This window comes from Poecile atricapillus, assembly GCF_030490865.1.
Source record: "Poecile atricapillus isolate bPoeAtr1 chromosome 32 unlocalized genomic scaffold, bPoeAtr1.hap1 SUPER_32_unloc_1, whole genome shotgun sequence".
Lineage (NCBI taxonomy): Eukaryota > Metazoa > Chordata > Aves > Passeriformes > Paridae > Poecile > Poecile atricapillus.
The window spans coordinates 1-137,048 of record NW_026708981.1 but is presented as its reverse complement, the minus strand read 5'-3'; the positions used below and the strand labels follow the sequence as shown (position 1 = coordinate 137,048).

The following is a 137,048-nucleotide window of genomic DNA, read 5'->3' as shown; positions in this document are numbered from 1 at the left end:
ATCGAGCAGGGTCACCAGGTCATGGACATTGATCAAGGTCACCACCACCGTGGGGACATTCCTGAGAGCCACCACCAGCTTGGGGACATCGGTGGAGGCCACCACCACCATGGGGACATCGATGGAGGCCACCAGGTCATGGACATTGATCGAGGTCACCACCATGGGGACATCGGTGGAGGTCACCGGCTTGGGGACATCGGTGGAGGTCACCATGGGGACATGGATGGAGGCCACCACCACCATGGGGACATTGATGGAGGCCACCACCACCATGGGGACATGGATGGAGGTCACCATGGGGACATTCCTGAGAGCCACCACCAGCTTGGGGACATCGATGGAGGCCACCACCGTGGGGACATTCCTGAGAGCCACCACCTTGGGGACATGGATGGAGGTCATCGGCTTGGGGACATCGATGGAGGTCACCATGGGGACATTGATGGAGGTCACCACCATGGGGACATGGATGGAGGTCACCATGGGGACATTCCTGAGAGCCACCACCATGGGGACATCGATGGAGGCCACCAGGTTATGGACATTGATGGAGGCCACCACCCTGGGGACATCGGTGGAGGTCACCAGCTTGGGGACATCGGTGGAGGTCATCGGCTTGGGGACATCGAGCAGGGCCACCACCACCATGGGGACATCGGTGGAGGCCACCACCACCATGGGGACATGGTTGGAGGCCACCACGTCATGGACATTGATGGAGGTCACCACCATGGGGACATTCCTGAGAGCCACCACCATGGGGACATCGATGGACCTCATCGGCTTGGGGACATTGGGCAGGGACATCAGCTTGGGGACATCAATCGAGGTCACCAGATCATGGACATTGATCGAGGCCACCACCACCATGGGGACATCGATGGAGACCACCAGGTCATGGACATTGATCAAGGTCACCACCCTGGGGACATCAGTCAAGGCCACCAGATCAGGGACATTGATGGAGGTCACCACCAGGAGGACATGGATGGAGGTCACCAGATCATGGACATTGGGCAGGGCCACCACCACCATGGGGACATCGGTCAAGGTCATCGGCTTGGGGACATCAGGCAGGGACATCGGCTTGGGGACATGGATGGAGGCCACCAGATCATGGACATGGATCGAGGTCACCACCCTGGGGACATCAGGCAGGGCCACCACCACCCTGGGGACATCAGGCAAGGTCACCAGGTCATGGACATTGATGGAGGCCACCACCATGGGGACATCAACCGAGGCCACCAGGTTATGGACATCAGACAGGGACAGAGACTTGGGGACATCGATGGAGGTCACCAGATCAGGGACATCAGGCAGGGCCACCACCACCCTGGGGACATCAGTCAAAGCCACCATCTTGGGGACATCGACCGATGCCACCACCCTGGGGACATCAGGCAGGGTCACGGGCTCGGTGACGTCATCCAGAGCCACCACCTTGGGGACATTCCTGAGAGCCACCGGCTTGGGGACATCGCTCAGGGCCACCAGATGATGGACACTGATGGAGGCCACCACCACCTCGGGGACATCCATGGAGGTCACCGCCTCGGGGACATCGGTCAAGGCCACCACCACCACCTCGGGGACATCACTCAGGGCCACCAGCTTGGAGATGTCCAAGGCCACCACCTTGGGGACATCGGGCAGGGACAGAGGATTGGGGACATCGATGGAGGTCGCCACCGTGGTGACGTCATCCGGGGCCACCACGGTGACGTCATCCAGGGCCACCACCATGGTGACGTCATCAAGGGCCACCCCAATGACGTCATGAAGGGCCACCCCGGTGACGTCATCAAGGGCCACCACGGTGACGTCATCAAGAGCCACCACCCCAATGATGTCATTAAGAGCCACCACCATGGTGACGTCATCCAGGGCCACCACAGTGACGTCATCAAGAGCCACCACCATGGTGACGTCATCCAGGGCCACCACAGTGACGTCATCAAGGGCCACCCCAATGACGTCATCCAGGGCCACCACCACAGTGACGTCATCAAGGATCACCACAGTGACGTCATCAAGAGCCACCACCATGGTGACGTCATCAAGGGCCACCACCCCAATGACGTCATGAAGGGCCACCATGGTGACGTCATCAAGGGCCACCCCAGGGTCACCGGGGTCAGCGGGGGCGGGGCCAGCGCCCCCAACGGCCACGGGGACACCTCGGGGACACCTTGGGGACGTCCCAAGCGCCCGGGGGAGGGGACGGGGACGGAGAGGAAGAGACCACGGCTGGAGCTGGACGTGGGGGACAGCGGGTGAGGACACCTGGGGACACCTGGGGACACCTGGGGACACCTGGGGACATCTGGGGACACCTGGGGGGGTCTGGGGACACCTGGGACACACCTGGGGGACACCTGGGGACACCTGGGGACACCTGGGGACAGCTGGGGGGATCTGGGGACACCTGGGACACACCTGGGGACACCTGGGGACACCTGGGGACACCCTTGGGGACACCTGGGGACACCTGGGGACACCTCTGGGGACACACCTGGGGACACCTGGAGACACCTGGGGACACCTGGAGACACCTGGAGACACCTGGGGACATCTGGGGACACCCCTGGGGACACCTGGGGACACCTGGGGACACACCTGGGGACACTTCTGGGGACACCTGGGGGGATCTGGGGACATCTTGGGGACACCTGGGGACACCTCTGGGGACACCTGGAGACACCTGGGGACATCTTGGGGACACCTGGGGACATCTGGGGACACCTGGGGACACCTGGAGACACCTGGGGACATCTGGGGGGATCTGGGGACACCTGGGGACATCTTGGGGACACCTGGGGACACCTGGAGAGACACCAGGGGACATCTTGGGGACATTTGGGGACATTTTGGGGACATTTTGGGGCCATTTGGGGACATTTTGGGGACATTTGGGGACATTTTGGGAACATTTGGGGACATCTTGGGGCCATTTGGGGACATTTGAGGACATTTTGGAGACATTTTGGGGTCATTTGGGGACATCTTGGGGACATTTGGGGACATTTTGGGGACATTTTGAGGACATTTGGGGACATTTTGGGGACATTTGGGGACATTTTGGGGACTTTTGGGGCCATTTTTGGGACATTTGGGGACATTTGGGGACATTTTGAGGACATTTGGGGCCATTTGGGGACATTTGGGGACATTTGGAGACATTTTGGGGACATTTGGGGACATTTTGGTCTCACCTGTCCCCTCCCCCCCCCAGGCCGGAGCCCCCCCGGGAGCTGAAGGAGGAGCCGGAGGAGCTGATGAGCGACAGCTGCGGGTGAGCCCCAAAAACACCCAAAAATGACCCAAAAACACCCAAAATCACCTGAAAATGACCCAAAATCACCCCAAAATCACCTGAAAATGACCCAAAACCACCCAAAAACACCCAAAATCACCTGAAAATGACCCAAAAATAACCCAAAACCACCTGAAAATGACCCAAAATCACCCCAAAATGACCCAAAAATAACCCAAAGTCACCCCAAAATGACCCAAAAATAACCCAAAGTCACCCCAAAATGACCCAAGAATAACCCAAAACCACCCAAAAATCACCCAAAACCACCCAAAATCACCCCAAAACACCTGAAAATGACCCAAAAACACCCAAAAATGACCCAAAAATTACCCAAAAACACCTGAAAATGACCCAAAATCACCCCAAAATCATCCAAAATCACCCCAAAAATCATCTAAAAATCACCCCAGAGTCACCCCAAAAACACCCCGAAAATGACCCAAAATCATCCAAAAACACCCCAAAAACAACAAAAATCACCCCAAAATCACCCCAAAAACACCCAAAAATGACCCAAAACCAGCCAAAATCACCCCAAAATTACCCAAAATCATCCAAAATCACCCCAAAAATCATCTAAAAATCACCCCAGAATCACCCCAAAAACACCCCAAAAATGACCCAAAATCACACAAAATCATCCAAAAACACCCCAAAAACAACAAAAACACCCAAAAATGACCCCAAAACACTGAAATCACCCCAAAAACAGCCGGAATCACCCCAAAAACACGAAAAATCACCCAAAATCACCCCAAAATTACCCCAAAAACACCCAAAATTAACCCAAAATCACCAAAAATTTCCCAAAATCATCCAAAATCATCCCAAAAACACCCAAAAATGACCCAAAACCACCCAAAATCACCCCAAAACCACCAAGAATTCCCAAAATCTTCCCAAAATTCCCCCAAATTCCCCAAAAATTCCCCAAAAATTCCCCAAGAATTCCCAAAATTCCCAAAAAATCCCCAAAAATTTCCCAAAATTCCCCCAAAATTCCCCCAAAATCTCCTCAAAATCTCCCCAAAATTCCCAAATTTTCTCAAATCCCCCAAATTCACCCCAGATTTTCAGGAATTCTCCCAAATTTCCCCAAAATTCCCAAAAATTCCCAAAAAATTCCCCAAGAATTCCCAAAATTCCCAAAAAATCCCCCAAAAATCCCCAAAAAATCCCAAAAAATTTCCCAAAATTCCCCAAAATTCCCCCAAAATTTCCCCAAAATTCCCAAAATCTTCCCAAAAATTCCCCAAATTTCCCAAAAATTCCCCCAAAATTCCCAAAAATTCCCCAAAATTCCCAAATTTTCCCAAAATCCCCCAAATTCACCCCAAATCTTCGGGAATTTTCCCCAAATTCCGGAATTTTCCGCAGTTCCCCCCCCAGTGACGTCACCTCGGAGCCGCCCTGGGCCTCCTGCGCAGGTGAGGGGGGAGGGGAGGGATTTTGGGGGAATTTTGGGGGATTTTGGGAAATTTTGGGAATTTTGGGTGGAATTTGGGGGATTTTGGGAAATTTGGGGAATTTTGGGAAAATTTGGGGAATTTTGGGGGAATTTTGGGTGGATTTTGGGAAATTTCGGGAATTTAAGAATTTTGGGTGGAATTCGGGGGATTTTGGGAAAATTTGGGGAATTTTGGGGGAAATTTGGGGGAATTTTGGGAAATTTCGGGAATGTGGGAATTTTGGGTGGAATTTGGGGGATTTTGGGAAAATTTGGGAAATTTTGGGAATTTTGGGTGGAATTTTGGGAAATTTTGGGGAATTTGGGAAAATTTGGGGAATTTTGGGAAAATTTGGGGGATTTTGGGTGATTTTGGGGGAATTTGGGAAAATTTGGGGAATTTTGGGGGGAATTTTGGGAAAATTTGGGGAATTTTGGGTGGAATTTGGGGGATTTTGGGAAATTTTGGGAATATTTGGGGAATTTTGGGGGGAATTTTGGTGATTTTGGGTTCATTTTGGGTGGAATTTGGGAATTTTGGGTGGAATTTGGGGGATTTTGGGAAAATTTGGGGAATTTTGGGGGAAATTTTGGTGGATTTGGGGAAATTTTGGGGGAATTTGGAGAAACTTGGGAATTTTGGGTCATTTTGGGTTAATTTTGGGTACTTTTTGTTGATTTTGGTGGATTTTGGGAGGAATTTGGGTGATTTTGGGAAAATTTGGGGAATTTTGGGGGGAATTTGGGGAATTTTGGGTCATTTTGGGGTCATTTTGGGTGGATTTTTGGGTGGATTTGGGGGATTTTGGGTCATTTTGGGTGGAATTTGAGAGGAATTTGTGTGATTTTGGGACATTTTTCGTGATTTTAGTGAATTTTGGGGTGATTTTGGGAGGAATTTGGGGAATTTTGGTGGATTTTGGGTGGATTTTGGTTAATTTTAACCCAATTTTTCTCTGATTTTCCCCAATTTTTGTTGGTTTTAATTCGATTTTGGTTAATTTTTGTTAATTTTTGTTAATTTTTTATCTATTTTAATTAATTTTACCCCCATTTTTCCCAATTTCCCCTGATTTTCCCCCAATTTTCCCAGGCGGAAGCTCCGAGGATGAGGAAGAGCCCCTCCCCCCGCGAGGCCCCTCCCCCTCCCCTCCCCCCAGCCCCGCCCCCTCCCCGCCCCTCCCCCACCTGCGCTTCGAGATCAGCAGCGAGGACGGGCTGAGGGTGACGGCGCCCAGCCTGGAGGGTACTGGTTGTACTGGTTTATACTGGTTTATACCGGTTTATACTGGTTTATACTGGTTTGGACTGGTTTATACTGGTTTATACTGGTTTATACTGGGTTATACTGGTTTGGACTGGTTTGGACTGGTTTGGACTGGGTTATACTGGTTTGGATTGGTTTATACTGGGTTATACTGGTTTATACTGGTTTGGACTGGTTTGGACTGGTTTGGACTGGGTTATACTGGTTTGGATTGGTTTATACTGGGTTATACTGGTTTGGATGGGTTTGGACTGGTTTGGACTGGGTTATACTGGTTTGGATTGGTTTAGACTGGTTTATACTGGTTTAGACTGGTTATACTGGGTTATACTGGTTTATATTGGTTTGGACTGGTTTGGACTGGTTTGGACTGGTTTGGATGGGTTTGGACCGGTTTAGACTGGTTTATACTGGTTTGGACTGGTTTATACTGGTTTATACTGGTTTGGACTGGGTTTGGACTGGTTTATACTGGTTTATACTGGTTTGGACTGGGTTAGACTGGTTTATACTGGTTTGGACTGGTTTATACTGGTTTATACTGGTTTATACTGGTTTGGACTGGTTTATACTGGTTTATACTGGTTTGGACTGGGTTTGGACTGGTTTAGATTGGGTTATACTGGTTTGGACTGGTTTGGATTGGTTTATACTGCTTTAGACTGGTTTATACTGGGTTTGGACTGGTTTGGACTGGTTTATACTGGTTTATACTGGTTTGGACTGGGTTTGGACTGGTTTAGATTGGGTTATACTGGTTTGGACTGGTTTGGATTGGTTTATACTGCTTTAGACTGGTTTATACTGCTTTGGACTGGTTTGGACTGCTTTATACTGGTTTAGACTGGTTTGGACTGGTTTGGAGTGGTTTGGACTGGGTTAGACTGGTTTGGACTGGTTTATACTGGTTTATATTGGTTTGGACTGGTTTGGACTGGTTTATACTCGTTTAGACTGGGTTATACTGGTTTGGACTGGTTTGGACTGGTTTGGACTGGTTTAGACTGGTTTGGACTGGTTTATACTGGTTTATACTGGTTTATACTGGTTTATACTGGTTTGGACTGGTTTGGACTGGTTTAGACTGGTTTGGACTGGTTTATACTGGTTTATACTGGTTTATACTGGGTTAGACTGGGTTAGACTGGGTTAGACTGGTTTGGACTGGGTTAGACTGGGTTAGACTGGTTTATACTGGTTTGGACTGGTTTATACTGGTTTAGACTGGTTTATACTGGTTTAGACTGGTTTAGACTGGGTTAGACTGGTTTGGACTGGGTTATACTGGTTTATACTGGTTTATATTGGTTTGGACTGGTTTGGACTGGTTTGGACTGGTTTGGATTGGGTTATACTGGTTTAGACTGGTTTAGATTGGGTTATACTGGTTTGGATTGGGTTATACTGGTTTGGATTGGGTTATACTGGTTTGGACTGGTTTGGACTGGGTTATACTGGTTTGGACTGGTTTGGACTGGTTTAGACTGGTTTGTACTGGTTTGGACTGGTTTATACTGGTTTGGATTGGGTTATACTGGTTTGGACTGGTTTGGACTGGGTTATACTGGTTTGGACTGGTTTGGACTGGTTTAGACTGGTTTGTACTGGTTTGGACTGGTTTATACTGGTTTGGATTGGGTTATACTGGTTTGGACTGGTTTGCACTGGTTTACATTGGTTTATACTGGTTTAGACTGGGTTTGGACTGGTTTAGATTGGGTTATACTGGTTTGGACTGGTTTGGACTGGGTTATACTGGTTTATACTGGGTTGGACTGGGTTAGACTGGGTTATACTGGTTTGGATTGGGTTATACTGGTTTGGACTGGTTTATACTGGTTTATACTGGTTTGGACTGGTTTGGACTGGGTTATACTGGTTTAGACTGGTTTATACTGGGTTTGGACTGGTTTATACTGGTTTATACTGGTTTATACTGGTTTGGACTGGTTTGGACTGGTTTATATTGGTTTATACTGGTTTGGACTGGTCTGGATTGAGTTATACTGGTTTATACTGGTTTATACTGGTTTGGACCGGTTTAGATTGGGTTATACTGGTTTATACTGGTTTATACTGGGTTAGACTGGGTTATACTGGTTTGGACTGGTTTATACTGGGTTTGGACTGGTTTGGACTGGTTTATACTGGTTTATACTGTTTTGGACTGGGTTATACTGGTTTATACTGGTTTATACTGGTTTATACTGGTTTGGACTGGGAGGGGATTTAAGGGGGTTTTTAGGGGGAATTTTTTGGTGATTTTGGGAGATTTTTGGGGGAATTTTGGGGGAATTTTGGGACAATTTTTTGAGGAATTTTTTGGTGTTTTTGGGGGAATTTTGGGGGGATTTTGGGGCATTTTTGGGGGGATTTTGGGACAATTTTTGACGATTTTTTTGGTGTTTTTGGGGGAATTTTGGGGAAGATTTTGGGGGAATTTTGGGATATTTTAGATTGGATTTTGGGAAGGATTTGGGCTGAATTTTGGGACAATTTGGGGGAATTTTGGGACAATTTTCGGGGGAATTTTTTTGTGTTTTTGGGGGGAATTTTGGGGTGGATTTTGGGGGAATTTTGGGATATTTTAGGTTGGATTTGGGGTGGATTTTGGGATATTTTAGGTTGGATTTTGGGGGGATTTTGGGGCATTTTTGGGGGGAATTTTGGGGAGGATTTTGGGGCAATTTGGGGGAATTTTGGGGGGAATTTTGGGAGATTTTTGGGACAATTTGGGGGAATTTTGGGACAATTTTTGGGGGAATTTTTTGGTGTTTTTGGGGGAATTTTGGGTTGGATTTTGGGGGGATTTTTGGGGGAATTTTGAGATATTTTGGGTTGGATTTTGGGAGATTTTTGGGACAATTTGGGGGAATTTTGGGACAATTTTTTGGGGAAGTTTTTGGTGGTTTTGGGGGAATTTTGGGTTGGATTTTGGGGGGATTTTTGGGGGAATTTTGGGATATTTTAGGTTGGATTTTGGGGGGATTCTTTTGTGTTTTTGGGGGAATTTGGGGACAATTTGGGCTGGATTTTGGGGAAATTTTTTGGTGTTTTTGGGGGAATTTTGGGTTGGATTTTGAGGGGATTTTGGGTTGGATTTTGGGGGAATTTTGGGATATTTTGGGTTGGATTTTGGGGGAATTTTGGGATATTTTGGGATATTTTGGGTTGGATTTTGGGGGGATTTTGGGGGAATTTTTTGGTGTTTTTGGGGGAATTTTGGGTTGGATTTTGGGGGGAATTTGGGTTGGATTTTGGGGGAATTTTGGGGGATTTTTGGGACAATTTGGGGGAATTTTGGGACAATTTTTTGAGGAATTTTTTGGTGTTTTTGGGGGAATTTTGGGTTGGATTTTGAGGGGATTTTGGGTTGGATTTTGGGGGAATTTTGGGATATTTTGGGATATTTTGGGGTCACCCCGCAGGCGCCTGGCGGGCGGTGCTGGAGCGGGTGCAGGAGGCTCGAGCCAACGCCCACCTGAGACACCTGAGCTTCGCAGGTGAGACCCCCAAAAACACCCCAAAAACATCAAAAACACCCCAAAAAAACACCCAAAAATCAACCCAAAACCCACCAAAATCACCCCAAAAAACCACCTCAAAGTCATAAAAAACAACCCAAAAAATCATCAAAAAATCACCCAAAAATCACCTCAAAATCACCTCAAAATCACCCAAAAAATCGCCTCAAAATGACCTAAAAATCATCCAAAAATCACCCAAAAATCACCCAAAAAGGACCCAAAAAATCATCTAAAAATCACCCAAAAATGACTGAAAAAATCACTTCAAAATGACCCAAAAATCACCCTAAATCACCTCAAAATCACCCCAAAAATCGCCTCAAAATGACCCAAAAATCACCTCAAAATCACCTCAAAATCACCCAAAAATCACCTCAAAATCACCCAAAAATCATCAAAAATGACCCAAAAAATCATCTAAAAATCACCCAAAAATTGCCTCAAAATCACCCCAAAATCACCCAAAAATCACCTCAAAATGACCCAAAAATCACCTCAAAAACACCCAAAAATGACCAAAAAAACTGTCCCAAAATCACCCAAAAATCACCCAAAAATCACCTCAAAATCACCCAAAAATCACCCAAAAATCCCCTCAAAATCACCCCAAGAATCATTTTGAAGCCCCCAGACCCATTTTACCCCCCTGGACGCCATTTTGTTTTCCTGGGACGTCATTTTGTTTCCCCTGGACGCCATTTTAACCCCCTCAGGCCCCATTTTGAAGCCCCCAGACCCATTTTAACCCCATTTTAAAGGCCCCAGACCCATTTTAACCACCCCCAGACCCATTTTAAACCCCCCAGACCCCATTTTGAAGCCCCCAGACCCATTTTAACCCCCCTGGACGCCATTTTGAAGCCCCCAGACCCCATTTCAAACCCCTGGACGCCATTTTGTTTCCCCCGGACGCCATTTTGATTTCCCCGGACGCCATTTTGAAGCCCTCAGACCCCATTTTGAAGCCCCCAGACCCATTTTAACCCCATTTTGAAGCCCCCAGACCCATTTTAACCACCCCCAGACCCATTTTAACCACTCCAGACCCTGTTTTGAAGCCCCCAGACCCATTTTAACCCCCCCCGACCCCATTTCAAACCCCTGGACGCCATTTTGTTTCCTCTGGACGCCATTTTATTTCCCCCAGACGCCATTTTAACCCCCTCAGACCCCATTCTGAAGCCCCCAGCCCCAATTCTGAAGCCCCCAGACCCATTTTAACCACCCCCAGACCCATTTTAACCCCTCCCCGGGCAGGAATGAGCGGGCTGAGGCTGCTGGGGATCCACCACGACGCCGTGGTTTTCCTGCTGGGAACCCCCAGACCCATTTTAACCACCCCCAGACCCATTTTAACCCCATTTTAAAGGCCCCAGACCCAATTCTGAAGCCCCCAGACCCATTTTAAACCCCCCAGACCCATTTTAACCACCCCCAGACCCATTTTAACCCTTCCAAACCCCATTTTGAAGCCCGCAGACCCATTTTAACTCCCCTGGACGCCATTTTGTTTCCTCTGGACGCCATTTTGAAGCCCTCAGACCTCATTTTGAAGCCCCCAGACCCATTTTAACCACCCCCAGACCCATTTTAACCCCATTTCAAAGCCCCCAGACCCATTTTAACCACCCCCAGACCCATTTTAACCACTCCAGACCCTGTTTTGAAGCCCCCAGACCCATTTTAACCCCCCCAGACCCCATTTCAAACCCCTGGACGCCATTTTGTTTCTCCCGGACGCCATTTTGAAGCCCTCAGACCCCACTTCAAAGCCCCCAGACCCATTTTAACCGCATTTTAAAGCCCCCAGACCCATTTTAACCACCCCCAGACCCATTTTAACCACCCTCAGGCCCATTTTAACCACTCCAGACCCTGTTTTGAGGCCCCCCAGACCCATTTTAACCCCCCCAGACCCCATTTCAAACCCCTGGACGCCATTTTGTTTCCTCTGGACGCCATTTTGAAGCCCTCAGACCCCATTTTGAAGCCCCCAGACCCATTTTAAACACTCCAGACTCAATTTTAAAGCCCCCAGACCCATTTTAACCCCATTTTGAAGCCCCCAGACCCATTTTTACCCCTCTGGACGCCATTTTGTTTTCCTGGGACGCCATTTTGATTCCCCTGGACGCCATTTTAACCCCCTCAGACCCCATTTTAAACCCCCCAGACCCATTTTAAACCCCCCAGACCCCATTTTGAAACCCCCAGACCCATTTTTACCCCCCTGGACGCCATTTTGAAGCCCCCAGACCCCATTTCAAACCCCTGGACGCCATTTTGTTTCCTCTGGACGCCATTTTGATTTCCCCGGACGCCATTTTAACCCCCTCAGGCCCCATTTTGAAGCCCCCAGACCCATTTTAACCCCACTTTAAAGCCCCCAGACCCATTTTAACCCCTCCCCGGGCAGGAATGAGCGGGCTGAGGCTGCTGGGGATCCACCACGACGCCGTGGTTTTCCTGCTGGGAACCCCCAGACCCATTTTAACCCCATTTTAAAGGCTCCAGACCCAATTCTGAAGCCCCCAGACCCATTTTAACCCCATTTTGAAGCCCCCAGACCCATTTTAATCCCCCCCGACTCCATTTCAAACCCCTGGACGCCATTTTGTTTCCCCCAGACGCCATTTTGAAATCCCTGGGACGCCATTTTGAAGCCCCCAGACCCATTTTAAGCCCCCCCAAACCCCACTTTGAAGCCCCCAGACCCATTTTAACGGCCCCCAGACCCATTTTAACCCCTCCCCGGGCAGGAATGAGCGGGCTGAGGCTGCTGGGGATTCACCACGACGCCGTGGTTTTCCTGCTGGAGCAGCTGCCGGGGGCCGGGAATTGCTCCCGGTACCGGTTCCGGTACCACCCCCCCCGCCGGGAGCCCCCCCTGGCGCCCCCGCCCCGAAACCCCTCGGGATGCGCCCGCGCCGAGCTCTACCTGAGGTGACTGGGATGGACTGGGAGGGACTGGGATGGACTGGGAGGGGATTGGGATGGACTGGGAGGAACTGGGATAAACTGTGAGGGGACTGGGATGGACTGGGAGGGGATTGGAAGGGACTGGGGTACACTGGGAGGGGATTGGGATGGACTGGGAGGGAACTGGGAGGGAATTGGGATGGACTAGGAGGGACTGGGATAAACTGGGAGGGACTGGGATGGACTGGGAGGGAACTGGGATCGACTGGGATGGACTGGGATGAACTGGGATGGACTGGGATGGACTGGGAGGGGATTGGGATGGACTGGGATAAACTGGGAGGGGACTGGGATGGACTGGGAGGTAATTAGGGGGCACTGGGAGGAACTGGGATAAACTGTGAGGGGACTGGGATGGACTGGGAGGGGATTGGATGGGACTGGGAGGGGATTGGAAAGGACTGGGGTACACTGGGAGGGACTGGGATGGACTGGGAGGGCATTGGGAGGGACTGGGAGAGGATTGGGAGGGACTGGGATAAATTGGGAGGGACTGGGAGGGAACTGGGGGGCACTGGGAGGGAACTGGGGGGCACTGGGAGGGACTGGGAGGGGATTGGGAGGGACTGGGATAAACTGGTTTGGACTAGGAGTGGATTGGGAGGGACTGGGTCAAACTCGGAGGCACTGGGGGAGACTGGGAGGGGTTTGGGAAGGACTGGGATGAACTGGGAGGGGACTGGGATGGACTGGGAGGGACTGGGATAAACTGTGAGGGGACTGGGATAAATTGGGAGGGGATTGGATTGGACTGGGAGGGAATTGGAAGGGACTGGGATGGACTGGGAGGAGATTGGGATGGACTGGGAGGGGATTGGGAGGGACTGGGATGAACTGGGAGGGACTGGGAGAGGATTGGGAGGGACTGGGATAAGTTGGGAGGGACTGGGAGGGAACTGGGAGGGAATTGGGAGGGACTGGGATAAACTGGGAGGGACTGGGAGGGGACTGGGGGGCACTGGGATAAACTGGGATGGACTGGGAGGGGATTGGGATGGACTGGGAGGGGATTGGGAGGAACTGGGAGGGGACTGGGATAAACTGTGAGGGGACTGGGATAAATTGGGAGGGGATTGGATTGGACTGGGAGGGGATTGGAAGGGACTGGGATGGACTGGGAGGGGATTGGGATGAACTGGGAGGGAATTGGGATGGAGTGGGAGGGACTGAGATAAACTGGGAGGGACTGGGATAAACTGGAAGGGACTGGGAGGGACTGGGAGGGGATTGGGAGGGACTGGGAGGGGACTGGGATGGACTGGGATGAACTGGGAGGAAATTAGGGGGCACTGGGAGGGACTGGGATAAACTGTGAGGGGACTGGGATAAATTGGGAGGGGATTGGATTGGACTGGGAGGGGATTGGAAGGGACTGGGAGGGACTGGGATGGACTGGGAGGGGATTGGGAGGGACTGGGATGGACTGGGAGGGGACTGGGATGGACTGGGAGGGACTAGGAGGGGATTGGGGGGACTGGGATGAACTGGGAGGAGATTGGGATAAACTGGGAGGGACTGGGATAAATTGGGAGGGACTGGGAAAAACTGGGAGAGACTGGGAGTGGATTGGGAGGGACTGGGAGGGGATTGGGATGAACTGGGAGGGACTGGGAGGGGATTGGGAGGGACTGGGATAAACTGGGAGGGATTGGGAGGGGATTTGGGGCACTGGGAGGGACTGGGACAAACTGGGCGGGAACTGGGAGGGACTGGGAGTGGATTGGGAGGGACTGGGTTAAACTGGGAGGGACTGGGACAAACTGGGAGGGAACTGGGACAAACTGGGCGGGACTGGGAGTGGATTGGGAGGGAACTGGGACAAACTGGGAGGGAACTGGGATAAACTGGGCGGGACTGGGAGTGGATTGGGATGGACTGGGACAAACTGGGAGGGACTGGGATGAACTGGGAGGGATCTGGGAGGGACTGGGAGTGGATTGGGAGGGACTGGGGGGCACTGGGAGGGAACTGGGACAAACTGGGATGAACTGGGAGGGAACTGGGAGAGTTCCAAACCCTCTGAACCCATTTTGGTGTCACTTTTAGAGGCGGGGACAACTCAGGGTGGGGAGGGGGTCCCTTTATTTTGGGGGGGAGGGGTCACCCATGGGTGTGGGGGGAGGGGAGGGGTCACCCATGGGTGTGGGGGAGGGGAGGGGTCACCCATGGGTGTGGGGGAGGGGTCTGACATCCTCCCCTCCCCCACAGGAAGTGCACCTTCGACATGTTCAGCTTCCTGGCGTCGCAGCACCGCGCCCTCCCCCAGGGACCCCCTCCCCGCGAGGATGAGGAGGACGAGGTGCAGCTGAAACCCACCCGGTGAGGACCCTCCCCCACCCCAAAATCCCCTCAGGGACCCCCCAAAACCCCCTCAGGGACCCCCCAAAATTCCCTCAGGGACCCCCCAAAACCCCCTCAGGGACCCCCCAAAAATCCCCTCAGGGACCCCCAAAAACCCCCTCAGGGACCCCCCAAAATCCCCTCAGGGACCCCCCAAAATCCCCTCAGGGACCCCCCCCCCCAAAATCCCCATCAGGGACCCCCCAAAACCCCCTCAGGGACCCCCCAAAATCCCCATCAGGGACCCCCCAAAATCCCCATCAGGGACCCCCCAAAATCCCCTTCTGGGACCCCCAAAACCCCCTCAGGGACCCCCCAAAATCCCCTCAGGGACCCCCAAAACCCCCTCAGGGACCCCCCAAAATCCCCTTCTGGGACCCCCCAAAATCCCCATCAGGGACCCCCCAAAATCCCCATCAGGGACCCCCCAAAACCCCCTCAGGGACCCCCCCCCAAAATCCCCTCAGGGACCCCCCAAAACCCCCTCAGGGACCCCCCAAAATCCCCTTCTGGGACCCCCCAAAATCCCCTCAGGGACCCCCCAAAAACCCCCTCAGGGACCCCCCCCCAAAATCCCCTCAGGGACCCCCCAAAACCCCCTCAGGGACCCCCCAAAATCCCCTCAGGGACCCCCCCCAAAATCCCCTCAGGGACCCCCCAAAATCCCCATCAGGGACCCCCAAAATCCCCCTCAGGGACCCCCCAAAATCCCCTCAGGGACCCCCCAAAATCTCCATCAGGGACCCCCCAAAATCCCCTTCTGGGACCCCCCAAAATCCCCATCAGGGACCCCCCAAAACCCCCTCAGGGACCCCCCAAAATCCCCCTCAGGGACCCCCCAATATCCCCTCAGGGACCCCCCAAAATCCCCATCAGGGACCCCCCCCCAAAATCCCCATCAGGGACCCCCCAAAATCCCCTCAGGGACCCCCCAAAATCCCCTTCTGGGACCCCCCAAAATCCCCTCAGGGACCCCCCAAAATCCCCATCAGGGACCCCCCAAAATCCCCCTCAGGGACCCCCCCAAAATCCCCTCAGAGACCCCCCAAAATCCCCTCAGGGACCCCCCAAAATCCCATCAGGGACCCCCCAAAATCCCCTCAGGGACCCCCCAAAATCCCCTCAGGAACCCCCCAAAATCCCCTCAGGGACCCCCCCCCCCAAAACCCCCTCAGGGACCCCCCAAAATCCCCATCAGGGACCCCCCAAAATCCCCTCAGGGACCCCCCAAAATCCCCTTCTGGGACCCCCCAAAATCCCCTCAGGGACCCCCCAAAAACCCCCTCAGGGATCCCCCAAAACCCCCTCAGGGACCCCCCAAAATCCCATCAGGGACCCCCCAAAATCCCTTCAGGGACCCCCCAAAATCCCATCAGGAACCCCCCAAAATCCCCTTCAGGGACCCCCCAAAATCCCCTCAGGGACCCCCCAAAAACCCCCTCAGGGATCCCCCAAAATCCCATCAGGGACCCCCCAAAATCCCTTCAGGGACCCCCCAAAATCCCTTCAGGGACCCTTTTTTGGGATTTTTTTGGGGGAGATTTGGGATTTTTGGGATTTCTTGGAGGGGATTTTGGGGATTTTTGGGGGGGGGATTTTGGGGTTTTGGGAGGGGGGATTTTTGGGGGGGATTTGGGGATTTTTTGGGGGGGATTTGGGGATTTTTTGGGGGCTCAATTTGGGACTTTTTTGGGATTTTTTGGGGAATTTTTGGGATATTTTGGGGGGATTTTTTTGGGGTGGGTTTGGGGATTTTTGGGATTTTTTGGCGTTGGATTTTGGGATTTTTGGGGGGAATTTTGGGAATTTTTGGGGGGGATTTTTGTGATATTTTGGGGGGGATTTTTTTTGGGGTGGTTTTGGGGATTTTGGGGATTTTTTGGCGTTGGATTTTGGGATTTTGGGGGGAATTTTGGGAATTTTTGGGGGGATTTTGGGGATATTTGGGGGGGGATTTTTTTGGGGTGGATTTGGGGATTTTTGGGGTTATTTTGGGGGGAGGTTTTGGGGGGTCCCCCCCGGTTTTGGGGACCCCCTGACGCCCCCCCAGTCGCGCCACCAGCCTGGAGCTGCCCATGGCCATGCGCTTCCGACACCTGAAGAGAACGGCCAAGGAGGCGGTGGGGGTCTATCGGTGAGTGGGGACACCTGGGGACATCTGGGGACATTTGGGGACACCTGGGGGACATTTGGGGACACCTGGGGACATCTGGGGACATCTGGGGGACATTTGAGGACACCTGGGGACACCTGGGACACACCTGGGGGGCATTTGGGGGGACCTGGACACACCTGGGGACATCTGGGGACACCTTGGAGACGTTTGGGGACACCTGGGGCACATCTGGGGACATCTGGGGACACCTGGGGACACTTTGGGGACACCTGGGGGGCATTTGGGGACACCTGGGGACATCTGGGACACACCTGGGGACACCTGGAGACACCTGGGGACACCTGGGGACACCTGAGGGGCATTTGGGGACACCTGGATACAACTGGGGACACCTGGGGGACATTTGGGGACACCTGGGGACACCTGAGGGGCATTTGGGGACACCTGGGGACATCTGGGGACACCTTGGAGACGTTTGAGGACACCTGGGGACATCTGGGGGCACCTGGGGGACATTTGGGGACACCTGGGGACATCTGGGACACACCTGGGGACACCTGGGGGACATTTGGGGGGACCTGAACACACCTGGGGACACCTGGGGACACCTGGGGGGCATTTGGGGACACCTTGGAGACGTTTGGGGACACCTGGGGACACCTGGGGGGTATTTGGGGACACCTGAGGGGCATTTAGAGACACCTGGGGACACCTGGGGACACCTGGGGGACATTTGGGGGGACCTGGACACACCTGGACACACCTGGGGACATCTGGGGACACCTGGGGGGTATTTGAGGACATCTGGATACACCTGGGGACACATGGAGTGCATTTGGGGACACCTGGGGACACCTGGGGGACATTTGGGGGGACCTGGGGACACCTGGAGAGCATTTGAGGATACCTCGAGGGCATTTGGGGACACATGGGACACTTTGGGGACACCTGGGGACACCTGGACACACCTGGGGACACCTGGGGACACCTGGGGACACCTGGAGTGCATTTGGGGACACCTGGGGACATCTGGGGACACCTTGGGGGCACCTGGGGACACCTGGGGTGGATTTTTAGCCGAATTTGGGATTTTCCAGCAGGAATTTTACGAGAATTTTGGAGGAATTTTTAGGATTTCCCAGGCGAATTTTTTGGGGAAAAAATTTGGGATTTGAGGAAATTTTTTTTCTAAATTTTAAAATTTTGGAAATTTGGAAAAATTTGGGGTTTTTTGGGTGTTTTTTTTTTCCAGTTCAGCCATTCACGGGCGGGGTCTGTTCTGCAAGCGGAACATCGAGGCCGGAGAGATGGTGATAGAATATTCCGGAATCGTCGTGCGCTCCGTGCTGACCGACAAGCGGGAAAAGTTCTACGACAGCAAGGTGAGCAAAATTTGGGGTGAAAAACCCCAAAAAACGTCAAGAACAGTCAAAAAAAATGAGGAGAAAAAATGGAGGAAAGGGAATTTTCCTTAAAAAAGGGGGGAAAGGGAAATTGGGGGAAAATGGGAGGGGCGTCCTTAAAAAAATGGGGGGGAAACGTCAAAAATGAGGAAAATTGGGAGGGAAAATGCAAAATTTGGGGGGAAAAGTGGAAAAAATGGAGGAAAATTGAGGGGAAATTGTGAGGAAAATTGAGGGGAAATTGTGGGGAAATGTGAGGGGAAAAGGGTGGAAATCATATGGGGAAAAGGGCGGGAAACGTGAGGGGAAAATGGCGGAAATCGTGAGGGGAAAATGGCGGAAATCGTGAGGGGAAAATGGAGGAAAATGTGAGGGGAAAATGGTGGAAATCGTGAGGGGAAAATGGTGGGAAACGTGAGGGGAAAAGGGCGGGAAATGTGAGGGGAAAAGGGCGGGAAAACGTGAGGGGAAAATGGCGGGAATTGTGAGGAGAAAATGGCGGAAATCGTGAGGGGAAAAGGGCGGGAAATGTGAGGGGAAAATGGAGGAAAATCTGAGGGGGAAAGGGCGGGAAACGTGAGGGGAAAAGGGCGGGAAAACGTGAGGGGAAAATGGCGGAAATCGTGAGGGGAAAAGGGCGGGAAATGTGAGGGGAAAAGGGCGGGAAATGTGAGGAGAAAATGGCGGAAATCGTGAGGGGAAAAGGGCGGGAAAACGTGAGGGGAAAAGGGCGGAAATCGTGAGGGGAAAATGGCGGAAATCGTGAGGGGAAAATGGCGGAAATCGTGAGGAGAAAAGGGCGGGAAAACGTGAGGGGAAAATGGTGGAAATCGTGAGGGGAAAATGGCGGAAATCGTGAGGGGAAAAGGGCGGGAAATGTGAGGGGAAAATGGAGGAAAATGTGAGGGGAAAATGGCAGAAATCGTGAGGAGAAAATGGAGGAAAATGTGAGGGGGAAATGGAGGAAAATGTGAGGGGGAAATGGTGGAAAATGTGAAGAGAAAATGGCGGAAATCGTGAGGGGAAAATGGCGGAAATCCTGAGGGGAAAAGGGCGGGAAATGTGAGGGGAAAATGGCGGGAAAATTATGGGATGACCAAACTTTTCCGATATCCAACATCCTTGACCACACCCAACTCTTGACCACACCCCAACCCTTGATCTCCTCCAACCCTTGACCTCCAACTCTTGATCTCCTCCAATCCTTGACCTCCAACTCTTGACCAAACCCCAACCCTTGATCTCCAACCCTTGACCCCCAAACCTTGACCACACCCCAACCTTGATCTCCAACCCTTGATCTCCAAACCTTGACCACACCCCAACCCTTGATCTCCAACCCTTGATCTCCAACCCTTGACCTTCAACCCTTGATCTCCAACCCTTGACCTCCAAACCTTGACCACACCCCAAACCTTGATCTCCAACCCTTGACCTCCAACCCTTGATCTCCAACCCTTGACCACACCCCAACCCTTGATCTCCAACCCTTGATCTCCAACTTTTGACCACACCCAACCTTTGACCACCTCCAAACCTTGATCTCCTCCAACTCTTGATCTCCAACCCTTGACCACCTCCAACTCTTGACCACCTTCAACTCTTGACCATCTCCAACCCTCGATTTCCAACTCTTGACCACCTCCAAACCTTGACCACACCCCCAACCTTGATCTCCAACCCTTGATCTCCAATCCTTGATCTCCAACTTTTGACCACACCCAACCCTTGACCACACCCCAACCTTTGACCACCTCCAAACCTTGATCTCCAACCCTTGACCTCCAAACCTTGACCACACCCCAACCCTTGATCTCCAACCTTTGACCTCCAACCCTTGACCTCCAACCCTTGACCTTCAACCCTTGATCTCCAACCCTTGACCACACCTCAACCTTTGATCTCCAATCCTTGACCACACCCAACTCTTGACCACACCCAACCTTTGACCACCTCCAAACCTTGATCTCCTCCAACCCTCAACCTCCAACCCTTGACCACACCCCAACCTTCTCCTCCCCACCGCAGGGCATCGGCTGTTACATGTTCCGCATCGACGAGGCCGAGGTGGTGGACGCCACCATGCACGGCAGCGCCGCGCGCTTCATCAACCACTCGTGCGAGCCCAACTGCTACTCGCGCGTCATCCACGTGGAAGGTCACAAACGCATCGTCATCTTCGCCCTGCGCCGCATCCTGCGCGGCGAGGAGCTCACCTACGACTACAAGTTCCCCATCGAGGAACCGGCGGCCAAGCTGCCCTGCAACTGCGGCGCCCGGCGGTGCCGGCGGTTCCTCAACTGAGCTCTGGGGTGGTTTTTTGGGGTTTGGGGGAGGTTCTGGAGATGTTTTTTGGGGTGTGGTGGGGTTGGAGGTGGAGTTTTGGAGGAGGTTGTGGTGGTGGGTGTGGTGATGGAAGAGGTTTGGTGGTCGTGTAGAAGCCATAGGGGTCAACCAAGAGTTGTGGTGGTCAACCAGGAGTTCTGGAGATCAACCAAGAATGATGGTGGTCAATCAAGAATTATGGTGGTCAACCAGGAATCATGGTGGTCAACCAAGAGTTGTGGTCAACCAAGAGTTGTGGTGGTCAACCAGGAGTTCTGGAGATCAACCAAGATTGATGGTGGTCAACCAAGAATGATGGAGATCAACCAAGAATCATGGTGGTCAACCAAGAGTTGTGGTCAACCAAGAGTTGTGGTGGTCAACCAGGAGTTCTGGAGATCAACCAAGATTGATGGTGGTCAACCAGGAATCATGGAGATCAACCAAGAATGATGGTGGTCAACCAAGAATGATGGTGGTCAACCAAGAGTTCTGGAGATCAACCAAGAATCATGGTGGTCAACCAAGAATGATGGTGGTCAACCAGGAGTTCTGGAGATCAACCAAGATTGATGGTGGTCAATCAAGAATCATGGAGATCAACCAAGAATGATGGTGGTCAACCAAGAGTTTTGGAGATCAACCAAGAATGATGGTGGTCAACCAAGAGTTCTGGAGATCAACCAAGAATCATGGTGGTCAACCAGGAGTTGTGGTGGTCAACCAAGAGTCCTGGAGATCAACCAAGAGTCATTGGGGTCAACCAAGAATCATGGTGGTCAACCAGGAGTTGTAGTCAACCAGGAATCATGGTGCTTAACCAAGAATCATGGTGGTCAACCAAGAGTTCTGGTGGTCAGCCGAGAGTTGTGGAGGTCAACCAGGAGCTGTGGTCAACCAGGAATCATGGTGGTCAACCAAGAATCATGGTGGTCAACCAGGAATTGTGGTCAACCAGGTGTTGTGGTGGTCAACCAAGAGTTCTGGTGGTCAACCAAGAGTCCTGAAGGTCAACCAAGAGTTTTGGAAATCAACCGGGAATCATGGTGGTCAACCAGGAATCATGGTGGTCAACCAAGAATCATGGTGGTCAGCCAGGAGTTGTGGTCAACCAGGAATCATGGTGGTCAAACAGGAGTCCTGAAGGTCAACCAAGAGTCCTGAAGATCAACCAAGAGTCATTGGGGTCAACCAAGAATCATGGTGATCAACCAAGAGTTCTGGTGGTCAACCAAGAGTTGTGGAGGTCAACCAGGAGTTGTGGAGATCAACCAAGAATCATGGTGGTCAACCAGGAATTGTGGTCAACCAGGTGTTGTGGTGGTCAACCAAGAGTTCTGGTGGTCAACCAAGAGTCCTGAAGGTCAACCAAGAGTTTTGGAAATCAACCAAGAATCATGGTGGTCAGCCAAGAATCATGGTGGTCAACCAAGAATCATGGTGGTCAACCAGGAATCATGGTGGTCAGCCAAGGGTTGTGGTGGTTGACCCAGAGTCCCGGGAAGAAGATGATGGGATGCTCCAAGAAGTCCTTGAGATGCCTCCAGCCAACTGAAAAATCCCCAAAAATCACGGGAACGAGATTTTGGGGCGCTCCTGGAAGTTCTGGAGATGCCTCCAAGCCTGGGGACCCCCCCCAAAAAGAGACTTTGGGGTTCTCCCAGCGCCACCTCCAGCCCTGGAGACCCCTCCCCCAAATTCCCCCCCCCCCCCAAGGGGCCCCCCCAAACCTTTCCCATGGGCCCCTCCCCCAATTTCCCCTCTCGAGATGGGTCCAGCCCCTCCCCCCGCAGCATTTTTGGGGCTTTTCCGGGTGTTTTTGGGAGTTTCGGGTTTTGTATTTTAATTTAAAGGCGGGGCAAGCTCCGCCCACAATAAAGACAACGATTGGAGAGGGAGGTCCTGGGTTTTGGGGGGAAAATGGCGGGAATGGTGAAGGGAAAATGGCAAAAAATGTGAGGAGAAAATGGCGGAAATCATGAAGGGAAAATGGCGGGAATCATGAGGGGAAAATGGCGGGAATTGTGAGGAGAAAATGGCGGGAATCGTGAGGAGAAAATGGGGGGAAAACGTGAAGAGAAAATGGCGGAAATAGTGAGGAGAAAAGGGCGGGAATCGTGAGGGGAAAATGGCGGAAGTCGTGAGGACAAAATGGCGGAAATCCTGAGGAGAAAAGGGCGGGAATCGTGAGGAGAAAATGGCGGGAATCGTGAGGAGAAAAGGGCGGGAATCGTGAGGGGAAAATGGTGGGAATCGTGAGGAGAAAAGGGCGGGAATCGTGAGGAGAAAATGGCAGGAATCGTGAGGAGAAAAGGGCGGAAATCATGAGGGGAAAATGGCGGGAATCGAGGGGAAAATGGCGGGAAAACGTGAGGAGAAAATGGCGGAAATTGTGAAGAGAAAATGGCGGCAGTCGTGAGAAGAAAATGGCGGAAATCGTGAGGAGAAAAGGGCGGGAATCGTGAGGGGAAAATGGCGGGAATTGTGAGGGGAAAATGGCGGAAATCGTGAGGGGAAAATGGCGGGAAAACGTGAGGGGAAAATGGCGGGCATTGTGTGGACATAATGGCGGGAATCGTGAGGAGAAAAGGGCGGGAATCGTGAGGAGAAAAGGGCGGGAATCCTGAGGAGAAAATGGTGAGGATCATGGGAGGGGGGGAAGGCGGGAAATGCCCCCATAAATTCCTCCAAGTTCTCCCAAAATCCCCCCAAAATTCTCCTCAGTCACTCAGGACCCCCCAAATCCCCCCAAAATCCTCCAAATTCCCCCAAAATCCTCCAAATTCCACCAAATCCCCCCCAATTCCTCTCTCAGCCACTCAGGACCCCCAAAATCCCCCCAAATCCTCCCAAAATTCCCTCAGTCACTCAGGACCACCCAAATTTCACCAAAAGCCTCCCAAAATCCCCAAATCCCCCCTCAAATTCCCCCCAAATCCTTCCAAAATCCCCTTTCGGACACTCAGGACCCCCAAAATCCTCCCAAAATCCCTTCTCAACCACTCAAGACCCCCAAAATCTCCCCAAATTCCCCAAAATCCTCCCAAAATCCCCCCCAATTCCCCCAAATCCTCCTAAAATCCCCAAAATCTCCCTAATTCCCCCAAAATCCCCTCAAAATCCCCCCAATTCCCCCAAAATCCCCCTCAAATCCTCCCAAAATCCCCCCAAAATCCTCAAAGTCCCCCCAGTCCCCCAAAATCCCCAAAATTCCCCCAAAATCCCCCCAAAATCCCCTCAAATCCCCTCAAAACCTCCCCAAGCCCCCCCGGAATCCCCCCCAATTCCCCCAATTCCCCCAAATCCACCCAAATCCTCCCAAAACCCCCCCAAACTTCCCCAAAACCCCCCCAATTCCCCCAAATTTCCCCAAATCACCCCGAAATTCCCCCCAAAATCCCCCCTTCCCCAAAATCCCCCCAAACTTCCCCAAATCCCCCCAAAATTCCCCCAAAATCCCCCGAAATCCTCCCAAAATCTCCCAAATCTCCTCAAATCCTCCCAAAATCCCCCCAAAATCCTCCCAAATTCCCCCCAAATCCCCCCAAATCCCCCAAATCCTCCCAAAATCCCCCAAAATCCTCCCCCACCCCCCCAAAAAAAACCCCTCCCCCACCCCCAATTCCCTCAAATCCCCAAAATTCCCCCCAAAATCCCCCAAAATTCCACAAAATCCTCCCAAAATCCCCCCAAAATTCCCCCCAAATCCCCCAAAATCCTCCCCCACCCCCCCAAAAAACCCCTCCCCCACCCCTCCCACCCCTCCTCCACCCCCAATTCCCTCAAATTCCCAAAATTCCCCCCAAAATCCCCCAAAATCCTCCCCCACCCCCCCAAAAAACCCCTCCCCCACCCCTCCCCCACCCCCAATTCCCTCAAATTCCCAAAATTCCCCCCAAAATCCCCCAAAATTCCCCAAAATCCCCCCAAGTCCCCCCAAATTCCCCCCAAATCCCCCAAATCTTCCCCAAAATCCCCCAAATCTCCTCAAACTTCCCTAAAATCCCCCCAAAATCCTCCCAAAATCCTCCCCCACCCCCCAAAAAAAACCCCTCCCACCCCTCCCCCTCCCCTCCCCCACCCCCGGCCCCGCCCGCTTTAATCCGCGTCCCCCACGCCCCAATTAAACCCGATTTTAATTGGGGATGTTGGGGGGGGTGGGGGAGGGGCTGGATGATGATGATGATGAAGGAGGAGGAGGGGGGGGGTGGGGGGGGAGGGGCGTGTCCCCCTGCTCGGGGACAGCGCGGGGACAACGCGGGGACATCGCGGGGACATCGAGGCCACCCCCGAGGGGACATCGAGGGGACAACGGAGAGCGGAGAAGGAGCCGGGGTGGCCCCTCCCCCACCCGGCCCCCCCGAGGGGCGGCGCAGAGGTTTGGGGGGGGGGGTGGGGGAGGGGCTGGGGAGGGGGGGGGGGGAGGGGGGGGGGGAGGGGGGGGGGGAGGGTGGCCCCAGTATGGCCCCAGTTTGGCCCAGTTTGGTTCCGGTTCGTGGGTTCTTTGTTTGGCCCCAGTTTGCTCCCAGTTTGGCCCCAGTTTGGCCCCAGTTTGACCCAGTCCCAGTTTGCCCCAGTTTAGCCCCAGTTTGGCCCCAGTTTGATCCTGTCCCAGTTTGGCCCCAGTTCCTGGGTTCTTCCTGTCCCAGTTTAGCCCCAGTTTGTCCCAGTTTGGCCCCAGTTTGTCCCAGTTTGTCCCTGTCCCAGTTTGGCCCCAGTTCCCAGTTTGTCCCAGTTTGTCCCAGTTTGACTCAGTCCCAGTTTGGCCCCAGTTTGTCCCAGTTTGGCCCCAGTTTGTCCCAGTTTGTCCCAGTTTGCCCCTGTCCCAGTTTGGCCCCAGTTCCCAGTTTGATCCTGTCCCAGTTTGATCCTGTCCCAGTTTGGCCCCAGTTTGTCCCAGTTTGATCCTGTCCCAGTTTGACCCTGTCCCAGTTTGTCCCAGTTTGCCCCAGTTTGGCCCCAGTTTGTCCCAGTTTGACCCTGTCCCAGTTTGATCCTGTCCCAGTTTGATCCCGTCCCAGTTTGCCCCAGTTTGTCCCAGTTTGGCCCCAGTTTAGTCCTAGTTTAGCCCAGTCCCAGTTTAGCCCCAGTTTGTCCCAGTTTGGCCCCAGTTTGATCCTGTCCCAGTTTGTCCCAGTTCCCAGTTTGATCCTGTCCCAGTTTCTCCCAGTTTGTCCCAGTTTGCCCCTGTCCCAGTTTGATCCTGTCCCAGTTTGCCCCAGTTTGTCCCAGTTTGCCCCTGTCCCAGTTTGATCCTGTCCCAGTTTGCCCCAGTTTGTCCCAGTATGAACCTGTCCCAGTTTGGCCCCAGTTCCTGGGCTCTTCCCCTCCCAGTTTGCCCCAGTTTGATCCTATCCCAGTTTGGCCCCAGTTTGTCCCAGTTTGGCCCCAGTTTGCCCCAGTTTCCCCCAGTTTGTCCCAGTTTGCCCCTGTCCCAGTTTGCTCCTGCCCCAGTTTAACCAGTTTGGCCCCAGTTCCCAGTTTGTTCCCGTCCCAGTTTGGCCCAGTTCCCAGTTTGACCCTGTCCCAGTTTCCCCCAGTTTGTCCCAGTTTGACCCAGTCCCAGTTTGGCCCCAGTTCCTGGGTTCTTCGAGTCCCAGTTTGGCCCCAGTTCCCAGTTTGATCCTGTCCCAGTTTCTCCCAGTTTCTCCCAGTTTGCCCCTGTCCCAGTTTGCTCCTGCCCCAGTTTAACCCAGTCCCAGTTTGGCCCCAGTTCCCAGTTTGACCCTGTCCCAGTTTGGCCCCAGCTCCTGGGTTCTTCCTGTCCCAGTTTAGCCCCAGTTTGTCCCAGTTTGGCCCCAGTTTGTCCCAGTTTGGCCCCAGTTTCCCCCAGTTTGTCCCAGTTTGACTCAGTCCCAGTTTGGCCCCAGTTTGTCCCAGTTTGTCCCAGTTTGCCCCTGTCCCAGTTTGGCCCCAGTTCCCAGTTTGCCCCTGTCCCCGTTTGATCCTGTCCCAGTTTGATCCCGTCCCAGTTTGATCCCGTCCCAGTTTGATCCTGTCCCAGTTTGATCCCGTCCCAGTTTGATCCTGTCCCAGTTTGATCCCGTCCCAGTTTGGCCCAGTTTGCCCCAGTTTAGCCCAGTTTGATCCTGTCCCAGTTTGGCCCCAGTTCCCAGTATAAATCTGTCCCAGTTTGCCCCAGTTTGTCCCAGTTTAACCCTGTCCCAGTTTGGCCCCAGTTCCCAGTTTGGCCCCAGTTTGTCCCAGTTTGATCCCGTCCCAGTTTGATCCTGTCCCAGTTTGATCCCGTCCCAGTTTGCCCCAGTTTGGCCCCAGTTTGCCCCAGTTTGACCCTGTCCCAGTTTGTCCCAGTTCCCAGTTTGATCCTGTCCCAGTTTGGCCCCAGTTCCTGGGCTCTTCCCCTCCCAGTTTGTCCCAGTTTGATCCTATCCCAGTTCGGCCCCAGTTTGTCCCAGTTTGTCCCAGTTTGCCCCTGTCCCAGTTTGCTCCTGCCCCAGTTTGACCCAGTCCCAGTTTGGCCCCAGTTTGCCCCAGTTTAACCCAGTCCCAGTTTGCCCCAAATTCCCAGTTTGACCCTGTCCCAGTTTGTCCCAGTTTGTCCCAGTTTGTTCCCGTCCCAGTTTGGCCCAGTTCCCAGTTTGATCCTGTCCCAGTTTGTCCCAGTTTGTTCCAGTTTGTCCCAGTCCCAGTTTGTCCCAGTTCCCGGTGTCACCCTCTCCCAGTTTGCCCCAGTTTGCCCCAGTTTAACCGAGTCCCAGTTTGCCCCAGTTCCCAGTTTGACCCTGTCCCAGTATGGCCCAGTTTGATCCTGCCCCAGTTTGACCCTGTCCCAGTTTGGCCCCAGTTCCTGGGTTCTTCGAGTCCCAGTTTGGCCCCAGTTCCCAGTTTGATCCTGTCCCAGTTTCTCCCAGTTTATCCCAGTTTGTCCCAGTCCCAGTTTGACCCTGTCCCAGTTTGATTCTGTCCCAGTTTGGCCCCAGTTTGTCCCAGTTTGACCCAGTCCCAGTTTGGCCCCAGTTTGTTCCCGTCCCAGTTTGGCCCCAGTTCCTGGGTTCTTTGTGTCCCAGTTTGGCCCCAGTTCCCAGTATGAACTTGTCCCAGTTTCTCCCAGTTTGTCCCAGTTTAACCCAGTCCCAGTTTGACCCTGTCCCAGTTTGCCCCAGTTTGCCCCAGTTTGTCCCAGTTTGATCCTGTCCCAGTTTGGCCCAGTTCCCAGTTTAACCCTGTCCCAGTTTGCCCCAGTTTGTCCCAGTTTGACCCAGTCCCAGTTTGGCCCCAGTTCCCAGTATGAACTTGTCCCAGTTTCTCCCAGTTTGGCCCAGTTTAACCCAGTCCCAGTTTGGCCCAGTTCCCAGTTTGATCCAGTCCCAGTTTGGCCCCAGTTCCCAGTTTGACCTCAATCTCTCTTCTCCCAGTTTGGCCCAGTTTGGCCCAGTCCCACAGTCCCAGTTGGTCCCAGTTTGTCCCAGTTTGGTCCCAGTTTGGCCCAGTCCCACAGTCCCAGTTGGTCCCAGTTTGGCCCAGTTTGGCCCAGTCCCGCAGTCCCAGTTTGTCCCAGTTTGTCCCATTCCCACGGTCCCAGTTTGGTCCCAGTTTGTCCCAGTTCCCGGTGTCGCCCTCTCCCAGTTTGGTCCCAGTTTGGCCCAGTCCCACGGTCCCAGTTGGTCCCAGTTTGGTCCCAGTTTGGCCCAGTCCCACAGTCCCAGTTGGTCCCAGTTGGTCCCAGTTTGGCCCATTCCCACGGTCCCAGTTGGTCCCAGTTTGGCCCATTCCCACGGTCCCAGTTGGTCCCAGTTTGGCCCAGTCCCACAGTCCCAGTTTGGCCCAGTTTGGCCCATTCCCACGGTCCCAGTTGGTCCCAGTTTGTCCCAGTTCCCGGTGTCGCCCTCTCCCAGTTTGGTCCCAGTTTGTCCCAGTTCCCAGGGTTGCCCTCTCCCAGTTCATCCCAGTTCATCCCAGTTCATCCCAGTTGGTCCCAGTCCCTCCCCAGTTCCGGTTCCCACGGGAAAGGGGCGGGGCCAACTTTGGGTGGGCGGGGCCTGGGCCCAAACTGGGAACCCCCCCCAAACTGGGAGCCCAAACTGGGAACCCAAACCCCAAACTGGGAACCCAAACTGGGAAATCTCCCCCAAACTGGGAACCCCCCCCCAAACTGGGAACCCAAACTGGGAACCCCCCCCCAAACTGGGAACCCAAACTGGGAACCCAAACCCCAAACTGGGACCCCAAACTGGGAACCAAACCCCAAACTGGGAACCCAAACTGGGAACTCAAACTGGGAACCAAACCCCAAACTGGGAACCCAAACTGGGAACTCAAACTGGGAACTTTGGCCCCAAACTGGGAGCCCAAACTGGGACCCCAATCCCAAACTGGGACCCCAAACTGGGAACCGAACCCCAAACTGGGAACCCAAACTGGGAACCCAAACTGGGAACCCCAAACTGGGAACCCAAACTGGGAACCGAACCCCAAACTGGGACCCCAAACTGGGACCCCAAACTGGGATCCCAAACTGGGAACCCCAACCCCAAACTGGGACCCCAAACTGGGAACCCAAATCCCAAACTGGGACCCCAAACTGGGACCCCAAACTGGGAACCGAACCCCAAACTGGGAGCCCAAACCCCAAACTGGGAGCCCAAACTGGGAACCGAACCCCAAACTGGGAGCCCAAACTGGGAACCCAAATCCCAAACTGGGAGCCCAAACTGGGAACCCAAACCCCAAACTGGGAGCCCAAACTGGGAACCCAAACCCCAAACTGGGAGCCCAAACTGGGAACCCAAACCCCAAACTGGGAGCCCAAACTGGGAACCCAAACCCCAAACTGGGAGCCCAAACTGGGAACCCAAACCCCAAACTGGGAGCCCAAACTGGGAACCCAAATCCCAAACTGGGAGCCCAAACTGGGAGCCCAAACTGGGACCCCAACCCCAAACTGGGAACCCAAACTGGGAACTCAAACTGGGAACTTTGGCCCCAAACTGGGAGCCCAAACTGGGAGCCCAAACTGGAACCCCAATCCCAAACTGGGACCCCAAACTGGGAACCGAACCCCAAACTGGGAACCCAAACTGGGAACTCAAACTGGGACCCCAATCCCAAACTGGGAGCCCAAACTGGGAACCCAAATCCCAAACTGGGACCCCAAACTGGGACCCCAAACTGGGAACTTTGACCCCAAACTGGGAGCCCAAATTGGGACCCCAGTCCCAAACTGGGAGCCCAAACTGGGCCCCGCCCCCTTTACCCTCCCCCCCCGCGGGGTCCCCGGAGGTCACCGGGGTGGGGGAGGGGCGGGGCGGGCCCCGCTAATTGGGGCCGCTAATTAAGGCCAATTAACGCCCTCGTTAATGAGCTCGAACTGCCGGGGCGGGTTGGGCACGATGACGTCATCGGGGGAAGGGTGGGGGAGGGGATGGGGGGGGAGGGGAAGGGAAAATGAGCAAAAATGACCCAAAAATGATCAAAAATGATCAAAAATGACCAAAAATGATCAAAAATGACCAAAAATGACCCAAAAATGACCAAAAATGATCAAAAATGACCAAAAATGATCAAAAATTATCAAAAATGACCCAAAAATGATCAAAAATGACCAAAAATTGACCCAAAAATGATCAAAAATGACCCAAAAATGATCAAAAATGATCAAAAATTGACCCAAAAATCCCCCAAAAAATCCCAAAAATTCCCAAAAAATCCCCAAAAATTCCCAAAAATCCCCCAAAAATTCCCAAAAAATTCCCCAAAAATTCCCTCCAAAAAATCCCAAAAAATTCCCCAAAAATTCCCAAAAATTCCCCAAAAATTCCCAAAAAACCCCCAAAAAATCCCCAAAAATTCCCAAAAATTCCTAAAAAATCCCCCAAAATTCCCAAAAATTCCCCCAAAAAATCCGAAAAAATTCACCAAAAAATCCAAAAAAAAAAACAAAAAAAATCCCCAAAAATTCCCAAAAAATCCCCCCAAAAAATCCCAAAATTTCCCCAAAAATTCCCAAAAAAATCCCAAAAATCCACCCCAAAAAATTCCCAAAAAATCCCCAAAAAAATCCAAAAAAATTCCCAAAAAATCCCCCAAAAATTCCCAAAAAATCCCAAAAATTCCCCCCAAAAATCCCAAAAATTCCCCAAAAAAATCCCCAAAAATTCCTTAAAAATCCCCAAAAAATAAAAAAAAAACCCCAAAAATTCCCCAAAAATTCCCCAAAAATCCCCAAAAATTCCCAAAAATTCCCAAAAAATTCCCCCAAAAAATTCCCCCAAAAATTCCCAAAAATTCCCAAAAATTCCCCAAAAAATCCCAAAAAATCCCCAAAAAATCCCCAAAAATTCCTTAAAAATCCCCAAAAATTCCCAAAAATTCCCCCAAAAATTCCGAAAAAGTTCACCAAAAAATAAAAAAAAAATTTAAAAAAAATCCCCCAAAATTCCCAAAAATCCCCCAAAAAATTCCCAAAAAATCCCCAAAAAATCCCAAAAAAATCTCAAAAAAATCCCCAAAAAATCCCCAAAAAATTCCCAAAAAATTCCAAAATCCCAAAAAAATCCCAAAAAATTCCCAAAAATCCCCTCAAAAATTCCCAAAAAATCCCCCAAAAAATCCCAAAAACTTCCAAAAAATTCCAAAAAAATCCCCAAAAATTCCAAAAAATCCCCCAAAAAATCCCAAAAAAATCCCCAAAAATTCCCCCAAAAATCCCAAAAAATCCCCAAAATCCCCCAAAAATCCCCAAAAAATCCCCCCAAAAATTCCCAAAAAATTCCCAAAAAACCCCAAAAAAATCCAAAAAAATCCCCCCAAAATTCCCAAAAATCCCCAAAAAATCCCAAAAAATCCCCAAAAAATCCCAAAAAAATTCCCAAAAAATTCCAAAATCCCCCCAAAAAATCCCAAAACATTCCCAAAAATTCCCAAAAAATCCCCCCAAAAATTCCCATAAAATCCCCCAAAAAAATCCCCAAAAATTCCCCAAAATTCCCAAAAAATTCCCAAAAATTCCCCAAAAAAATCCCAAAAAATTCCCAAAAAATCCCCAAAAATCCCAAAATTCCCAAATTTTCCCCAAATCCCCGGAATTGACCCCAAATTTTGTTTCCCCCCCCAGAGGAGATGCGGCGACGCCCCCTGGAGCTGCTGCTGGGGACCCTGGTCCTGCTGCTGCTGACAACAGGTGGGGACACAGCACCTCCAGAACGTTCCAGAAGGTCCCAGACTTGGTTCCAGAAGGTTCCAGAAGGTCCCAAACTTGGTTCCAGAAGGTTCTGAAAGGTTCAGGAAGGTTCCAGAAGGTTCAGGAAGGTTCCAGAAGGTCCAGAAAGGTTCAGGAAGGTCCAGAAGGTCCAGAAAGGTTCAGGAAGGTTCCAGAAGGTCCCAATCTTGGTTCCAGAAGGTTCAGAAGGTTCAGGAAGGTTCCAGAAAGGTTCCAAACTTGGTTCCAGAAAGGTTCAGAAGGTTCCAGAAGGTTCAGAAAGGGTCAGGAAGGTTCCAGAAGGTCCCAGACTTGGTTCCAGAAGGTTCCAGAAGGTTCCAGAAGGTTCAGAAAGGGTCAGGAAGGTCCAGAAGGTCCAGAAAGGTTCAGGAAGGTTCCAGAAGGTTCAGAAAGGTCCCAGAAGGTCCCAAACTTGGTTCCAGAAGGTTCTGGAAGGTTCAGGAAGGTTCAGAAGGTTCAGAAAGGGTCAGGAAGGTCCCAAACTTGGTTCTAGAAGGTTCCAGAAGGTTCTGAAAGGTTCAGGAAGGTTCCAGAAGGTCCCAAACTTGGTTCCAGAAGGTTCCAGAAGGTTCAGGAAGGTTCAGAAGGTTCCAGAAGGTTCAGAAAGGTTCAGGAAGGTCCCAAACTTGGTTCCAGAAGGTTCCAGAAGGTTCAGAAAGGGTCAGAAAGGTCCAGAAGGTTCAGAAAGGTTCAGAAAGGTTCAAGAAGGTTCAGAAGGTTCCAGAAGGTTCAGAAAGGTTCAGAAAGGCTCCAGAAGGTTCCAGAAAGGTTCCAAACTTGGTTCTAGAAGGTTCCAGAAGGTTCAGAAAGGTTCCAGAAAGGTTCAGAAGGTTCCAGAAGGTTCCAGGAAGGTTCAGAAGGTTCAGGAAGGTTCCAGAAGGTTCAGAAGGTTCCAGAAGGTCCCAAACTTGGTTCCAGAAGGTTCCAGAAGGTTCCAGAAGGTCCCAAACTTGGTTCTAGAAGGTTCCAGAAGGTTCCAGAAGGTTCAGAAAGGGTCAGGAAGGTCCAGAAGGTCCAGAAAGGTTCAGGAAGGTTCCAGAAGGTTCAGAAGGTCCAGAAGGTTCCAGAAGGTTCTGAAAGGTTCTGAAAGGTTCAGGAAGGTTCCAGAAGGTTCAGAAAGGGTCAGGAAGGTCCCAAACTTGGTTCCAGAAGGTTCCAGAAGGTTCTGAAAGGTTCAGGAAGGTCCCAAACTTGGTTCCAGAAGGTTCCAGAAGGTTCCAGAAGGTTCCAGAAGGTTCAGAAAGGTTCCAGAAGGTCCCAAACTTGGTTCCAGAAGGTTCCAGAAGGTTCAGGAAGGTTCAGGAAGGTCCCAAACTTGGTTCCAGAAGGTTCCAGAAGGTTCCAGAAGGTTCAGAAAGGGTCAGGAAGGTCCAGAAGGTCCAGAAAGGTTCAGGAAGGTTCCAGAAGGTTCCAGAAGGTTCCAGAAGGTTCCAGAAGGTCCCAAACTTGGTTCCAGAAGGTTCAGAAAGGTTCATGAAGGTTCAGAAGGTTCCAGAAGGTTCAGAAGGTTCCAGAAAGTTCCAGAAAGGTTCAGAAGGTTCCAGAAAGGTTCAGGAGGTTCCAGAAGGTTCCAGGAAGGTTCAGGAAGGTTTCAGAAGGTTCAGAAGGTTCCGGAAAGGTTCAGAAGGTTCCAGAAGGTTTAGAAAGGTTCCAGAAGGTTCCAGAAGGTTCAGAAAGGTCCAGAAAGGTTCAGAAGGTTCCAGAAAGGTTCCAGGAAGGTTCAGAAAGGTTCCAGAAAGGTTCAGGAAGGTTCAGGAAGGTTCAGAAAGGTTCAGGAAGGTTCCAGGAAGGTTCAGGAAGGTTCAGAAGGTTCAGAAGGTCCCAAACTTGGTTCCAGAAGGTTCCAGAAGGTTCTGAAAGGTTCAGAAGGTTCCAGAAGGTTTAGAAAGGTTCCAGAAGTTTCCAGGCTCGGTTCCAGGCTCGGTTCCGGACTCGGTTCCGGACTCGGTTCTAGAAGGTTCTGGACTCGGTTCTAGATCGGGTTCTAGAACGTTCTAGAGGTTCTAGAGCGGTTCTAGAAGGTTCTGGACTCGGTTCTAGAAGGTTCTAGAGCGGTTCTAGACTCGGTTCTAGAAGGTTCCGGACTCGGTTCTGGAGCAGGTTCTGGGTTGGGTTCCTGCTCCGGTTCCTGAGCTGGTTCTGAGGCCCAGGAGAGCTTCCAGGTGAGGTTCCTGGTCCCAGGTGAGGTCCAGGTGAGGTTCAGGAGATGTTCCTGGAGATGTCCCAGGTCCCAGGTGAGGTCTGGGTGAGGTTCTGGAGATGTTCCAGGAGATGTTTCATATTCAGGTGAGGTTCCTGGTCCCAGGTGAGGTCCAGGTGAGGTTCAGGAGATGTCCCAAGTCCCAGGTGAGGTTCAGGAGATGTTCCTGGAGATGTCCCAGGTCCCAGGTGAGGTTCAGGTGAGGTTCAGGAGATGTTCCAGGTCCCAGCTGAGGTTCAGGAGATGTTCCTGGAGATGTTCCAGGTCCCTGCTGAGGTCCAGGAGATGTTCCTGGAGATGTTCCTGGAGATGGTCCAGGTTCCAGGAGATGTTCCAGGTCCCAGCTGAGGTCCAGGAGATGTTCCTGGAGATGTCCCTAGAGATGTTCCTGGAGATGTTCCTGGAGATGTTCCTGGAGATGTTTGAGGTCCCAGCTGAGGTTCCTGGAGATGTTCCAGGTTCAGGAGATGTTCCTGGAGATGTTCCTGGTCCCAGCTGAGGTTCAGGAGATGTTTGAGGTCCCAGCTGAGGTTCAGGAGATGTTCCTGGAGATGTTCCTGGAGATGTTCCAGGTTCCTGGAGATGTCCCTGGAGATGTTCCTGGTCCCAGCTGAGGTTCAGGAGATGTTTGAGGTCCCAGCTGAGGTTCAGGAGATGTTTCTGGAGATGTTCCAGGTCCCAGCTGAGGTTCAGATGTTCCTGGAGATGTCCCAGGTCCCAGCTGAGGTTCAGATGTTCCTGGAGATGTCCCTGGAGATGTTCCAGGAGATGTTCCAGGTTCAGGAGATGTTCCTGGAGATGTTCCTGGAGATGTTCCTGGAGATGTTTGAGGTCCCAGCTGAGGTTTCTGGAGATGTTCCAGGTTCAGGAGATGTTCCAGGAGATGTTCCAGGTCCCATCTGAGGTTCTCTCTGTCTCCACAGGTGGTCAGGTGGCAGGTGACACTCGCGTGGTTGGTGGCCACGCCTGCGTGCCGCACTCTCAGCCCTGGCAGGTGGCCGTGCTGGACATGTACAAACTCTACTGCGGGGGGGTCCTGGTGGCTCCACGATGGGTGGTGACGGCGGCCCACTGCACCACACCTGGGTAAGGACACCTGGAGATACCCCTGGGGACACCTGGGGACACCTGGGGACACACAGGTCCCACCCCTGTCCCACCCCTCCCTCTGTTCCCTCAGGTGTCCCCCCCATGTCCCTCAGATGTTCCTCAGATGTTCCTCAGGTGTTCCTCAGGTGTTCCTCAGATGTTCCTCAGGTGTTCCTCAGGTGTTCCTCAGGTGTTCCTCAGATGTTCCTCAGGTGTTCCTCAGGTGTTCCTCAGGGGTTCCTCAGGTGTTCCTCAGGTGTTCCTCAGGTGTTCCTCAGGTGTTCCTCAGATGTTCCTCAGGTGTTCCTCAGGTGTTCCTCAGGTGTTCCTCAGATGTTCCTCAGATGTTCCTCAGGTGTTCCTCAGGTGTTCCTCAAGTGTTCTCCATGTTCCTTAGATGTTCCTCAGGTCCTTCAGGTGTCCCCCAGGTGTCCCCCAGGTCCCTCAGGTGTCCCTCAGATGTCCCTCAGGTCACCCAGGTGTTCCTCAGGTCCTTCAGGTCCCTCAGATGTCCCTTAGATGTCCCCCAGGTCCCTCAGGTGTTCCTCAGATGTTCCTCAGATGTTCCTCAGATGTTCCTCAGGTGTTCCTCAGGTGTTCCTCAGGTGTTCCTCAGATGTTCCTCAGATGTTCCTCAGGTGTCCCCCAGGTGTTCCTCAGGTCCTTCAGGTCCTTCAGATGTCCCTTAGATGTCCCTCAGGTCCTTCAGATGTTCCTCAGATGTTCCTCAGGTCCCTCAGATGTTCCTCAGGTGTTCCTCAGATGTTCCTCAGGTCCTTCAGGTCCTTCAGATGTCCCTTAGATGTTCCTCAGGTCCCTCAGATGTTCCTCAGATGTTCCTCAGGTGTTCCTCAGATGTTCCTCAGGTGTCCCCCAGGTGTCCCTCACCTGTCCCCTCCCCTCAGCGTCACCACGGTGGCCCTGGGCAAGCACCTCCTGTACGGGCGGGAGGCCGGCGACGAGCGGCGCATGGTGGCCCGCATGGTGGCCCACCCGGGCTACGACCCCACCACCAAGGACAACGACATCATGCTCCTCAAGCTTCTGACCCCGGCCACCATCTCGGACCGCGTCCGGCCCATCCCGGTGGCCTCCTGCCTGCCCCGGGCCGGCACCTCCTGCCTGACGTCGGGATGGGGGGCCACCACCTCGCCTGAAGGTAGCGGAGGGGGTGGTGGGGAGGTCGGGTCTTCTGGTGGTCACCTGGTGGTCATTTCATGGTCACTTGGGTCTTCTGGTGGTCACCTGGTGGTCATTTCATGGTCAGTTGGGTCTTCTGGTGGTCACTTGGGTCTTCTGGTGGTCGTTTCATGGTCAGTTGGGTCTTCTGGTGGTCATCTGGTGGTCATTTCATGGTCAGTTGGGTCTTCTGGTGGTCATCTGGTGGTCATTTCATGGTCAGTTGGGTCTTCTCGTGGTCGTTTCATGGTCAGTTGGGTCTTCTGGTGGTCACCTGGTGGTCATTTCATGGTCAGTTGGGTCTTCTGGTGGTCATTTCATGGTCAGTTGGGTCTTCTGGTGGTCATTTCATGGTCAGTTGGGTCTTCTGGTGGTCGTCTGGTGGTCGTTTCATGGTCACTTGGGTCTTCTGGTGGTCAGTTGGATCTTCTGGTGGTCACCTGGTGGTCATTTCATGGTCAGTTGGGTCTCCTGGGGGTCATTTCATGGTCAGTTGGGTCTTCTGGTGGTCATTTCATGGTCAGTTGGGTCTTCTGGTGGTCACCTGGTGGTCGTTTCATGGTCACTTGGGTCTTCTGGTGGTCACCTGGTGGTCATTTCATGGTCAGTTGGGTCTTCTGGTGGTCACCTGGGTCTTCTGGTGGTCACCTGGTGGTCATTTCATGGTCACTTGGGTCTTCTGGTGGTCGTTTCATGGTCAGTTGGGTCTTCTGGTGGTCACCTGGTGGTCATTTCATGGTCAGCTGGGTCTTCTGGTGGTTGTCTGGTGGTCATTTTGTGGTCAGTTGGGTCTTCTGGTGGTCACCTGGTGGTCATTTCATGGGCACTTGGGTCTAATGGTGGTCAGTTGGATCTTCTGGTGGTCAGTTGGGTCATCTTGTGGTCAGTTGGGTCTTCTGGTGGTCGTTTCATGGTCAGTTGGGTCTTCTGGTGGTCAGTTGGGTCTTCTGGTGGTCATTTCATGGTCAGTTGGGTCTTCTGGTGGTCAGTTGGGTCTTCTGGTGGTCACCTGGGTCTTCTGGTGGTCATCTGGTGGTCATTTCATGGTCAGTTGGGTCTCCTGGGGGTCATTTCATGGTCAGTTGGGTCTTCTGGTGGTCAGTTGGATCTTCTGGTGGTCACCTGGTGGTCATTTTGTGGTCAGTTGGGTCTTCTGGTGGTCAGTTGGATCTTCTGGTGGTCAGTTGGGTCATCTCGTGGTCACTTGGGTCTTCTGGTGGTCACCTGGTGGTCATTTCATGGTCACTTGGGTCTTCTGGTGGTCATTTCATGATCAGTTGGGTCTTCTGGTGGTCACCTGGTGGTCATTTTGTGGTCAGTTGGGTCTTCTGGTGGTCGTTTCATGGTCAGTTGGGTCTTCTGGTGGTCACCTGGTGGTCATTTCATGGTCACTTGGGTCATCTGGTGGTCACCTGGGCCACCTCTCATGGTCACTTCGGACCTCTGGTGGTTACCTGGGTGTCCTGCTGGTCACTCTGGTGGTCACTGTGGTCACTGTGGTCACTCTGGTGGTCCCAATGTTCTCAATGGTCACTGTGGTCACTGTGGTGGTCCCAGTGGTCACTGTGGTCACTGTGGTCACTCTGGTGGTCACTGTGGTCACTGTGGTCACTGTGGTGGTCACTGTGGTCACTGTGGTGGTCCCAGTGGTCACTCAGTGGTCACTCAGTGGTCACTCAGTGGTCACTCTGTCCCCACAGTGACGTACCCCGAGGTTCTCCAGTGTGTCAATGTCACTGTGGTCACTGTGGTCACTGTGGTGGTCCCAATGTTCTCAATGGTCACTGTGGTGGTCCCAGTGGTCCCAGTGGTCACTGTGGTCACTCTGGTGGTCACTCAGTGGTCACTCAGTGGTCACTCAGTGGTCACTCTGTGTCCCCACAGTGACGTACCCCGAGGTCCTGCAGTGTGTCAATGTCACTGTGGTCACTGTGGTCACTGTGGTCACTGTGGTGGTCACTGTGGTGGTCCCAATGTTCTCAGTGGTCATGGTGGTCCCAGTGGTCACTGTGGTCACTCTGGTGGTCACTGTGGTCACTCAGTGGTCACTCTGGTGGTCACTCAGTGGTCACTCTGTGTCCCCACAGTGACGTACCCCGAGGTCCTGCAGTGTGTCAACGTCACTGTGGTCACTGTGGTGGTCACTGTGGTCACTGTGGTGGTCACTGTGATCCCAGTGGTCACTCTGGTGGTCATGGTGGTCATGGTGGTCCCAGTGGTCACTCTGGTGGTCACTGTGGTCACTCAGTGGTCACTCTGTCCCCACAGTGACGTACCCCGAGGTTCTCCAGTGTGTCAACGTCACTGTGGTCACTGTGGTCACTGTGGTGGTCCCAATGTTCTCAGTGGTCATGGTGGTCACTCTGGTGGTCACTGTGGTCACTGTGGTGGTCCCAGTGGTCCCAGTGGTCACTCTGGTGGTCCCAGTGGTCCCAGTGGTCACTGTGGTCACTGTGGTCACTGTGGTGGTCCCAATGTTCTCAGTGGTCACTCTGGTGGTCCCAGTGGTCACTGTGGTCACTCTGGTGGTCACTCAGTGGTCACTCTGTGTCCCCACAGTGACGTACCCCGAGGTCCTGCAGTGTGTCAACGTCACGCTCTTCTCGCCGGCCGAGTGTCGCCGTTTCTACCCCGGCTCCATCACGGACAACATGATCTGCGCCGGGAACGTGCGAGGAGGGATGGACTCGTGTCAGGTACCTGGAGACACCTGGGGACACCTGGGGACATCTGGGGACACCTGGGGACATCTGGGGACACCTGGGGACACCTGGAGACACCTGGGGACACCTGGAGATACCTGGGGACACCTGGGGAACATCTGGGGAACATCTGGGGACACCTGGGGACACCTGGGGACAGCTGGGGACACCTGGAGATACCTGGGGACACCTGGGGACACCTGGGGACACCTGGGGACACCTGGGGAACATCTGGGGAACATCTGGGGACACCTGGGGACACCTGGGGACAGCTGGGGACACCTGGAGATACACCTGGGGACACCTGGAGATACCTGGGGACACCTGGGAACATCTGGGGAACATCTGGGGACACCTGGGGACACCTGGGGACAGCTGGGGACACCTGGAGATACACCTGGGGACACCTGGGGACAGCTGGGGAACATCTAGGGAACATCTGGGGACACCTGGGGAACATCTGGGGAACATCTGGGGACACCTGGGGACACTCATCCCACCAAGAGTTTGGTTGACCCAACCCCTGGAGATCCACCATGAGTTTCACCATCCCATGGAGGTCCACCATGAGTTTGGCCAACCCCTGGAGATCCACTAAGGGTTTCACCATCCCACCATGAGTTTGACCAACCCAACGAGGTCTTGGTTGACCCAAACCCCTGGAGATCCACCAAGGGTTTGGTTGACACCAACCCGTGGAGATCCACCATGAGTTTGGCCAACCCATGGAGATCCACCAAGGCTTTCACCAACCTATGGAGACCCACCATGAGCTTGACCAATCCAATGAGGTCTTGGTTGACCCAACCCCCTGGAGATCCACCAAGGGTTTGGTTGACACCAACCCATGGAGATCCACCAAGGGTTTCATCAACCCATGGAGGTCCACCATGAGTTTGGCCAACCCATGGAGATCCACCAAGGGTTTCATCAACCCATGGAGGTCCACCAAGGGTTTGAACAACCTCATGGAGATCCACCAAGGGTTTCACCAAGCTCTGGAGATCCACCATGAGTTTGGCCAACCCATGGAGATCCACCAAGGGTTTCACCAACCCCTGGAGATCCACCATGAGTTTGGCCAACCCATGGAGATCCACCATGAGTTTCACCATCCCATGGAGATCCACCAAGGGTTTGGTTGACACCAACCCATGGAGATCCACCAAGGGTTTCACCAAGCCCTGGAGATCCACCATGAGTTTCACCAACCCATGGAGATCCACCAAGGGTTTCACCATTCCACCAAGGGTTTCACCAACCCAACGAGGTCTTGGTTGACCCAACCCCCTGGAGATCCACCAACCCTCACCCCCCCACCCCACATCTCCTCCACCTCCACCCCCCAGGGCGATTCCGGCGGCCCCCTGGTGTGCGACGGGAACCTCCAGGGCATCGTCTCCTGGGGGATGGAGCGTTGTGGACAACCCCGGCGTCCCGGCGTCTACACCAAGGTGTGTCGCTACGCCCGCTGGATCCAGGAGACCATGGAGGACACCTGAGGAGGTCCCAGCACCTCCAGGAGAACGTGGAGAACGTCTGAGGAGGTTCCACCATCTCCAGGAGAAGGTGGAGAACGTCTGAGGAGGTTCCACCATCTCCAGGAGAACGTCTGAGGAGGTTCCACCATCTCCAGGAGAAGATCTGAGGAGGTTCCACCATCTCCAGGAGAAGATCTGAGGTCCCACCAGCTCCAGGAGAAGACCTGAGGAGGTCCCGGCTTGGTGGCGGGGACATTAAAGGATTTTTTGCTGGAATTTTGTGGTTTTTTGGGGTTTTTTTTTTGGGGGGTGGAAAGGGTTAAAAATGGGGGGTTTGGGGTTTTTTTATATCAATTTTATATCGGGTTTTATCAAATGATATAAAAAATAATTAAAGGTTTTGGAGAGGCCCCAAAATTCCCTGGAATTTCCCTGAAATCCTCCCAAGATTCCCCAAAATTCCCCAAAATTCCCCCAAATCCCCCCAAAGTTCCTTGAAATTTCCCAGAATTCCCCGAAATGCCCCAAAATTCCCCAAAATCCTCCCAAATTCCCCAAAATTCCTCGAAATTCCCCAAAATTCCCCCCAAAATCTCCCAAAATTCCCCCAAAATCCCCCCAAAATTTCCCAAAATTCCCCAAAATTCCCAAAATCCCCCAAAATTCCCCCAAATTCCCCCAAAATTCCCCTAAATGCCCCCAAATTTCCATTTTCCCTCCCAAATTCCCATTTTTTCCCCACCAAAACCCCAAAATTTGGATTTTTCCACCCAAAACAAACAAAGGAGCCGAGAGCCCAAAATTCCAGAGTTTTTTTCCTTTATTGGGGGAGGGGCCCCCGATTTTCCCAATTTTTGGGTTTTTTTAGGGAAAAAAAAAAGAAAAAATCCCAAAATTTTCCCATTTTTTGGAGAAAAAAACCCCAAAATTTTTCCCGGGAATTTTGGGATTTTTGGGGAATTTTTTTGAGGGTTTTTTTTGGGAATTTTTTCAGAATTTTTGGGGGGATTTTGGGGTTTTTTGGGAATTTTTTTGGGAAATTTTGGGGAATTTTTTTGATTTTTTTTTTTTTTAATTTTTTTGGAATATTTTGGAATTTTTTTGGAATTTTTTTTTTAAATTTTTGGGGATTTTTTTTTGAATTTTTTTGGAATTTTTTTTTTAATTTTTTGGGAATTTTTTTTTTGGTTTTTTTTTTTTTAATTTTTGGGGAATTTTTTGGGAATTTTTTGGAATATTTTGGAAATTTTTTTTGAATTTTTTTTTTTAATTTTTTGGGAATTTTTTGGGTTTTTTTTAATTTTTTGGGAATTTTTTGGGAAATTTTTGGGAATTTTTTTGATTTTTTTTTTTTTTAATTTTTTTGGAATATTTTGGAATTTTTTTTGGAATTTTTTTTTTTAATTTTTTGGGAATTTTTGGTGATTTTTTTTTTAATATTTTGGATTTTTTTTTTTAATTTTTTTTTAATTTTTTGGGAATTTTTTTTGGAATTTTTTTGGGAAATTTTTGGGAATTTTTTGGGATTTTTTGGGAATTTTTGGGGGCGTTTCCCCCCCTTTGTGGGGGAGGGGCTGCCGGCAGCTGAGGAAGAGGAGGAGGAGGAGGAATCCCAACCCCGTGAGGCCGAAGGCTCCCAGGAGCAGCAGGAGGAGGAGGACGATGAAGGCTCCAGAGAAGGAGGAAGAGGAGGAAGAGGAGGAGGAGGAGGAAGAGGAGGAGGCTCCTCCATCCACCGCGAGGCCGAAGGCTCTGAGGAAGAGGAGGAGGAATCCGAACCCCCGAGGCCGAAGGCTCCAGAGGAGGAGGAGGAGGAGGAGGCTCCTCCATCCACGGCGAGGCCGAAGGCTCCCAGGAGGAGGAGGAGGACGACGATGAAGGCTCCAGCGGAGGAGGAGGATGATGATGAAGGCCCAGGAGGAAGAGGAGGAGGATGAAGGCTCAAAGGAGGAGGAGGATGATGAAGGCTCCAGAGAAGGATGATGATGATGATGAGGATGATGATGATGATGATGAAGGTGATGAAGGTGATGGTGATGAAGGTCAGGATGATGATGATGATGAAGATGATGATGATGATGATGATGATGATGATGATGATGATGATGATGATGAGGGTCTCAGCCGATGGTGAGGCCGAAGCCGCAGTGGAATTTCTCCTTCCTGTGGTTGATGAGGATGATGAAGGTGATGAAGGTGAGGGTGAGGATGATGATGAAGGTCAGGATGATGAAGATGAAGGTGATGATGATGATGATGATGATGATGAAGATGATGATGATGATGATGATGAGGGTCTCAGCCGATGGTGAGGCCGAAGCCGCAGTGGAATTTCTCCTTCCTGTGGTTGATGAGGATGATGAAGGTGAGGGTGAGGATGATGATGAAGGTCAGGATGATGAAGATGATGATGATGATGATGATGATGATGATGATGATGATGATGATGATGATGAAGGTCTCAGCCGATGGTGAGGCCGAAGCCGCAGTGGAATTTCTCCTTCCTGTGGTTGATGAGGATGATGAGGATGATGAAGGTGATGAAGATGAAGGTCAGGATGATGATGATGATGAAGATGAAGGTCAGGATGATGATGATGATGATGATGATGATGATGAAGGTCTCAGCCGATGGTGAGGCCGAAGCCGCAGTGGAATTTCTCCTTCCTGTGGTTGATGAGGATGATGAGGATGATGAAGGTGATGAAGATGAAGGTGATGATGATGATGATGATGATGATGATGAAGGTCTCAGCCGATGGTGAGGCCGAAGCCGCAGTGGAATTTCTCCTTCCTGTGGTTGATGAGGATGATGAGGATGATGAAGGTGATGAAGATGAAGGTGATGATGATGATGATGATGATGATGATGAAGGTCTCAGCCGATGGTGAGGCCGAAGCCGCAGTGGAATTTCTCCTTCCTGTGGTTGATGAGGATGATGATGATGAAGGTCAGGATGATGATGATGAAGGTCAGGATGATGAAGGTGAGGGTGATTAATGATGATGATGATGATGATGATGAGGGTCTCAGCCGATGGTGAGGCCGAAGCCGCAGTGGAATTTCTCCTTCCTGTGGTTGATGAGGATGATGAAGGTGAGGGTGAGGATGATGATGAAGGTCAGGATGAAGATGCAAGGTGATGATGATGATGATGAAGGTCTCAGCCGATGGTGAGGCCGAAGCCGCAGTGGAATTTCTCCTTCCTGTGGTTGATGAAGGCTCCCAGGGCCAGCGTGAGGGGGAGGGGCGGCAGCTTCTTCTCCAGCACCGCCCCCACCTGCCAGGAGCTGTCCAGGGAGCCTGGAAAATTCCCAAAATTCCCAACGTTTTTCCGGGAAATTTTCCCAAATTTTTGGGAATTTTCCCCAAATTTTTCCCAAATTTTTGGGATTTTTTCCCGAATTTTCGGGATTTTTTTTCCCTTTTTTTTCATTTTTTTCCCTTTTTTTTTTTAGTTTTTCCTGGGGCTTTTGAGCTCCTCCCATCTTTTCCCAAGTTTTTTGGGGATTTTTCCCAAACTTGGGATTTTTCCCAAATTTTTGGGAATTTTCCCCAAATTTTTCCCCAATTTTTTTGGGGATTTTTCCCGAATTTTTGGGATTTTTTTAAAATTTTTTAAATTTTTTTCCCTTTTTTTTTTTGAGTTTTTCCTGGGGCTTTTCAGCTCCTCCCATCTTTTCCCAACTTTTTTTGGGATTTTTCCCAATTTTTGGGATTGTTCCCAAAGTTTTGGGAATTTTCCCCAAATTTTTCCCAAATTTTTTTTTATTTTTCACAAATTTTTGGGGATTTTTTTCCCATTTTTTAAATTTTTTTTCCACATTTTTTTTAAGTTTTTCCCAGTTTTTTTAGCTCCTCCCCATCCTTTCCCAACTTTTTTGGGATTTTTCCCAAGTTTTGGGATTTTTCCCAAATTTTTCCCGACATTTTTTTGGGATTTTTCCCCAAGTTTTGGGGACTTTTTGGGAATATTTTGGGGGGATTTTTGGGAATTTTTGGGAATTTTTGGGGAATTTTTGTGGGAATTTTTGGGAATTTTTTGGGAATTCTTGGGGGAGACTTTTGGAAATTTTGGGAATTTTTGGGGGGGGATTTTTGGGAATATTTTGGGGCGGATTTTTGGGAATTTTTTTCTGGGAATTTTTCCGGTTTTTTTGGGGCAATTTTGGGCTGATTTTTGTGGGAATTTCGTGGAATTTTTGTGGGATTTTTTGGGACAATTTTGTGGGAATTTTTGGGAATATTTTGTGGGAATTTTTGGGAATATTTTGGGCAGATTTTTGGGAATATTTTGGGGGGAATTTTTGGGAATTTGGATGAATTTTTGTGGGAATTTTTCCGTTTTTTTTTGGCAATTTTGGGCCGATTTTTGTGGGAATTTCTTGGAATTTTGGGGATTTTTTTGTGGGAATTTTTGGGACCATTTTTTGGGAATTTCTGGGAATATTCTGGGCCGGTTTTCCGGGAATTTTTCGGGAATTCTCACCCCGGAACAGGAGATTCCCTCGGGGCAGCTCCAGTTGGTATCCGAAGGCGACGCTCGAGTCCTGGAGCCTCGTGCTGGCCTCAAACTCCACCCCCCACCTGCAGCTGGAAACATCTGGGGGGTCTCAGCTGTCCTGGGACCCCTCCCCAAATTCCAAACATCCCAAATTCCCAAATTTTCCCAAATTTTTCCCGATTTTTCCCCCATTTTTTAGCATTTTTTCCTGATTTTTTAGCGATTTTTAGCAGTTTTTTCCCATTTTTTGGTGTTTTTTCCCCATTTTTGGGAGCCCCACCTGCAGCTGGAAACACCTGGGGGGTCTCACCTGTCCTGGGACCCCTCCCCAAATTCCAAACCCCCCAAATTCCCAAATTTTCCCAAATTTTTCCCAATTTTTAAATGATTTTTCCCATTTTTTGATGATTTTTCCCCATTTTTTTTCCCAATTTTTGGGGTTTTTCCCCCATTTTTAACAGCTGGAAACACCTGGGGGGTCTCACCTGTCCTGGGACCCCTCCCCAAATTCCAAACCCCCCAAAATTCCCAAATTTTCCCCAATTTTTCCCGATTTTTCCCAATTTTTTAATGATTTTTCCCATTTTTTAGTGATTTTTCCCACAATTTTTTCCCAATTTTTGGGGTAAAATCACTAAAAAATGGGAAAAATCATTAAAAAATTGGGAAAAATCGGGAAAAATTGATGATTTTTCCCCATTTTTTTTTCCCAATTTTTGGGGTTTTTCCCCCCATTTTTAACAGCTGGAAACACCTGGGGGGTCTCACCTGTCTGGGACCCCTCCCCCAATTCCAAACCCCCAAAATTCCCAAATTTTCCCCAATTTTTCCCGATTTTTCCCAATTTTTTAATGATTTTTCCCATTTTTTAGTGATTTTTCCCCAATTTTTTCCCAATTTTTGGGGTTTTTCCCCCATTTTTAACAGCTGGAAACACCTGGAGGGTCTCACCTGTCCTGGGACCCCTCCCCAAATTCCAAACCCCCCAAATTCCCAAATTTTCCCAAATTTTTCCCGATTTTTCCCTGATTTTTTAATGATTTTTCCCATTTTTTAGTGATTTTTTTCCCAATTTTTGGGGTTTTTTCCCCATTTTTGGGAGCCCCACCTGCAGCTGGAAACACCTGGGGGGTCTCACCTGTCCTGGGACCCCTCCCCAAATTCCAAACCCCCCAAATTCCCAAATTTTCCCCAAATTTTTCCCATTTTTCCCCCATTTTTTAATATTTTTTCCCATTTTTTGATGATTTTTTCCCAATTTTTTGGGTTTTTCCCCCATTTTTAACAGCTGGAAACATCTGGGGGGTCTCACCTGTCCTGGGACCCCTCCCCAAATTCCAAATCCCCCAAATTCCCAAATTTTCCCCGAATTTTCCCAAATTTTTCCCCATTTTTTAATGATTTTTCCCATTTTTTAGTGATTTTTTCCCAATTTTTGAGGTTTTTTCCCCATTTTTGGGAGCCCCACCTGCAGCTGGAAACACCTGGGGGGGTCTCACCTGTCCTGGGACCCCTCCCCAAATTCCAAACCCCCCAAAATTCCCAAATTTTCCCAAATTTTTCCCAATTTTTCCCTGATTTTTTAATGATTTTTCCCATTTTTTAGTGATTTTTTCCCAATTTTTTGGGTTTTTCCCCCATTTTTAACAGCTGGAAACATCTGGGGGGTCTCACCTGTCCTGGGACCCCTCCCCAAATTCCAAATCCCCCAAATTCCCAAATTTTCCCCGAATTTTCCCAAATTTTTCCCCATTTTTTAATGATTTTTCCCATTTTTTGATGATTTTTTTCCCATTTTTTCCCAATTTTTGGGGTTTTTCCCCCATTTTTAACAGCTCGAAACACCTGGGGGGTCTCACCTGTCCTGGGACCCCTCCCCAAATTCCAAACCCCCCAAATTCCCAAATTTTCCCCAAATTGTTCCCATTTTTTCCCCATTTTTAAACGATTTTTTCCCATTTTTTAACATTTTTTCCCATTTTTTGATGATTTTTTTCCCAATTTTTGGGGTTTTTCTCCCATTTTTGGGGTGTCCAGGTGTATTTCGGGTGTCCCCAGGTGTATTTTTAGGTCTCCAGGTGTATTTCAGGTGTCCCCAGGTGTCCCCAGATGTATTTTTGGTGTCCCCAGGTGTATTTTTGGGGTGTTCAGGTGTATTTTTAGGTCTCCAGGTGTATTTTGGTGTCCCCAGGTGTATTTCGGGTGTCCAGGTGTATTTCAGGTGTATTTTGGGTTGTTCAGGTGTATTTTTGGGGTGTTCGGGTGTATTTCAGGTGTATTTCAGGTGTCCAGGTGTATTTCAGGTGTATTTTGGGCTGTCCAGGTGTATTTTTAGGGTGTTCAGGTGTATTTTGGGTTGTTCAGGTGTATTTCAGGTGTATTTCAGGTGTCCAGGTGTATTTCAGGTGTATTTTTGGGGTGTTCAGATGTATTTTTAGGTCTCCAGGTGTATTTCAGGTGTATTTTTGGGGTGTCCAGGTGTCCCCAGGTGTGTCCAGGTGTATTTTGGTGTGTTCAGGTGTATTTTTGGTGTCCCCAGGTGTATTTTGGGCTGTCCAGGTGTATTTTTGGTGTCCCCAGGTGTATTTCAGGTGTATTTTTGGTGTCTCCAGGTGTATTTTGGGTGCACTCACCTGTTCACTGGCTCGATGATAATACGTCAGGTGTGAGTTTAGGTGTCCCCAGGTGTCCCCAGGTGTATTTTTGGTGTCCCCAGGTGTATTTTTAGGGTGTCCAGGTGTAGTTTAGGTGTCCCCAGGTGTCCCCAGGTGTCCAGGTGTATTTCAGGTGTCCCCAGGTGTATTTTGGGGTGTCCAGGTGTATTTTGGTGTCCCCAGGTGTATTTCAGGTGTCCAGGTGTATTCCAGGTGTACTCACCTGCTCACTGGCTCGATGATAATACGTCAGGTGTGAGTTTAGGTGTCCCCAGGTGTATTTTGGTGTCCCCAGGTGTATTTTTGGGTTGTCCAGGTGTATTTCAGGTGTATTTCAGGTGTCCAGGTGTATTTCAGGTGTATTTTGGTGTCCCCAGGTGTATTTCAGGTGTCCAGGTGTATTTCAGGTGTATTTCAGGTGTCCCCAGGTGTATTTCAGGTCCCCAGGTGTATTCCAGGTGTACTCACCTGCTCACTGGCTCGATGATAATACGTCAGGTGAGCCCCGGCCTGGCCCAGCGTCACCGTCCCGATCCACGACGGAGCTGGGCGGGAATTTGGGGTCACCTGGGGGGGTTTGGGGTCACCTGGGGGGGGTTTGGGGGGGTTTGGGGTCACCTGGGGGGGTTTGGGGTCACCTGGGGGGGGTTTGGGGTCACCTGGGGGGGTTTGGGGTCACCTGGAGGGGTTTGGGGTCACCTGGAGGGGTTTGGGGTCACCTGGGGGGGGTTTGGGGTCACCTGGAGCAGGTTTGGGGTCACCTGGAGGGGTTTGGGGTCACCTGGGGGGGGTTTGGGGTCACCTGGGGGGGTTTGGGGTCACCTGGAGGGGTTTGGGGTCACCTGGAGCAGGTTTGGGGTCACCTGGGGGGGTTTGGGGGGGGTTTGGGGTCACCTGGGGGGGGTTTGGGGTCACCTGGGGGGGTTTGGGGTCACCTGGGGGGGTTTGGGGTCACCTGGAGCAGGTTTGGGGTCACCTGGAGCAGGTTTGGGGTCACCTGGAGGGGTTTGGGGTCACCTGGAGGGGTTTGGGGTCACCTGGAGCAGGTTTGGGGTCACCTGGGGGGGTTTGGGGTCACCTGGAGGGGTTTGGGGTCACCTGGAGGGGTTTGGGGTCACCTGGAGCAGGTTTGGGGTCACCTGGGGGGGTTTGGGGTCACCTGGGGGGGTTTGGGGTCACCTGGAGCAGGTTTGGGGTCACCTGGGGGGGTTTGGGGTCACCTGGGGGGGGTTTGGGGTCACCTGGGGGGGTTTGGGGTCACCTGGAGGGGTTTGGGGTCACCTGGAGCAGGTTTGGGGTCACCTGGGGGGGTTTGGGGGGGGTTTGGGGTCACCTGGGGGGGGTTTGGGGTCACCTGGGGGGGTTTGGGGTCACCTGGGGGGGTTTGGGGTCACCTGGAGCAGGTTTGGGGTCACCTGGAGCAGGTTTGGGGTCACCTGGGGGGGTTTGGGGGGGGTTTGGGGTCACCTGGAGGGGTTTGGGGTCACCTGGAGGGGTTTGGGGTCACCTGGAGCAGGTTTGGGGTCACCTGGAGCAGGTTTGGGGTCACCTGGGGGGGTTTGGGGTCACCTGGGGGGGTTTGGGGTCACCTGGAGCAGGTTTGGGGTCACCTGGGGGGGGTTTGGGGTCACCTGGGGGGGTTTGGGGTCACCTGGAGGGGTTTGGGGTCACCTGGAACAGGTTTGGGGTCACCTGGAGCAGGTTTGGGGTCACCTGGGGGGGTTTGGGGTCACCTGGGGGGGTTTGGGGTCACCTGGGGGGGTTTGGGGGGGTTTGGGGTCACCTGGAGGGGTTTGGGGTCACCTGGAGGGGTTTGGGGTCACCTGGAGCAGGTTTGGGGTCACCTGGGGGGGGTTTGGGGTCACCTGGGGGGGGTTTGGGGTCACCTGGGGGGGTTTGGGGTCACCTGGGGGGGTTTGGGGTCACCTGGAGGGGTTTGGGGTCACCTGGGGGGGTTTGGGGTCACCTGGAGGGGTTTGGGGTCACCTGGGGGGGTTTGGGGTCACCTGGGGGGGTTTGGGGTCACCTGGGGCAGGTTTGGGGTCACCTGGGGCAGGTTTGGGGTCACCTGGAGGGGTTTGGGGTCACCTGGAGGGGTTTGGGAATATTTTGAGGATATTTTGGGATAATTTTGAGAATATTTTGGGATAATTTTGGGAATATTTTGGGAATATTTTTGGGATATTTTGGGATAATTTTGGGGATATTTTGGGGATATTTTCGGGATATTTTGGGGATATTTTGGGAATATTTTGGGGATATTTTGGGAATATTTTGGGAATATTTTGGGATAATTTTAGGATGATTCTTGGGATAATTTTGTGGATATTTTGGGGATATTTTGGGAATATTTTGGGATAATTTTGGGAATATTTTGGGGATATTTTGGGAATACTTTGGGAATATTTTAGGGATATTTTGGGGATATTTTGGGGATATTTTGGGGATATTTTGGGATAATTTTTGGGGATATTTTGGAAATATTTTGGGAATATTTTGGGAACATTTTGGGGATATTTTTGGGAATATTTTAGGATTATTTTTGGGAATATTTTCGGATATTTTGGGAATATTTCGGGAATATTTTGTGGATATTTTGGGGATATTTTGGAATAATTTTGGGGATATTTTGGGAATATTTTAGGGATATTTTGGGGATATTTTGAGGATATTTTGGGATAATTTTGGGGATATTTTGGGAATATTTTGGGGATATTTTGGGGATATTTTGGGACCATTTTTGGGATAATTTTGGGGATAATTTTGGGACCATTTTTGGGGATATTTTGGGAATATTTTGGGATAATTTTGGGGATATTTTGGGGATATTTTGGGACCATTTTTGGGATAATTTTGGGGATAATTTTGGGACCATTTTTGGGGATATTTTGGGAATATTTTGAGAATATTTTTGGATAATTCTGTGGATATTTTGGGATGATTTTGGGAATATTTTGGGGATATTTTGGGATAATTTTAGGGATATTTTGAGAATATTTTAGGAATAATTTTGGGAATATTTTGGGGATATTTTGGGAATATTTTGGGGATATTTTGGGAATATTTTGGGGATATTTTGGGAATATTTTGGGAATATTTTGGGACAATTTTGGTATCATTTTAGGGATATTTTAGGATGATTTTTGGGATAATTTTGTGGATATTTTTGGGATAATTTTGTGGATATTTTGGGATAATTTTAAGGATATTTTGGGAATATTTTAGGAATATTTTAGCAATATTTTGGGATAATTTTGTGGATATTTTGGGAATATTTTAGGGATATTTTGGGGATATTTTGGGAATATTTTGGGAATATTTTTTGGTATCATTTTAGGGATATTTTAGGATGATTTTTGGGATAATTTTGGGAATATTTTGGGGATATTTTGGGGATATTTTGGGAATATTTTGGGATAATTTTTTGGATAATTTTGGGATAATTTTGGGAATATTTTGGGAATATTTTGGGATAATTTTGGGAATATTTTGGGACCATTTTTGGGGATATTTTGGGAATAATTTAGGGATAATTTTGGGAATATTTTAGGAATATTTTGGGAATATTTTGGGGATATTTTGGAAATATTTTAGGGACATTTTGAGGATAATTTTGGGATAGTTTTAGGGATATTTTAGGGATATTTTGTGGATATTTTGTGGATATTTTGGGGATAGTTTGGGAATATTTTGGGAATATTTTGGGGATATTTTGGGAATATTTTGGGATGATTTTGTGGATATTTTGGGAATATTTTAGGGATATTTTGGGAATATTTTGGGGATATTTTGGGGATAGTTTGGGAATATTTTGGGGATATTTTGGGAATATTTTGGGGATATTTTGAGGATATTTTGGGATAATTTTGGGGATATTTTTGGGATATTTTGGGGATATTTTTGGGATATTTTGAGGATATTTTGGGGATATTTTGGGGATATTTTGGGGATATTTTGGGAATATTTTGGGATAATTTTAGGATGATTCTTGGGATAATTTTGTGGATATTTTGGGAATATTTTGAGAATATTTTGGAAATATTTTGGGATAATTTTGGGAATATTTTTGGGATATTTTGGGATAATTTTGGGAATATTTTGTGGATATTTTGGGGATATTTTGGAATAATTTTGGGGATATTTTGGGGATATTTTGGGATAATTTTGGGAATATTTTGGGGTGATTTTGGGAATATTTTGGGGTTCATCTCACCTGAGTATCTCCCGGCCAGCGACAGCACCGCCCCCTCCTCCCCCGGGCGCCGGTGATAAACGAGCTCCGCCCCCAGGGCCAGGTGAGCCGTGACGCTCTGCAGGTAATGAGCCACCAGGATCCCTGCAAAATTCCCAAAATTCCTGAAATTCTCACAATTCCCAACCATTCCCAACCATTCACAACAATTCCCAAAGATTCCCGGGGTCCTGAGGGGATGGGAGGGGGAGAAAAAGCGGAAAAAGGGGAATTTGGGGGAAATTTTGGAGAAATTTGGGGGGAAAATTCCCAAAATTCCCAAAAATTCCCGAAATTCCCAACCATTCCCAACAATTCCCAAAGATTCTGGAGGTTCTGAGGGGATGGGACGGGAAGAAAAAAGGGAAAAAGGGGAAATTTGGGGAAATTTTGGAGTAATTTGGGGAGAAAATTCCCAAAATTCCCCAAAATTCCCGAAAATTCCCGAAATTCCCAAAATTCCCAACAATTCCCAAAGATTCCCGAGGTCCTGAGGGGATGGGAGGGGGACAAAAAAGGGAAAAAGGGGGAATTTGGGGGAAATTTTGGGAATTTTGGGGGAAAATTTTGGAGAAATTTGGGGGAAATTTGGGGAGAAAATTCCCAAAATTCCCCAAAATTCCCGAAATTCCCCAAATTCCCAACAATTCCCAAAAATTCTGGGGGTCCTGAGGGGATGGGAGGGGGAGAAAAAAGGGAAAAAGGGGAAAATTGGGGGAAATTTGGGGGAAATTTGGGAATTTGGGAGGGTCTGGGATGGCTAAAAATGCTGGGAAAAGGAAAATTTGGGAGAATTTGGGAGAAATTGGGAATTTTTGGGAATTCCCAGGGGGATTTTGGGGTATTTTTGGGTGCTTTTGGGTGTTTTTGGGATATTTTTGGGGTGTTTTTGGGGTTGTTTTTGGGTATTTTGGGGGGTACTTTTGGGGTATTTTTTGGGGTTTTTGGGGGTAATTTTGGGGTAATTTTTTGGGATTTTTTTGGGTGTTTTTTGGGTGTTTTTGAGGTGTTTTTTGGGTGTTTTTTGGGTGTTTTTGAGGTGTTTTTGGGGATTTTTTTTGTGGATTTTGGGTGGTTTTGGGGTGTTTTTTGGGTGTTTTTGGGATTTTTTTGGGTGTTTTTGGGGTAATTTTTTGGGTGTTTTTTGGGTGTTTTTTGGGATTTTTTTAGGTGTTTTTGAGGTGTTTTTGGGGATTTTTTTGAGTTGTTTTTTGGGTGTTTTTAGGGTGTTTTTTGGGGATTTTTTAGGGTGTTTTTTGGCTGTTTTTGGGGTGGTTTTGGGGTGTTTTTGGGGATTTTTTTGGTGTGTTTTTAGGGTGTTTTTGAGGTGTTTTTGGCTGTTTTTGGGGTGGTTTTGGGGTGTTTTTTGGGGATTTTTTTGAGTTGTTTTTTGGGTGTTTTTGGGGTGTTTTGGTGGTGGTTTTGGGGTGTTTTTGGGGGTGTTTTTGGGGATTTTTTTGGGTGTTTTTGGGGTATTTTTGGGGTATTTTGGGGTTTTTTTTTTGGGTGTTTTTAGGGTGTTTTTGAGGTGTTTTGAGGGTGTTTTTTGGGCTGGTTTTGGGGTGTTTTTTGGGATATTTTGGGGGTGTTTTTGGGGAATTTTTTGGGCTGTTTTTTGGGTGTTTTTTGGGTGTTTTTTGGCCGTTTTTGGGCTGGTTTTGAGGTGTTTTTTGGCTGTTTTTGAGGTGTTTTTGGGGTAATTTTTTGGGATTTTTTGAGGTGTTTTTGGGGTGTTTTTGGGGTATTTTTGAGGTGTTTTTTGGGTGTTTTTGAGATGATTTTGGGGAATTTTTTTGGGGTGTTTTTGGGTCATTTTTGGGGTGTTTTTGGGGATTTTTTTGGTGTGTTTTTAGGGTGTTTTTGAGGTGTTTTTGGCTGTTTTTGGGGTGGTTTTGGGGTGTTTTTTGGGGATTTTTTTGAGTTGTTTTTTGGGTGTTTTTGGGGTGTTTTTAGGGATTTTTTTTGTGTTTTTAGGGTGTTTCTTTGGGATTTTTTTGGGTGTTTTTGGGTGTTTTTGGGGTGTTTTTGGGGATTTTTTTTGGTGTGTTTTTAGGGTGTTTTTGAGGTGTTTTTTGCTGTTTTTGGGGTGTTTTTGGGGTATTTTTGAGGTGTTTTTTGGGTGTTTTTTGGGTGTTTTTGAGGTGTTTTTGGGGATTTTTTTTGGGTATTTTTGAGGTGGTTTTTGGGTGTTTTTTAGGTTGTTTTTGAGATGTTTTTGGGATGTTTTTGAGTGTTTTTGAGGTGTTTTTGGGGTGTTTTTGGGGTATTTTTGGGGTTTCTTTTGGGGTGTTTTTTGGGATATTTTGGGGGTTTTTTTGGGGATTTTTTTTGGCTGTTTTTTGGGTGGTTTTGGGGATTTTTTGGGGTATTTTTTTGTGGTTTTAGGGTGTTTTTTTGGGATTTTTTGGGGGTATTTTTGAGGTGTTTTTGGGGTGTTTTTAGGGTGTTTTTGAGGTGTTTTTGGGGTATTTTTTGGGGTATTTTTTGGGGTGTTTTTTGGCTGTTTTTGGGCTGTTTTTTGGGTGTTTTTTGGGATTTTTTTGGGGTGTTTTTGGGGTGTTTTTAGGTTGTTTTTTAGGTTGTTTTTGAGGTGTTTTTGGCCGTTTTTGGGTCGTTTTTGGGGTGTTCTCACCCGATCCCATCAGGATGTCGGGGTTGCCCAGGGTCAGCGCCGCCGTGAAGTCTCCGCCCCGATATTCCCCGTCCAGCTGCCAGTTCACAAACTTGGACTGCTGAGTCTGGGCCAAAAAAACGGGAATTTGGGAAAAATCCCCAATTTTGGGATAAATCCCAATTTTTGGGGAAAAAAATCCCATTTTTTGGGGAAAAAATCCCATTTTTTTGGGGAAAAAATGGTGATTTTTGGGGAAAAAATGGCATTTTTTGGGAATAAATTTTGGTTTTTGCAAGGAAAAATAGGAAGTTTTTGGAAAAAAATTAAATTTTTTGGGATAAAACCGGATTTTTGGGGAGAAATGGAAGTTTTTGGGGAAAAATGGTGTTTTTTGGGGATAAATCTTGGTTTTTGTGGGGAAAAATTGGAGGTTTTGGGAAGAAAATTGGGGGTTTTGGGGTAAATCAAATACTTGGGAGGAAAATCCTGGATTTTGGGGATAAAAATCCTGACTTTTTTTTGGGAAAAAATCCTGGTTTTTGGAGAGGAAAAAAACCCTGATTTTGGGGGGTAAAAATCCCATTTTTTTGGGGGAAAAAATCCCAGATTTTGGGTAAAAAAAAATCTGATTTTGGGGGGAAAAAATTCTGATTGTTTGGGGGGAAAAATCCTGATTTTTGGAGGTAAAATCCCGGTTTTTTGGGGCATAAAAATCCTGGTTTTTGGGGGGAAAAAAATCCCAGATTTTGGGTAAAAAAAATCTGATTTTGGGGGGAAAAAATCCTGGGTTTTGGGGGGAAAAAATCCCAGATTTTGGGTAAAAAAAAATCTGATTTTTGGGGGGAAAAAATCTTGGTTTTTGGGGATAAAAATCCCATTTCTTTGGGGGAAAAAATCCTGATTTTTTGGGGAAAAAATCCTGGGTTTTGGGGGAAAAAAATTCCAGATTTTGGGTAAAAAAAAATCTGACTTTGGGGGGAAAAAATCCTGGTTTTTGGGGGAAAAAAATCCCAGATTTTGGGTAAAAAAAAATCTGATTTTTGGGGGAAAAAATCCTGGTTTTTGGGGGGAAAAAAATCCCAGATTTTGGGTAAAAAAAATCTGATTTTTTGGGGAAAAAATCTTGGTTTTTTGGGGATAAAAATCCCATTTTTTGGGGGAAAAAATCCTGATTTTTTTGGGGAAAAAATCCTGGGTTTTGGAGAGGAAAAAAACCCTGATTTTGGGGGGTAAAAATCCCATTTTTTGGGGGGAAAAAAATCCCAGGTTTTGGGTAAAAAAAATCTGATTTTTGGGGGAAAAAATCCTGGGTTTTGGGGGGAAAAAATTCCAGATTTTGGGTAAAAAATAATTTGATTTTTGGGGGAAAATATCCTGGTTTTTGGGGGAAAAAAAATCCCAGATTTTGGGTAAAAAAAAATCTGATTTTTGGGGGAAAAATTCTGGTTTTCAGGGGCGAAAAAATCCTGATTGTTTGGGGGGAAAAATCCTGATTTTTGGAGGTAAAATCCCAGTTTTTTGGGGCATAAGAATCCTTTTTTTTGGGGGGGAAAAAAATCCTGATTTTGGGTAAAAAAAATCTGATTTTTTGGGGAAAAAATCCTGGTTTTTGGGGGAAAAAATCCCAGATTTTGGGTTAAAAAAAATGTGATTTTTGGGTAAAAAAATCCTGGTTTTTGGGGGAAAAAAATCCCAGATTTTGGGTAAAAAAAAATCTGATTTTGGGGGGAAAAAATCCTGGTTTTTGGGGGAAAAAAATCCCAGATTTTGGGTAAAAAAAATCTGATTTTTGGGGGAAAAAAATCTTGGTTTTTGGGGATAAAAATCCCAGATTTTGGGGGAAAAAAAATCTGATTTTTGGGGGAAAAAATCCTGGTTTTTGGGGGAAAAAAATCCCAGATTTTGGGTAAAAAAAAATCTGATTTTTGGGGGAAAAAATCCTGGGTTTTGGGGGGAAAAAAGTCAGAGATTTTGGGTAAAAAAAATCTGATTTTTGGGGGAAAAAATCCTGGTTTTTTGGGGAAAAAAATCCCAGATTTTGGGTTAAAAAAATCTGATTTTTTGGGGGAAAAAATCCTGGTTTTTGGGGGAAAAAAATCCCAGATTTTGGGTAAAAAAAATCTGATTTTTGGGGGAAAAAATCCTGGTTTTTGGGGATAAAAATCCCATTTCTTTGGGGGAAAAAATCCTGATTTTTTTGGGGAAAAAATCCTGGTTTTTGGAGAGGAAAAAAACCCTGATTTTGGGGGGTAAAAAAATCCCAGATTTTGGGTAAAAAAAAATCTGATTTTTGGGGGAAAAATTCTGGTTTTCAGGGGGGGAAAAAATCCTGATTGTTTGGGGGAAAAATCCTGATTTTTGGAGGTAAAATCCCAGTTTTTTGGGGGGATAAAAATCCTGGTTTTTTGGGGAAAAAAATCCCAGATTTTGGGTAAAAAAAATTTGATTTTTTGGGGAAAAAATCCTGGATTTTTGGGGGAAAAAAGTCACAGATTTTGGGTAAAAAAGAATCTGATTTTTGGGTAAAAAAAATCCTGGTTTTTGGGGGAAAAAAATCCCAGATTTTGGGTAAAAAAAAATCTGATTTTTGGGGGAAAAAATCCTGGGTTTTGGGGGAAAAAAATCCCAGATTTTGGGTAAAAAAAAATCTAAAAAATCTGATTTTTGGGGGAAAAAATCCTGGTTTTGGGGGAAAAAAATCCCAGATTTTGGGTAAAAAAAAAATCTGATATTTGGGGGAAAAAATCCTTGTTTTTGGGGATAAAAATCCCATTTCTTTGGGGGAAAAAATCCTGATTTTTTTGGGGAAAAAATCCTGGTTTTTGGAGAGGAAAAAAACCCTGATTTTGGGGGGTAAAAATCCCTTTTTTTTGGGGAAAAAAATCCCAGATTTTGGGTAAAAAAAAATCTGATTTTGGGGGGAAAAAATCCTGATTGTTTGGGGGAAAAATCCTGATTTTTGGAGGTAAAATCCCAGTTTTTTGGGGGGGTAAAAATCCCTTTTTTTTGGGGAAAAAAATCCCAGATTTTGGGTAAAAAAAAATCCTGATTTTGGGGGGAAAAATTCCGGTTTTCAGGGGGGAAAAAATCCTGATTGTTTGGGGGGGAAAATCCTGATTTTTGGAGGTAAAATCCCGGTTTTTTTTGGCATAAAAATCCTGGTTTTTTGGGGAAAAAAATCCCAGATTTTGGGTAAAAAAAAATCTGATTTTTTGGGGAAAAAATCCTGGATTTTGGGGGGAAAAAATCCCAGATTTTGGGTAAAAAAAAATCTGACTTTGGGGGGAAAAAATCCTGGTTTTTGGGGGGAAAAAAATCCCAGATTTTGGGTAAAAAAAATCTGATTTTTGGGGGAAAATATCCTGGTTTTTTGGGGATAAAAATCCCAGATTTTGGGTAAAAAAAATCTGATTTTTGGGGGAAAAAATCTTGGTTTTTGGGGATAAAAATCCCAGATTTTGGGTAAAAAAAATCTGATTTTTGGGGGAAAAAATCCTTGTTTTTGGGGATAAAAATCCCATTTCTTTGGGGGAAAAAATCCTGATTTTTTTGGGGAAAAAATCCTGGGTTTGGGGGGAAAAAATCCCAGATTTTGGGTAAAAAAAATCTGATTTTTGGGGGAAAAAATCCTGGGTTTTGGGGATAAAATCCCATTTCTTTGGGGGAAAAAATCCTGATTTTTTTGGGGAAAAAATCCTGGTTTTTTGGGGGTAAAAAATCCCAGGTTCCCAAAATTCCACCTAAAAACTCCCAACCCCCCCAAAATTCCCAAAATTCCCCCCAAAAATCCCTAAAATCTCCCAAAATTTTACCCAAAAACCCCCAAAAATTCCCCAAAATTCCCGAAATCCTCCCAGAATTCCCAGAAATTCCCGGAATTCCCAGATTTCCGTACCTGGAAAGCCACCTTGGAGCGGATCCTGGAGCTCACCTGGTGAACCACCTGAGCGTTGAGGCTCCCGCTGTTGTCCATGTCCCCCACCAGCACTGGGAATGCCTGGAATTCCAGGGAAATTTGGGGAATTTTTTGGGAATTTTGGGGGGATTTTTTTGGGAATTTTTTGGGAATTTTTTGGAATTTTTTGGGAATTTTTTGGGATTTTTTGGGGGATTTTTTGAGGATTTTTTGGAATTTTTTGAGAATTATTTTGGGATTTTTTGAGGATTTTTTGGGAATATTTTGGGAACTTTTTGGGATTTTTTGGGGATTTTTTTTTTTATTTTTTAGGGAATTTTTTGGGATTTTTTTGGGATTTTTTTGGGGATTTTTTGAGGATTTTTTGGGATTTTTTGAGAATTATTTTGGGATTTTTTGGGAATATTTTAGGAATTTTGGGGGATTTTTGGGGGGATTTTTTGGGAAATTTTTGAGAATTTTTGGGGATTTTTTGAAGATTATTTTGGGATTTTTTGAGGACTTTTTGGGAATATTTTGGGATTTTTTGGGGATTTTTTGGGGATTTTTTAGGGGATTTTTTGGGATTTTTTGAGGATTTTTTGGGGGATTTTTTGAGGATTTTTTGGAATTTTTTGAGAATTATTTTGGGAATTTTTGAGGATTTTTTGGGAATATTTTGGGAATATTTTAGGAATTTTGGGGGATTTTTTGGGGGATTTTTTGGGAGATTTTTTAGGGAATTTTGGGGGATTTTTTGGGATTTTCTTGGGAAATTTTTGGGGATTTTTTGAGGATTTTTTGGAATTTTTTGAGAATTATTTTGGGATTTTTTGAGGATATTTTGGGAATATTTTGGGAATATTTTAGGAATTTTGGGGGATTTTTTGGGGATTTTTTGGGAATTTTTGGGGATTTTTTGGGGATTTTTTGGGGATTTTTTGGGGATTTTTTGGGAATTTTTTGGAATTTTTTGAGAATTATTGTGGGATTTTTTGAGGATTTTTTGGGAATATTTTGGGAATATTTTAGGAATTTTGGGGGATTTTTTGGGGGATTTTTTGGGAAATTTTTGGGAATTTTTGGGGATTTTTTTTTTATTTTCTTGGGAAATTTTTGAGAATTTTTTGAGAATTTTTGGGGATTTTTTGAAGATTATTTTGGGATTTTTTGAGGATTTTTTGGGAATATTTTGGGAATTTTTTGGGATTTTTGGGGGATTTTTTTGAGATTTTTTAGGGAATTTTTGGGATTTTTTAAAGATTTTTTAGGGATTTTTTGAAGATTTTTTGGAAATTTTTTGAGGATTCTTTGGGAGTATTTTAGGAATTTTTGAGGATTTTTTTGGGATTTTTGGGGGAATTTTTTGGGAATTTTGGGAGAATTTTTGGGGATTTTCTGTGGGGATTTTTGGGAGAAGTCCAATCCCAAATTTCCCAAAAATCCGCCCAAAATTCTCAAAATTCCAATCCCAAACTTCCCAAAAAAACCCAAAATCTGAAATTCCAACCCCCAAAATCCCAATTTTCCCCCAAACCCTCCCAAAATCCCAAATTTCCAACCCCAAACTTCCCAAAAAAAACCCAAAATCCAAAAAAAATCCCAATTTTTCCCCAAATCCCCCCAAAAATTCCCAGATTTCCGACCCCAAAATCCCAAAAAACCCCAAAAATCCCAAATTTCCGACCCCAAACTTCCCAAAAATCCCCAGAATTCCCAAATTCCTGACCCCAAACTTCCCAAAAAAACCCAAAAAATCCCAATTTTTCCCCAAACCCCCCCAAAATCCCAAATTTCCAACCCCAAACTTCCCAAAAATCCCCAAAATCCCAAATTCCAGCCCCAAATTTCCCAAAAATCCCCCCAAAGTTCCCAAAATTCCCAAATTTCCAACCCCAAAATCCCAACCCCCAAAACCCCCCGAAAATCCCCAAAAAAATCCCCAAAATCCCAAATTTTCCCCCAAATCCCCAAAATTCCAACCCCCAAAATCCCAAAAATCCCCAAAATTCCCAAATTTCCAACCCCAAACTTCCCAAAAAACCCCAAAATCCAAAAAAAATCCCAATTTTTCCCCAAATCCCCCCAAAATTCCCAAATTTCCAACCCCAAACTTCCCAAAAAACCCCAAAATCCAAAAAAAATCCCAATTTTTCCCCCAAATCCCCCCAAAATTCCCAAATTTCCGACCCCAAACTTCCCAAAAACCCCAAAAAATCCCAATTTTCCCCCAATTCCCAACCCCCCCAGCCCCTCCCCCATTCCCAAACCCCCCCAGGGAATTCCCAACATTCCCAGAATTCCCGGAATTCCCGAAATTCCCGAAATTCCCGGAATTTCACCTCGGTTGGGCTCAGGTGCTTCGTTCCCACGTAGGTGGCCCCGAAATGATAATTGGACTCGCCCAAAGTGCTCAGGGCAACCGTGTGGTTCACCTGGAAAAGAGGGAAAATCCCGGAATTCCCAAAATTCCAACCGGGAATCCTTAAAAATTCCCAAATCCCAAAAAAATCCTGGAAAAATCCGCCCAGAAATGGAAAAAAAACACCAAAAATGCCCCAAAAATGGCACAAAAATGACCTAAAAATGACCTAAAAATAACCTAAAAAATGGGAAAAGGGCGGGAAAATCCCGGAATTCCCAAAATTCCGACCGGGAATGGTTAAAAATTCCCAAATCCCAAAAAAAATCCGGGAAAAATCCGCCCAGAAATAGAAAAAAAAGCCCCAAAAACGCCCCAAAAATTGGCACAAAAATGACCTAAAAATGACCTAAAAATGACCCAAAAATGACCTAAAAATGACCTAAAAATTGGGAAAAGGGCGGGAAAATCCCGGAATTCCCAAAATTCCCACCGGGAATCCTTAAAAATTCCCAAATCCCAAAAAAAATCCCGGAAAAATCCGCCCAGAAATGGAAAAAAACACCAAAAACGCCAAAAAATGACCTAAAAATGACCAAAAAATTATCTAAAAATTGGGAAAAAGGCGGGAAAATCCCGGAATTCCCAAAATTCCGACCGGGAATCCTTAAAAATTCCCAAATCCCAAAAAAAATCCGGGAAAAATCCGCCCAGAAATGGAAAAAAAACACCAAAAAACGCCCAAAAATTGGCACAAAAATGACCTAAAAATGACCTAAAAATGCCCTAAAAAATGGGAAAAAGGCGGGAAAATCCCGGAATTCCCAAAATTCCGAACGGGAATCCTTAAAAATTCCCAATTCCCAAAAAAAATCCCGGAAAAATCCGCCCAGAAATGGAAAAAAACACCAAAAAATGCCCCAAAAATGACCTAAAAATGACCTAAAAATGACCTAAAAATGACCTAAAAATGACCTAAAAATTGGGAAAAGGGCGGGAAAATCCCGGAATTCCCAAAATTCCCACCGGGAATCCTTAAAAATTCCCAAATCCCAAAAAAAATCCTGGAAAAATCCGCCCAGAAATGGAAAAAAAAGCCCCAAAAATGCCCAAAAATGACCTAAAAATGACCTAAAAATAACCTAAAAATGACCTAAAAATGACAAAAAAATTGGGAAAAGGGCGGGAAAATCCTGGAATTCCCAAAATTCCGACTGGGAATCCTTAAAAATTCCCAAATCCCAATAAAAATCCCGGAAAAATCCGCCCAGAAATGGAAAAAAAACACCAAAAATGTCCAAAATTGGCACAAAAATGACCTAAAAATGACCTAAAAATGCCCTAAAAATTGGGAAAAAGGCGGGAAAATCCCGGAATTCCCAAAATTCCCACCGGGAATGGTTAAAAATTCCCAAATCCCAAAAAAAATCCCGGAAAAATCCGCCCAGAAATGGAAAAAAAACACCAAAAATGCCCCAAAAATTACCTAAAAATAACCTAAAAATAACCTAAAAATGCCCAAAAAAAAGGGAAAAGGGCGGGAAAATCCCGGAATTCCCAAAATTCCCACCGGGAATGGTTAAAAATTCCCAAATCCCAAAAAAAATCCCGGAAAAATCCGCCCAGAAATGGAAAAAAACCACCAAAAATGCCCAAAAATTGGCACAAAAATGACCTAAAAATGACCTAAAAATGACCTAAAAAATGGGAAAAAGGCGGGAAAATCCCGGAATTCCCAAAATTCCCACCGGGAATCCTTAAAAATTCCCAAATCCCAAAAAAAATCCCGGAAAAATCCGCCCAGAAATGGAAAAAAAAGCCCCAAAAACGCCCCAAAAATGGCACAAAAATGACCCAAAAATGACCTAAAAATGACCTAAAAATGACAAAAAAATTGGGAAAAATGTGGGAAAATCCCGGAATTCCCAAAATTCCAACCGGGAATCCTTAAAAATTCCCAAATCCCAAAAAAAATCCCGGAAAAATCCGCCCAGGAATGGAAAAAAAACACCAAAAAATGCCCCAAAAATGGTCCTGGAAAGGGTTAATGGATCCCAAATTCACCTGGAAAAGCGGGAAAATCCCGGAATTCCCAAAATTCCGACCGGGAATGGTTAAAAAATCCCAAATCCCAAAAAAAATCCCGGAAAAATCCGCCCAGAAATGGAAAAAAAACACCCAAAAACGCCCAAAAATTGGCACAAAAATGACCTAAAAATGACCTAAAAATGCCCTAAAAAATGGGAAAAAGGCGGGAAAATCCCGGAATTCCCAAAATTCCAACCGGGAATCCTTAAAAATTCCCAAATCCCAAAAAAAATCCCGGAAAAATCCGCCCAGAAATGGAAAAAAAAGCCCCAAAAATGCCCAAAAATGACCTAAAAATGACCTAAAAATGACCTAAAAAATGGGAAAAGGGCGGGAAAATCCCGGAATTCCCAAAATTCCAACCGGGAATCCTTAAAAATTCCCAAATCCCGAAAAAAATCCTGGAAAAATCCGCCCAGAAATGGAAAAAAAACACCAAAAATGCCCCAAAATTGGCACAAAAATGACCTAAAAATGACCTAAAAATGACCTAAAAAATGGGAAAAGGGCGGGAAAATCCCGGAATTCCCAAAATTCCAACCGGGAATGGTTAAAAAATCCCAAATCCCAAAAAAATCCTGGAAAAATCCGCCCAGAAATGGAAAAAAAACACCAAAAAATGCCCCAAAAATGGTCCTGGAAAGGGTTAATGGATCCCAAATTCACCTGGAAAAGAGGGAAAATCCCGGAATTCCCAAAATTCCAACCGGGAATCCTTAAAAATTCCCAAATCCCAAAAAAAATCCCGGAAAAATCCGCCCAGAAATGGAAAAAAAACACCAAAAAATGCCCCAAAAATGACCTAAAAATGACCTAAAAATGACCTAAAAATTGGGAAAAGGGCGGGAAAATCCCGGAATTCCCAAAATTCCCACCGGGAATCCTTAAAAATTCCCAAATCCCAAAAAAAATCCCGGAAAAATCTGCCCAGAAATGGAAAAAAAACACCAAAAAATGCCCCAAAAATGGCACAAAAATGACCTAAAAATGACCTAAAAATGACCTAAAAATTGGGAAAAGGGCGGGAAAATCCTGGAATTCCCAAAATTCCCACCGGGAATCCTTAAAAATTCCCAAATCCCAAAAAAAATCCCGGAAAAATCCGCCCAGAAATGGAAAAAAAAGCCTCAAAAACGCCAAAAATTGGCACAAAAATGGTCCTGGAAAGGGTTAATGGATCCCAAATTCACCTGGAAAAGCGGGAAAATCCCGGAATTCCCAAAATTCCCACCGGGAATCCTTAAAAATTCCCAAATCCCAAAAAAATCCTGGAAAAATCCACCCAGAAATGGAAAAAAAACCACCAAAAATGCCCCAAAATTGGCACAAAAATGACCTAAAAATGACCTAAAAATGACCTAAAAATGATCTAAAAATTGGGAAAAGGGCGGGAAAATCCCGGAATTCCCAAAATTCCAACCGGGAATCCTTAAAAATTCCCAAATCCCAAAAAAAATCCCGGAAAAATTTCATTAAAAGCCCCAAAAAAACCCTGGAAAAAGCGTCGGGAACTCCCCGAAATTCCAGAAAATTCCCCCAAAATTCCCAAAAATTCCCCCAAAATTCCCAGAAATTCCCAGAAATTTCTGGAATTTGCCAGAAATTCCCGGAATTTTTTGGGAATGGGCACCTGGAAGTGGTTGCTGAGTCCTTTGTTGACCGTCAGCTTCACCCCCTCCATCTGCACCGGGAACAGCTCTGGAAAAAAAACCGGAATTCCGGGAAAATTTGGGAATTCTGGGGGGAAAATCGGGAATTTTGGGGGGAAAAATTGGGAATTTTGGGGGGAAATTGGGAATTTTGGGGGAAATCGGGAATTTTGGGGGGAAAATGGGAATTTTGGGGGATTTTGGGGGGAAAAATGGGAATTTTGGGGGAAATTCGGGAATTTTGGGGGGAAATTCGGGAATTCCAGGGGAAATTCGGGAATTTGGGAGGGAAAATGGGAATTTTGGGGGGAAAAATGGGAATTTTGAGGGGAAAATTGGGAATTTTGGGCAGAAAAATGGGAATTTGGGGGAAATTCGGGAATTTTGGGGGGAAAATTGGGAATTTTGGGGGGAAAATCGGGAATTTGGGAGGGAAAATTGGGAATTTTGGGGGAAAATTGGGGAATTTGGGGGGGAAAAAATGGGAATTTTGGGGGGAAAAGTTGGGAATTTTGGGGGGAAAAAATGGGAATTTTGGGGGGAAAATTGGGAATTTTGGGGGGAAATTCGGGAATTCCAGGGGAAATTCGGGAATTTGGGAGGGAAAAAATGGGAATTTTGGGGGATTTTGGGGGGAAAAATGGGAATTTTGAGGGGAAAATTGGGAATTTTGGGCAGAAAAATGGGAATTTGGGGGAAATTCGGGAATTTTGGGGGGAAAATTGGGAATTTGGGGGAAAATTGGGAATTTTGGGGGGAAAAATGGGAATTTTGGGGGGAAAAATTGGGAATTTTGGGGGGAAATTGGGAATTTGGGGGGAAAATTGGGAATTTGGGGGGACAATTGGGAATTTTGGGGGGAAATCTGGGAATTTGGGCAAAAAAATGGGAATTTTGGGGGGAAAAATGGGAATTTGGGGGGAAAAATGGGAATTTTGGGGGGAAAATTGGGAATTTGGGGGAAAAATGGGAATTTTGGGGGGAAAATTGGGAATTTTGGGGGAAAAATGGGAATTTTGGGGGGAAAAATGGGAATTTGGGGGAAAAATGGGAATTTTGGGGGGAAAAATGGGAATTTTGGGGGAAAAATGGGAATTTTGGGGGGAAAATTGGGAATTTGGGGGAAAAAATGGGAATTTTGGGGGGAAAAATGGGAATTTTGGGGGAAAAATGGGAATTTTGGGGGGAAAATTGGGAATTTGGGGGAAAAAATGGGAATTTTGGGGGGGAAATTGGGAATTTTGGGGGAAAAAATGGGAATTTTGGGGAAATTTGGGAATTTGGGGGAAAAAAATGGGAATTTTGGGGGGGAAATTGGGAATTTTGGGGGGAAAAATGGGAATTTTGGGGGGAAAAATGGGAATTTTGGGGGGAAATCGGGAATTTTGGGGGGAAAATTTGGGAATTTTGGGGGGAAAAAATGGGAATTTTGGGGGGAAAAGTTGGGAATTTTGGGGGGAAAAAATGGGAATTTTGGGGGGGAAAATGGGAATTTTGGGGGAAATTCGGGAATTTTAGGGGGAAAAATGGGAGTTTTGGGGGGAAAAATGGGAATTTTGGGGGGAAAATGGGAATTTGGGTGAAAAAATGGGAATTTTGGGGGGGAAAATGGGAATTTTGTGGGTAAAATTGGGAATTTTGGGGGGAAAATTGGGAATTTGGGGGGAAATCGGGAATTTGGGGGAGAAAAATGGGGATTTTGGGGGGAAAATTGGGAATTTGGGCAAAAAAAAGGGAATTTTGGGGGGAAAATTGGGAATTTTGGTGGGAAAATCGGGAATTTGGGCAAAAAATGGGAATTTGGGAGGGAAAATTGGGAATTTTGGGGGAAAATTGGGGATTTTGGGGGGAAAAATGGGAAATTTGGGGGATTTTGAGGGGGGGAAAATGGGAATTTTGGTGGGAAAAATGGGAATTTTGGGGGGATTTTGGGGGGAAAAATGGGAATTTTGGGGGGAAATTGGGAATTTTTGGGGGAAAATTGGGAATTTTGGGGGGAAAATTGGGAATTCTGGGGGAAATTCAGGAATTTTCGGGGAAAATTGGGAATTTTGGGAAAATTGGGAATTTTGAGGAGGGAAATTGGGAATTTGGGAGGATTTTGAGGGGATTTGAGAGGGAAAAAAGGGGAATTTCGGGAGGGGAAAAAATGGGAATTTTGAGGGGATTTTGGGGGGAAAAATGGGAATTTTGGGGGATTTTTGGGGGGATTTTTGAGGTGATTTTTGAGGTGATTTTGGGGGATTTTGGGGCAGTTTTGGGGGATATTTTTGGGATATTTTGGGGTTATTTTTGGGATATTTTGGGTCATTTTTGGGGTTATTTTTGGGGTTATTTTGGGCTATTTTGGGTCACTTTTTGGGTTATTTTTGGGATATTTTGGGGTTATTTTTGGGGTTATTTTGGGGTTATTTTGGGGTTATTTTGGGCTACTTTGGGGTTATTTTTGGGGTTATTTTGGGCTACTTTGGGGTTATTTTTGGGGTTATTTTTGGGGTTATTTTGGGTTATTTTGGGTCACTTTTTGGGGTTATTTTTGGGATATTTTTGGGATATTTCAGGGAAATTTTGGGGTTATTTTTGGGATATTTTGAGGTTATTTTTGGGGTTATTTTTGGGGTTATTTTGGGCTATTTTGGGGTTATTTTTGGGGTTATTTTGGGTCACTTTTTAGGGTTATTTTTGGGGGTTATTTTGGGCTATTTTGGGTCACTTTTTGGGGTTATTTAGGGGATATTTTGAGGTTATTTTTGGGGTTATTTTGGGCTATTTTGGGGTTATTTTTGGGGTTATTTTTGGGGTTATTTTGGGCTATTTTGAGTCACTTTTTGGGGTTATTTTTGGGATATTTTGGGTCACTTTTTGGGGTTATTTTTGGGATATTTTGAGGTTATTTTTGGGGTTATTTTGGGATATTTTGAGGTTATTTTTGGGGTTATTTTGGGTTATTTTGGGTCACTTTTTGGGGGTATTTTTGGGCTATTTTGGGGATATTTTGAGGATATTTTGAGGTTATTTTTGTGATATATATTTTAGGGTTATTTTGGGGTTATTTTTGGGGTTATTTTGGGCTATTTTGGGTCACTTTTTGGGGTTATTTGGGGCTATTTTGGGTCACTTTTTGGGGTTATTTTTGGGATATTTTGAGGTTATTTTTGGGGTTTTTTTGGGCTATTTTGGGTCACTTTTTGGGGATATTTCAGGGATATTTTTGGGATATTTCAGGGATATTTTGGGGTTATTTTTGGGGTTATTTTGAGGTTATTTTTGGGGTGATTTTGGGCTATTTTGGGTCACTTTTTGGGGTTATTTTTGGGGTTATTTTGGGGTTATTTTTGGGGTGATTTTGGGCTATTTTGGGTCACTTTTTGGGGTTATTTTTGGGATATTTTGAGGTTATTTTTGGGGTTATTTTGGGGTTATTTCTGGGGTTATTTTGGGCTATTTTGGGGCAGTTTTTGGGGATATTTCAGGGATATTTTTGGGATATTTCAGGGATATTTTGGGGTTATTTTTAGGATATTTTGAGGTTATTTTTGGGGTTATTTGGGTTATTTTGGGTCACTTTTTAGGGGTTTTTCTCTCACCTTTACAGCGCCGGTGACATTCCTCAAAGGCTCCAGGGTTGGGCAGGGGGTCCCCGCCCGCTTCGGGGGTTCGGGGGGGGAGGGGCGCCCCTCCCCCACCCCCCAAGCCACTGACGGGGGGGGGACCCCCAAACCCTGGGGGGGGCACGGGGAGGAGTGGGGGAGGGGCGCTGGGAGGGGGAGGGGGGGATCCGGCGGCCCAAACGTTGCCCATGTTGGGGAGGGGGAGGGGAAGGGCTGGAAAAGAAAAAAAAAACACAAAAAAATTTTAAAATTTTGCCGGAAAAAAAATCCCGAATTTTCAACTCGACCTTCCCCCACCCCCCCCCCCACCCCCAACTTGGAATTCCCGCCACCGCGCGGGGTTTTCCCGCCAAATCCAGACCCCCCACCAATCACCCCACCCCCAATTCCTCACCCCCTTTTTGGGGTGACCCCAAAAAGACCCAAAAAGCCCCAAAATCGCCCCAAATTCTCCTCCCCTCCCCCCCCCGCCCCTCACGCTGAACTCACGCGGAGACAGCCGGAGAGCGCCGAGCTCTGGCCACGCCCCCACGCCGCGCTCCCATTGGCTGCCGCTTCCCGAACGCGCTCTCCGATTGGTTAATCCTTAATTAGTCCCGCCCACCCGCGCTTCCCATTGGTCGCCGCCTCACGGTGTTGTTCCCGTCCCGCCTCTCGGGGGTCAGGGGCGGTGGAAGCCCCGCCCTTTCCGTGACGTTTCGCTCTTCCATTGGTTGGTTGGCGGCTCGGCCCCGCCCACCGAGCGCTCCTATTGGTCAGAGCCACGCGGGGCGGGAGCGACCATAGAGGCGCCAAGGGCGAGCGGGGCGGAGCGGCCATCTTGAGGGCGCCGCCATCTTGGGGACGGCGGTGCTGGAGGACCGTCGCCATGGCAACGGAGAAAAGGCGGGAAAAGTCGCTCTTTGGCGTTAATTTCGGGTTGTGACGTCATTGTACGGGGATGACGTCATGGTTGCGCAGCGGTGTGACGTCAGGCGGCGCCGCTGACGTCATCGGCGCGCGGCAGAATATTAATGAGGTTTTGGGGATTTTCAGGGAATTTTTGGGGGGAATTTTTGGGAATTTTGGGAATTTTGGGAGGGAAATTTTGGGAATTTTGGCGGGAATTTTTAGGGAATTTTTGGGGGGATTTTTTGGGAAAAAATTTGGGAATTTTTTGGGAATTTTTTGGGAATTTGGGGGGAATTTTGAGGGAATTTTTGGAAGTTTTTTCGCGCCTTCTTCGGAGGATTTTTTTGGAAAATTTTTGGGAATTCTTGGGAAATTTGGGGGAATTTTGGGGGAATTTTGGGTGGAATTTTTTGGGTGGAATTTTTTTGATTTTTTTGGAATTTTCTGGAGGATTTTTTGCGTCACTTTGAGGGAATTTTGGGGGGAATTTTTTGGAGTTTTTTGGGAATTTTGGGGGAATTTTTGGGAATTTTTTTGGGATTTTTTTGGGATTTTTTGAGAATTTTTGGGGGAATTTTTGCGTCATTTTTTTGGGGAATTTTGGGAATTTTTTGGGAACTTTTTTGGAATTTTTTGAGGATTTTTTGGGAATTTTTGGGCGGATTTTTTGGGGATTTTTTGAGAATTTTTGGGGGAATTTTTGCGTCATTTTTTTGGGAATTTTGGGAATTTTTGGGGAAATTTTGGGGGATTTTTTGGGAATTTTTTGCGTCATTTTTTTGGGAATTTTGGGGATTTTTTTGTGAAATTTTGGGGATTTTTGGGTCTTTTTCCCTTTATTCCACAACGAGGCTCCATTAACCCTTTCACCACCAATTTAATCCCATTTTTAACCCTTTAATCCCCATTTTTAACCCTTTAATCCCCATTTTTAACCCTTTCAGACCCATTTTCACCCCATTTTTAACCCTTTCACACCCATTTTAACCCCTTCAGACCCATTTTAACCCCTTCAGACCCATTTTCACCCCATTTTTAACCCTTTAATCCCCATTTTAACCCCATTTTTAACCCTTTAATCCCCATTTTAACCCTTTCAGACCCATTTTAACCCCATTTTTAACCCTTTAATCCCCATTTTTAACCCTTTAATCCCCATTTTAACCCTTTCACACCCATTTTAACCCTTTCAGACCCATTTTCACCCCATTTTTAACCCTTTCACACCCATTTTTAACCCTTTAATCCCCATTTTTAACCCTTTCACCCCCATTTTTAACCCTTTCACACCCATTTTAACCCTTTAATCCCCATTTTCACCCCATTTTTAACCCTTTCACCCCCATTCTAACCCTCCCACCGCCTCCTCATCCACCTCCCCACCCCTCCCAGCGCCCTCCTCACCCTCCCCGAGGAACAATAAAACACCAGCGGGTCCAGGGCGGCGTTGAGGCCGCTCAGGAGGGTGGCGTAGACGCGCCAGCCGGGGCTGCGGCCCTGCCAGAACCCCACCACGTGCGAGACGTTGTAGGGGGCGAAGCAAACGCCGAAGATGACGGCGCTGGCCACCGCCAGCCCCACGGCGCGGCGGCGTTTGGGCGCCGGCAGCGCCGGGCGCGCCAGGAGGGCGCGGGCGAAGGCGGCCGAGCAGAAGAGGGTGAGGGAGAAGGGGGCGAGGAAGAGGACGAAGAAGAACTCGAGGCGCAAGGGGAGGACGAAGCGGAGCTGGGAGGGGGAGAAGTCGTCGTAGCATTTGTGGGGGGCGGGGCGCGGGGGGAGGGGGTGGGGGAGGGGTCAGGGGGGGCAGTGGGGTGGGGGTTGGGGTCATTGGGGTCATTGGGGTTGGGTTTGGGGTCTTTGGGGTTGGATTTGGGGGGTTTGGGGTCATTGGGGTTGGACTTGGGGTCATTGGGGTCATTGGGGTTGGGTTTGGGGTCAAGGGAATGGGGGTTGGGGGATTTGGGGTCATTGGGGTTGGATTTGGGGTCATTGGGGTTGGATTTGGGGTCATTGGGGTTGGATTTGGGGTCATTGGGGTTGGGTTTGGGGTCAATGGGGTGGGGGTTGGGGGCTTTGGGGTCATTGGGGTGGGGTTTGGGGTCATTGGGGTTGGGTTTGGGGGCTCTGGGGGCTTTGGGGTTGGAGAATTTGGGGTCTTTGGGGTCATTGGGGTCATTGGGGTTGAGTTTGGGGTCGTTGGGGTTGGAGAATTTGAGGTTGAAGGTCTTGGGGTCAACCTTGGGGTCAAGAAGGTTGAAGGTCTTGGGGTCAACAGGGTCAACCTTGAGGTCAAAGTGGTCAATGGGGTCAATGGGGTCAATCTTGGGGTCAACCTTGAGGTCAATGGGGTCAACCTTGGGGTCAATGGGGTCAACCTTGGGGTCAACCTTGAGGTCAATGGGGTCAACCTTGGGGTCAAGCTTGGGGTCAACCTTGGGGTCAAGAGGGTTGAAGATCTTGGGGTCAACCTTGGGGTCAACAGGGACAACCTTGGGGTCAATGAGGTCAAAGTGGCCAATGGGGTCAAACTTGGGGTCAACCTTGGGGTCAAGAGGGTTGAAGGTCTTGGGGTCAATGGGGTCAATGGGGACAACCTTGGGGTCAACCTTGGGGTCAACGGGGACAACCTTGGGGTCAAACTTGGGGTCAAGAAGGTTGAAGGTCTTGGGGTCAACGAGGTCAACCTTGGGGCCACCAACGCCACCAACGCCACTGACGTCGCCAACGCCACCGACGTCATCTTCTCCTCTCCCACCCAACTCGGCCACGAAGACGACGGAGCAGTGACCGCAGGCCACCAGCCAGATGACCCCGCTGACCGCCAGGACCCGGCCGGGTCTCCTGCGCTCCCTGAAGCGGACGGGGGCCACCACGCCCAGGTATCTCCTGAGGCTCAGGGCCGCCAGGAAAAGCCCACTCAGATACATGCTGGAGTAGAAACAGAAATTCACCACCGGACACCAAAGCTCCGGCAACGGCCAAACCATCCCGGCCGCCGCCTCCGCCATCTTGAGAGGGAGGAAGAGGAGGAGGAGGAGGTCGGAGAAGGTCAGGTTGAGGAGCAGGAGGTCGCAGGAGGTCAAGGACGGGTTGGAGCGGCCGCATTTGGTGGCCAGGACGGTCAAGGTGAAGATGTTGGCCGGGAAGCCGATGGTGAAGGTGAGGATGTAGACGGTGAGGATCAGGGTGGAGGACATGGTGGGGGTGGTTCGGGAGGTCCTCAGGTGGTCCAGGAGGTTCTCAGGTGGTCCAGGAGGTCCTCAGGAGGTCCTCAGGTGATTCTCAGGTGATTCTCAGGTGGTTCAGGAGGTCCTCAGGAGCTCCAGGAGGTTCTCAGGAGGTTCTCAGGAGGTTCTCAGGTGGTTCTCAGGTGGTCCAGAAGGTTCTCAGGTGGTCCTCAGGTGGTCACCAGATGGTTCTGGAGGTCCTCAGGTGGTCCAGGAGGTTCTCAGGAGGTTCTGGAGGTTCTCAGGAGGTTCTCAGGTGGTTCTCAGGTGGTCCAGAAGGTTCTCAGGAGGTTCTCAGGTGGTCCAGGAGGTCCTCAGGTGGTCCAGGAGATTCTCAGGTGGTTCTCAGGTGGTTCTCAGGTGGTCCAGGAGGTTCTCAGGAGGTCCTCAGGTGGTGACCAGGAGGTCCTCAGGTGGTCCTCAGGTGGTCCAGGAGGTTCTCAGGTGGTCCAGGAGGTCCTCAGGAGGTCCCCAGGAGGTTCTCAGGTGGTCCTCAGGTGGTCACCAGGTGGTCCAGGAGGCTCTCAGGAGGTTCTCAGGAGGTCCAGGAGGTTCTCAGGTGGTCCTCAGGTGGTCACCAGGTGGTTCTGGAGGTCCTCAGGTGGTTCTCAGGTGGTCCAGGAGGTTCTCAGGAGGTTCTGGAGGTTCTCAGGAGGTTCTCAGGTGGTCCAGAAGGAGCCTCAGGTGGTCCAGGAGGTCCCCAGGAGGTTCTCAGGTGGTCCAGAAGGTTCTCAGGTGGTCCTCAGGTGGTCCAGGAGGAGCCCCAGGTGGCCCAGGAGGTCCCCAGGTGTCCTATGAGGTGGCCCAGGAGGTCCCCAAATATCCCAGGAGGTTCTGAGGTGCCCCAGAAGGTCCCAAATTGTCCCCAAATGTCCCAAAATTGTCCCCAAATGTCCCAAAAAAGGTCCCAGAAGGTCCCAAATTATCCTCAAATTGTCCCAAATGGCCCCAAATTGTCCTCAGAAGGTCCCAAAATGTCCCCAAATGTCCCCAAATGTCCCCAAATTGTCCAAATGTCCCCAAATGTCCCCAAATGTCCCCAAAAAGTCCTGGAAGCTCCCAAAATGTCCCCAGATGTCCCCAAATGTCCCAAAATGCCCCAAAATTGTCCTAAAATGTCCCCAAAATGTCCCCAGAAGGTCCCAAAATTGTCCCCAAATGTCCCCAAATTCCCTCAAAATGTCCCCAGAAGGTCCCAAATTTGTCCCAAAATTGTCCCCAAATGTCCCCAAATTGTCCCCAAATGTCCCCAAATGTCCCCAAAATGTCCCCAAATGTCCCAAAAATGGCCCCAATTGTCCCCAAATTCCCTCAAAATGTCCCCAAATGTCCCCAAAATGGCCCCAAATGTCCCCAAAATCTCCCCAAATGTCCCCAAATGTCCCCAAATGTCCCCAAATGTCCCCAAATGTCCCCAGAAGGTCCCAAATGTCCCCAAATGCCCCAAATGTCCCCAAAATGTCCCCAAAATTGTCCCCAAATGTCCCCAAATTCCCTCAAAATGTCCCCAAAATTGTCCCCAAATGGCCCCAAATGTCCCAAAATTGTCCCCAAATGTCCCAAAATCTCCCCAAAATGCCCCAAAAATGTCCCCAAATGTCCCCAAATGACCCCAAATTGTCCCAAATTGTCCCCAAATGTCCCAAATTGTCCCCAAATGTCCCCAAATGGCCCCAAATGTCCCCAAAATCTCCCCAAATGTCCCCAAATGTCCCCAAATTGTCCCAAATGTCCCCAAATGTCCCCAAATGTCCCCAAATGTCCCCAAATTGTCCCCACCCCTCCCCCCCCGCCCCTCCCCCACCCTTACCTGCCGCTTCCCGAAATTCCCGGGAGATTTTTTTGGGGTTTTTTTTTCCCAAAAAATTAAAATAAAATGAAAAAAAAATATAAAAAAATTCCCGGGATTTTTCTGGGGGGTGGGGGAGGGGTCCCGGGGTGGGGGAGGGGCGGAGGGGACCCCCCGCTGTTCCCCCCCAATCAAAAAAAATCAGCGGAGAGTGGGGGGAGGGGCGGGGCCTGGAGGGGAGGAAGTTTTGGGGTTTCCTGAGGCCTCGCCCCTCCCCCCACCCCTCCCCCACCCCCCCCTCAACGGGAACCTCAGGCCCCGCCCCTCCCCCACCCCAAAAAATCCCCAAAAAATCCCATTGGGGGTGGGGGAGGGGCGTGGGAAACTCGGAATTGAGGTCGCCCCTCCCCCACCCCCCCTCCCCCGGGAGCCTCAGGCCCCTCCCCCCATCCCGCCCCTCCCCCACCCTTAAAAATCCCCCCAAAAAATCCCATTTTGGGGTGGGGGAGGGGCGTGGGAACCTCAAATTTGAGGTCGCCCCTCCCCCACCCCCCCCCAAGGGGAACCTCAGGCCCCTCCCCCCACCCCGCCCCTCCCCCACCCCCCAAAAAAATCCCCCAAAAAATCCCATTTTGGGGTGGGGGAGGGGCGTGGGAACCTCGGGTTTGACTTTGCCCCTCCCCCACCCCCCTCCCCCGGGAGCCTCAAGCCCCTCCCCCCACCCGCCCCTCCCCCACCCCCCAAAAAATCCCCCAAAAAATCCCATTTTGGGGTGGGGGAGGGGCGTGGGAACCTCGGGTTTGAGCTCGCCCCTCCCCCACCCCCCTCCAAAAAAATCTCCTTGGGGTGGGGGAGGGGCGATGTCGAGGTTCCCACGCCCCTCCCCCACCCCCGATGGGATTTTGGGGGGTGGAATTTTTGGGAGGGGGTGGGGGAGGGGCGTGGGAAGCTCGGGTTTGAGGCCGCCCCTCCCCCACCCCGGGATCCCCAGCGGAGCCGGGCGCGGGTGGGGGAGGGGAGGGGGAAGAGGCGCCCGGCCCCTCCCCCACCCTCCCCCCAAAAAACCGCGGGAAAATTCCATGGAAATCCCGGCAGAATTCCCGCCAAAATTCCATGGAAATCCCGCCAAAATCCTGCCAGAATTCCCGCCAAAATCCTGCCAGAATTCCCGCCAAAATTCCATGGAAATCCCGGGGAAAATTCCCGCCAAAATTCCATGGAAATCCCGGGAAAATCCCGCCAAAATTCCATGGAAATCCCGGGAAAATTCCCGCCAAAATTCCATGGAAATCCCGGCAGAATTCCCGCCAAAATTCCATGGAAATCCCGGGAAAATTCCCGCCAAAATTCCATGGAAATCCCGGGAAAATTCCCGCCAAAATTCCATGGAAATCCCGGGAAAATTCCATGGAAATCCCCTCCAAAATTCCCGCCAAAATTCCACGAAAATCCCGCCAAAATCCCCACCAGAATTCCCGCCAAAACTCCATGGAAATCCAGCCAAATTCCCGCCAAAATTCCACGAAAATCCCGCCAAAATTCCCACCGAAATTGCCGCCAAAATCCCAATAAAACTCCAATAAAATCCCAATAAAATTCCCGATAAAATCCTAATAAAATTCCCAATAAAACCCCAATAAAATTCCAATAAAATCCCAATAAAATCCCAATAAAATTCCCAATAAAACCCCAATAAAATTCCACAAAAATTCCACAAAAATTTCCTTTATTTTGGTAAAATTCCTCAAACCCCGGCGGGGCCTCGGGGCCAATTTGGGGCCAATTTTGGGTCAATTTTGGGGATTTTGGGGTCGATTTTGGGGGTCAATTTTGGGTCAATTTTGGGTCAATTTGGGGGCCAATTTTGGGTCAATTTTGGGTCGATTTTGGGTCAATTTTGGGGTCAATTTTGGGTCAATTTTGGGTCGATTTTGGGTCAATTTTGGGTCAATTTGGGGCCAATTTTGGGTCAATTTTGGGTCAATTTTGGGTCGATTTTGGGTCAATTTTGGGGTTGATTTTGGGGCTCTCGGGGTCGAATTTTGGGGTCATTTTTGGGTTAATTTTAGGGGTTTTGGGGTCAATTTTTGGGGGTCTCGGGGTCCATTTTGGGCTCGATTTTGGGGGTCTCCAGACCCAATTTTGGGGTCAATTTTAGGGGTTTTGGGGTCCATTTTTGGGGTTCATTTTGGGGTCATTTTTGGGTCATTTTGCGGCTTTTGGGGTCCATTTTTGGGGTCCATTTTGGTGCTTTTGGGGTCCATTTTGGGGTCCATTTTGGTGCTTTTGGGGTCCATTTTTTGGGTCATTTTTGAGGGTTTTGGGGTCCATTTTTGGGGTCAATTTTGGTGCTTTTGGGGTCCATTTTTGGGGTCAATTTTAGGGCTTTTGGGGTCCATTTTGGGGTCAATTTTAGCGATTTTGGGGTCAATTTTGGGTCAATTTCAGGGGTTTTGGGGTCCATTTTGGGGTCAATTTTTGGGGTCAATTTTAGGGGTTTTGGGGTCCATTTTGGGTCAATTTTGGGGGTTTTGGGTTTCATTTTGGGGTCAATTTTTGGGGTCTCGGGGTCGAATTTTGGGGTCAATTTTTGGGGTCTCCCAGACCCAATTTGGGGTCAATTTTGGGGTCAATTTTGGGGTCAATTTTGGTGCTTTTGGGGTCCATTTTTGGGGTCAGTTTTGGGGGTCTCGGGGTCCATTTTTGGGGTCAATTTCAGGGTTTTGGGGTCAATTTTTGGGGTCAATTTCAGGGGTTTTGGGTCCATTTTTGGGTCAATTTCAGGGGTTTTGGGTCCATTTTGGGGTCAATTTCAGGGGTTTTGGGTCCATTTTTGGGGTCCATTTTTGGGGTTCATTTTGGGGTCAATTTTTGGGTCAATTTCAGGGGTTTTGGGTCCATTTTTGGGTCAATTTCAGGGGTTTTGGGTCCATTTTTGGGGTCACAGCAGCCGCCCCCCCCCCGAGTGGACGCTGAAATATTCGGGGCCCCCCCCGTGGGGGAGGGGCGGCTGCAGCTGCCCCCCCCCCTTGGGTGGGGGAGGGGCGGGGGGACCCCAGACCCCTCCCCCTCCCCCCACCGGGGTCTCCTCCACCTGCGGCCGCACCTGGAGGGGGGGGAGGGGCGATTGGGGATTTTGGGGGATCCCCCTCCCCCAATTTGGATTTTTTTTCCCAATTTTTTCCCAATTTTTTCCCCATTTTTTTCCCAATTTTTCCCAACTTTTTTCCCATTTTCCCCATTTTTTCCCCAATTTTTTTCCCATTTTTTCCCCCAATTTTTCCCAATTTTTTTCCCTTTTTTTCCCCATTTTTTCCCAATTTTTCCCAATTTTTTCCCATTTTTTTCCCATTTTTTCCCAATTGTTTTCCCATTTTTATCCCATTTTTTCCCCAATTTTTTCCCAATTTTTTTCCCTTTTTTTTCCCATTTTTTTCCCATTTTTTTTCCCATTTTTTCCCCATTTTTTCCCATTTTTTCCCCATTTTTCCCCAATATTTTTCCCATTTTTCCCCCATTTTTCCCCCATTTTTAACCCTTTCTTCCCCATTTCCCCCCCATTTTTTTCCCAGTTTTTCCCCCAAATTTTTCCCCAATTCCCCCCAATTTTTCCCCAATTTTCCCTCCAATTTTTCCCCATTTTTTTCCCCATTTCCCGCCCAATTTTTTCCCCGTTTTTTCCCAATTTTTTCCCCATTTTCCCTCCATTTTTCCTCCCAAATCCCTCCCATTTTTAACCCTTTTTTCCACATTTTTTCCCCAATTTTTTCCCCAATTTTTTCCCCATTTTTAACCCTTTTCTTCCCCATTTTTTCCCCAATTTTTCCCCATTTTTTCCCCCATTTTTAACCCTTTCTTCCCCATTCTTTCCCCATTTTTCCCCCATTTTTTTCCCATTTTCCCCCCAAATTTTCTCCGTTTTTTCCCCGTTTTTCCCCAATTTTTTTCCAGAAATTCCCAATTTTTCCCCCGTTTTTCCCCCGTATTTGGGGTGGGGGTCTCACCGCGCCGCCCCCCGGGCTGGGGATGAGAAGAGCCCCAAATCCCCAATAAATTCCCCCCAATTTTTCCCCATTTTTTCTCCATTTTTAACCCTTTCTTCCCATTTTCCCTCCATTTTTTTTCCCAATTTTTCCCCCCAATTTTTTCCCCGTTTTTTCCCAATTTTTCCCCATTTTTAACCCTTTCTTCCCCATTTCCCCCCCAATTTTCCCTCCAAATTTTCCCCATTTTTAACCCTTTCTTCCCCATTTTCCCCCATTTTTTTCCCCATTTTTAACCCTTTCTTCACCATTCTTTCCCCGTTTTCCCCCCATTTTTCCCCTTTTTTTTTCCCCATTTTTCCCCCAATTTTTTCCCCATTTTTAACCCTTTCTTCCCCATTTTTCCCCCATTTTTTCCCCCCAATTTTTTTCCAGAAATTCCCCATTTTTTTCCCCATTTTCCCTCAATTTTTCCCCCATTTTTCCCCCCATTTTTAACCCTTTCTTCCCCATTTTTTCCCCGTTTTTCCCCCAATTTTTCCCCGTTTTTCCCCCAATTTTTTCCCCCGTTTTTCCCCCATTTTTAACCCTTTCTTCCCCATTTTTTCCCCATTTTTTCCCCAATTTTCCCCCATTTTTCCCCCGATTTTTTTTTTCTGGAATTCCCCAAATTTTCCCCCAATTTTTCCCCATTTTTCCCCCATTTTCCCCCCAATTTTCCCCCATTTTTTCCCCCGATTTTTTTCCAGAATTTCCCTCCCAATTCTTTCCCCATTTTCCCCCCGTTTTTCCCCCTTTTTTTTCCCCCGTTTTTTCCCCGTTTTTCCCCCGATTTTTTTCCAGGAATTCCCCAATTTTTTCCCCCGTTTCCCCCCATTTTCCCCCCATTTTTCCCCCATTTTCCCCCATTTTTTTTCCCCGTTTTCCCCCATTTTCCCCCCCATTTTTCCCCCAAATTTTTTCCCATTTTTTCCCCATTTTCCCCTCATTTTTTCCCTGTTTTTCCCCCAATTTTCTTCCAGCAATTCCCCAATTTTTCCCCCATTTTCCCCCAATTTTTTTCGGGAATTCCCCTTTTTTTTTTCCCATTTTTAACCCTTTCTTCCCCATTTCTGCCCCATTTTTCCCCCCATTTTTCTCCCCTTTTCCCCCCGTTTTTCCCCCAATTTTTTTCTAGGAATTCCAGTTTTTCCCCAATTTTCCCCCCGTATTTGGGCGGGGGTCTCACCGCGCCGCCCCCCGGGCTGGGGATGGAGAAGAGCTCGGTGAAGTTGGGGACGCTGTCGCTGATGAAGGTGACGTTCCCGTAGCCCCCCCCGGGGAATTTGGGGGGGGTCCCGGGGGGGACGGAGCCGATTTGGGAAGTTCGGACGTGGAAAGGGAAATTCTTGTTGGCAGCCGAGGGCCGGGTCAGGAGCTGGGGGGAAAAACGGGAATTTGGGGAAAAAAATGGGAATTTGGGGAAAATTTGGGATTTTTAGGGGAAAAAACGGGATTTTTAGGAGAAAATTTGGGATTTTTGGGGGAAAAAATGAGGTTTTTGGGGAAAAAATGGGAGTTTTGGGGAAAAAAATGGGATTTTTAGGAGAAAATTTGGGATTTTTGGGGAAAAAAATGGGATTTTTAGGAAAAAAATGGGATTTTTAGGAGAAAATTTAGGATTTTTAGGAGAAAATCTGGGATTTTTAGCAAAAAAAAAGGGATTTTTAGGGAAAAAAATGGGATTTTTAGGAAAAAATCTGGGATTTTTATAGGAAAAAATGGGATTTTTGGGGAAAAAATGGGATTTTTAAGAGAAAATTTGGGATTTTTAGGGGAAAAATGGGATTTTTAGGAGAAAAAATGGGATTTTTAGGAGAAAATTTGGGATTTTTAGGAGAAAAAAGGATGGGGATTTTTAGGAGAAAATTTGGGATTTTTAGGAGAAAATTTGGATTTTTAGGAGAAAATTTGGGATTTTTGGGGGAAAAAAATGGGATTTTTAGGGGAAAAATGGGATTTTTAGGAGAAAATTGGGGTTTTGGGGGAAAATTTGGGATTTTTAGGGAAAAAAATGGGATTTATAGGAGAAAATTTGGGATTTTTAGAGAAAAATTTGGATTTTTAGGGGAAAATTGGATTTTTAGGGGAAAAAATGAGGTTTTTGGGGAGAAAATGGGATTTTTGGGGAAAAAATGTGATATTTAGGGGAAAAATTGCAATTTTTGGGGGGAAAATGGGATTTTTAGGGGAAAATGGGATTTTTAGGGGAAAAGTTGGGATTTTTGGGGTTGAAATTGGGAGTTTTGGGGGAAAATTGGGAATTTGGGGGGAAAAACGGGATTTTGGGGGAAAAAATGGGATTTTTAGGGAAAAAATGGGGGTTGGGGGAAAAAACCGGGATTTTTAGGGGAAAATTTGGGAATTTGGGGAAAAAATGGGATTTTTAGGGGAAAAAAATGGGATTTTGGGAGGTAAAATGGGATTTTGGGGTGGAATACCGGGATTTTTTTCAGGAAAAATTGGGATTTTTAGGGGAAAATTCAGGATTTTTAGGGGGGAAAACGGGATTTTGGGATCAAAAACCGGAATTTTTTCAGTAAAAATCGGCATTTTTGGGTTAATTCAGAATAAAAATCAGGATTTGGGGAGAAAATCGTGATTTTTTTGTGGAAAAATCATCATTTTCATGCCGATTTTTGGGGTTTTTGGGTGGATTTGGAGCCGATTTTGGGGCGGATTTTGGGGATTTTGGGGCTGGGATGGATTTGGGGTTTTTTGGGGTTTTTTTGGGGTGGATTTTGGGGTTTGGGTGAATTTGGGGAGGGGTCTGCACGCACCAGGAAGACGCCGTGGGCGTACAGGTGAGTTCCCAGCTGGATCCCGTTGATGATTTTTTCCCGAGCCCATTTGGGGATCCCAAAATTGGCCACGAGAGCTGAAACCGGGACGGCCAAAAACCTGGGAGAGACCCCAAAAAAACCCAAAATTACAGGTGAGAACCCCTAAAAAAACCCCAAAAATAACCCCAAAAAAAACCCCAAAAATTCCCAAAAAAATTCTCAAAAAACCCCCAAAATCCCAAAAAAAACCCCCAAAATAACCCAAAAAACCCCCAAAAATCACAGGTGAGACCCCCCAAAAAAACACCCCAAAATCAGAGGTGAGACCCCCTAAAAAAACCCCAAAATCAGAGGTGAGACCCCCTAAAAAAACCCCAAAATCAGAGGTGAGACCCCCCAAAAAAAAACCCCAAAAATCCCCCCAAAAATCCCCCAAAAAACCCCAAAATCCCCAAAATAACCCCAAAAAAACCCCAAAAATAACCCAAAAAAACCCAAAAAATCACCAGGTGAGACCCCCCAAAAAAACACCCCAAAATCAGAGGTGAGACCCCCCAAAAAACCCCAAAAAAACCCCAAAAGATAACCCCCAAAAATAACCCAAAAAAACCCAAAAAATACCCCCCAAAAACCTGTGAGAGACCCCAAAAAAATCCCAAAATCAGAGGTGAGACCCCCCCAAAAATTCCCAAAAACACCCCCAAAAAAAACCCCAAAAATTCCCAAAAAAATTCCCAAAAAACCCCAAAATTACAGGTGAAACCCCCCAAAAAAACCCCAAAAATCCCCCCCAAAACCCCCCTAAAAATCCCAAAAAAACCCCCAAAAATAACCCAAAAAAAACCAAAAAATCACCAGGTGAGACCCCCTAAAAAAACCCCAAAAAGCCCCCAAAAACCCCCCAAAAAAACCCCAAAAATTCCCCAAAAATAACCCCAAAAAATTCCCCCAAAAACCCCCAAAAAACCTGCAGAGAGACCCCAAAATTCACAGGTGAGACCCCAAAAAATCCCTCAGGTGAGACCCCAAAACACTTCCAGGTGTCCCCAGGTGTATCTCAGGTGTGTCCAGGTGTGTCTTGGTGTATCTCAGGTGTGGTTTTATGCCCCCCAGGTGTGTCCAGGTGTGTCTCAGGTGTGTTTTTACCCCTCCAGGTGTGTCCAGGTGTATCCAGGTGTGGTTTTATGCCCTCCAGGTGTCCCCAGGTGTATCTCAGGTGTGTTTCTATCCCCTCCAGGTGTATCCAGGTGTGTCCAGGTGTGTCCAGGTGTGTCCAGGTGTCCCCAGATGTATCTCAGGTGTGCTTTTTCCCCTCCAGGTGTGTCCAGGTGTATCTCAGGTGTCCCCAGGTGTCCCCAGGTGTGTCCAGGTGTGTTTCTATCCCCTCCAGGTGTCCCCAGGTGTATCTCAGGTGTATTTTTATCCCCCCAGGTGTGTCCAGGTGTCCCCAGGTGTGTTCAGATGTCCCCAGGTGTGTCCAGGTGTATCTCAGGTGTGTTTTTACCTGTCCAGGTGTGTTTTTGGCACTCACCAGAACGCGTAAGCCCCGAGGAAGGGCAGGTAGAGCTGGCGTCTCTCCGGCACCGCGCTCAGGGTGGCGCCCCAGGTGTGTCTGTGACCCCCCAGGTGTGTTTCTATCCCCCCCAGGTGTATCCCAGGTGTGTTTTTACCTGTCCAGGTGTGTCCAGGTGTGATTTTATGCCCCCCAGGTGTGTCCAGGTGTATCTCAGGTGTGTTTCTATCCCCCCCAGGTGTATCTCAGGTGTGTTTTTACCTGTCCAGGTGTGTTTTTGGCACTCACCAGAACGCATAAGCCCCCAGAAAAGGCAGGTAAAATTGGCGTCTCTCCGGCACCGCGCTCAGGGTGGCGCCCCAGGTGTGTCTGTGACCCCCCAGGTGTGTCCAGGTGTATCTCAGGTGTGTTTTTACCCCTCCAGGTGTATCCAGGTGTGTTTCTATCCCCCCCAGGTGTATCTCAGGTGTGTTTTTACCTGTCCAGGTGTGTTCCAGGTGTGATTTTGGCACTCACCAGAAGGCGTAAGCCCCGAGGAAGGGCAGGTAGAACTGGCGTCTCTCCGGCACCGCGCTCAGGGTGGCGCCCCAGGTGTGTCCAGGTGTGATTTTACCCCCCCAGGTGTATCTCAGGTGTATTTCAGGTGTATCTCAGGTGTCCCCAGGTGTGTTTTTGACTCACCAGAAGGCGTAAGCCCCGAGGAAGGGCAGGTAGAACTGGCGTCTCTCCGGCACCGCGCTCAGGGTGGCGCCCCAGGTGTGTCTGTGACCCCCCAGGTGTGTCCAGGTGTATCTCAGGTGTCCCCAGGTGTGTCCCAGGTGTATCCCAGGTGTGTCCAGGTGTGTCCCCAGGTGTCCCCAGGTGTGTCCAGGTGTATCTCAGGTGTGTTTCTATCCCCTCCAGGTGTCCCCAGGTGTGTTTTTATCCCCTCCAGGTGTGTCCAGGTGTATCTCAGGTGTGTCCAGGTGTGTCCAGGTGTGCTTTTTCCCCTCCAGGTGTGTCCAGGTGTCCCCAGGTGTATCTCAGGTGTGTTTCTATCCCCTCCAGGTGTCTCCAGGTGTATCCCAGGTGTGTTTCTATCCCCCCCAGGTGTATCCCAGGTGTCCCCAGGTGTCCCCAGGTGTCCCCAGGTGTGTTTTTGACTCACCAGAAGGCATAAGCCCCCAGAAAAGGCAGGTAAAATTGTCGTCTCTCAGGCACCGCGCTCAGGGTGGCGCCCCAGGTGTGTCTGTGACCCCCCAGGTGTGTTTCTATCCCCTCCAGGTGTGTCCAAGTGTCCCCAGGTGTATCTCAGGTGTCCCCATGTGTGTCCAGGTGTATCCCAGGTGTGTCCAGGTGTGTTTTTACCCCCCCAGGTGTGTCCAGGTGTATCCAGGTGTGGTTTTATGCCCCCCAGGTGTCCCCAGGTGTATCTCAGGTGTGTTTCTATCCCCTCCAGGTGTATCCAGGTGTGTCCAGGTGTGTCCAGGTGTCCCCAGATGTATCTCAGGTGTGCTTTTTCCCCTCCAGGTGTGTCCAGGTGTATCTCAGGTGTCCCCAGGTGTCCCCAGGTGTGTTTCTATCCCCTCCAGGTGTCCCCAGGTGTATCTCAGGTGTATTTTTATCCCCCCAGGTGTATCCCAGGTGTCCCCAGGTGTATCCCAGGTGTGTCCAGGTGTGTCCAGGTGTGTTCAGGTGTCCCCAGGTGTCCCCAGGTGTATCCCAGGTGTATCTCAGGTGTCCCCAGGTGTCCCCAGGTGTGATTTTGGCACTCACCGGAAGGCGTAAGCCCCGAGGAAGGGCAGGTAGAACTGGCGTCTCTCGGGCACCGCGCTCAGGGTGGCGCCCCAGGTGTGTCTGTGACCCCCCAGGTGTGTTTCTATCCCCTCCAGGTGTATCTCAGGTGTCCCCAGGTGTGTCCAGGTGTGATTTTGGCACTCACCAGAAGGCGTAGGCCCCGAGGAAGGGCAGGTAAAATTGTCGTCTCTCCGGCACCGCGCTCAGGGTGGCGCCCCAGGTGTGTCTGTGACCCCCCAGGTGTGTTTCTATCCCCCCCAGGTGTATCTCAGGTGTGTTTTTACCTGTCCAGGTGTGTTCCAGGTGTGATTTTGGCACTCACCAGAACGCGTAGGCCCCGAGGAAGGGCAGGTAGAACTGGCGTCTCTCCGGCACCGCGCTCAGGGTGGCGCCCCAGGTGTGTCTGTGACCCCCCAGGTGTGTCCAGGTGTCCCCAGGTGTGTCCAGGTGTATCTCAGGTGTGTTTTTACCTGTCCAGGTGTGTTTTTGACTCACCAGAAGGCGTAAGCCCCGAGGAAGGGCAGGTAAAATTGTCGCCTCTCCGGCACCGCGCTCAGGGTGGCGCCCACGGCGGCGCAGAACCAAACGAAGGCTCCGAACTGCAGCGCGATCAGCCCGTACCCCGCCGGGGACTCGTAGGTGTAGAGCACCTGCCCGGGGTCGAAAAACTGCCCAAAAACGGTGAAAATCAGAGGGGAAACGGTGCCAAAACTGCCCAAAAATGGGTGAAAATCAGAGGGGAAACGGTGCCAAAATTGGACAAAATAGACCCAAAATAGTCCTGAAATATGGTGAGAAATAGCCCCAAAATAACCCAAAAATAGACCCAAAATGAACCCAAAAATGGGTGGAAATCAGAGGGGAGACGGTGCCAAAATTGGACAAAATAGACCCAAAATATTCCTGAAATATGGTGAGAAATGGCACCAAAATAGACCCAAAATTAGAGGGGAAATGGTGCCAAAATAACCCCAAAATCAGCCCAAAATAAACCAAAATAACCCAAAATAACCCCAAAATCAGAGGGGAAACGGTGCCAAAACTGCCCAAAAATGGTGAAAATCAGAGGGGAAACGGTGCCAAAATTGGACAAAATAGACCCAAAATATTCCTGAAATATTGTGAGAAATGGCCCCAAAATAACCCCAAAAATGGTCAAAATCAGAGGGGAAACGGTGCCAAAATTGGCCAAAATAGACCCAAAATATTCCTGAATTATGGTGAGAAATAGCCCCAAAATAACCCCAAAATCAGAGGGGAAACGGTGCCAAAATTGGACAAAATAGACCCAAAATCAGAGGGGAAATGGTGCCAAAATTGGACAAAATAGACCCAAAATAGTCCTGAATTATTGTGAGAAATAGCCCCAAAATAACCCCAAAATCAGCCCAAAATAAACCAAAAATTGCCCCAAAATAACCCCAAAATTAGAGGGGAAACGGTGCCAAAATTGGACAAAATAGACCCAAAATATTCCTGAAATATGGTGAGAAATGGCACCAAAATAGACCCAAAATAGACCCAAAATGAACCCAAAAATGGGTGGAAATCAGAGGGGAAACGGTGCCAAAATTGGACAAAATAGACCCAAAATATTCCTGAAATATTGTGAGAAATGGCACCAAAATAACCCAAAAATAAACCCAAAATATTCCCAAAAAAATTCCCAAAATATCCCCAAAATATTCCCAAAATATTCCCAAAATATTCCCAAAATATTCCCCACAAATTCCAAAAAAATTCCCAAAAAATTCCCAAAATATTCCCAAAATATTCCCAAAATATCCCCAAAAAATTCCCAAAATATCCCCAAAAATATTCCCAAAAATATTCCCAAAATATTCCCAAAATATCCCTAAAATATCCCCAAAATATCCCCAAAATATTCCCAAAAAATTCCCAAAATATCCCCAAAATATTCCCAAAATATTCCCAAAATATCCCTAAAATATCCCCAAAATATCCCCAAAATATTCCCAAAAAATTCCCAAAATATTCCCAAAAAATTCCCAAAAAATTCCCAAAATTCCCACAAAATATCCCCAAAATATTCCCAAAATATTCCCAAAATTCCCTCCCGGAATTCAGGTGAATTTTGGGAATTTTGGGGAATTTTTGGGAATTTTGGGAATTTGGGAGGAATTTTGGCCATTTTTTACAGGACAAAAAAGCGATTTTAGGGTGAAAAAAATCAGGATTTTTGACGGAATTTTTGGATTTTTTTGGGGGAATTTTTGGATTTTGGGGATTTTGGGATTGGGGAATTTTGGGAATTTTGGGAATTTCAGGAATTTTGGGAATTTTGGCCATTTTTTAAGGGACAAAAAAGCGATTTTAGGGTGAAAAAAATCAGGATTTTTGACGGAATTTTTGGATTTTTTGGGGGGAATTTTTGGATTTTGGGGATTTTGGGATTGGGGAATTTTGGGAATTTTGGGAATTTTGGGAATTTCGGGAATTTTGGGGAATTTTGGCCATTTTTTAAGGGACAAAAAAAGCGATTTTAGGGGGAATAAAATCAGGATTTTTGAGGGAATTTTTGGATTTTTTGGGGGGAATTTTTGGATTTTGGGGATTTTTGGGATTGGGGAATTTTGGGAATTTCGGGAATTTTGGGAATTTTGGGAGGAATTTTGGGGAATTTTGGGGCATTTTTTAAGGGAAAAAACCGATTTTAGGGTGAAAAAAATCAGGATTTTTGAGGGAATTTTTGGATTTTTTGGGGGGAATTTTTGGATTTTGGGGATTTTTGGGATTGGGGAATTTTGGGAATTTTGGGAATTTCGGGAATTTGGGGAATTTGGGGAATTTTGGCCCCACCTGAGCCTCGTAGGTGAGCAGGGCGATGTGGGCGATGCTGTAGAGGGTCATGTAGACGGACAGACGGACGGAGCCCCCCGGGCTGATGCGGCCCCTGGGGGAGCACGGAGTAACCTGTGAGTAACCTCTGAGTAACCTGTGAGTAACCCCTGAGTAACCTCTGAGTAACCTCTGAGTAACCTGTGAGTAACCCCTGAGTAACCCCTGAGTAACCTCTGAGTAACCTGTGAGTAACCTGTGAGTGACCCCTGAGTGACCCCTGAGTGACCTCTGACCTCTGAGTGACCCCTGAGTGACCTCTGACCTCTGAGTGACCTCTGAGTGACCCCTGAGTAACCCCTGAGTGACCCCTGACCCCTGAGTAACCCCTGAGTAACCCCTGAGTGACCCCCGAGTGACCCCTGAGTAACCCCTGAGTAACCCGAGTGACCCCTGAGTAACCCGAGTGACCCCTGAGTAACCCCTGAGTAACCTCTGAGTGACCCCTGAGTGACCCCTGACCCCTGAGTAACCCCTGAGTAACCTCTGAGTGACCCCTGAGTGACCCCTGAGTAACCCCTGAGTGACCCCTGAGTGACCCCTGACCCCTGAGTAACCCCAGAGTGACCCCAGAGTGACCTCTGACCCCTGAGTAACCCCAGAGTGACCCCTGACCCCTGAGTAACCCCAGAGTGACCCCAGAGTGACCTCTGACCCCTGAGTAACCCCTGAGTGACCCTTGAGTAACCCCTGAGTAACCCCAGAGTGACCCCTGAGTGACCCCTGACCCCCGAGTAACCCCTGAGTAACCCCTGAGTGACCCCAGAGTGACCCCTGAGTAACCCCAGAGTGACCTCTGAGTGACCCCTGACCTCTGAGTAACCTCTGAGTAACCCCCGAGTATCCCCCGAGCGTTACCTGGTGACCGAGAACCCCTTGCCCAGCAGGATCAGCATCAGGAGGAAGATGAGGAAGCTGATGGAGAACAGGAGCTTCCCTGGGGGGGTCGTGGAATCTCAAATCTCCCCCAAAATCCCTCCCAGACATTCCCAAAATATTCCCAAAATATTCCCAAAATATTCCAGAATCCCAAAATTCCCTAAAACTTCCCCAAAATCCCCAAAAATCCCCATCGGAGCCACCCCAAAACCCCCCAAAAATCCCCCAAAACCCCCTCAAAATCCCCCCCAAAATCACCCTCAAGACCCCCAAATTTCCCCCAGATTTTTCCAAGATTTCCTCCAGATATTCCCAAAAATTCCCAAATTTTTCCAGGATTTTCCCAAACCCCTTTAAAACTTCCCCAAAATCCCTCTCCAGCCTCAAAAAATCCCTCCTAAATTGCTCTGAAACCCCTCCCAATCTCATTTAAAACACCCCAAATTTTGCCCAAAATCCCCCAAATTTCCCCCAGATTTTTCCCAGATCTCCTCCAGATATTCCCAAAAATTCCCACATTTTTCCAGGATTTTCCCAAATCCCCGGAAAACTTCCCCAAAATCCCTCTCCAGCCTCGAAAAATCGCCCTGAAACCCCTCCCAAACTCTCTTTTTAACGCCCCAAATCCCCCCAAATTTTGCCTAAAACCCCCCAAATTTTTCCCAGATTTTTCCCAGACTTCCTCCACGTTTTCCCAAAAATTCCCAAATTTTTCCAGGATTTTCCCAAATCCCTTTAAAACTTCCCCAAAATCCCTCTCCAGCCTCGAAAAATCCCTCCCAAATCGCCCTAAAATCCCACCCAAACTCCCTTTTTAACGCCCCAAATCCCCCCAAATTTTGCCCCAAAGCCCCCAAATTTCCCCCAGATTTTTCCCAGACTTCCTCCAGATATTCCCAAAAATTCCCAAATTTTTCCAGGATTTTCCCAAATCCCCTTAAAACTTCCCCAAAATCCCTCTCCAGCCCCGCCAAATCGCCCCAAAACCCCTCCCAAACTCTATTTTAACGCCCCAAATCCCCCCCAAATTTTGCCCCAAACCCCCCAAATTTTTCCCAGATTTTCCCGATTTCCTCCAGATTTTCCCGACCATTCCCAAATTTTCCCAAATTTTCCCGAATTCCCCCAAATTCCCCCCAAAATCCCCGCCCTACCCAGGAGTTTGATGGCTCCGTGCCCCACCCCGTCCCAGCCGTACTGGCCCCAGTAGACGCAGCTCAGGAGGAGGCTCAAAACTGGGGAGGGGGCGCAAAAAGGGGGGGAAAAGGGGGTGAGACCCCTCCCCAAATTCCCCCCTGAAGACCCCAGACCCAAATAACCCCAAATCCCCCCGAAATCCCCCCCAAAAAAAACCCCAAAACCCCAAATTTCCCCCCAAAATCGCCACAAAAACCCTCAAAATTCCGCCCAAAGACCCTCCCGAAATTGGGGAGGGGGCGCAAAAAGGGGGGGAAAAGGGGGTGAGACCCCTCCCCAAATTCCCCCCTGAAGACCCCAGACCCAAATAACCCCAAATCCCCCCGAAATCCCCCCCCAAAAAAACCCCAAATTCCCCCCAAAATCGCCACAAAAAACTCCGAATTCCACCCAAAGACCCTCCCGAAATTGGGGAGGGGGCGCAAAAAGGGGAGGAAAATGGGGGTGAGACCCCTCCCCAAATTCCCCCCTGAAGCCCCCAGACCCAAATAACCCCAAAATCCTCCCAAAAAACCCAAATTCCCCCCAAAAAAACCCAAATTTCCCCCCAAAACATCCCCGAAGCCCCCAGACTCAAATCGAGCCGCTCCCCCCGAAGCCCCCAGACCCAAATCGAGCCCCCCCCGAAGCCCCCAGACCCAAATCGAGCCCCCCCCCCGAAGCCCCCAGACCCAAATCGAGCCCCCCCGAAGCCCCCAGACCCAATTCCTCACCCTCCAGCCCGGCCGCTGCCATGAACATCTTGTAGGTGGTGTGGAGGAGCTGCCGCCCCTTGAGCCGGTCTGGGGAGGGGGCGGGGGGCTCAGAGACCCCTCCCCAAATTCCCCGAGACCCCTCCCCAAATTCCCTGAGACCCCTCCCCAAATTCCCCGAGACCCCTCCCCAAATTCCCGAGACCCCTCCCCAAATTCCTGAGACCCCTCCCCAAATTCCCCGAGACCCCTCCCCAAATTCCTGAGACCCCTCCCCAAATTCCCCGAGACCCCTCCCCAAATTCCCCGAGACCCCTCCCCAAATTCCCCGAGACCCCTCCCCAAAAAACCCGGAGTTTTCAGACCCAAAAAGCCCCAAAAAAGCCCCAAAAAAACCCGAATTTTGGGAGCTGCGACCCCTCCCCAAATTCCCTGAGACTCCCGAGACCCCTCCCCAAAATCTTAGAGACCCCTCCCCAAATTCTCCGAGACCCCTCCCCCAAAAAAACGAAGTTTTCAGTCCCAAAAAGCCCCAAAAAAGCCCCAAAAATCCCGAATTTTGGGAGCTGCGACCCCTCCCCAAATTGCCTGAGACCCTCGAGACCCCTCCCCAAAATCTTAGAGACCCCTCCCCAAATTCCCCGAGACCCCTCCCCCAAAAAACCCGGAGTTTTTAGACCCAAAAAAGCCCCAAAAAAGCCCCAAAAAAGCTCAAAAAAAGCCCCAAAAAAGCCCAAAAAAAGCTCCAAAAATCCCGAATTTTGGGAGCTGCGACCCCTCCCCAAATTCCCCGAGCCCCCTCCCCAAATTCCGCCGGCGCTCACAGCCGCAGTAGCAGGAGAGGAGGAAGATGAGGGTGAAGATGAGGAGGAAGGTGATGTCGGTCTCCAGGATTCCTGCAGGGGGAGGGGGGAGGAAATTGGGTCTGGGGGCTTCGGGAATGACCCCGAGACCCCTCCCCAAAATGGGGAGAATCCAAGGAAGCGGCAAAAAAAAAAAATCCGGATTTTTTAAACCCCAAAAAAGCCAAAAAACCCCAAAATTCCCTCAAATAAAACCTAAAAAAATCAAAATAAAATCTAAAAAAAACCCAAATTCCCCCAAAAGTCCCCCCAAAAATCCCCAAAAAATCACCAAAAATCCCAAAAAATTCCAAAAATCCCAAAAAAAACCTCAAAACCCAAAAAACCCCCAAAAATCCCCAAATAAATCCCCCAAAAATCCAAATTCCCCAAATAAAACCCCCAAAAATTTCAAATAGAACCCAAAAAAACCCCAACCCCCCCCCAAAAATCCCAAAAAAACCCCAAAAAAATCCCAAAAATCCCAAAAAATCCCCAAAAAACCCAAAACCCCAAAAAACCCCAAATAAAACCCAAATAAACCCAAAAATCCCCAAATAAACCCCAAATAAACCCAAATAAAATGCAAATAAACCCCAAAAAAACCTCAAAAAATTCCCAAACTCCCCCCAAAAATCCCCAAAAAAATCCCAAAAAATCCCAAAAATCCCAAAAAACCCTAAAACCCCCCAAAAAACCCCAAAATCCCCCAAAATGCCCCCAAAATGTGCCCGTACCGAACTCATCGGCCGAGAAGTGGCGGCTCCAGAAGGAGTCGCCGTTGGTCAGAACAAGCTCATACTCCAGCTCCAGCCCCCCACCCTGAGAAAATTGGGGAAAATTTGGGGCTTTTTGGGATTTTGGGGAATTTTTGGGAACTTTTGGGATTTTTGGGATTTTTTTGGGATTTTTTTGGGGATTTTTTGGGATTTTTTGGGATTTTTTCTGGGTTTTTTTCGGGGTTTTTTGGGGTTTTTTGGGGTGTTTTGGGAGGGGTTTGGGGCGGTTTTTGTGATTTTTTTGTTGTTTTTGGGGGTTTTGGGGTTTTTTGGGGTTTTGAGGAATTTTTGGGATTTTTTGGGATTTTTTGGGATTTTTTGGGAGTTTTTTTAGGGCTTTTTTGGAGTTTTTTTAGGGCTTTTTTGGGGTATTTTAGGGCTTTTTTGGGTTATTTTGGGGTGGTTTTGGGGTATTTTGGGGTGTTTTGGGGTGTTTTGGGGTATTTTGGGGTATTTTGGGCTGTTTTTTTGGTATTTCGGGGTGGTTTTGGGCGATTTTTGGATGTTTCAGGGGGATTTTGGGGTGATTTGGGGCGGTTTTGGGGTCACTCACCCCGCACTTGCTGAGGGCCACGTACCACCAGCGCTCCCGAACCGAGCGGAAACTGCGGCCGCTGGAGCAGCTCAGGATCCTCCCCGAGACCCCCGGCAGCACCTGGGGAGACCCCAGACCCAAAAATCCCAACCCTGAGACCCCCGGGACCCTCCCCCACAAAAAAACCCGGAGTTTTTAGACCCCAAAAAGCCCCAAAAAAGCCCCAAAAAAGGCCCAAGAGACCCAAAAAAAGCCCCCAAAGAGCCCCAAAACCCCCAAATTTGGAGAGCTGAGACCCCTCCCCAAAATACCGCCAGACCCCGGAGACTCCTGAGACCCCTCCCCAAATTCCCTGAGACCCCTCCCCCAAAAAAAACCCGGAGTTTTTAAACCCCAAAAAACCCGAAAAAAGCCTCAAAAAACCCGAAAATAGCCCGAAAAAAGCCCCGAAAAAGCTTCAAAAGAGCCCAAAAAAGCCCCAAATTTTGGGGTTTGCGACCCCTCCCCAAATTCCCAGGACCCCGAGACCCCTCCCCAAATTCCTTGAGACCCCTCCCCAAAAAAACCCGGAGTTTTTAGACCCAAAAAAACCCGAAAAAAGCCTCAAAAAACCCGGAAATAGCCCGAAAAAAAAGCCCCAAATTTGGGGGTTTGCGACCCCTCCCCAAATTGCGACGAAGCCCCCAGACCCAATTCCGCACCTGGCAGCCGGACCAGGGGTACTGCGTGGTCAGGTTGATCACCTGGTTGTTCTCGGGTCTGATCACGGCCTCCTTGGCCAGGCAGTCCTGGAGACCCCTCCCCAAATTCAGCCCCGAGACCCCTCCCCAAATTCAGAGACCCCTCCCCAAATTCCCCGAGACCCCTCCCCAAATTCAGCCCCGAGACCCCTCCCCAAATTCAGCCCCGAGACCCCTCCCCTAATTCAGCCCCGAGACCCCTCCCCAAAAAAACCCGGATTTTTTATGCCCCAAAAAGCCCCGAATTTAGAGCTGAGACCCCTCCCCAAATTCAGAGACCCCTCCCCAAATTCAGAGACCCCTCCCCAAATTCAGCCCCGAGACCCCTCCCCAAATTCAGAGACCCCTCCCCAAATTCAGCCCCGAGATCCCTCCCCAAATTCAGACCAGAGACCCCTCCCCAAATTCCCCGAGACCCCTCCCCAAATTCCCTGAGACCCCTCCCCAAAAAAACCCGGATTTTTTATGCCCCCAAAAGCCCCAAAAAGCCCCGAATTCAGCCCAGAGACCCCTCCCCAAATTCAGCCCCGAGACCCCTCCCCAAATTCAGAGACCCCTCCCCAAATTCAGCCCCGAGACCCCTCCCCAAATTCAGAGACCCCTCCCCCAATTTCCCCCAAAGCCCCCAGCCCCAATTCAACCCCCCCCAAAGCCCCCAGACCCAATTGAACCCCTCTGAATCCACCAGCCCCAAAGCCCCCAGCCCCAATTGAAGCCCCCCCCCGAAGCCCCCAGCCCCAATTCGAGCCCCCCCCAAAGCCCCCAGACCCAATTGAAGCCCCCCAAAGCCCCCAGCCCCAATTCAAGTCCTCCCGAAGCCCCCAGACCCAATTGAACCCCCCTGAATCCCCCAGCCCCGAAGCCCCCAGCCCCAATTGAAGCCCCCCAAAGCCCCCAGCCCCAATTCGAGCCCAGCCCCGAAGCCCCCAGCCTCAATTCGAGCCCCCCCCCGAAGCCCCCAGCCCCAATTCGAGCCCCCCCCAAAGCCCCCAGCCCCAATTGAACCCCTCCTAATCCCGCATCCCCAGAGCCCCCAGCCCCAATTGAATCCCCCCCAAAGCCCCCAGACCCAATTGAAGCCCCCCCAAAGCCCCCAGACCCAATTCAAACCCCCCGAATCCCCCATCCCCAAAGCCCCCAGCCCCAATTGAAGCCCCCCAAAGCCCCCAGCCCCAATTCGAGCCCCCCAAAGCCCCCAGACCCAATTCAAACACACCCGAATCCCCCAGCCCCAAAGCCCCCAGCCCCAATTCGAGCCCCCCCCGAAGCCCCCAGACCCAATTGAACCCCCCCGAATCCCCCATCCCCAGAGCCCCCAGCCCCAATTGAAGTCCCCCAAAGCCCCCAGCCCCAATTCGAGCCCCCCGAATCCCCCATCCCCAAAGCCCCCAGCCCCAATTGAATCCCCCCTGAAGCCCCCAGCCCCAATTCGAGCCCCCCAAAGCCCCCAGCCCCAAAGCCCCCAGACCCAATTGAAGTCCCCCCAAGCCCCCAGCCCCAATTCAAGCCCCCCAAAGCCCCCAGCCCCAATTCAAACCCCCCCAAAGCCCCCAGCCCCAATTTCCCCCCCGAAGCCCCCAGCCCCAATTCAAGCCCCTCCCGAAGCCCCCAGACCCAATTCAAGCCCCCCGAATCCCCCATCCCCAAAGCCCCCAGCCCCAATTGAATCCCCCCTGAAGCCCCCAGCCCCAATTCAAACTCCCCAAATCCCCCATCCCCAGAGCCCCCAGCCCCAGTTGAAGCCCCCCAAGCCCCCAGACCCAATTGAACCCCCCTGAATCCCCCAGCCCCAAAGCCCCCAGCCCCAATTGAAGCCCCCCTGAAGCCCCCAGCCCCAATTCAAACTCCCCAAATCCCCCATCCCCAGAGCCCCCAGACCCAATTGAAGCCCCCAGCCCCAATTCGAGCCCCCCAAAGCCCCCAGACCCAATTCGAGCCCCCCCCCGAAGCCCCCAGACCCAATTGAAGCCCCCAGCCCCAATTCAAACCCCCCCCCGAAGCCCCCAGACCCAATTCGCACCTTGCCCCCCCTCCTGTAGACCGCGGGCCATTGGGAGGGGTCGTCGAAGTAGAGCAGAATGTTCTGGCAACACTTGGCCTGAATTGGGGGAGGGGTCGCGGGAATTTGGGGCTGGGGGCTTCCCCCGAGACCCCTCCCCCACCCCAGAGACCCCTCCCCAAATTCCCCCCCCCCCCCCCCGAGACCCCTCCTCACCTCGGGGTAGCGGAAATGGAAATCGAGGCGGCCGAAATCGGACAGGAAACAGAAACGGGTGAGGAACACCCAGTCCTGGGAGACCCCAGACCCAAATTGGAGACCCCAGACCCAAACTGGAGACCCCAGACCCAAACTGGAGACCCCAGACTCAAATTGGAGACCCCAGACCCAAATTGGAGACCCCAGAGCCAAAATTGGAGACCCCAGACCCAAATTGGAGACTTCAGAGCCAAAAATCTCCAAAAGGAACCGCCCAAATCCCGCCCCCAAAATCCCCCCGGAGACCCCAGACCCAAAATTGGAGACCCCAGACTCAAATTGGAGACCCCAGACCCAAAATCGAGACCCCCAGAGTCAAAATTGGAGACCCCAGAGCCAAATTGGAGACCCCAGACCCAAAATCGAGACCCCAGACCCAAATTGGAGACCCCAGACCCAAATTGGAGACCCCAGAGCCAAACTGGAGACCCCAGACCCAAATTGGAGACCCCAGACCCAAAATCGAGACCCAAAGAGCCAAAATTTGAGACCCCAGACCAAAACTGGAGACCCCAGACCCAAATTGGAGACCCCAGACCCAAATTGGAGACCCCAGAGCCAAAATTGGAGACCCCAGACCCAAATTGGAGACCCCAGACCCAAACTGGAGACCCCAGACCCAAAACTGGAGACCCCAGACCCAAATTGGAGACCCCCAGACCCAAAATGGAGACCCCAGACCCAAATTGGAGACCCCAGATCCAAATTGGAGACCCCAGACCCAAACTGGAGACCCCAGACCCAAACTGGAGACCCCAGACCCAAATTGGAGACCCCAGACCCAAAATCGAGACCCCCAGACTCAAATTGGAGACCCCAGACTCAAAATCGAGACCCCCAGAGTCAAAATTGGAGACCCCAGACCCAAACTGGAGACCCCAGACCCAAATTGGAGACCCCAGACCCAAAATCGAGACCCCAGACTCAAATTGGAGACCCCAGACCCAAACTGGAGACCCCAGACCCAAATTGGAGACCCCAGACCCAAAATCGAAACCCCAGACCCAAAATCGAGACCCCCAGAGCCAAAATCGAGACCCCAGACCCAAACTGGAGACCCCAGACCCAAATTGGAGACCCCAGACCCAAACTGGAGACCCCAGACCCAAACTGGAGACCCCAGACCCAAATTGGAGACCCCAGACCCAAAATCGAAACCCCAGACCCAAAATCGAGACCCCCAGAGTCAAAATTGGAGACCCCAGACCCAAATTGGAGACCCCAGACCCAAACTGGAGACCCCAGAGCCAAACTGGAGACCCCAGACTCAAACTGGAGACCCCAGAGCCAAAATCGAGACCCCCAGAGCCAAAAATCTCCACAAGGAACCGCCCAAGTCCCCCCCCAAAATCTCCCCGGAGACCCCAGACCCAAATTGGAGACCCCAGACCCAAAATTGGAGACCCCAGACTCAAAATCGAGACCCCAGACCCAAATTGGAGACCCCAGACCCAAACTGGAGACCCCAGACCCAAATTGGAGACCCCAGACCCAAACTGGAGACCCCAGACCCAAATTGGAGACCCCAGACCCAAAATCGAGACCCCCAGAGCCAAACTGGAGACCCCAGACCCAAATTGGAGACCCCAGACCCAAATTGGAGACCCCAGAGCCAAACTGGAGACCCCAGACCCAAATTGGAGACCCCAGACCCAAAATTAGAGACTTCAGAGCCAAATCCGAAGCCCCCAGCCCCACCCCGGAGCCCCCAGACCCAAATCCGAAGCCCCCAGACCCAAAATCGAAGCCCCCAGCTCCACCCTGGAGCCCCCAGCCCCAAACAACGCCCCCCAAATCCCCCCGAAACCCCCCCCAGAGACCCCCACGGCCCCACCCCGAAGCCCCCAGACCCAAAATCGAAGCCCCCAGACCCAAATCCGAAGCCCCCAGCCCCAAATCCGAAGTCCCCAGCCCCAAACAACGCCCCCCAAATCCCCCCAAAACCCCCCCAGAGACCCTCCCGGCCCCACCCCGAAGCCCCCAGACCCAAATCCGAAGCCCCCAGACCCAAAATCGAAGCCCCCAGCTCCACCCTGGAGCCCCCAGACCCAAACAACGCCCCCCAAAACCCCCCGAAACCCCCCAAAACCCCCCGAAACCCCCCCAAATACCCTCCCAGCCCCACCCCGAAGCCCCCAGCCCCAAATCCGAAGCCCCCAGACCCAAAATGGAGACCCCAGAGCCAAAATCGAGACCCCCAGCCCCGAAATGGAGACCGGCAGACCCAAACAACGCCCCCCAAAACCCCCCGAAACCCCCCCAGAGACCCTCCCGGCCCCACCCCGAAGCCCCCAGCCCCAAATCCGAAGCCCCCAGACCCAAATCCGAAGCCCCCAGACCCCAAACCGAAGCCCCCAGACCCAAAATCGAAGCCCCCAGACTCAAATCCGAAGCCCCCAGCCCCAAACAACGCCCCCCAAATCCCCCCAAAACCCCCCCAAATCTCCCCAAAACCCCCCCAAATCCCCCCAAAACCCCCCCAGAGACCCCCCCGGCCCCACCCCGAAGCCCCCAGCCCCAATTCCGAACCTCCTTGGTGCTGATGCGGCCCCTCACGTATTTGGGGGCGGCCCCCGCGGGCAGCAGCAGCAGCAGCAGCGGCAGCAGAGCCGGGGGAGCCCCCCGGGACCCCCCCAAAATCCCCCCCGGGACCCCCGGGACCCTCCCCGGGACCCCCGGGATCCCCCCCGGCCGCAGCCGCATCGCCCCTCCCCCCCCCTTTCCCTCCCCCCCCCCTTTAAAAACGAGCGGGGAGCGCGGCCAGGCCACGCCCACTGCGGCATAAGCCACGCCCACCGCCGCACAAGCCTCGCCCACCGCCGCACAAGCCACGCCCACCGCGGCCAGGCCACGCCCACTGCGGCATAAGCCACGCCCACCGTCGCACAAGCCACGCCCACAGCATCACAAGCCACTCCCACTGCGGCCAGGCCACGCCCACCGCCGCACAAGCCACGCCCACCGCCGCACAAGCCACACCCACAGCGGCATAAGCCACGCCCACAGCGGTATAAGCCACGCCCACCGCTGCCAGACCACGCCCACTACAATACAAGCCACGCCCACTGCGGCATAAGCCACGCCCACCGCAAAACAAGCCACGGCCGCAGCACCACAAGCCACGCCTATCGCGGCCAGGCCACGCCCACTGCGGCATAAGCCACGCCCACAGCGGTATAAGCCACGCCCACCGCAAAACAAGCCACGCCCACCGCAAAACAAGCCACAACCGCAGCACCACAAGCCACGCCTATCGCGGCCAGGCCACGCCCACTGCGGCATAAGCCACGCCCACCCCGCATAAAGCCGTGCTCTGTGCGATAGAAGCCACGCCCACCGCTGCACAAGCCACACCCACTGCACTTAAGCCACGCCCACCGCGCGATAAGCCACGCCCACCGCGCCATAAGCCATGCCCACTACCACACAAACCACGCCCACTGCTCAATAAGCCACGCCCACTGCCACATAAACCACGCCCACCGCGGCACAAGCCACGCCCACCGCGACACAAGCCACGCCCACTGCGCATTAAGCCACGCCCACTGCCACACAAACCACACCCATTGGTCAATAAGCCACGCCCACTGCCACATAAACCACACCCACCGCGGCACAAGCCACGCCCACCACGGCGAGACCACGCCCATTGCTCAATAAGCCACGCCCACCGCTCCATAAGCCACGCCCACTGCCACATAAACCACGCCCACTGCGGCGAGACCACGCCCATGGATCAATAAGCCACGCCCACTGCGCCTAAAGCCACGCCCACCAGTACGAGGCCACGCCCACTGCGGTGTAAGCCACGCCCAGAGGGGGCGTGGCCATGTTTTGGGGGAATTTTGGGGAATTTTGGGAAATTTGGGGGAATTTTGGGGGATTTTTGGGGTTTTGGGGGATTTTGGGGGAATTTCAGGGAATTTTGGGGAATTTGGGGGAATTTTGGGGGATTTTGTGGGATTTGGGGGGAAAGTCAGGATATTTCGGGGGAATATTGGGGGAATTTTGGGAGATTTTGGGAAATTTTGGGGATTTTGGGAGATTTCGGGGAATTTTGGGAGATTTTGGGGAATTTCGGGGAATTTTGGGGGGATTTTGGGGAATTCTGGGGGGATTTGGGGATTTTGGGGGGAGTTTGGGGATTTTGGGGGGATTTTGGGAAATTTTGGGGATTTTGAGAGATTTCGGGGAATTTGGGGAGATTTTGGGGGAATTTCAGGGAATTTTGGGGAATTCTGGGGGATTTTGGGGGATTCTGGGGGATTTTGAGGGAATTTTGGGAGAAAAAATGGAATTTTCTGGAAGATTTTTGGGAATTTGGGGGGAATTTTGGGGAGGATTTTAGGGAGGAAAAATTTGGGAAGATTTTGGGAGGATTTTTGGGGGATTCTGAGGGAATTTTGGGAGAAAAATTGAATTTTCGGGAGGATTTTGGGGGAATTTTGAGGAATTTTGGGGGATTTTGAGGGAATTTTGGGGGAATTTTGGGATTTTGGGGGATTTTGGGGAATTTTGGGAGAAAAAATTGGATTTTGGGAGGATTTTTGGAACATTCCCGGAAATTTTGGGCGAAAAAAACCGAATTTTTGGGAATTTTGGGAGGAAAAATTGAATTTCGGGAGGATTTTGGGGAAGATTTTTTCCCCAATTTTTGGGATTTTTTTCACCCAAATTTTTTGGGGATTTTTTTTTTTCCCGGGATTTTTTCCCCCTCCCCCACCCCCCAACTTTGGACCCTGCCCCTCCCCCACCCCCGGGCGGGTCCCAAGTCCAGGGTGGGGGGAGGGGCGGGGGGAGGGGCGGGGGGAGGGGCGGGGGGGGGAGGGGCGGGGGGAGGGGTCGGCCCCTCCCCCACCCGGTTTGGGGGGGATTTGGGGGTGGGGGAGGGGGATTTGGGGAGTGGGGGAGGGGATTTGGGGGTGGGGGAGGGGATTTTGGGGGGATTTTGGGGGGATTTGGGGCGATTTTGGGGTGGGGGAGGGGATTTGAGGGGTGGGGGAGGGGATTTGGGGGTGGGGGAGGGGATTTGGGGGGATTTTGGGGTGGGGGAGGGGATTTGGGGGATTTTGGGGGATTTTGGGGGTGGGGGAGGGGATTTCGGGGTGGGGGAGGGGATTTGAGGGGTGGGGGAGGGGATTTGGGGGGATTTTGGGGGATTTTGGGAGTGGGGGAGGGGATTTGGGGGTGGGGGAGGGGATTTTGGAGGTGGGGGAGGGGATTTGGGGGGATTTTGGGGGTGGGGGAGGGGATTTGGGGGAATTTTGGGGGATTTTGGGGGTGGGGGAGGGGATTTTGGGGGATTTTGGGGGGATTTTGGGGGTGGGGGAGGGGATTTGAGGGGTGGGGGAGGGGATTTGGGGGAATTTTGGGGGATTTGAGGGTGGGGGAGGGGATTTGGGGGAATTTTGGGGGATTTTGGGGGTGGGGGAGGGGATTTTGGGGGATTTTGGGGGATTTTGAGGGTGGGGGAGGGGATTTGGAAACCAAAGCGGGGGGTGGGGGAGGGGCGGGAGTGGGGGGGGGGGGAGGGGCGGGGCCCTCCTGGACTTTGCCCCGCCCCTCCCCCACCCCGGGGGGGATTTAAGGGACCCCCAAATTCCGGGGGGGGGTCGGAGCCGGAGAGACCCCAAAGGTGAGGGTGGGGGAGGGGCGGGGGGGGGATTTGGGGACAATTTTGGGGCAATTTTGAGACATTTTGGGCAAAATTTGAGAGTTTTGGGACATTTTGGGGCATTTTGGAGCAATTTTGGGGCATTTTGGGCAAAATTTGAGAGTTTTGGGGCATTTTGGGGCATTTTGGGCAAAATTTGAGAGTTTTGGGACATTTTGGGGCATTTTGGGACAATTTTGGGACAATTTTGGGACACTTTGGGAACATTTTGGGACATTTTGGGCAAAATTTGAGAGTTTTGGGACATTTTGGGGCATTTTGGGGCATTTTGGGCAAAATTTGAGAGTTTTGGGGCATTTTGGGAGAATTTTGGGACATTTTGGGACATTTTGGGGACATTTTGGGACATTTTGGGGCAATTTTGGGACATTTGGGGCAAAATTTGAGAGTTTTGGGGAATTTTGGGACAATTTTGGGACATTTTGGGGCATTTTGGGACATTTTGGGCAAAATTTGAGAGTTTTGGGACATTTTGGGGCATTTTGGGACAATTTGGGACAATTTTGGGACATTTTGGGCAAAATTTGAAGGTTTTGGGGACAATTCTTGACAATTTTGGGCAAAATTTGAGAGTTTTGGGGCATTTTGGGACATTTTGGGACATTTTGGGACAATTTTGGGACATTTTGGGCAAAATTTGAAGGTTTTGGGGACAATTCTTGACAATTTTGGGACATTTTGGGGACATTTTGAAGGTTTTGGGACATTTTGGGACATTTCAGGCAAAATTTGAGAGTTTTGGGACATTTTGGGGACATTTGGGACATTTTAGGGGGTTTGGGGACATTTTGGGACAATTTTGGGACATTTTGGGTAAAATTTGAAGGTTTTGGGGACAATTCTTGACAATTTTGGGACATTTTGGGACAATTTGGGACATTTTGAAGGGTTTGGGACCATTTTTGGTCATTTTGAGGCATTTTGGGACCATTTTGGGACCATTTTGGGACCATTTTGGGTCATTTTGGGTCATTTTGGGACCATTTTGGGTCATTTTGGGACCATTTTTGGTCATTTTGGTTCATTTTGGGTCATTTTGGGGCCATTTTGGGACCATTTTTGGTCATTTTGGGACCATTTTGGGGCCATTTTGGGTCCATTTTTGGTCATTTTGGGTCATTTTGGGGCCATTTCCCCCCCTCAGGTGCCACCATGAAGTTTTGGGTCGCGTTGGTCGCGCTGACGCTGCTGGCAGGTGAGTGACGTCATCACCCCCAAAAACCAGGATTTCGGGAATTTTTGGGGGGAATTTTTGGGGAATTTTAAAGGAATTTTTGGGGGGATTTTAAAGGAATTTTTTAGGGATTTTTGAGGATTTTTTGAGGATTTTTTGAGGATTTTTTGGGGAATTTTGGGGGAATTTTAAAGGAATTTTTTAGGGATTTTTTTGGGAATTTTGGGGGCATTTTCGGGGAATTTTTGGGGAATTTTGGGGGAATTTTAAAGGAATTTTTGGGGGGATTTTAAATGAATTTTTTAGGGATTTTTTGAGGATTTTTTGAGGATTTTTTGGGAAATTTTGGAGGAATTTTAAAGGAATTTTTTAGGGATTTTTTTGGGAATTTTTGGGGAATTTTGGGGGAATTTTAAAGGAATTTTTTGGGGGATTTTAAATGAATTTTTTAGGGATTTTTTGAGGATTTTTTGAGGATTTTTTGGGGAATTTTGGGGGAATTTTAAAGGAATTTTTTAGGGATTTTTTGAGGGATTTTTGGGAATTTTTGGGGGAATTTTAAAGGAATTTTTGGGGGGATTTTAAATGAATTTTTTAGGGATTTTTTGAGGATTTTTTGGGGAATTTTGGGGGAATTTTAAAGGAATTTTTTAGGGATTTTTTGAGGGATTTTTGGGAATTTTTGGGGGAATTTTAAAGGAATTTTTGGGGGGATTTTAAATGAATTTTTTAGGAATTTTTTGAGGATTTTTTGAGGATTTTTTAGGGAATTTTGGGGGAATTTTAAAGAATTTTTTAGGGATTTTTTGAGGATTTTTTGGGGAATTTTGGAGGAATTTTAAAGGAATTTTTTAGGGATTTTTTGAGGATTTTTTGGGGAATTTTTGGGGAATTTTGGGGGAATTTTAAAGGAATTTTTTAGGGATTTTTTTGGGAATTTTGGGGGGATTTTTGGGGAATTTTTGGGAATTTGGGGGGGATTTTAAATGAATTTTTTAGGGATTTTTTGAGGATTTTTTGAGGATTTTTTGGGGAATTTTGGGGGAATTTTAAAGGATTTTTTTAGGGATTTTTTTGGGAATTTTTGGGAAATTTTGGGGGAATTTTAAAGGAATTTTGGGGGATTTTAAATGAATTTTTTAGGGATTTTTTGAGGATTTTTTCGGGAATTTTGGGGGAATTTTAAATGAAATTTTTAGGGATTTTTTTGGGAATTTTTGGGGAATTTTGGGGGAATTTTAAAGGAATTTTTGGGGGGATTTTAAATGAATTTTTTAAGGATTTTTTGAGGATTTTTTGAGGATTTTTGGGGGAATTTTAGGGGAATTTTAAAGGAATTTTTTAGGGATTTTTTTTTTAATTTTTGGGAAATTTTGGGGGAATTTTAAAGGAATTTTTTGGGGGGATTTTAAATGAATTTTTTAAGGATTTTTTGAGGATTTTTTGAGGATTTTTTGGGGAATTTTGGGGGAATTTTAAAGGGATTTTTTGGGGAATTTTGGGGAGATTTTTGGGGAATTTTTGGGAATTTTGGGGGAATTTTAAATTAATTTTTTAAGGATTTTTTAAGGATTTTTTGAGGATTTTTTGAGGATTTTTTGGGGAATTTTGGGGGAATTTTAAAGGAATTTTTTAGGGATTTTTTGAGGATTTTTGGATCGATTTTTGGGGAATTTTTTGGGAATTTTAAATGAATTTTTTAGGGATTTTTGGGAATTTTTTGAGAGATTTTTGAGGGATTTTTGGGGAAATTTGGGAGAATTTTAAATGAATTTTTCAGGACTTTTTTTAAGATTTTTTGAGGATTTTAAAGGAATTTTAAATGAATTTTTCAGGGCTTTTTTTAAGATTTTTTGAGGGATTTGGAGAAAATTTTTTGGGATTATTTTGTCCAATTTTTACCCAAATTCGAGGCCAATTTTTTTAATTAAATCAACAATTTTTTCCCCCAATTTCCCCCAATTTTTACCCAAATTCGAGGCCAATTTTTTTAATTAAATCAACAATTTTTTCCCCCAATTTCCCCCAATTTTTACCCAAATTCGAGGCCAATTTTTTTAATAAACTCAGCGATTTTTTCCCCAAATTTCCCCCAATTTTTACCCAAATTTGAGGCCAATTTTTTGATTAACTCAGCAATTTTTTTTAACATATTTTGGCCAATTTTTACCCAAATTCGAGGCCGATTTTTTTAATAAACTCAGCGATTTTTTCCCCAAATTTCCCCCAAATTTCGACAAAATTTGAGGCAAATTTTTTTAATAAACTCAGCGATTTTTTCCCCAAATTTCTCCCAATTTTTACCCAAATTCGAGGCCAATTTTTTTAATTAAATCAACAATTTTTTCCCCAAATTTCCCCCAATTTTTACCCAAATTTGAGGCCAATTTTTTTAATTAAATCAACAATTTTTTCCCCAAATTTCCCCCAAATTTGGACAAAATTCGAGGCCAATTTTTTTAATAAACTCAGCAATTTTTTCCCCAAATTTCGACAAAATTTGAGGCCAATTTTGGGGCCAATTTTTTGATGAACTCAGCAATTTTTTTTAACATATTTTGGCCAATTTTTACCCAAATTCGAGGCCGATTTTTTTTAAATAAACTCAGCGATTTTTTCCCCCAAATTTCACCCAATTTTTACCCAAATTCGAGGCCGATTTTTTTAATTAAATCAACAATTTTTTCCCCCAATTTCCCCCAATTTTTACCCAAATTCGAGGCCAATTTTTTTAATTAAATCAACAATTTTTTCCCCAAATTTCTCCCAATTTTTACCCAAATTTGAGGCCAATTTTTTGATGAACTCAGCAATTTTTTTTAACATATTTTGGCCAATTTTTACCCAAATTCGAGGCCAATTTTTTTAATAAACTCAGCGATTTTTCCCCCAAATTTCACCCAATTTTTACCCAAATTCGAGGCCAATTTTTTTAATTAAATCAACAATTTTTTCCCCAAATTTCCCCCAATTTTTACCCAAATTCGAGGCCGATTTTTTTAACGAACTCAGCGATTTTTTCCCCGTATTTGGCTCAATTTTGGTCGGATTTCGGAGCGGTTTTTGGGGCTAAATCCGGGTTTTTTTGCTCTTTCAGGCTGCGGGGCCGAGCTGAGCCCCCCCGGCCCGACCCCCCCGAGCCCCTCCAGGCTCTGGGGGCTCCTGGGGGTCCTGGGGGAGGCGGCCGAGAACGCAACCCAGAGGCTGCGGGAGACCACCCTGAGCCAGAAACTGAGGTGAGAGAGGGACCCAAAATCGGGGGAAATCAACCCAAAATCGGGGGGGAAAATGCTAAAAATTGGGGTGAAATCACCCCAAAATTGGGGGGGGAAAATACCCAAAATTCGGGGAAAAAAGCTGAAAATTAGGGGGGAAAATGCCCAAAATTTGGGGGGAAAATGCTGAAAATTTGGGGGGAAAATGCCCAAAATTCGGGGAAAAAAAGCAGAAAATTGGGGAGGAAAATGCCCAAAATTCGGGGAAAAAAAGCTGAAAATTGGGGGGGGGAAAATGCCCAAAATTTGGGGGGAAAATGCTGAAAATTTAGGGGGAAAATGTCCAAAATCGGGGGAAATCAACCCAAAATCGGGGGGAAAAAATGCTGAAAATTGGGGGGAAAAATACCCAGAATTGGGGGGGAAAATGCTGAAAATTGGGGGGAAAAAAGCTGAAAATTGGGGGGGAAAATGCCCAAAATTTGGGGGAAAAAAGCTGAAAATTGGGGGGGAAAATGCCCAAAATTTGGGGGGAAAATGCTGAAAATTTGGGGGGAAAATGCTTAAAATTGGGGAAAAAATGCCCAAAATCGGGGGAAATCACCCCAAAATCGGGGGGGAAAATACCCAAAATTGGGGGGAAATCACCCCAAAATCGGGGGGGAAAAATGCCCAAAATTGGGGGGAAAAAAGCTGAAAATTGGGGGGGAAAATGCCCAAAATTGGGGGGGAAAATACCCAGAATTGGGGGGGAAAATGCCCAAAATCGGGGGAAAAATGCTGAAAATTCGGGGGAAAAATGCTGAAAATTGGGGGGAAATCACCCCAAAATTGGGGGGGAATAATGCCCAAAATTGGGGGAAATCACCCCAAAATCGGGGGGGGAATAATGCCCAAAATTGGGGGGAAAAAATGCCCAAAATTCCCAATTTTTCCCCAAAAAAATCCCATTTTTCCCCCAAAATTCCCATTTTTCCCCCCAAAATCCGATTTTCTCCCCAAAAAACCACCCAAAATTCCCATTTTTCCCAAAAAACGCCCAAAACTCCCATTTTTTCCCCCAAAATTCCAATTTTCCCCCCAAAATCCCATTTTCTGCCCAAAAAAACCCAAAAATTCCCATTTTTCAAAAAAATCCCATTTTTTCCCAAAAAAATCCCATTTATTCCCCAAAATCCTATTTTTCCCAAAAAAATCCCAATTTTTCCCCAAAAAATCCCATTTTCTCCCCAAAAATTCCCATTTTTTCCCCCCAAATCGCAATTTTTCCTCCAAAATTCCCATTTTTCCCCCAAAATTCCCATTTTCCCCCCAAAAATCCCCATTTTTTCCCCAAAAAAAATCCCAAAAATTCCCATTTTATCCCAAAAAACCACCAAAAAAATCCCATTTTTTCCCCAAAAAATCCCATTTTCCCCCCAAAAATCCCATTTATTCCCCAAAAAAATCCCCATTTTTCCCCAAAATCCCATTTTCTCCCCAAAAAAACCCTAAAAAGTCTCATTTTTCCCAAAAAATTCCCAATTTTTCCCCAAAAAAATCCCTTTTTTTCCCCAAAAATTCCCAATTTATCCCAAAAAACCACCAAAAAAAATCCCATTTTTTCCCAAAAAAATCCCAAAAATTCTCATTTTATCCCAAAAAAATCCCATTTATTCCCCAAAATCCCCATTTTTTCCCCAAAAAATCCCATTTTTCCCCAAAAATTCCCATTTTTTCCCCAAAAAATCCCATTTTTTCCCCAAAAATCCCCATTTTTCCCCCAAAAAAATCCCAAAAATTCCCATTTTATCCCAAAAAACCACCAAAAAAATCCCATTTTTTCCCCAAAAAATCCCATTTATTCCCCAAAAAAATCCCCATTTTTCCCCAAAATCCCATTTTCTCCCCAAAAAAACCCTAAAAAGTCTCATTTTTCCCAAAAAATTCCCATTTTTTCCCCAAAAAAATCCCTTTTTTTCCCCAAAAAAACACCAAAAATCCCCAATTTATCCCAAAAAACCACCAAAAAAAAATCCCATTTTTTCCCCAAAAATTCCCATTTTTCCCCCAAAATCCCATTTTCTCCCCAAAAAAACCCCAAAAATTCCCATTTTTTCCCCAAAAAATCCCATTTATCCCCCAAAATCCCATTTTTTCCCAAAAAATCCCATTTTTTCCCAAAAAAATCCCATTTATTCCCCAAAAATCCCATTTTTTCCCAAAAAAATCCCATTTATTCCCCAAAATCCCCATTTTTTCCCCCAAAATTCCCTTTTTTCCCCAAAAAATCCCATTTTTTCCCAAAAAAAACCCCAAAAATTCCCATTTTATCCCAAAAAAATCCCATTTTTCCCAAAAGAATCCCATTTTCCCCCAAAATCGCCGTTTTTCCCCCCAGAGCCACCCTGCAGGAGCTGCGGGAGTTGGGTTCCGAGGCTCGGTCCCGCCTGGCCGAGTACGGAGCCGAGGCTCGGGCGCTGCTGGAGCTCAGCGCCGCCGACCTCCGGAGCCGCGGCTCCAACTTCGCCCGGAAACTTCGGAAATCCCATTTTTCCCCCAAAAAATCCCATTTATTCCCCAAAATCCCCATTTTTTCCCCAAAAAATCCCATTTTTTTCCCCAAAAATCCCCATTTTTCCCCAAAAAAAATCCCAAAAATTCCCATTTTATCCCAAAAAACCACCAAAAAAATCCCATTTTTTCCCCAAAAAATCCCATTTTTTCCCCAAAAAATCCCATTTTTCCAAAAAAAATCCCATTTTTTCCCCAAAAAACCCCCCAAAATTCCCATTTTTTCCCCCAAAATCCCATTTTCTCCCCAAAAAAACACCAAAAATTCCCAATTTATCCCAAAAAACCACCAAAAAAAATCCCATTTTTTCCCAAAAAAATCCCAAAAATTCTCATTTTTTCCCAAAAAAATCCCATTTTTCCCAAAATCGCCGTTTTTCCCCCCAGAGCCACCCTGCAGGAGCTGCGGGAGTTGGGTTCCGAGGCTCGGTCCCGCCTGGCCGAGTACGGAGCCGAGGCTCGGGCGCTGCTGGAGCTCAGCGCCGCCGACCTCCGGAGCCGCGGCTCCAACTTCGCCCGGAAACTTCGGAAACGCCTGAGCCGGGACCAGGAGGAGCTGCAGAAACGCTGGGAAGGGGGAAAAGCCACGCTCAGGCAGCTCTGGGGTCCCACCGAGACACCCCGGGATTGAGGAGGGACCCCTGGGATCGAGGATGGAAAATTTGAGGGGAAAAAATGGAATTTTGGTGGATAAAAGTGGAATTTTGGTGGAAAAAAGTGTGTGTTGTGTGCTGGAAATGGCAAAAAACGGGATTAAAATGGATGAAATTGGCCCAAAAATGGATGGAATTGGCCCAAAATGGGATCAGAAGACACAAAAAGGGACTGGAAAGTCCCAAAAAGTGCCAGAATTGGCCCAAAAAGGGATCAAAACACTCAAAAATGGGTGGAACTGGCCCAAAAATGGATGGAATTGGCCCAAAATGGGATCAGAACACCCCAAAAAGGGTGAAAATGCCCCAAAAATGGATGGAATTGGCACAAAATGGGATCAGAACACTCAAAAATGGTGGAACTGGCCCAAAAATGGATGGAATTGTCCCAAAATGGGATCAGAAGACTCAAAAAGGGATCAGAAAGTCCCAAAAAGTGGTCAAAGAGTCCTAAAAATGGATGGAATTGGCCCAAAATGGGATCAAAACACCCAAAAATTGATGGAATTGCCCCAAAAAGGGATGGGAAAATCCCAAAAATGGGTGAAATTGGCCCAAAAAGGGATCAAAACACCCAAAAATGGACGGAATTGTCCCAAAAATGGACAGAATTGTCCCAAAAGAGGCAGAATTGTCCCAAAAATGGACGGAATTGTCCCAAAAATGGACGGAATTGTCCCAAAAATGGACGGAATTGACCCAAAAATGGACGGAATTGACCCAAAAATGGACGGAATTGTCCCAAAAGAGGCGGAATTGTCCCCAAAGGAGGGAGCAGGAGGAGCTGCAGAAACGCTGGGAAGGGGGAAAAGCCACGCTCAGGCAGCTCTGGGGTCCCACCGAGACACCCCGGGATTGAGGAGGGGAATTTGGGAATTTTGAGGGGAAAAAATGGAATTTTGGTGCGAAAAAATGGAATTTTGGTGGATAAAAGTGGAATTTTGGTGGATAAAAGTGTGTGTTGTGTGTTGGAAATGGCAAAAAATGGGATTAAAATGGATGAAATTGGCCCAAAATGGGATCAGAAGACTCAAAAAGGGATCAGAATGTCCCCAAAAGTGGTCAAAGAGTCCCAAAAAGTGCCAGAATTGTCCCAAAATGGGATCAGAACACTCAAAAAGGGGTGGAATTGTCCCAAAAAGTGGTCAAAGAGTCCCAAAAATGGATGGAATTGGCCCAAAAAGGGATCAGAATTCCCAAAAAGAGCCAAAATTGTCCCAAAAAGGGAACAGAAGACCCCAAAATTGGATGGAATTGCCCCAAAATGGATGAAATTGGCCCAAAATGGGATCAGAATGTCCCAAAAAGTGGTCAAAGAGTCCCAAAACTGGATGAAATTGGCCCAAAATGGGATCAAAACACCCAAAAATGGATGGAATTGGCCCAAAATGGGATCAGAACACCCAAAAAGGGATCAGAATGTCCCAAAAAGGGATCAAAGAGTCCCAAAAAGGTTGAAATTGGCCCAAAAATGGGTGAAATTGGCCCAAAATGGGATCAAAACACCCAAAAATGGAAGGAATTGCCCCAAAAAGGGATGGGAAAGTCCCAAAAATGGGTGAAATTGGCCCAAAATGGGATCAGAATTCCCAAAAAGAGGCGGAATTGTCCCAAAAATGGACGGAATTGTCCCAAAAATGGACGGAATTGACCCAAAAGAGGCGGAATTGACCCAAAAATGGACGGAATTGTCCCAAAAATGGACGGAATTGACCCAAAAATGGACGGAATTGTCCCAAAAATGGACGGAATTGACCCAAAAGAGGCGGAATTGTCCCCAAAGGAGGGAGCAGGAGGAGCTGCAGAAACGCTGGGAAGGGGGAAAAGCCACGCTCAGGCAGCTCTGGGGTCCCACCGAGACACCCCGGGATTGAGGAGGGGAATTTGAGGGGAAAAAATGGGATTTTGGTGCGAAAAAATGGGATTTTGGTGGATAAAAGTGGAATTTTGGTGGATAAAAGTGTGTGTTGTGTGTTGGAAATGGCAAAAAACGGGATTAAAATGGCCCAAAAAGGGTGAAATTGGCCCAAGAATGGACAGAATTGGCCCAAAATGGGATCAGAACACCTCAAAAAGGGATGGAATTGTCCCAAAATGGGATCAAAACACTCAAAAGGGGTCAGAAAGTCCCAAAAAGTGGTCAAAGAGTCCCAAAAATGGATGGAATTGTCCCAAAATGGGATCAGAAGACCCAAAAATGGATGGAATTGTCCCAAAATTGGATGAAATTGCCCCAAAATGGGTGAAATTGTCCCAAAAATGGGATCAGAATTCCCAAAAATGGATGGAATTGACCCAAAATGGGATCAGAACACCCAAAAATGGAAGGAATTGCCCCAAAAAGGGTTGGAATTGTCCCAAAATGGGATCAAAACACCCCAAAAAGGGTAAAATTGGCCCAAAAATGGAAGGAATTGGCCCAAAAATGGATGGAATTGGCCCAAAATGGGATCAGAAGACACCAAAAAGGGTGAAATTGGCCCAAAATGGGATCAGAATTCCCAAAAATGGACGGAATTGTCCCAAAATTGGATGAAATTATCCCAAAATCCCTCAGAACTGCCCCAATTCCACCCCCAGCACCCCCAAAATCCCTGGAAATTGCCCCAAATTCCCTCCAATCCCTCCCAAATTCCCTTTTTTCCCTCTTTTCCCCCCAAATTCCCCCAAATTCCCCCGAATTTTGGGAATTTGGGATGGAAAAGGGGGAAAAAATGGGAATTTTGGGGGGGATTTGGGGAATTTTGGGGGGGAATTGGGAGGAAAATCGGGAATTTTGGGGGATTTTGGAGGAAAAAATGGGAATTTGGGGGGATTTGGGGAATTTTGGGGGGAATTGGGAGGAAAAATGGGAATTTTGGGGGATTTTGGGGAATTTTGGGGAGGTTTGGGACAAAAAATGGGAATTTTTGGAGGATTTGGGAGGAAAAACGGGAATTTTGGGGGGAAAATGGGAATTTTGGGGGGGATTTGGGGAATTTTGGGGGGATTTGGGACAAAAAATGGGAATTTTGGGGAGGTTTGGGAGGAAAATCGGGAATTTTGGGGGGATTTGGGAGGAAAATGGGAATTTGGGGGGAATTTTGGGGAATTTTGGGGAGGTTTGGGGGGAAAAATGGGAATTTTGGGAGGAAAAATGGGAATTTTGGGGAGGTTTGGGAGGAAAATGGGAATTTTGGGGGAATTTTGGGGAATTTTGGGAGGATTTGGGAGGAAAAATGGGAATTTTGGGGATTTTGGGGATTTTGGGGAACTTTGCCCCAAATTCGAGGGGATTTTGGGGCTCCCCTCCCCCCCCCGTGTTTACCTGGACTTTGCCCCCTCCCCCCCCCGGCCCCGCCCCCCCCCGCCCCCATAAATGGAACCGTCCGGGGGGGGGAGGGGAGAGGAGCGGCCGCAACCAACGGTGGGTGCGGGGGGGGGGACCCCAAAATCCGGGGGGGAAAATCCAAATTTTGGGGGAAAAAATCCAAATTTTGGGGGAAAAAATCCTGATTTTGGGGTAAAAAAAATCCTGATTTTGGGGTAAAATCCGGATTTTGGGGTAAAATCCGGATTTTCGGGGATAAAATCCAAATTTTGGGAGAAAAAATCCAAATTTTGGGGGGGAAAAGTCCGATTTTGGGGGGAAACATCAAAATTTTTTGGGGAAAAAAATCCTGATTTTGGGGTAAAATCCGGATTTTGGGGGGAAAAATCCAAATTTTGGGAGTCCCGGGGGGGTTTGGGGGAGAAAATCCCGATTTTCGAGGATAAAATCCAAATTTTGGGGGAGAAAAATCCAAATTTTGGGCGGAAAATCCAAATTTTGGGGTCACTGGAGTTGGGTGGCGGAAATCGGGAATTTGGGGAGGGAATTTTGGGGGGAAAATCCTGGAATTTTGGGGGAAAATCTTGGAATTTTGGGGGGACAACGTTGGAATTTTGGGGGGAAAATTCTGGAATTTTGGGAGAGAAAATCCTGGGATTTTGGGGAGAAAATCTTGGAATTTTGGGGGGAAAACGTTGGAATTTTGGGGGGAAAATCTTGGAATTTTCGGGGGGAAATCTTGGAATTTTGGGGGGAAAATCCTGGAATTTTGGGGGAAAATCTTGGGATTTTGGGGGGAAAGCGTTGGAATTTTGGGGGGAAAATCCTGGAATTTTGGGGGGAAAATCTTGGAATTTTGGGGGAAAATCCTGGAATTTTGGGGGGAAAACGTTGGAATTTTGGGGGGAAAATGTTGGAATTTTGGGGGGAAAATCCTGGAATTTTGGGGGGAAAACGTTGGAATTTTGGGGGGAAAATCTTGGGATTTTGGGGGGAAAACGTTGGAATTTTGGGGGGAAAATCCTGGAATTTTGGGGGGAAAACGTTGGAATTTTGGGGGGAAAATCCTGGAATTTTGGGGGGAAAATCCTGGAATTTCGGGGGGGAAATCCTGGAATTTTGGGGGGAAAATCTTGGAATTTTGGGGGGAAAATCCTGGAATTTTGGGGGAAAATCCTGGAATTTCGGGGGGAAAATCCTGGAATTTTGGGGGGAAAATCCTGGAATTTTGGGGGGAAAATCCTGGAATTTTGGGGGGGAAATCTTGGAATTTTGGGGGGAAAATCCTGGAATTTTGGGGGGAAAACGTTGGAATTTTGGGGGGAAAATCCTGGAATTTTGGGGGGAAAACGTTGGAATTTCGGGGGAAAATCCTGGAATTTTGGGGGGAAAATCCTGGAATTTTGGGGGGAAAACGTTGGAATTTTGGGGGAAAATCCTGGAATTTTGGGAGGAAATCCTGGAATTTTGGTAGAGAAAATCCTGGAATTTTGGGGGGAAAATCTTGGGATTTTGGGGGAAAATCCTGGAATTTTGGGGGAGGGAAGGGCTGGGATTTTTGGGAGGTGAAAATGCCGGGATTTGGTGGGAAAATCTTGGAATTTTGGGGGAAAATCCTGGAATTTTGGGTTTTTTTTGGGGGTCCCCAGGACGGAGCATGGCCCGGGCCCCCCCCGGGTTGATGGGGGCGCTGCTGCTGCTGCTGCTGCTGCTGCTGGGCTCGGGTGAGACCCCCCCTCAATTTGGGGAGAATTCCCCCGATTTTGGGAAAATTTCCCCGATTTTGGGAAATTTCCCCGATTTTGGGGAGATTTTTCCCGATTTTGGGGAGATTTTTCCCGATTTTCGGTGATTTTTCCCCATTTTGGGGCATCCTGATCCCCTCCCGCCACCCCAAGACCTCCCAAAATCCCCAAATCCCCCCAAACTGCCCCAAATCCCCCCGAAACCTCCAAAAGAACCCAAATTCCCCCCAAAAATCCCCAAACCCCCAAATCCCCCCAAAAAATCCCCAAATCCCCCCAAAATCCCCAAATCTCCCCTTAAAATCCCAAATTTCTCCCCAAATCCCCCCTAAAACCCCCAAATTCCCCCAAAAACCCCCCAAAAATCCCCAAATTCTCCCCTAAAAAAGTCCCCAAATTCCCCCCAATCCTCCCAATAAAACCCCAAATTTCCCCCTAAAAATCCCCAAATCCCCCCAAAAATCCCCAAATTCCTCCCAAATCTCCCCCAAAAAGCCCCAAATTCCCCCCAAAAACCCCCAAATTCCCCCCAAAAAATCCCCAAATTCCTCCCAAATCCCCCAAATAAGTCCCAAAAATCCCCAAATCCCCCCCAAAAATCCCCAAATTCTCCCCAAAAAATCTCCAAATTCCTCCCAAATCCCCCCGAATAAGTCCCAAATTCCCCCCAAATTCTCCCAAAAATCCCCCCCAAAAATCCCCCCCAAAAATCCCCAAATTCCCCCCTAAAAATCCCCAAATTCCCCCCAATAAAACCCAAAATTCCCCCCCAAAAAAGCCCCAAATTCCCCCCCAAAAAAGCCCCAAATCCCCCCCCAATAAAACCCCAAATTCCCCCCCAAAAAAGCCCCAAATTCCTCCCCAAAAAACCCCCAATTTCCCCCTAAAAGTCCCCAAATTCCCCCCCAAAAATCCCCAAATTCTCCCCAAAAATCCCCAAATTCTCCCCAAAAAATCCCCAAATTCTCCCCAAAAAATCCCCCAAATTCCCCCCAAAAAAGCCCCAAATTCCCCCCAATAAAACCCAAAATTCCCCCCCCAAAAATCCCCAAATCCCCCCAAAAATCCCCAAATCCCCCCAAATCCCCTCCCCCAGCCAACGCGTGCCCCTCCCCCCAGGCGCGGCCGTGCCCGCCCCTCCCCCCCCGGGGGCGCTGGGGCAGCTCCGGGGGTACCTGGGCCAGGTGGGCTCGGCCGCGGGGACCCTCCTGGAGGGGCTCAACCTCCCCCAGACCCAGCAGAGGATCCGGTGAGAGACCCCCCAAAAATCCGGGACCCCAAAATCCCCCGGGACCCCTCCCCAAAATCCCCTGGGACCCCTCCCCAAAAAATCGGGACCCCAAAATCCCCCGGGACCCCCCCAAAAAAATCCGGGACCCCAAAATCCCCCGGGACCCCCCCAAAATCCCCTGGGACCCCCCCAAAATCCCCTGGGAACCCCAAAATCCCCTGGGACCCCTCCCCAAAAAATCGGGAACCCCAAAATCCCCCGGGACCCCAAAATCCCCTGGGACCCCCCCCAAAAATCGGGGAACCCCAAAATCCCCTGGGACCCCCCCCAAAATCACCTGGGACCCCCAAAATCCCCCGGGACCCCCCCCCCAAAATCCCCTGGGACCCCCCCAAAATAAACTGGGACCCCAAAAAATCCGGGAACCCCAAAATCCCCCGGGACCCCCAAAATCCCCTGGGACCCCCCCCCCAAAAATCGGGGAACCCCAAAATCCCCTGGGACCCCCCCCAAAATCCCCCGGGACCCCAAAATCCCCCGGGACCCCCCCAAAAAAAATCCGGGACCCCAAAATCCCCTGGGACCCCCAAAATCCCCCGGGATCCCCCCCCGAAAAAAAATGGGGACCCCCAAAATCCCCTGGGACCCCCAAAATCCCCCGGGACCCCCCACCCAAAAAATCCGGGACCCCAAAATCCCCTGGGACCCCCCCCCAAAAATCGGGGAACTCCAAAATCCCCCGGGACCCCCCCCAAAAAATCCGGGAACCCCAAAAATCCCCTGGGACCCCCCCCCCAAAAAATCCCCCGGGACCCCAAAATCCCTCGGGACCCCCCCCCAAAAAAATCGGGGAACCCCAAAATCCCCCGGGACCCCCCAAAAATTGAGGTTTTCTACCCAAAAATTCATTTGGGGACCCCCAATTTTGGGTTTTTAGCCCCAATTTTGGGTTTTTTACCCCAAATTTTTGTTTTTCCCCCAATATTTTGGTTTTTTCTCCCAAATTTTTGGTTTTTTCTCCCAATATTTTGGGTTTTTTTCCCAAATTTTGTGGTTTTTCCCCCCAAATTTTGGTTTTTTCTCCCCAAATTTTGGTTTTTCCCCCAATATTTTGTTTTTTTCTCCCAAATTTTGGTTTTTTCCCCAATATTTTGGGGTTTTTTACCCCAAATTTTGTTTTTTTCTCCCATTATTTCGGTTTTTTCTCCCAAATTTTGAGTTTTTCCCCCAATATTTTGGTTTTTTACCCCAAATTTTTGGTTTTTTCCCCCAATATTTTGATTTTTTTCTCCCCAAATTTTGTATTTTCTCCCCAAATTTTGAATTTTCTCCCCAAATTTTGTGGTTTTTCCCCAAATTTTTTGTGTTTTTCTCCCAAATTTTGTATTTTTTCCCCAAATTTTTTGGTTTTTTCTCCCAAATTTGGTATTTTTACCCCAAAAATTTTGGTTTTTTCCCCCAAATTTTGAGTTTTTTCCCCAATATTTTGATTTTTTACCCCAAATTTTGTGGTTTACCCCAAAAATTTTGTGTTTTTTCCCCAATATTTTGTATTTTTTCTCCCAAATTTTGTATTTTTACCCCAAATGTTGTATTTTTCCCTAATTTTGTGTTTTTTCCCCAATATTTTGGTTTTTTCCCCAATATTTTGGGTTTTTCCCAAATTTTGCGTTTTTTCCCCCAATATTTTGGTTTTTTCCCAAATTTTTGTTTTTTCCCCAATATTTTGTTTTTTTCTCCCCAAATTTTGTGTTTTTACCCCAAATTTTTTGGTTTTTCCCCAATATTTTGTTTTTTTCTCCCAAATTTGGTATTTTTACCCCAAAAATTTTGGTTTTTTCTCCCAAATTTTGAATTTTCTCCCCAATATTTTGATTTTTTTCTCCCAATATTTTGTTTTTTTCCCCCAATCTTTTGTGTTTTTACCCCAAAAATTTTGTGTTTTTTCCCAAATTTTGTATTTTTACCCCCAAAATTCTGGTTTTTTCTCCCAAATTTTATATTTTTTCCCTAATTTTGTGTTTTTTCCCCCAGCACGGCGTACGAGCAGGGAGCCACGGCCGTGGTCACCTACACCGGGATCCTGACGGATCAGCTCTACCACTGGTGGCAGGGAGAGCAGTGACCCCAAATTGGGGAGAAAAACCCCAAAATCGGGTCAAAAACACCAAAAACGAGCTGAAAAACCCCAAAATCGGGTCAGAAACACCAAAATTGGGTCAAAAACCCCAAAACTGGGGTAAAAAACCCTAAAATTGGGCTGAAAAACACCAAAATCAGGTCAAAAACCCCAAAATCGGGGTCAGAAACACCAAAATCGGGTCAAAAACACCAAAATCGGCTGAAAAACCCCAAAATCGGGTCAAAAACACCAAAATCGGGGAGAAAAACCCCAAAATCGGGTCAAAAACACCAAAACCGGGGAGAAAAACCCCAAAATCGGGTCAAAAACACCAAAATCGGATCAAAAACACCAAAATTGGGGTGAAAAACCCCAAAATCGGGGAGAAAAACCCCAAAATCGGGTCAAAAACACCAAAATTGGGGTGAAAAACCCCAAAATTGGGGTGAAAAACCCCAAAATTGGGGTGAGGGACCCCAAAAAACCCCAATAAAGGCTCTGCCAAAGGGGAATTGGAATTTGGGGTGTCCATGGGAAAATTGGGGGGAAATGGGGAAAAATGGGGAAAATGGGAAAAATGGGGGAAAAAAAGGGGGAAAAAAATGGGGGAAAATGGGGCAAAAAAAGGGAAAAAATGGGAAAAAAAAGGGGGAAACCGGGGGGGAAAAAAGGGAAAAAAAGGGGGAAAAAATGGGGGGAAAATGGGGCAAAAAAATGGGAAAAAAATGGGGGCAAAATGGGGGAAAAAATGGGAAAAAAATGGGGGAAAATGGGGCAAAAAAAGGGAAAAAATGGGGAAAAGAAAAGGGGGAAAACGGGGCAAAAAATGGCAAAAAAATGGGAAAAAATGAGGGAAAACGGGGCAAAAAAAGGGAAAAAAATGGGAAAGAAATGGGGGGAAAATGGGGGGAAAAGATGGAAAATGGGGGTGGGAAAAATGGGGAATATGGGGCAAAAAAATGGGAAAAAAAGGCAAAAAAAATGGGGGGAAAATATGGAAAATGGGGGTGGGAAAAATGGGGAAAACAGGGGGGAAAAATGGGGCAAAAAAAGGAAAAAAATGGGGGAAAAAGATGGAAAATGAGGGTGGGAAAAGGGGAAAAATTGGGTAAAAAAAATGGGGGAAAAATATGGAAAATGGGGGTGGGAAAAAGGGGGGAAACGGGGCAAAAAAAGGGAAAAAAAGGCAAATAAAGGCGAAAAAAAATGGGGGAAAAAGATGGAAAATGGGGGTGGGAAAAGGGGAAAAAACGAGGAAATGTAGCCCAAAAATGGGGGTGTGAAAAGGGGAAAAATGGGGTTGGGAAAGGGGAAAAATGGGGGAAAAGGATGGAAAATGGGGTGGAGAAAGGGGAAAAAATGAGGACAAGTTGCCCAAAAATGAGGGTGGGAAACGCATAAAAAATGCGCAAAAGTTGAGCAAAAATGAGGGTGGGAAAGGGAAAAAAAAATGGGGCTGGGAAAGTAAAAAAATTTGGGCTGAAAAACGCCCCAAAAATGCGCAAAAGTAGCCCGAAAACTGGGCTGAGAAACAGCAAAAAATGAGCAAAAATAGGCCCAAAAATTGGGTAAAAAAGGGCGGAAAATGGGATTTAAAAAGGGAAGAAAAGGCGAATTAAAAAGGGCAGAAAATGTGGGGGAAAAAGGCAGAAAATGTGAGGGAAATGCACAAAATGTGGGTAAAAGAGGGCGGAAAATGTCAATAAAAAAGAGCGGGAAGCGTGAGGGGGAGAAAAGGGCGGGAAACGTGAGGGGAGGAAAAAGGGCGGGAAGAAGACAATGGGAGGGGTGGGTGGGTCCTGCTGAGGCGCGGCCAATCAGCGCCGAGCGCGGGCTAGCGGCAGCCAATCAGCGCCGAGCGCGGGCTAGCGGCAGCCAATCAGCGCCGAGCGCGGGAGGGCGGCAGCCAATCAGCGCCGAGCGCGGGCCGGCGGTTGCGAATGGCGGCTGAGGAAGGTGGGAAAGGGCGGGAGGGAAAACCCCCAAAATCTCCCGAAATTGCCCCAAAATCTCCCGAAATTGCCCCAAAACCCCCCGGAAAGCGCCCCAAACCCTCCCCCAAAACACCGCCCCCAATCCCCGAGCCCCTCCCCGCAAAAGCGCCCCCAAAAACTCCAGAAATGCCCCAAAAAATCCCAACCCCCCCTCACGGCTCACCCCAAATCCCCTCACGAAAAACAAAACCCTCCCCCCCAAAAAAAACCCCCAAATTGTCACAAATTCGGGGGATTTTGGGAAGAAAATACTCCAAAATTTTTAAAATTTAAACAGTTTTAAGCAGTTTTTAAGATATTTTTGGGGGTTTTATCCCCTTTATATTTGAGGGAGATGCCAGGAGTTCGTGAGGGGAAAAAATGTAAATTTTGTGTCCGGCACCCCCTCATGATTATTATTACTAATATTACTAATATTTTTATTCTCGTTTTGAGGGGAAAAAAGCCCGTTTTGGGCGAAAAAAATCAAACAAAACGAAAGTTTGGGGCAAACTGGAATTTTTCCCAATTTCCCCCGGATTTTGGGGCAGCCCTGGAGGGATTTGGGTTGGAAAAATGGAAAAAATTGGTGGAAATTCCCCAAATTTCACCTGGGACACCCAAAATTCACCTGAGACCCCCCCAAATTCACCTGGGAACCCCCAAACCCACCTGAGCCCTCCCAAATTCTTCGGATTTCTCCCCAAAACCACGCGAGGCCTTTAAAAAAATAACATTTAATGGTGGGGGGGGGCGGCCAGGTAATAAATAGGGGGGGGGGGAGCTCAGGTGAGGCTCAGGTGAGGCTCAGGTGTTCTCCAGATGTGCCCAGGTGTTCCCAGGTGATGCTCAGGTGTTCCCCAGCTGTTCCCAGGTGTTCCCAGGTGAGGTTCAGGTGTTCCCAGGTGAGGTTCAGGTGTTCCCCAGGTGAGGTTCAGGTGTGCCCAGGTGAGGTTCAGGTGTGCCCAGGTGTTCTCAGGTGGGGTTCAGGTGTTCCCAGGTGTGTCCAGGTGTTCCTAGGTGTTCTCAGGTGAGGTTCAGGTGTATCCCAGCTGCTCCCAGGTGTTCCCAGGTGAGGTTCAAGTGCCCCCAGGTGAGGTTCAGGTGTGCCCAGGTGCCCCCAGCTGTTCCCAGGTGTTCTCAGGTGGGGTTCAGGTGTTCTCCAGGTGTTCCCAGGTATTCTCAGGTGAGGTTCAGGTGTTCCCAGCTGTTCCCAGGTGAGGTTCAGGTGTTCCCAGGTGTGCCCAGATGTTCCCAGGTGTGCCCAGCTGTTCCCAGGTGTGCTCAGGTGAGGTTCAGGTGTTCCCAGGTGTGTCCAGGTGTTCCTAGGTGTTCTCAGGTGAGGTTCAGGTGTATCCCAGCTGCTCCCAGGTGTTCCCAGGTGAGGTTCAAGTGCCCCCAGGTGAGGTTCAGGTGTGCCCAGGTGCCCCCAGCAGTTCCCAGGTGTTCTCAGGTGGGGTTCAGGTGTGTCCAGGTGTTCCCAGGTATTCTCAGGTGAGGTTCAGGTGCCCCCAGCAGTTCCCAGGTGTTCCCAGGTGCGCTCAGGTGCGGCAGCAGAAGCCGCAGCCGCGGTTGCGGCAGCAGTTGCAGCAGAAGGAGCAGAGCGGGAAGTGGGGGCTGTGCCGGCGGCTCCGCCTCCAGGTGAGCTGCAGGTGAGGGGGAAACGCGGCTCAGGTGAGGGGGGACACCTGGGGACCCCCAAATTCCAGGTGTGGGACACCTGGGGACCCAAATCCAGGTGTGGGGACACCTGGGGACCCCCAAATCCAGGTGTGGGACACCTGGGGAACCCCAAATCCAGGTGTGGGGACACCTGGGGACCCAAATTCAGGTGTGGGACATCTGGGGAACCCCAAATCCAGGTGTGGGACACCTGGGGAACCCCAAATCCAGGTGTGGGGACACCTGGGGAACCCCAAATCCAGGTGTGGGGACATCTGGGGACCCAAATCCAGGTGTGGGGACACCTGGGGAACCCCAAATCCAGGTGTGGGACACCTGGGGACCCAAATCCAGGTGTGGGACACCTGGGGAACCCCAAATCCAGGTGTGGGACACCTGGGGAACCCCAAATCCAGGTGTGGGACACCTGGGGACCCAAATCCAGGTGTGGGACACCTGGGGACACCTGGGGGTGTCACTCACCTGCCCATCCCCCACCTGGGCCGGGGATTTCGGCTCCAGCGGCGACTCCGGGGGTACCTGGGGCTGGGGGAGGGGAGAGGTGGGGGGTGAGCACACCTGGACACCCGAAATACACCTGGGGACACCTGAAATACACCTGGGACACCTGAAATACACCTGGGAGACCTGAAACACACCTGGGGACACCTGAAATGTACCTGGGACACCCAAAATACACCTGGGGACACCTGAAACACACCTGGGGACACCTGAAACACACCTGGGGACACCCGAAATACACCTGGGGACACCCGAAATATACCTGGGAACCCCAAAATACACCTGGGGACACCCGAAATACACCTGGGGACACCTGAAATGTACCTGGGACACCCAAAATACACCTGGGGACACCTGAACTACACCTGGGGACACCCAAAATACACCTGGGGACACCCGAAATACACCTGGGGACACCCAAAATACACCTGGGGACACCTGAAATACACCTGGGGACACCCAAAAATACACCTGGGAACACCCGAAATACACCTGGGGACACCCGAAATACACCTGGGAGTACCTGAAATACACCTGGGAACACCTGAAATACACCTGGGGACACCTGAAATACACCTGGGGACACCTGAAACACACCTGGGGACACCCAAACTACACCTGGGAACACCCAAACTACACCTGGGGGACACCCAAAATTCACCTGTCCCATCCTGCCCCTCCCCCCTCACCTGTCCCAGGTGTGCCCCTCCCGCCCCCTCCCCCCCTCACCTGTCCCAGGTGTGCCCCTCCCCCCCTCACCTGTCCCAGGTGAGCCCCGCTCAGCAGGAGGAGGATGATGATGATGAGGTGGGGGGAGGGGCAGCACCCGCAGCTCTCCCATCGCGTCCCGGGGGGGGTCGCGGCCCCTCCGCGCCTTTTATCCCCCCCCAGGCCCCTCCCCCCGCACCTGGCCCCGCCCCCCCGGCCCCTCCCCCACCCCCCCGGCCCCTCCCCCACCCCCCCGGCCCCGCCCCCTTTTCCCTTTTCCCGCTTTTGGGTGGAAAAACGCCAGGATTGGGATTCCCGGGAATGGCGGGGGGGGAGGGGAGGCGGTTTGGGGGGGCTCAGGTGTCCCCCAGGTGTCCCCAGGGGTGTCCAGGTGTCCCCAGATGTCTCTCAGGTGTCCCCAGGTGTCCCCAGGTGTGTCCGGGGGTCCCTCAGGTGTCCCCAGGGGTCTCTGAGGTGTCCCCAGGTGTCCCCAGGTGTGTCCGGGGGTCCCTCAGGTATCCCCAGGTGTCCCCAGGGGTGTCCAGGGGGTCTCTCAGGTGTCCCCCAGGTGTGTCCAGGGGGGCTCAGGTGTCCCCAGATGTCCCCCAGGTGTGTCCAGGACCCCCTAAAAGGGGCTCAGGTGTGTCTGGGGGTCCCCCAGGTGTCCCCAGATGTCCCCAGGGGTCTCTCAGGTGTCCCCCAGGTGTCCCCAGGGGTGTCCAGGTGTGTCCAGGACCCCCCAAAAGGGGCTCAGGTGTGTCTGGGGGTCCCCCAGGTGTCCCCGGGGGTCTCTCAGGTGTCCCCAGGTGTCCCCCAGGTGTGTCCAGGGGGGGCTCAGGTGTGTCCGGGGGTCCTTCAGGTGTCCCCAGGGGTCTCTCAGGTGTCCCCAGGTGTGTCCAGGGGGGACTCAGATGTGTCCGGGGGTCCCCCAGCTGTGTCCAGGTGTCCCCAGGGGTCCCTCAGGTGTCCCCAGGTGTCTCTCAGGTGTCCCCCAGGTGTGTCCAGGGGGGCTCAGGTGTCCCCAGATGTCCCCAGGTGTCCCCCAGGTGTGTCCAGGACCCCCTAAAAGGGGCTCAGGTGTGTCTGGGGGTCCCCCAGGTGTCCCCAGGGGTCTCTCAGGTGTCCCCAGGTGTCCTCAGGTGTGTCCAGGGGGGTTCAGGTGTGTTCAGGACCCCCCAAAAGGGGCTCAGGTGTGTTTGGGATCACTCAGGTGTGTCTGGGGGTGTCCCAGGTGTCCCCAGGTGTGTTCAGGGGTGTCTCAGGTGTCCCCCAGGTGTCCCCCCGCTGTCCCCTGTCCCCTCCCCCGCTGTCCCCGCGCTGGCGCCACCGGGTCTGGCCCGGCCTGACCTCGGGAGGGGTCAACAAACACGGCCTGGACACCTGGGGACACCTGGGGACACCTGGGGACACCTGAGAGACCCCCAGATATACCTGGGGACACCTGGGGACACACCTGGGGGTCCCCCTGGACACCTGGGGACACCTGGGGACACCTGAGAGACCCCCAGGGACACCTGGGGACAGCTGAGAGACACCTGGGGACACCTGGGGACACCTGGGGACACCTGGGGACACCTGGGGGACCCCCTGGACACCTGGGGACAGCTGAGAGACCCCCAAGGACACCTGAGAGACCCCCAGGGACACCTGGGGACACCTGGGGACACCTGAGGGACACCTGGGACACACCTGGGTCCCTTTAGGGAGTTCCTGGACACACCTGAGCCCCTTTAGGACTTCAGGGACAGGGATGGGGACACCGGGGACAGACGGACACAGGGACAGACGGACAGATGGACACAGGGACGGACACAGGGACACGGGGATGGGGACAGACGGACACAAGGACACAGGGACAGGCAGGGGACACGGGGACAGATGGACAGACGGACAGGGGGATGGGGACACAAGGACACAGGGACAGACGGACACGGGGACAGAGGGACAGGGGGACACGGGGACAGCGCTGGCGCCGCGGTGGCGGCCTTGAGGTGGCGCCGATGTGAGCGGGGAGTGGCACCGGCGGGGACAGGGACGGGGACACCGATGGTGACACTGATGGTGACACTGATGTGACACCAGGGGGACACCAGGGGGACAGGGATGGGGACACTGATGGTGGCACCGGGGGGACATCGCGGGGACATCGCTGGGACACCAATGGTGACACTGATGTGACACCGATGGTGACACCGGGGGGACACCTGGGGGACAGGAATGGGGACACCAATGGTGACACCGATGGTGGCACCTGGGGGGACATTGCTGGGACACCAATGTGACACCGATGGTGGCACCGATGGTGACACCTGGGGGACAGGGATGTGACACTGATGGTGGCACCAGGGGGACACCTGGGGGACATTGCTGTGACACCTGGGGGGACATCACAGGGACACCGATGGTGACACCGAAGGTGGCACCCGGGGGGACATCGCAGGGACACCGATGGTGACAGGGATGTGACACTGATGGTGGCACCGGGGGGACATCAGAGTGACAGGGATGTGACACTGACGGTGGCCCCAGCGGGGACATCAGAGTGACAGGGATGTGACAGGGATGGTGGCACTGTCCGAGGGGGTGGCACTGTCCAGGGGGGGTGGCACTGTCCCCAAATGGGGGTGACACTGTCCAGGGGGGTGGCACTGTCCAGGGGGGTGACACTGTCCAGGGGGAGTGACAATGACACCAAGGGGGGGGTGTCCCTGTCCCCATCCAGGGGGGGTGACAGTGTCCCCAAGGGGGGGTGGCACTGTCCAGGGGGGGTGTCCCTGTCCCCAAGGGGGGGTGACAATGTCCCCAAGGGGGGGGTGGCACTGTCCGGGGGGGTGTCCCTGTCCCCAAGGGGGGGTGACAATGTCCCCAAGGGGGGGGTGGCACTGTCCAGGGGGGGTGTCCCTGTCCCCAGGGTGGGGGTGGGGTGTCCCTGTCCCCGTCGCTGTCCCCGCGGGGGATGGGTGGGGGATGGGTGGGGGGGGGGGGTGACAGTGGCGCCGCGCTGTCGCCTCTGACGGTGACAATTGCGACACTCGGGGGGGGGGGGTGGCCCCTCAGGGCCAGGGGTCGCGCCCCTCCCCCCCCCTCCCCCCGAACAAAAATTCCCAGAAATTTTTTGGGGCTTTTCCCCATTTTTTGGTGTTTTTTTGGTGTTTTTGGGTGGTTTTTTGGGTGTTTTTTGGGGTTTTTTAGGATTTTTTTTTTGTGTTCTTTTGGGTGTTTTTGAGGGGGTTTTGGGTGGTTTTTTGGGTGTTTTTGAGGGGGTTTTGGGTGTTTTTTTGGGTGTTTTTGAGGGGGTTTGGGGTGTTTTTTTGGGGGTTTTTTTGGGTTTTTTTGGGTGTTTTTTTGGGGTTTTTTTTGGGGGTTTTTTTGGGTTTTTTTGGGTGGTTTTTTAGGATATTTTGGGATATTTTTTGGGGTGTTTTGGGGGTTTTTTTTGGGTTTTTTTGGTGTTTTTTCGGGTGTTTTTTTGGGGTGTTTTTTGGGTGTTTTTCGGGTGTTTTTTTGGGTTTTTTTTGGGTGGTTTGGGGGTGTTTTTTTGACGGTTTTTGGGGGTTTTTTGGGGTATTTTTTTGGGTGTTATTGGGTGTTTTTTGGGTGTTTTTTTGGGTGTTTTTGGGTGATTTTGGGGGGGATTTTTTTGTGGTTTTAGGGAGGTTTTTTTGGGTGGTTTTTGGGTGTTTTTTCGGGTGTTTTTTTGGGGTTTTTTGGGGTGGTTTTTTGGCGGTTTTTTTGGGTGTTTTTTGGGGTTTTTTGGGGTGGTTTTTTGGGGTATTTTTTTGGGTGTTATTGGGTGTTTTTCGGGTGGTTTTTTGGGGTTTTTTTGGGTGTTTTTTGGGTGTTTTTTTTGGAGGTTTTTTTGGGTGTTTTTTGGGTTTTTTTGGGTGGTTTTTTGGCGGTTTTTGGGTGTTTTTTGGGGTATTTTTTTGGGGTGTTATTGGGTGTTTTTTGGGTGGTTTTTTGGGGTTTTTTTGGGTGTTTTTTGGGGTGGTTTTTTGGTGTTTTTTGGGGTGGTTTTTTTCGGGTGGTTTTTTGGGTGGTTTTTTTGGGTGTTTTTGGGTGGCTTTTTGGGTGGTTTTTTGAGGTTTTTTGGGGTGGTTTTTTGGGGTATTTTTTTGGGTGTTATTGGGTGTTTTTCGGGTGGTTTTTTGGGGTTTTTTTGGGTGTTTTTTGGGGTGGTTTTTTTGGGTTTTTTTGGTGGTTTTGGGTGGCTTTTTGGGTGGTTTTGGTGGCTTTTTTGGGTGTTTTTTGGTGTTTTTTTGGGGGTCTTTTGGGTGTTTTTTTCGTGTTTTTTGGGTGTATTTTTTGGGTGTTTTTTGGGTGTTTTTTTTTTGTTTTTAGGGTGGTTTTTTAGGGTGTTTTTTGGTTGTTTTTTGGTTGGTTTTTTTGGGTGTTTCTGGTGGTTTTTTGGGGGGGCTTTTTTGGGTGTTTTGGGGTTCTTTGGGGAGGGGGTTTTGGCTGATTTTTGGGGTTTCTTTGGGGTGTTTTTTGGGGTTGTTTTTTGGGTGTTTTTTGGGTTTCTTTGGGTTGTTTTTTGGGGATTTTTTTGGGTTTTTTTTGGGGGCTTTTTTGAGTGGTTTTTTTGTTTTCTTAGGTTTTTTTGGGGTGGTTTTTTGGGTACTTTTTGGGTGTTTTTAGGTGTTTTTATTGGGTAGTTTTTTTGGGTTTTGTGTGGGTTTTTTGGGCATTTTTGGGGGTTTTTTTGGTGTATTTTTTGGGTGTTTTTTGGGTGTTTTTTTGGGTGTTTTTTTTGGGTTTTGGGTGGGTTTTTTGGGCGTTTTTGGGCTTTTTTTTGGTGTATTTTTTGGGTGTTTTTCGGGTGGTTTTGGGTGGCGTTTTTTGTGGTTTTTTTGTGGTTTTTTTGGGTTTTTTGGGGTGTTTTTTGGTTGGTTTTTTTTTCCCCAGCTCCCATCGCGACCCCTCCCCCATCCCCCCTCCCCCTCCCCTTCTCCACCCCTCCCCCACCCCCCAAAAACCCCCAAATTGTGGGGGAGGGGCCGCCCCTCCCCCTCCCCCCCCCCAGCGGCGCATTCCAGAAGAATCGGAGCACAAAGAGTTAATTACAATCACGGTAATTACAAACGGGGGGTGGGGGGGGTGGGGGGAGGGGCGGGGGGGGTGTGGGGGAGGGGCTGGCGGTGGGGGAGGGGCTGCGCTCACTGCGGGGTCCCCTCGGGGGTCCCGTCCAGCCCCCGCTGCTGCAGCTGCGCCCTGAGCACGGCGTTCTCGCTCTTCAGCTCCTCCACCTGCCCGGGACCCCCCAAAAACACCCAAAATCACCCCAAAATCATCCCCAAAACACCCCAAAATCACCCCAAAATCATCCCCAAAATCACCCCAAAATCATCCCCAAAAATCACCCCAAAATCACCCCAAAATCATCCCAAAATCACCCCCGGGACCCCCCAAAATCACCCCAAAATCACCCCAAAATCACCCCCGGGACCCCCCAAAAACACCCCAAAATCACCCCCCAAAACCCCCCCGGGACCCCCCAAAAACACCCCAAAATCACCCCAAAATCATCCCCAAAAATCACCCCAAAATCCCCCCCGGGACCCCCCAAAAATCACCCCAAAATCACCCCAAAAATCCCCCCCGGGACCCCCCAAAATCACCCCAAAATCATCCCCAAAATCCCCCCAAAATCACCCCAAAATCATCCCCAAAAATCCCCCAAAATCACCCCAAAATCACCCCAAAAATCACCCCCAAATCCCCCCAAAAACACCCCAAAATCACCCCAAAATCATCCCCAAAATCACCCCCAAAATCACCCCAAAATCACCCCAAAATCATCCCCAAAATCACCCCCAAAATCACCCCAAAATCACCCCGGGACCCCCCAAAATCACCCCAAAATCACCCCCAAAATACCCCCAAAAACCCCCCGGGACCCCCCAAAATCACCCCCAAAAATCCTCCCGGGGGTGAGAGCGGGGAACCCCCAAAATCCCCCCCGGGACCCCCAAAAATCCCCCCAAAATCTCCCCCCGGAACACCCCAAAAATTCCCCCCAAAGTCCCCCCCGGGACCCCCCAAATTTCCCCAAAATCCACCCAAAAATCCCCCCGGGACCCCCCAAAAATCCCCCCAAAATCTCCCCCCGGGACCCCCCAAAAATCCCCCCAAAATCTCCCCCGGGACCCCCCAAAAATTCCCCCCAAAGTCCCCCCCGGGACCCCCCAAATTCCCCCAAAATCCCCCCGGGACCCCCCAAAAATCCCCCCAAAATCTCCCCCCGGGACCCCCCAAAAATCCCCCCGGAACCCCCCAAAATCCCCCCCCCGTTTTTTTCTCAATGAACCCCGTGGGAACCCCGCCGTACGCTGTGGGCGTGGCCTCCACCCATATAAGGACAAAGCCCCGCCCACAATGGGCGTGGCCTCAGCCGAGGGGGCGTGGCCTCAGCCGAGGGGGCGTGGCCTCCCCATTCACGCCGCACTCGGGGCCGATTTTTGTCGCGATTTTTGGGGCGATTTTTGGGGCGATTTCGGGGTTTTTTGGGGGCGGGGCCTGTCGCGATAGGAGCACCTGCTGTCGCAACAGGTCGTTGTCCATCTGCAGCCGCTCGGCCTCTTTGAAGGTTTCCTGCAGGCGCTGGTTGCTCTGGCGCAGCTCCCGCACGTAATCGCAGGCCTTGGACAGGATCCCGCCCTTGCTCTGCGCGACCCCTCCCCAAAATTAACCCGGGACCCCCCAAAAATCCACCTGGGAGACCCCAAAAATACACCTGGCTGCACCTGAGACCCCAAAATTAACCCGGGACCCCCCAAAATTCCACCCGGGAGACCCCAAAAATACCCCTGGCTGCACCTGAGACCCCCAAAATTAACCCGGGACCCCCCAAAATTCCACCTGGGAGACCCCAAAAATACCCCTGGCTGCACCTGAGACCCCAAAATTAACCCGGGACCCCCCAAAATTCCACCTGGGAGACCCCAAAAACCGCCCTGAACCGCCCCCGGCTGCACCTGAGACCCCAAAATTAACCTGAGACCCCCAAAAATCCACCTGGGAGACCCCAAGAACCGCCCTGAACCACCCCCGGCGCGACCCCTCCCCAAAATTAACCCGGGACCCCCCAAAAATCCACCTGGGAACCCCCAAAACCACCCCCAGCTGCACCTGAGACCCCAAAACTGCACCTGAGACCCTCAAAACTTCACCTGAGACCCCCAAAAATCCCCAAAAAATCCCCCAAAAATCCCCAAAAACTCCAAAAAAATCCCCCAAAAAAACCCCAAAAAATTCCCCAAAAAACCAAAAAAAATTCCAAAAAAATCCAAAAAAATCCCCATAAACTCCAAAATAATCCCCAAAAAATAAAAAAAAAATTCCCCTAAAAACCCCCAAAAAATTCCCAAAAAATCCCCAAAAACTCCAAAAAAATCCCCCAAAAATAAAAAAAAAATCCCCCAAAAAACCCCAAAAATTCCCCCAAAAAATCCCCAAAAATTCCCCCAAAAAATCCCCAAAAGTTCCCCAAAAAATCCCCCAAAAATAACAAAAAATTTCCCAAAGAAACCCCAAAAAATTCCCAAAAATTCCCCAAAAACTCCAAAAAAATCCCCCAAAAATAAAAAAAAAATCCCCCCCAAAAACCCAAAAAATTAAAAAAAAATCCCCAAAAATTCCCCAAAAAACCCCAAAAAAATCCCCAAAAATTCCCAAAAATTCCCCAAAAAATCCCCCAAAAATAAAAAAAAAATTCCCAAAGAAACCCCAAAAAGTTCCCAAAAATTCCCCAAAAACTCCAAAAAAATCCCCAAAAATAAAAAAAAAATCCCCCCCAAAAACCCAAAAAATTCAAAAAAAATCCCCCAAAATTCCCCAAAAAACCCCAAAAAAATCCCCAAAAATTCCCCAAAAAATCCCAAAAAAAACCCCACAAAATTCCCAAAAATTCCCCAAAAATTCCAAAAAAATTCCAAAAAAATCCCCCAAAAATAAAAAAAATCCCCAAAAAAACCCCCCAAAAATTCCCAAAAATTCCCAACAAAAAATCCCCAAAAACTCCAAAAAAATCCCCTAAAAATTAAAAAAAAATCCCCAAGAAATCCTCAAAAATCCCCAAAAAAATCCCAAAAAAGACCCCACAAAATTCCAAAAAAATCCCCAAAAACTCAAAAAAAATCTCCCCCCAAAAAAAAATCCCCAAAAAATTCCCCTAAAAATTCCAAACAAATCCCCAAAAATACCCCAAAAAGTCCCAAAAAAATCCCCAAAAACTCCAAAAAAATCCCCCAAAATTCCCCAAAAAAAACCCCAAAAAAACCCCCAAAAATTCCCAAAAAATCCCAAAAAAATCCCAAAAAATTCCCCAAAAAATCCCCAAAAAAATCCAAAAAAATCCCCAAAAAATCCCCAAAAATCCCCCAAAAATCCCCAAAAAATTCCCAAAAAATTCCCAAAATTCCCCAAAATTCCCCCGAATTCCCGGGGTCCCGGGGCCGCTCTCACCGCGCCGGATTTGCCGCTGTCGGCGCCGCAGTCGGGGATGATTTTGGAGAGCTGCACGATCCAGTTGTTGATCTTGTCCCGGCGCCGCCGCTCCACTGCCAGGACACCGCGGGATTGGGGGAGATTTTGGGAATTTTGGGGAATTTTTGGGAATTTTGGGGGAATTTCTGGGATTTTTTTTGGATTTTAGGTGATTTTTGGGGAATTTTTGAGGATTTTTTTGGGCAACTTTTTTTGGATTTTTGGGGAATTTTTGGGGTTTTTTTTTGGGACACTTCTGGGGATTTTTGGAGGAATTTTAGGAGCTTTTTTGGAATTTTAAAAGATTTTTGTGGAATTTTTGGGGCTTTTTTTTGAATTTTAGGAGATTTTGGGGGGGGATTTTTGTAGGATTTTTTGGGGATTTTTTTGGGATTTTTTGAGAGATTTTGGGAATTTCCGGGGATTTTTGGAGAATTTTTTGGGGATTTTTGGGGAACTTTTGGAGATTTGGGGGGGGGAATTTTTTAGGATTTTTTGGGAATTTCGGGGTTTTTTTTTGGGACACTTCTGGGGATTTTTGGAGGAATTTTAGGAGCGTTTTTGGAATTTTAGAAGATTTTTGTGGAATTTTTGGGGCTCTTTTTTGAATTTTAGGAGATTTTGGGGGAGATTTTTTTTAGGATTTTTTGGGGATATTTTTGGGGATTTTTGGGGGATTTTTTGAGAAATTTTGGGAATTTCCGGGGATTTTTGGAGAATTTTTGGGGATTTTTGGGGAACTTTTGGAGATTTGGGGGGGGGGAATTTTTTAGGATTTTTTGGGAATTTCGGGGTTTTTTTTGGGACACTTTTGGGGATTTTTGGAGGAATTTTAGGAGCGTTTTTGGAATTTTAGAAGATTTTTGTGGAATTTTTGGGGCTCTTTTTTGAATTTTAGGAGATTTTGGGGGAAATTTTTTTAGGATTTTTTGGGGATATTTTTGGGGATTTTTTGGGGATTTTTTGAGAAATGTTGGGAATTTCCAGGGATTTTTGGAGAATTTTTTGGGGATTTTTGGGGAACTTTTGGAGATTTTGGGGGGGGGGATTTTTTAGGATTTTTTGGGAATTTTGGGGGATTTTTGGGGGGGATTTTTGGGGAGCACAGGTGGCACCAAGCTCACCCAGGTGTGTCCAGGTGTGCCCAGGTGTGTTTCGATCCCCCCCAGATGTGTCCAGGTGTGATTTTCTCTCCCCCCAGGTGTCCCCAGGTGTGTTCCAGGTGTGTTTTTCACCCCCCAGGTGTCTCCTCACCCTCGTTGTGCTGCGCTCGCCGTCGCTCGTCCCGCGGCACCCGCGGCCCCTCCAACTTCCTGTGGGACAGGAGAGCTCAGGTGAGCCCAGGTGAGCCCAGACACCCCCCAGGTACCCCCCAGGTGAGCCCAAACACCCCCCAGGTGAGCCCAGGTGAGCTCAGGTGAGCCCAGGTGTGTCCAGGTGAGCTCAGGTGAGCTCAAACACCCCCCAGGTACCCCCCAGGTGAGCCCAAACACCCCCCAGGTGAGCCCAGGTGAGCTCAGGTGAGCCCAGGTGTGTCCAGGTGAGCTCAGGTGAGCTCAAACACCCCCCAGGTACCCCCCAGGTGAGCCCAAACACCCCCCAGGTGAGCTCAGGTGAGCCCAAACATCCCCCAGGTGAGCTCAGGTGAGCCCAGGTGAGCCCAAACATCCCCCAGGTGAGCCCAGGTGAGCTCAGGTGAGCCCAGACACCCCCCAGGTGAGCCCAAATACCCCCCAGGTGAGCTCAGGTGAGCTCAGGTGTCCCCAAACACCCCCCCAGGTGAGCCCAAACACCCCCCAGGTGAGCCCAGGTGTGTCCAGGTACCCCCCAAGTGTCCCCAGGTGTGCCCAGGTGCGTTTTCCTCCTCCCCAGGTGTCCCCAGGTACCCCCCAGGTGTGTTTTTCTCCCCCCCAGGTGTCCCCAACATCCCCCAGCTGTCCCCAGGTGTTCCCCAGGTGTCCCCAAGTGTGTTTTTATTCCCCCCAGGTGTCCCCTGGTACCCCCCAGGTATCCCCAGGTGTCCCCCAGGTGTGTTTTATCCCCCCCCAGGTGTCCCCAGGTGTCCCCAGATGAGGTTTTGGTGTCCCCAGGTGTCCCCCAGGTGTCCCCAGGTGTCCCCAGGTACCCCCCAGGTGTCCCCAGGTGTCCCCAGGTGAGGTTTTGGTGTCCCCAGGTGTCCCCCAGGTCCCCCCCAGGTGTCCCCAGGTGAGGTTTTGGTGTCCCCAGGTGTCCCCCAGGTCCCCCCCAGGTGTCCCCAGGTCCCCCCCAGGTGTCCCCAGGTCCCCCCCAGGTGTCCCCAGGTGTGTTTTATCCCCCCCCCAGGTGTCCCCAGGTGTGCTTTAACCCCCCCAGGTGTCCCCAGGTGTCCCCAGGTGAGGTTTTGGTGTCCCCAGGTACCCCCCAGATGTCCCCAGGTGTGTTTTTACCCCCCCCAGGTGTCCCCAGGTGTCCCCAGGTGTGTTTTAACCCCCCCCAGGTGTCCCCAGGTCCCCCCCAGGTGTCCCCAGGTGTCCCCAGGTGACTCACGGTGAGTAGGGGTGGCCGTGGGGGGCGAGGCCTCGCGTGGCCCCTCCCCCCGCCTGCAGCACGTCCTGCGGCGTCATCATCACATAGAACTGACCTGGGGGGAGGGGACACCTGAGACACACCTGGGGACACCTGAGACACACCTGGGGACACCTGGGCACAGCTGGGGACACCTGAGATACACCTGGGACACACCTGAGATACACCTGGGGACACCTGGGGACACCTGGGCCCCCACAGCAGCACCCCCAGGTGTGTTTTTATCCCCCCCAAGTGTCACCAGGTGTCCCCCAGGTGTCCCCAGGTGTGTCCCAGGTGTCCCCAGGTGTGGTTCCCCCCCCCCAGGTGTCCCCAGGTGTGTTTTCCTCCCTCCCAGATGTGCCCAGATGTGGTTCCCCCCCCACCCAAATATGCCCAGGTGTGTTTTCCTCTCCCTCAGGTGTATCCCAAGTGTCCCCAGGTGTCCCCAGGTGTGTCCCAGATGTCCCCAGGTGTCCCCAGGTGTGTCCCAGGTGTCTTCCAGGTTCCCCCAGGTGTGTTTTCCTCCCCCCAGGTGTCCCCAGGTGTGTCCCAGGTGTGTCCCAGATGTCCCCAGGTGTGTCCCAGGTGTGTCCAGGTGTCTCCCAGGTCCCCCCAGGTGTGTTTTCCTCCCCCCCAGGTGTCTCCAGGTGTGTCCCAGGTGTCCCCAGGTGTCTCCAGGTGTGTCCCAGGTGTGCTCTAGACCAGGTTCTAGAGCGGTTCCAGACTCGGTTCTAGACTGGGTTCTAGACTGTTCTAGACTGGGTTCTAGATCACTCTAGAACGTTCTAGAGCGGTTCTAGACTGGGTTCTAGACTCGGTTCTAGATCGGTTCTAGACTGCTCTAGAACGTTCTAGATCAGGTTCTAGAGTGTTCTAGAACGTTCTAGACTCGGTTCTAGAGTGGTTCTAGACTCGGTTCTAGACTCGGTTCTAGATTGGTTCTAGACTGGGTTCCAGGTGTGTTCTGGGTGTCCCCAGCTGTGTCCCAGGTGTGTTTTTGGTGTCCCCAGGTGTTTCCAGGTGTGTCCCCAGGTGCCCCCAAGTGTATTTTTGGTGTCCCCAGGTGTTTCCAGGTGTGTCCCCAGGTGTCCCAGGTGTGTCCCCAGGTGTCTCCAGGTGTATTTCTGGTGTCCCCAGGTGTCCCCAGGTGTTCCCAGGTGTGTTTTTGGTGTCCCCAGGTGTTTCCAGGTGTCCCCAGGTGTATTTTTGGTGTCCCCAATTGTCCCCAGGAGTCCCCAGGTGAATTTCTGGTGTCCCCAGCTGTGTCCCCAGATGTTTCCAGGTGTTTCCAGGTGTATTTTTGGTGTCCCCAGATGTATTTCTGGTGTCCCCAGATGTTTCCAGGTGTCCCCAGGTGTGTCCCAGGTGTGCTCTCACCTCCAGCCTGGCTCAGGGCGGGGTCGGCCTGCACGGCCACGCTCCCCTCCCCCCCCCAGGTGAACCTGGCCTCGGCCCCGCCCTCGCTGCCGGGGCTGCCCCCGTTGGAGAAGGGGTTCTGGATCACGGCCTGGGGGACAAAACCACACCTGAGACCCCCAAACCACACCTGAACCCCCCAAAATCACACCTGGAACCAACCCTGAACCCCCAAACCTCACCTGAACCCCCCAAACCTCACCTGGAACCAACCCTGAACCCCCAAACCTCACCTGAACCCCCCAAACCTCACCTGAGCCCCTCCCCCGTTGGAGAAGGGGTTCTGGATCACGGCCTGGGGGACAAAACCACACCTGAAACCCTGGAACCTCACCTGAGACCCCTGAACCTCACCTGAACCCCCCAAACCTCACCTGAACCCCCCCTGAACCCCCAAATCACACCTGAGCCCCTCCCCCGTTAGAGAAGGGGTTCTGGATCACGGCCCGGGGGAGGGGAGAGACCCCAAAATCACACCTGAGACCCCCCAAACCTCACCTGAACCAACCCTGAACCCCCAAACCTCACCTGAGACCCCAAACCTCACCTGAGACCCCTGAACCCCCAAACCTCACCTGAACCCCCCAAACCTCACCTGAACCCCCCCAAATCACACCTGGAACCACCCAAACCTCACCTGGGACCCCCGAACCCCACCTGGGACCCCCCAAACCTCACCTGGAACCCCCCAAATCACACCTGGAACCCACCAAACCTCACCTGGAACCACCCCTGAACCCCAAATCACACCTGGAACCCCCCAAACCTCACCTGGGAACCCCCAAACCTCACCTGGAACCAACCCTGAACCCCAAATCACACCTGGGAACCCCCAAACCTCACCTGGGAACCCCCCAAACCTCACCTGGAACCCCCCAAACCTCACCTGGGACCCCCAAACCTCACCTGGAACCCCCCAAACCTCACCTGAGACCCCTGAACCTCACCTGAACCCCCCCTGAACCCCCAAACCTCACCTGAACCCCCAAACCTCACCTGGAACCACCCCTGAACCCCAAATCACACCTGAGACTCCAAACCACACCTGGAACCCACCAAACCACACCTGGAACCCCCCAAACCTCACCTGGACCCCCAAACCTCACCTGGAACCCCCCAAACCTCACTGGAACCCCCCAAACCTCACCTGGAACCACCCTGAACCCCAAATTCCACCTGGGAACCCCCAAACCTCACCTGGGACCCCCGAACCCCACCTGGACCCCCCAAACCTCACCTGGAACGCCCCAAATCACACCTGGAACCCACCAAACCTCACTGAACCACCCCTGAACCCCAATTCCACCTGGGAACCCCCAAACCTCACCTGGGACCCCAAACCTCACCTGGAACCCCCAAAACCTCACTGGGAACCCTCAAGTCCCACCTGGGAACCCCCAAATCCCACCTGAACACCCCAACCCCTCCCCCATCCCCCCAGCCCCTCCCCCACCCCTCAGGTGTCCCCTCACCTGGGGGGTCCCAGCGAAGGTGGAGACGACGCTGACGGCGCCGCCCTCGGGGCCATCGAGAGAGCCTCCGACACCTGAACCACGCGGTACGTCACCTGGGGGAGGGGAACACCTGGAGAACACCTGGAGACACCTGGGGACACCCAAAACACACTGGGGAACACCTGGGGAACACCTGGGACACCTGGGGAACACCTGGGGACACCTGGATACACCTAGGGACAGCTGGGGAACACCCAAAATACACCTGGGGACACCTGGGGAACACCTGGAGAACACCTGGAGACACCTGGATACACCTGGGGACACCTGTATACACCTGAACCACGCGGTACGTCACCTGGGGGGAGGGGAACACCTGGAGAACACCTGGGGACACCTGGGGACACCTGGGGACAGCTGGGGACAGCTGGGGAACACCTGGGGGGAAGGGAACACCTGGAGAACACTTGGGGACAGCTGGGGACACCTGGGAAACACCTGGGAACACCCAAAACACACCTGGGGACACCTGGGGACAGCTGGGGGGCAGAGATGACTCTGGTGTCCCCCCCCCCCCATTCCCCACCCTGGGGGACCCTCCCGATGTGTCCAGGTGTGTTCCCCAGATGTGTCTGTAGCTGTGTCCAGGTGTATCCAGGTGTGTCCAGGTGTATTTATTTACCTGTGCACCGTTGGTGTCGCTCCTGAACTGTACTGGAGCCCCCCCTGCAGCCCCCAGGTGTGTCTGTACCTGTCCAGGTGTGTCTGTACCTGTCTGGGTGTACCCCAGGTGTAGCCCAGGTGTATTCCAGGTGTATTTACCTGTGTCCAGGTGTATTTATTTACCTGTGCACCGTTGGTGTCGCTCCTGAACTGGTACTGGAGCCCCCCCTGCAGCCCCCCCTCGGCGAAGGCTCCGGGGGGTCCCGGCACGGCGGCGACGGCGACGGAGCCCTCACCTGGAGGGCCTCACCTGGCAGGTGAAACACCCCAAAACATCCCAAAATTACCCCAAAAATATCCCAAAAATATCCAGAATTACCCCAAAAATATCCCAAAAAATACCCCAAAAATTATCCCAGAAATATCCCAAATTACCCCAAAAATATCCCAAAATATCCAAAAATGTCCCAAAATTACCCCAAAAATATCCCAAAATATCCTGAAATTATCCAAAAATATCCCAAAAATTATCCAAAAATTATCCCAAAATATCCCAAAAACTATCCAAAAATACCCCAAAATATCCCCAAAATATCCCCAAAATATCCTGAAATTATCCCAAAATTATCCCAGAATTACCCCAAAAATATCCCAAAATATCCTGGAATATCCTCACCTGGAGGGGCCTCACCTGGCAGGTGAAACACCCCAAAAACACCCCAAAATTACCCCAAAAACTATCCAAAATATCCCAAAAATATCCCAAAATTACCCCAAAAATATCCCAAAATTATCCCAAAATTACCCCAAAAACATCCCAAAATTACCCCAAAAATATCCCAAAAATACCCCAAAAATTATCCCAGAAATATCCCAAAATTACCCCAAAAATATCCCAAAAATATCCCGAAAATATCCCAAAAATGTCCCAAAATTACCCCAAAAATATCCCAAAATTATCCCAAAATACCCCTAAAATACCCCAAAAATATCCCA

General features: G+C 49.4%; 8 protein-coding genes and 4 long non-coding RNA genes across 19 annotated transcripts in view; 7 read left to right on the top strand and 5 right to left on the bottom strand.

Moving 5' to 3' along the window:
- The window catches only part of LOC131573989 (uncharacterized), a 1,303-nt gene extending 148 nt beyond the window's left edge, over positions 1 to 1,155 (top strand). Inside the window, exons 2-4 of the long non-coding RNA XR_009276330.1 lie at positions 1 to 10; positions 182 to 208; positions 1,109 to 1,155. The exon at positions 1 to 10 is cut by the window's left edge and continues 20 nt beyond it. This is a non-coding gene — a long non-coding RNA (uncharacterized LOC131573989). The remainder of the gene's footprint in view (positions 11 to 181; positions 209 to 1,108) is intronic.
- A 23,822-nt stretch (positions 1,156 to 24,977) lies between these two features.
- Positions 24,978 to 40,824, top strand: LOC131573988 (kallikrein-11-like). The gene is made up of 6 exons (XM_058828347.1): positions 24,978 to 25,104; positions 31,801 to 31,866; positions 35,029 to 35,191; positions 36,100 to 36,353; positions 38,933 to 39,069; positions 40,425 to 40,824. Exons 2-6 carry the CDS (start codon positions 31,806 to 31,808, stop codon positions 40,575 to 40,577), a joined length of 768 nt encoding a protein of 255 aa, XP_058684330.1. The 5' UTR covers positions 24,978 to 25,104; positions 31,801 to 31,805; the 3' UTR covers positions 40,578 to 40,824.
- A 1,859-nt stretch (positions 40,825 to 42,683) lies between these two features.
- LOC131573990 (uncharacterized) lies at positions 42,684 to 43,837 on the top strand. Of its 3 annotated transcripts, none has more exons than XM_058828351.1 (3): positions 42,684 to 42,921; positions 43,094 to 43,138; positions 43,718 to 43,837. In XM_058828351.1, the coding sequence occupies exons 1-3, from the start codon at positions 42,684 to 42,686 to the stop codon at positions 43,732 to 43,734; spliced, it is 300 nt and encodes a 99-aa protein (XP_058684334.1). In that variant the 3' UTR covers positions 43,735 to 43,837. The 3 variants fall into 3 exon arrangements, with proteins under 3 accessions (XP_058684334.1, XP_058684333.1, XP_058684332.1); XM_058828350.1 differs by having other exon boundaries at positions 43,697 to 43,820; XM_058828349.1 differs by lacking the exon at positions 43,718 to 43,837 and having other exon boundaries at positions 43,094 to 43,194.
- LOC131573991 (mitochondrial import receptor subunit TOM40 homolog) lies at positions 43,721 to 68,370 on the bottom strand. Its single transcript, XM_058828352.1, has 9 exons — positions 68,142 to 68,370; positions 64,536 to 64,603; positions 60,798 to 60,890; positions 58,456 to 58,557; positions 54,579 to 54,684; positions 51,929 to 52,051; positions 48,180 to 48,260; positions 45,047 to 45,160; positions 43,721 to 43,860 (listed from the first exon to the last, which is right to left on the bottom strand). Exons 1-9 carry the CDS (start codon positions 68,353 to 68,355, stop codon positions 43,721 to 43,723), a joined length of 1,041 nt encoding a protein of 346 aa, XP_058684335.1. The 5' UTR covers positions 68,356 to 68,370.
- LOC131573992 (uncharacterized) lies at positions 47,229 to 48,211 on the top strand. Of its 3 annotated transcripts, XR_009276333.1 has the most exons (6): positions 47,229 to 47,252; positions 47,621 to 47,652; positions 47,849 to 47,909; positions 47,981 to 48,055; positions 48,093 to 48,133; positions 48,174 to 48,211. It is a non-coding gene; the product is annotated as an uncharacterized LOC131573992 (long non-coding RNA). The 3 variants fall into 3 exon arrangements; XR_009276331.1 differs by lacking the exon at positions 47,229 to 47,252 and having other exon boundaries at positions 47,588 to 47,748; XR_009276332.1 differs by lacking the exons at positions 47,229 to 47,252; positions 47,621 to 47,652 and adding exons at positions 47,594 to 47,620; positions 47,674 to 47,748 and having other exon boundaries at positions 47,849 to 48,055.
- Positions 68,371 to 70,146: 1,776 nt separating the features above from the next.
- Positions 70,147 to 72,338, bottom strand: LOC131573984 (uncharacterized). The gene is made up of 2 exons (XM_058828345.1): positions 71,189 to 72,338; positions 70,147 to 70,808 (listed from the first exon to the last, which is right to left on the bottom strand). The coding sequence occupies exons 1-2, from the start codon at positions 72,251 to 72,253 to the stop codon at positions 70,404 to 70,406; spliced, it is 1,470 nt and encodes a 489-aa protein (XP_058684328.1). The 5' UTR covers positions 72,254 to 72,338; the 3' UTR covers positions 70,147 to 70,403.
- A 4,675-nt stretch (positions 72,339 to 77,013) lies between these two features.
- Positions 77,014 to 98,777, bottom strand: TMEM145 (transmembrane protein 145). Its single transcript, XM_058828343.1, has 18 exons — positions 98,722 to 98,777; positions 97,972 to 98,094; positions 97,722 to 97,803; positions 97,476 to 97,583; positions 94,905 to 94,979; positions 94,710 to 94,787; positions 92,651 to 92,737; positions 91,968 to 92,069; positions 91,373 to 91,457; positions 90,618 to 90,689; positions 89,815 to 89,883; positions 89,059 to 89,139; positions 87,884 to 87,962; positions 86,987 to 87,080; positions 84,662 to 84,834; positions 80,875 to 80,995; positions 79,284 to 79,472; positions 77,014 to 77,178 (listed from the first exon to the last, which is right to left on the bottom strand). The coding sequence occupies exons 1-18, from the start codon at positions 98,775 to 98,777 to the stop codon at positions 77,014 to 77,016; spliced, it is 1,839 nt and encodes a 612-aa protein (XP_058684326.1).
- Positions 98,778 to 109,459: 10,682 nt separating this feature from the next.
- LOC131573987 (uncharacterized) lies at positions 109,460 to 109,820 on the top strand. The gene is made up of 2 exons (XR_009276329.1): positions 109,460 to 109,657; positions 109,762 to 109,820. It is a non-coding gene; the product is annotated as an uncharacterized LOC131573987 (long non-coding RNA).
- A 1,746-nt stretch (positions 109,821 to 111,566) lies between these two features.
- LOC131573985 (apolipoprotein C-II-like) lies at positions 111,567 to 116,803 on the top strand. Its single transcript, XM_058828346.1, has 4 exons — positions 111,567 to 111,621; positions 113,175 to 113,249; positions 114,390 to 114,519; positions 116,536 to 116,803. The coding sequence occupies exons 2-4, from the start codon at positions 113,183 to 113,185 to the stop codon at positions 116,624 to 116,626; spliced, it is 288 nt and encodes a 95-aa protein (XP_058684329.1). The 5' UTR covers positions 111,567 to 111,621; positions 113,175 to 113,182; the 3' UTR covers positions 116,627 to 116,803.
- A 2,645-nt stretch (positions 116,804 to 119,448) lies between these two features.
- Positions 119,449 to 120,117, top strand: LOC131573986 (uncharacterized). 4 transcript variants are annotated; one of them, XR_009276327.1, is made up of 5 exons: positions 119,449 to 119,523; positions 119,556 to 119,658; positions 119,741 to 119,854; positions 119,885 to 119,967; positions 120,091 to 120,117. It is a non-coding gene; the product is annotated as an uncharacterized LOC131573986 (long non-coding RNA). The 4 variants fall into 4 exon arrangements; XR_009276325.1 differs by lacking the exon at positions 120,091 to 120,117 and adding an exon at positions 120,061 to 120,080 and having other exon boundaries at positions 119,741 to 119,998; XR_009276328.1 differs by lacking the exon at positions 120,091 to 120,117 and adding an exon at positions 119,999 to 120,013 and having other exon boundaries at positions 119,741 to 119,925.
- On the bottom strand, positions 120,112 to 123,635 carry HAMP (hepcidin antimicrobial peptide). Its single transcript, XM_058828342.1, has 4 exons — positions 123,445 to 123,635; positions 121,540 to 121,654; positions 120,742 to 120,804; positions 120,112 to 120,242 (listed from the first exon to the last, which is right to left on the bottom strand). The coding sequence occupies exons 1-4, from the start codon at positions 123,633 to 123,635 to the stop codon at positions 120,138 to 120,140; spliced, it is 474 nt and encodes a 157-aa protein (XP_058684325.1). The 3' UTR covers positions 120,112 to 120,137.
- Positions 123,636 to 126,589: 2,954 nt separating this feature from the next.
- Positions 126,590 to 136,747, bottom strand: LOC131573993 (upstream stimulatory factor 2-like; the record flags this gene model as incomplete). Its single annotated transcript, XM_058828353.1, is given in 10 exon segments — positions 126,590 to 126,734; positions 128,023 to 128,151; positions 129,952 to 130,046; positions 131,227 to 131,285; positions 132,499 to 132,592; positions 133,897 to 134,026; positions 135,408 to 135,469; positions 135,472 to 135,502; positions 136,236 to 136,348; positions 136,729 to 136,747. Coding segments are annotated over 10 exon segments (822 nt in total), but the record flags the coding sequence as incomplete, so codon positions are not given.
- Positions 136,748 to 137,048: the final 301 nt, after the last annotated feature.

Coding starts and splice junctions, on each gene's coding strand:
- LOC131573988 (XM_058828347.1), top strand. CDS start 31,806: ATGCGGCGACGCCCCCTGGAGCTGCTGCTGGGGACCCTGGTCCTGCTG. Junction 31,867..35,028: donor CCTGCTGCTGCTGACAACAG/GTGGGGACACAG, acceptor CTGTCTCCACAG/GTGGTCAGGTGGCAGGTGAC. Junction 35,192..36,099: donor GCCCACTGCACCACACCTGG/GTAAGGACACCT, acceptor CCCTCCCCTCAG/CGTCACCACGGTGGCCCTGG.
- LOC131573990 (XM_058828349.1), top strand. CDS start 42,684: ATGGTGAGGCCGAAGCCGCAGTGGAATTTCTCCTTCCTGTGGTTGATG. Junction 42,922..43,093: donor GGTTGATGAGGATGATGAAG/GTGAGGGTGAGG, acceptor AGGATGATGAAG/GTGATGAAGATGAAGGTCAG.
- LOC131573991 (XM_058828352.1), bottom strand. CDS start 68,355: ATGGGCAACGTTTGGGCCGCCGGATCCCCCCCTCCCCCTCCCAGCGCC. Junction 58,558..60,797: donor AGCACCTGAGCCCAACCGAG/GTGAAATTCCGG, acceptor CTGGAATTCCAG/GCATTCCCAGTGCTGGTGGG. Junction 54,685..58,455: donor GCTCCAAGGTGGCTTTCCAG/GTACGGAAATCT, acceptor TTTTTGGCCCAG/ACTCAGCAGTCCAAGTTTGT.
- LOC131573984 (XM_058828345.1), bottom strand. CDS start 72,253: ATGTCCTCCACCCTGATCCTCACCGTCTACATCCTCACCTTCACCATC. Junction 70,809..71,188: donor CCAAATTCTCCAACCCCAAA/GCCCCCAGAGCC, acceptor GCCCCCCACAAA/TGCTACGACGACTTCTCCCC.
- TMEM145 (XM_058828343.1), bottom strand. CDS start 98,777: ATGGCCACGCCCCCTCTGGGCGTGGCTTACACCGCAGTGGGCGTGGCC. Junction 87,963..89,058: donor CGGAGCCATCAAACTCCTGG/GTAGGGCGGGGA, acceptor CGACCCCCCCAG/GGAAGCTCCTGTTCTCCATC. Junction 80,996..84,661: donor CTCGGGGCTTACGCCTTCTG/GTGAGTCAAAAA, acceptor GGTCTCTCCCAG/GTTTTTGGCCGTCCCGGTTT.
- LOC131573985 (XM_058828346.1), top strand. CDS start 113,183: ATGGCCCGGGCCCCCCCCGGGTTGATGGGGGCGCTGCTGCTGCTGCTG. Junction 113,250..114,389: donor GCTGCTGCTGCTGGGCTCGG/GTGAGACCCCCC, acceptor CCCTCCCCCCAG/GCGCGGCCGTGCCCGCCCCT. Junction 114,520..116,535: donor CAGACCCAGCAGAGGATCCG/GTGAGAGACCCC, acceptor TTTTTCCCCCAG/CACGGCGTACGAGCAGGGAG.
- HAMP (XM_058828342.1), bottom strand. CDS start 123,635: ATGTCCCCGCGATGTCCCCCCGGTGCCACCATCAGTGTCCCCATCCCT. Junction 120,805..121,539: donor GCGGGGCTCACCTGGGACAG/GTGAGGGGGGGA, acceptor CCCCTCCCCCAG/CCCCAGGTACCCCCGGAGTC. Junction 120,243..120,741: donor CCCAGGTGGGGGATGGGCAG/GTGAGTGACACC, acceptor CCTCACCTGCAG/CTCACCTGGAGGCGGAGCCG.